The 144,179-nt window shown below is 46.2% G+C and overlaps 1 protein-coding gene, 1 long non-coding RNA gene and 1 pseudogene across 5 annotated transcripts; 1 reads left to right on the top strand and 2 right to left on the bottom strand.

Annotated features, from left to right (window-relative positions):
* Positions 1-19,096: 19,096 nt before the first annotated feature.
* On the top strand, positions 19,097-19,300 carry LOC139279875 (U2 spliceosomal RNA; annotated as a pseudogene).
* Positions 19,301-41,507: 22,207 nt separating this feature from the next.
* aadat (aminoadipate aminotransferase) lies at positions 41,508-128,499 on the bottom strand. 4 transcript variants are annotated; one of them, XM_070878081.1, is made up of 14 exons: positions 128,372-128,499; positions 122,897-122,968; positions 106,355-106,523; positions 103,482-103,614; positions 99,915-99,989; positions 95,197-95,406; positions 79,634-79,699; positions 75,536-75,618; positions 67,786-67,882; positions 60,520-60,581; positions 55,999-56,063; positions 48,455-48,623; positions 47,776-47,877; positions 41,508-45,175 (listed from the first exon to the last, which is right to left on the bottom strand). In XM_070878081.1, the coding sequence occupies exons 2-14, from the start codon at positions 122,961-122,963 to the stop codon at positions 45,094-45,096; spliced, it is 1,380 nt and encodes a 459-aa protein (XP_070734182.1). In that variant the 5' UTR covers positions 122,964-122,968; positions 128,372-128,499; the 3' UTR covers positions 41,508-45,093. The 4 variants fall into 4 exon arrangements, with proteins under 4 accessions (XP_070734182.1, XP_070734208.1, XP_070734191.1 ...); XM_070878107.1 differs by having other exon boundaries at positions 48,517-48,623; XM_070878090.1 differs by lacking the exon at positions 128,372-128,499 and adding an exon at positions 127,982-128,337.
* Positions 128,500-137,049: 8,550 nt separating this feature from the next.
* On the bottom strand, positions 137,050-142,706 carry LOC139277171 (uncharacterized). Its single transcript, XR_011596047.1, has 2 exons — positions 142,536-142,706; positions 137,050-139,101 (listed from the first exon to the last, which is right to left on the bottom strand). It is a non-coding gene; the product is annotated as an uncharacterized lncRNA (long non-coding RNA).
* Between the last annotated feature and the right edge of the window lie 1,473 nt (positions 142,707-144,179).

Genomic DNA, 144,179 nt, shown 5'->3' with positions numbered 1-144,179 from the left:
TCCAGTGGGGTTCCACAGGGCTCAGTACTGGGTCCCTTGCTTTTTGTGGTATATATCAACGATTTAGATTTGAATATAGGGAGTATGATTAAGAAGTTTGCAGACGACACTAAAATTGGCTGTGTGGTCGATAATGAAGAGGAACGTCATGGGTTGCAGGAGGATATCAATCTACTGGTCAGGTGAGCAGAGCAGTGGCGAATGGAATTTAATTCAGAGAAGTGTGAAGTGATGCACTTTGGGAGGGCTAACAAGGAAAGGGTATACACATTAAGCGGCAGGCCACTTAATAGGGTAGATGAACAAAGGGACAGAGTGCTTGTCCACAGATCCCTGAAAGTAGCAGGCCAGGTGGATAAGGTGGTTAAGAAGACACACGGACTGCTTGCCTTTATTGGCCGAGGCATAGAATATAAGAGCAGGGAGGTTATGCTTCAATTGTATAATACTTTGGTTAGGCCACAGCTGGAGTACTGCGTGCAGTTCTGATTGCGGTATTATAGGAAGGACGTGATTGCACTAGAGAGATTGCAGAGGAGATTTACTAGGATGCTGGCTGGAATGGAGAATCTTAGTTATGAGGACAGATTGGATAGGCTGGGTTTGTTCTCATTGGAACAGAGGAAGTTGAGAGGAAACTTTATTGAGGTGTACAAAATATTGAGGGACCTAGACATAGTGTATTGTAAGGGTCTATTTCCATTGGTGGAGGGGTCTATAACAAGGGCTATAGTTTTAAGGTGGTTGGTGGAAGGTTTAGAGGGAATTTAAGGGGGGCTTCTTTACGCAGAGGGTTGTGGGGATCTGGAATTTGCTGCCTGAAAGAGTGGTGGATGCAGAAACCCTCACTACTTTTAAGAGATGTTTGGATGGGCACTTAAAGTGCAGTAACCTGCAGGGTTATGGACCTAGAGCTGGTAATTGGGATTAGACCGGATAACCTTTTATTGGTCGGTGCAGATACGATGGTAAGTACTGCAGGGAATAGACTATGGCCAGGGTGATCTCCTGGACTAGTTTCAATCGCCTGGATGGGTCGGAGCGGAATTTTCCCAGATTTTTTTCTCCCTAAATTGGCCTGGGTTTTTATCTGGATTTGCCTCTCCCAGGAGATCACATGGCTATGGTTGGGGTGGAGTGTAGAATGTTTCAGTATAAGGGGTGTCGCTGTTGTGTGAGGCGGACCAGTTTGGGCTGGATGCTCTTTGCCTTTCCGTCATTGGTCATAGGTTTATATGTAACCGTTAGGGCTGCTGACCAAGGGACGTGCACCTCTTTGTTGGCCGGCGTGGACTCGATGGGACAAAATGGCCTTCTATTGCGCTGTAAATTTACATGTTTCTATCTTTCTATGTCACACTTCACCAATGGGAAACTCTGGAAGCCATTTATAAGAATGGTAGACAATATTGTTATTATTTCTGCACTAATATAAGTGACTTAACCCCAAAGAATCTTTATTTGACGATATCATGTTAAAGCGCAAAGATAGCTTCACATTTAGTCAAGTGTGTACATGATGACAGTGCACAAGGCAGCTGGTGAAAAATGTTTCATTGTCCAAAAAAGTATCTTCACCTCGGTACTTGCAAAATTCACCAAATATGTAAAGAATGTTCCAGCCTTTGGTTGAATCTGCACAGCAACTGCAAAAAAACCACTACGTGGGTTATGGGGCAGTAATATATCTGTTCCCTTTTTATTTGTGCCCGTTTAGTCTCCTGATTGTGTAAGGTATGTACCTGTGATTATGCTCACAGGTTTGTAGAGCTCTTGCGGTCGGTCGAGGAGGTCGTTCAGCCTGACTGCCTGCCTCTCTTCTGCGCATACATCTGAGCCAGGGTGTCCCTGGAGATGGTGCACTCGGTGTCCACCGGTACGCTCGCGGCCTTCCGCGAGAGGTGGGCGCCAGAGGGACTGGAGTGCATCATCACCCCCGGCAACCAAATTTTAATTTGATTTTATATGTTTTAAAGTTTAATTTGTTTAATTGTCGGGTTTTAGTGGCCAACCCCCCACCTTTTAGCCAGGGGGCACTTGTATAATTTGTATTTTTTTAGTGCCCTAAAAAAAAAGGGGGCTCTTGAAAAGTTTTTGGAGTGTGCCGCCCCCCCTTTCCACCCCCCCCCCCCTTTAATCAGGGGGCACTTGATTTAATTGTTTAATTTGGTTCATACCAAAAGAGTTGTAGAGCTGTTGCATTGTGAGTGGCTTAGCCAGTCACGTGATGTTCACAAGACTCAATAAAACCCCAGCCAGTTGGGTCTAGGTCATCCACGATGAGGTATGCAGTTGTGAGCCTAGTGGATGAACTGGCAATGTGTAGTGTGATTGTTAAACCTTTGTTAATAAACCAACTAGTTCTTAATGACAATGTGTTGCTATGAATTCATCAGCACAGAATCTATGAAGCACATACAGTACAACCCCTAAACTAATGCATTAAATTGAAATGGGGATATCTCTACTCCTACAACAATAAAGAAGCAAAATACTGCGGATGCTGGAATCTGAAAAAAAACAGGAAATGCTGGAAATCTCAGCAGGTCAGGCAACATCTATGGAGAGGAAGCAGAGTTAACATCTTGGGTCGATGACCCTTCGTCAGAACTGGCAAATGTTCGAAAGAACAGATTAAAATGCTTTAGACCACTAAAAGTGGGAGGGGAGGAAAAAGCAAAAGGGAAGGTCTGTGATAGGGTGGAAGACAGGAGAGATTTGAGAGACAAAAGGGATGATGGGCCGACTTGAGTTGGTAATGGCAGAAGTTAGAAAAAGATTAGTTTAGCTAGAGTGTGAATGGCAGGATAATTACCAGCTGCCATGGGAAACACAGAAAGAGAAAAAAGAAACTGACTATTTGTACTTCCCTTTTTCTGTCTTTCTGTGCCTGTGTCCTTTCGTTCCGCCTAAAACCGGAACTGGAAGTGGGGCCCTGAACACATTCATTCTAAAGCCTCCCCTCGAGCCGCAAGCTGCTGAGTCCCAAGCCTCTGACCAGGCCCCGAGCCTCCCACTATGCCATGGCGGGGGGGAAATGGGGGTGTGGGGGGAAGGGGCGGGGAGTGCGGCGGCGGGAGGGGGCACCAGGGGGAGAGTGACAGCAGGGGGAGAGTGGCAAGGGGAGAGGGTCGGCGGGGAGGGGGGGGTGAGTGACGCCGGGGGGGGGGCAGGGGGAGAGCAATGGCCGCGGGGGGGAGAGCAACGGCCAGCAGAGGGAGAGAGCAAGAACCTGAGGGAGAGAGAGAAAGAGCACTTGGAGGTGAAGAGAGAGAGAGAGCCCGGGGGGGGGGAGGGGGAGGGGAATGGGGTGGGGGGAGAGCGGCGGCGGGGGGAGAGGAGCGGCGGGGGGAGAGTGGTAGGGGGGAGAGAGCAGCGGGGGGAAGAGCGGGGCGGCGGGGCGAGAGTGGTGGCGGAGGGGGTGAGTGATGCCGGGGGGGGGGGGGCGGGGGGAGAGCAATGGCCGCGGGGGGGAGAGCGACGGCCAGCAGAGGGAGAGAGCAAGAACCTGAGGGGGAGAGAGAAAGAGCACTTGGAGGTGAAGAGAGAGAGAGCCCAGGGGTGGGGGGGGGTGGGGGAGGAATGGGATGGGGGAGAGCGGCAGCGGGGGGAGAGGTGCATGGGGGGGGAGAGGGGCGGGGGGGGGGAGAGTGGCGGTGGGGAGAGAGCGGCGGTGGAAGGGGGCACCGGGGGGGAGAGCGACGGCAGGGGGAGAGTGGCAGGGGGAGAGGGGCGGCGGTGGGAGAGGTGTGGCGGGGGGGTGGGGTGGGAGGAGTGGACGGGTGACAGAGAGAACTTGTAAGGGGGGCAGGAGAGAGAGCCGGGGTTTGCGGGGGGGGGGGAAGAGAAAAACACCAGTAGGTGGGATCGCAGCAGAGAGTGGGAAATCAAGGAAGACGGATCATGATCTTCCACCCCACCTTTACACCACACCCGATTTCTCGGAAAGCTCGGTGCTTGTGTTACAAGGGATAGTGTTGGAGTGGATGAAATCCAGAAGTCATGACACTGTCACAATTCACTTCATACCCAATAAACATGTTAACAATCCGCACACAATTCCCCATCTATGGCGGGGGACGGTGGGTTAGGTTATGCACTTGTGCTTGGGTAAGGGACTTTAGCTGAGGGAGGCAGCACTTGCGCTGGGTTAAGGGACTTCGGATTGAACTTGGTGGCTTTTGAGGAGAGCTATCCTCTGTGGCTTCTGAAGTCAAAATGAATAAAATTACAAATTGGAAAGTCAGTCAGAACTTGGGCTGGGCGGTTCCAGTTACACATTGCAGAGGAACTTCAGGGTGTGGCATATCCTCCAAGGGGACCAATCAGCAATAGGGCAAGTGATATTGGAGAGTAAATCAGAAACAAGGTGGCCATTTTGGCAGTACAAATAGATGCAGCTGAGAAAAAATACATAAGAGCAAAATAAGGGCAGAGGTTAAGGTCTGAAATTGTTGAACTCGATGTAAAGTGCCTAAACGAAAGATGAGGTGCTGTTCCTCGAGTTTGCGTTGAGCTTCAATAGAACAGTGTAGGAGGCCGAGGACAGAGAGATCAGAATGGTAGCGGAGCGACGAATTAAAGTGACAGGCGTCCGGAAGCTCGGGACATAAAAAATATGGCCTCTCGAGCCTGCTCCGCCATTTAATTCGATCATGGCTGATCCGATCATGGACTCAGGTCCACTTCCCCGCCCGCTCTCCATAACCCCTTATTCCCTTATTGTTTAAGAAACTGTCTATTTCTGTCTTAAATGCATTCATTGTCCCAACTACCACAGCTCTCTGAGGCAGCGAATTCCACAGATTTACAACCCTCTGAGAGAAGAAATTTTTCATCATCTCAGTTTTAAATGGATGGCCTCTTATTCTAAAATCATGCCCTCTAGTTCTAGTCTCCCCCATCAGTGGAAACATCCTCTCTGCATCCACCTTGTCAAGCCCCCTCATAATCTTATACGTTTCGATAAGATCACCTCTCATTCTTCTGAATTCCAATGAGTAGAGGCCCAATCTACCCAACCTTTCCTCGGAAGTCAACCCCCTCATCTCCGGAATCAACCTAGTGAACCTTCTCTGAACTGCCTCCAAAGCAAGTTTATCCTTTCGTAAATATGGAAACCAAAACTGCACGCAGTATTCCAGGTGTGGTCTCACCAATACCCTGTACCAAGACTTCCCTGCTTTTATACTCCATCCGCTTTGCAATAAAGGCCAAGATTCCATTGGCCTTCCTGATCACTTGCTGTACCTGCATACTATTCTTTTGTGTTTCATACACGGACTACTCTTGCTTTTTACGGAGAAATGTAAATTGGTTCTCTTTTTGGGAACATTTGATTAACGGTTTCCAATATTGCTTTGCTCTGCTTTACATGAATAAGTCAATAATCGCAGCATGCATCAGAACAGCAAGTAGGCTGCTACAGCAGAAATCAATATGGAATGAGGAAAGGGCCCCAATCAAACATATAGGCAGGTGAAAATCGACCCAACAATTTGTGTGTATAGAGGGACATGTCCAGTATGAACTAAAAAATATCACCGCCCCCATCAAAACCCCCGCACCACTCTCCACCCCTACCCTGCCAACCCCACCACCCCCCCCACCACCTATCCCTGCACCTCCCGTAATCTACAGTCCAGGTGTGATCCTGATTTAGCAACAGTGGTGTTTAAAGGTCCCTGCAGAGGCGGTGAAACTTGCAACAGGTCTCAGCGGGTTAGACTTCTTGACTGACGTTGTACCAGTATTAAATCCCCCAGCATTTTTTTTTTAATGCAGGCATTAACATAAATAAAATAACAGCAAGAAATAGGAGCAATAGTGTACTGCCTTTCGAGCCTGCTCCGCCATTCTGTAAAGTCATGGCTGATCTTCCACCTCTACCGCAACTCAAGAAGCTTTTTTACGCAGCGAGTGGTTAAGGTCTGGAATGCACTGCCTGAAAAGGTGGAGGAGGAAGATTCAATCACGGCTTTCTTAAGGGAGTTAGATAAGTACCTGAAAGGAAAAACTTTGTAGGGATATGGGGAAAGGGCGGGGGCAGTGGTCTTGCAGAGAACCAGCACGGGCTCGATGGGCGAATGGCCCACTTCCTTGCTGTAACCATTCTGTGATTCTATGAACTCCACTTTCCCACCGTATCCCAGTATTCCTTGATTCCCTTAGTGTACAAAAGTCCATCAATCCCAGTCTTAAATAGATTCAAGCTGAACATTGGGGTGTTCTGGGGTAGGGAATTCCAAAGATTCACGAGTTTCTGAGTGAAGAAATCTCTCCTCATCTCAGTCTTAAATGGCCGACCCCTTATCCTGAGACTGTGACCCAAGGGGAAACAGCCTCTCAACATCTACCCTGTCAAGCTCTCTAAGAATTTTATACTTTTCAAGCACATCACCTCTCATTCTTCTAAAGTCTTCATAGTATAGGCCCATTCTGCTTAATCTCTCTTCATTGGACAGCCCTCTCATCCCAGGAATCAATCTAGTGAACCTTTTGGCACACCCCCTCTAAGGTATGTATAGGTAAGGTGTGGTCTCACCAAAGCCCTATATAACTGCAGCAAGACTTCCTTAGTATTATACTCCAAATTCCTTGAAATAAAGCCGAACATACTGCTTGGCTTCCTAATTGCTTGCCATAGCTACATGTGTACATCAAGGGGCTATAGGGACGGGGAACTTAAAAAAATCACGAACACTAGAACAAATGTACTAGGCAAACTAATGGGACAAAAAAGTGGACACGTTACCTGGAACTGATGGCCTGCATCCTAGGGTCTTAAAAGAAGTGCCTGCAGAGATAGTGGATGCATTGGTTGTTATCTACCTAAAATCCCTTGGATTCTGGAGAGGTCCCAGCGGATTGGAAAACCGCAAATGTAATGCCCCTATTCAACAAAGGAGGGAGACAGAAAGCAGGAAACTATAGACCAGTTAGCCTAAGATCTGTCGTTGGGAAAATGCTGGAGTCCATCAATAAGGAAGCAGTAGCGGGACACTTAGAAAATTATAATACAATCAAGCAGAGTCAGCATGGTTTTATGAAAGGAAAATCACGTTTGACAAATTTTCTGGAGTTCTTTGAGGATGTAATGAGCAGGGAGGATCAAGGGGAACCAATGGATGTGGTTATTTCAATTTGCAGAAGGCATTCGATAAGGTGCCACATTAAATGTTACTGCACAAGATAAAAGTTCACCGTGTTGGGGGTAATATATTAGCATGGATAGAGGATTGGCTAACAAACAGAAAACAGAGAGTCGGGATAAAGGGGTCATTTTCAGGTTGGCAAACTGTAACTGGTGGGATGCCACAGGGATCAGTGCTGGGGCTTCAGCTATTTACAATCTATATTAATGACTTGGATGCTGGGACGACTGTAATGTAGCCAAGTTTGCTGATGATACAAAGAAGGCAAGTTGTGAAGGGGACACAATTGGGCCCAAGTTTCCACATGATAAAAAACGGGCGCCCCTCCGAGCTGGGCGCCCATTTTTCGCGCCTAAAACGGCGCGGGGAAAAAAAACGAGCGATTCTGGAGCGTTCTGCAGCTCCTTGTCTGCTTGGCGTGGCGCCCAGGGGGGCGGAGCCTACACTCGCGCCGATTTTGTAAATGGGAGGGGGCGGGTACTATTTAAATTAGTTTTTTTCCTGCCGGCAACGCTGCGCGTGCGCGTTGGAGCGTTTGCGCATGCTCAGTGTGAAAAAAAATTGGCACTCGGCCATTTTTGTAGTTCTTTGTAAGTTCTTTGTAGCTGTTTAGTTTTTGAACATTTTTTAATAAAAGTACATTGCCATCAGCACAGAGGCTTCTTGTAGCAGTGAGAAGGGTGCAGGAAGCCTCAGAAAGTTGAGGCAGCTGTTTCCCGACGACCTCCCCCTTTTGCCGTCGGGAAATGACTCCTCAATTTCTGAGGCTTCCTGCAGCCTTCTCTCTTTCCCGCCAGCCGTCTGGAACGGCTCCATTCCCTCCCCTCCCGCGTTCGTCGGCTCCCTTCCCTCCCCTCCCACGTTCGTCGGCCCCCTTCCCTCCCACCCCCTCCCGCGTTCCCATTCGTCGGCTCCCTTCCGCGTTCGTCGGCTCCCTTCCCTCCCTTCCGCGTTCGTCGGCTCCCTCCCGCGTTCGTCGGCTCCCTTCCCTCCCTCCCGCGTTCGTCGGCTCCCTTCCCTCCCTCCCGCGTTCGTTGGCTCCCTTCCCTCCCTCCCGCGTTCGTCGGCTCCCTCCCGCGTTCGTCGGCTCCCTTCCCTTCCCTCCCCCACCCCCCTCCCGCGTTCGGTCGGCTGCCTCGTTTTGTGAGGCTTGCTGCAGAATTCTCCCTGGCTGAAGCACTTTCACACAGGTAGGAAGATGGTTTATTTAATCTTTTCTTTGCTTATAATTGTTTATTCAGGTTGGATTTATTTGTATAATATTTGTATAAGTACAAATAAGGATTTATTATAGAATTTACTGACTTCCCTTCCACCCCCCCCCCCCACCTCGTTCGGGACGCCTAATTTGTAACCTGCGCCTGATTTTTTAATGTGTAGAAAGGTTTTTTTCAGTTCTACAAAAATCTTCACTTGCTCCATTCTACTTTAGTTTGGAGTACGTTTTCACTGTGGAAACTTTCAAATCAGGCTTCAGTTGTCAGACACGCCCCCTTTTGAAGAAAAAATTCTGTTCCAAAGTAGAACTGTTATACCTGACTAGAACTGCAGAAAAAAAAATGAGGAGAATTGCGATTTCTAAGATAGTCCATTCTCCACAGTTGCTCCTAAAAATCAGGCGCAAATCATGTGGAAACTTGGGCCCAAAGAATCTACAAAGTGATAAAAATAGTGAGTGGGCAAAAATTTGGCAGATGGAGTATAATGTGGGAAAATGTGAGGTTATCCACTTTGGTAAGAAGAATAAAAAAGCTAATTATTATTTAAATGGAGAGGGACTACAACATGCTATGATAAAGAGGGATCTTTTCAGGGGAGTCCTTGTACATGAAACACAAAAAGTTACTATGCAGGCACAGCAACTAATTAGAAAGGAAAATGGAATGATGGCCTTTATTGCAAGGGGTATGGGTATAGGGCAGTCTTGCTACAACTGTACAGGGTGTTGGTGCATACAGTTTTGGTCTCTTTATTTAAGGAAGGATATACTTGCATTGGAGGCAGTTCAGAGAAGGTTCACATAGAAACATAGAAAATAGGTGCAGGAATAGGCCATTCGGCCCTTCTAGCCTGCACCGCCATTCAATGAGTTCATGGCTGAACATGCAACTTCAGTACCCCATTCCTGCTTTCTCACCATACCCCTTGATTCCCCTAGTAGTAAGGACTTCATTTAACTCCTTTTTGAATATATTTAGTGAATTGGTCTCAACAACTTTCTGTGGTAGAGAATTCCACAGGTTCACCACTCTCTGGGTGAAGAAATTCCTCCTCATCTCGGTCCTAAATGGCTTCCCCCTTATCCTTAGACTGTGTCCCCTGGTTCTGGACTTCCCCAACATTGGGAACATTCTTCCTGCATCTAACCTGTCGAACCCCGTCAGAATTTTAAACGTTTCTATGAGGTCCCCTCTCATTTTTCTGAACTCCAGTGAATACAAGCCCAGTTGATCCAGTTTTTCTTGATAGGTCAGTCCCGCCATCCCGGGAATCAGTCTGGTGAACCTTCACTGCACTCCCTCAATAGCAAGAATGTCCTTCCTCAGGTTAGGAGACCAAAACTGTTCACAATACTCCAGGTGTGGCCTCACCAAGGCCCTGTACAACTGTAGCAACACCTCCCTGCCCCTGTACTCAAATCCCCTCGCTATGAAGGCCAACATGCCATTTGCTTTCTTAACCGCCTGCTGTATCTGCATGCCAACCTTCAATGACTGATGTACCATGACATCCAGGTCTCTTTGCACCTCCCCTTTTCCTAATCTGTCACCATTCAGATAATAGTCTGTCTCTCTGTTTTTACCACCAAAGTGGATAACCTCACATTTATCCACATTATACTTCATCTGCCATGCATTTGCCCACTCACCTAACCTATCCAAGTCGCTCTGCAGCCTCATAGCATCCTCCTCGCAGCTCACACTGCCACCCAACTTAGTGTCATCCGCAAATTTGGAGATACTACATTTAATCCCCTCGTCTAAATCATTAATGTACAGTGTAAACAGCTGGGGCCCCAGCACAGAACCTTGCGGTACCCCACTAGTCACTGCCTGCCATTCTGAAAAGTCCCCATTTACTCCTACTCTTTGCTTCCTGCCTGACAACCAGTTCTCAATCCATGTCAGCACACTACCCCCAATCCCATGTGCTTTAACTTTGCACATTAATCTCTTGTGTGGGACCTTGTCGAAAGCCTTCTGAAAGTCCAAATATACCACATCAACTGGTTCTCCCTTGTCCACTCTACTGGAAACATCCTCAAAAAATTCCAGAAGATTTGTCAAGCATGATTTCCCTTTCACAAATCCATGCTGACTTGGACCTATCATATCACCTCTTTCCAAATGCACTGCTATGACATCCTTAATAATTGATTCCATCATTTTACCCACTACCGATGTCAGGCTGACCGGTCTATAATTCCCTGTTTTCTCTCTCTCTCCTTTTTTAAAAAGTGGGGTTACATTGGCTACCCTCCACTCCATAGGAACTGATCCAGAGTCAATGGAATGTTGGAAAATGACTGTCAATGCATCCACTATTTCCAAGGCCACCTCCTTAAGTACTCTGGGATGCAGTCCATCAGGCCCTGCGGATTTATCGGCCTTCATTCCCATCAATTTCCCCAACACAATTTCCTGACTAATAAGGATTTCCCTCAGTTCCTCCTCCTTACTAGACCCTCCGACCCCTGAGGTTGTTTGTGTCCTCCTCAGTGAATACCGAACCAAAGTACTTGTTCAATTGGTCCGCCATTTCTTTGTTCCCCGTTATGACTTCCCCTGATTCTGACTGCAGGGGACCTACGTTTGTCTTTACTAACCTTTTTCTCTTTACATATCTATAGAAACTTTTGCAATCCGTCTTAATGTTCCCTGCAAGCTTCTTCTCGTACTCCATTTTCCCTGCCCTAATCAAACCCTTTGTCCTCCTCTGCTGAGTTCTAAATTTCTCCCAGTCCCTGGGTTCGCTGCTATTTCTGGCCAATTTGTATGCCACTTCCTTGGCTTTAATACTATCCCTGATTTCCCTTGATAGCCACGGTTGAGCCACCTTCCCTTTTTTATTTTTACGCCAGACAGGAATGTACACTTGTTGTAGTTCATCCATGCGGTCTCTAAATGTCTGCCATTGCCCATCCACAGTCAACCCCTTCAGTATCATTCGCCAATCTATCCTAGCCAATTCACGCCTCATACCTTCAAAGTTAGCCTTCTTTAAGTTCTGGACCATGATCTCTGAATTAACTGTTTCATTCTCCATCCTAATGCAGAATTCCACCATATTATGGTCACTCTTCCCCAAGGGGCCTTGCACAATGAGATTGCTAATTAATCCTCTCTCATTACACAGCACCCAGTCTAAGATGGCCTCCCCCCTAGTTGGTTCCTCGACATATTGGTCTAAAAAACCATCCCTTATGCACTCCAGGAAATCCTCCTCCACCGTATTGCTTCCAGTTTGCTTAGCCCAATCTATGTGCACATTATAACTGCTGCACCTTTATTGCACGCACCCCTAATTTCATGTTTGATGCCCTCCCCAACATCACTACTACTGTTTGGAGGTCTGTACACAACTCCCACTAACGTTTTTTGCCCTTTGGTATTCTGCAGCTCTACCCATATAGATTCCACATCATCCAAACTAATGTCCTTCCGAACTATTGCCTTAATTTGCTCCTTAACCAGCAATGCTACCCCACCTCCTTTTCCTTTTATTCTATCCTTCCTGAATGTTGAATAACCCTGGATGTTGAGTTCCCAGCCCTGATCATCCTGGAGCCACGTCTCCGTAATCCCAATCACATCATATTTGTTCACATCTATTTGCACAGTTAATTCATCCATCTTATTGCAGATACTCCTTGCATTAAGACACAAAGCCTTCAGGCTTGTTTTTTTAACACCCTTTGTCCTTTTAGAATTTTGCTGTACAGTGGCCCTTTTTGTTCTTTGCCTTGGGTTTCTCTGCCCTCCACTTTTCCTCATCTCCTTTCTGTCTTTTGCTTTTGCCTCCTTTTTGTTTCCCTCTGTCTCCCTGCATTGGTTCCCATCCCCCTGCCATATTAGTTTAAATCCTCCCCAACAGCACTAGCAAACACTCCCCCGAGGACATTGGTTCCGGTCCTGCCCAGGTGCAGACCGTCCGGTTTGTACTGGTCCCATCTCCCCCAGAACCGGTTCCAATGCCCCAGGAATTTGAATCTCTCCCTGCTGCACCACTGCTCAAGCCACGTATTCATCTGTGCTATCCTGCGATTCCTACTCTGACTATCACGTGGCACTGGTAGCAATCCCGAGATTACTACTTTTGAGGTCCTACTTTTTAATTTAGCTCCTAGCTCCTTAAATTCGTTTCGTAGAACCTCATCCCTTTTTTTACCTATGTCGTTGGTACCAATGTGCACCACGACAACTGGCTGATCTCCCTCCCTTTTTAGAATGTCCTGCACCTGCTCCAAGACATCCTTGACCCTTGCACCAGGGAGGCAACATACCATCCTGGAGTCTCGGTTGCGGCCGCAGAAACGCCTATCTATTCCCTTTACAATTGAATCCCCTATCACTACCGCTCGCCCACTCTTTTTTTCTGCCCTCCTGTGCAACAGAGCCAGCCACGGTGCCATGAACTTGGCTGCTGCTGCCCTCCCCTGATGAGTCATCGCCCTCAACAGTACCCAAAGCAGTGTTTCTCTTTTGCAGGGGGATGACCACAGGGGACTCCTGCACTACCTTCCTTGCACTGCTCTTCCTGTTGGTCTTCCATTCCCTATCTGGCTGTGGACCCTTTCCCTGCAGTACGACCAACTCGCTACACGTGATACTCATGTCATTCTCAGCATCGTGGATGCTCCAGAGTGAATCCACCCTCAGCTCCAACTCCGCAACGTGGACCGTCAGGAGCTGGAGGTGGATACACTTCCTGCACACATAGTCGACAGGGACACTGGAGTCATCCCTGAGTTCCCACGTGGTACAGGAGGAGCATAATACCCAACCGAGCCGTCCTGCCACGAGGTTGATTCCTGAGATGAAGGGGTTGTCTTATGAAGAAAGGTTGAGCAGGTTAGGCCTATACTCATTGAAGTTTAGAAGATTGAGAGGTGATCTTATTGGAACATTTAAGATTCCGAGGGGGCTTGATTGGGTAGACGCAGAGAGGATGTTTCCCCTTGTGGGGGGATCTAGAACCAGGGGGGCATCGTTTCAGAATAAAGGGTTGCCCATTTAAAACAGAGATGAGGAGGAATTTTTTCTTTCAGAGGGTTGTGTATCTTTGGAATTCTCTACCCCATGGAGCTGCGGAGGCTGGGTCTTTGAATATATTAAGGTGGAGATAGACAGATTTTTGAACGATAAGGGAGTCAAGGGTTATGGGGAGCGGGTTGGGAAGTGGAATTGAGGCCAGGATCAGATCAGCCATGATCTTATTGAATACTGGACTCTAGGGGTCAAATAGCCTACTCCTGCTCCTATTTCTAATGTTCTTACGTTCTTATCTTAACTTTCTGAGTTAATGCTGATGTTAATAGTTAAATGCTTGCCTCCTACCCGGTTCTAATTTGTAATCTTCTCATAATGATTGATTTCTTAGAATAAAATACATATTTTTAAAAATACATGAAGTGATTTCATATGTGTGCATTCAGCATGGCTTAAATTTGGAACAACAACCACAAGTTGTTTTAGTAAAGTGCCTTATACAAAGTAAAATATCCCAAGGTGCTGCACGATTAAAGAACATTTGACACGAGTCACAGTGGGAGATATTATTGCAGGTGACCAAAAGCTTGGCAAAAAAAGGAGGAGAGATACAGAGGTGGTGAGGTGTGGGGAGGGAATTATTAAATCCATCATAATAAAGGGAAAGTTGAGATTCCTTTACTTTATTAAAGAAAAGCAGTTGAACCTTGATAAATTATTGGTTGGTTGCACAATCACAGAGCGGAAAGAGGTCTTGAAATTACATCTTAAATGGGATGCATGTGCCTTTACTCACAGAATGAAATTAGGAATGGCATGAGTAAAATAACATCGACTTGTATTTATATAGCACCTTTAACATAGTAAAACATCCCAAGGTGCTTCATGTTGGCGTTATTAAACATAATTATGTCACTGGTCCACATAAGGAGACATTAGGACAGGTGACCAAAAACTTGGCCAAAGAAGTCAGTTTTAAACAAAGAAAGAAAGACTTGGCTTTATATAATGCCTTTCACGACCATAAGAACATAAGAAATAGGAGCAGAAGTAGGCCATTAGGCCCCTCGAGCCTGCTCCGTCATTTAATAACATAATGACTGATCTGATCATGGACTCAGCTCCACTTCCCTGCCTGCTCCCCAGAATCCTTTATTCCCTTATCGCTGATAAATCTGTCTATTGCCGCCTTAAATATATTCAATGACCCAGCCTCCACCGTTCTCTGGGGCAGATAATTCCATAGATTTACAACCTTCTGATAGAAGAAATTCCTCCGTATCTCAGTTTTAAATGGGCGGCCCCTTATTCTGAAACTATGTCCCCTAGTTTTAGTTTCCCCTAGAGTAGAAATATCCTCTCTGCATCCACCTTGTCGAACTCCCTCATTATCTTATATGTTTCAATAAAATCACCTCTCATTCTTCTGAACTCCAATGTGTATAGGCCCAACCTACTCAACCTATCCTCATAAGTCAAATCCCCTCATCTCCAGAATCAACCTAGTGAACCTGCTCTGAACAGCCTCCAATTCAAGTATATCCTTCCTTTAATACGGAGACAACCGGATGTCTCAAAGCGCTTTACAGTCAGAGTGTAGTCACTGTTGTAATAAGGAGTGTCTTAAAGGAGGAGAGAGACGTAGAGAAGTGGGGAGGTTTAGGGAATTATTGAAACCACTGTAATAAGTGGAACGTTGAAATTCCTTAATTTAATTGAAGAAAAGCAGCTGGATATTAGTAAATTATTAATTGGCTGCACAATCAGTGAGTGAAAGCAGGTCGAGAAATGACACTGAAGGATCTTAAATGGGATGCTTGTCGCCTTCACTCATGTAAGGATCGACTCCCCAAGGATCTGGACATTGCGTTTTAATCCCCAAGGATTTTCTGGTCATCTGGACATTGCGTTTTAATTTCTCACTGCAGAAAAGAAGCTGGAAGCTGTTTGTGGGAGGGGCCCAGGTACTTTTTCCATGTTGGACTTGGAATGATGGGCAGGGGTTCTGGCCAAGATTAGGCAATTCATCGCAGATGATGAGCAAATGGAGGGTCCATTTGTTAAGCAATGTGCACTCGTCAAGTGAACTGATCAGTGATCGACCCATTACTTGGATCAGATACCAGAATAATAGAAAGCCATTAAACCCAGACTGCTCGGAAACAAAACCCATCACTGGAAAAACAGGAAACCTCAAAACAAAGGAAGACAACGTTATTGAGCCAAAAAGAAGACACACCCACAGGAATCCTCAAAGCTTTATTCAGGCTGAAAGGGGCGGATAATATGGGGGTACAAAAGGCCATATGGACACAGCTCTCTCTCTTGCCTCGCTGCTTCACCTCTACAAGAATCTAATCCTCCGTACGGGACAGAGAGGAGAAACCAGAAGAGACACCTTTTCATCAGAAGAAGCAATGAGTCAGCCAGCGAATCGGCGAGCATCATCTCTGCACACACACATCTTTTAAGATCACAGCCACAGTGTGAGGGGGTATAGTGCGTTCTTCCACCCAAATTATTACGGGTTTTCAGGGGAAGTTTTTAAACGTGGGTACTTCGCGATAGGGGCTCGTTTAGATTGGCCAAACTGTGTATTGTACTGCATTTGTTTGTTTCACACACCAGGGTGTGTGTGGTTTTACTGGATGCAGGTGGGTGTGCTTTAACTTTAATAAAAAGCATTGCCGCTTGAGACCAAGGTATTCGTTCGTGACTCATTCATCTGTTTAGTACAGTAATCACTCCCAGCTCTAGAACTATTGTAAAGTGGGGGTGCTTCGAAAACACCAAAGAGAAACCACTTACACTCATGGAGCAGCAGACATGGGGCTCAATTTTCTCCAATTATCTGTGTCGTTTTTTTTGGGGGGTAAATTAAAATATCCAAGTTTCCCCAAAGTTTCTGCACCAGTGTAATTCAATTAGGTATGATTTTTTTTATGTTATGAATTTTTTTCGCCATAACCTGATGTCTGCACCAGTTTTTCAGGTTAAAGCAAGTTTGGCTAAATTACATGTGACCACTACCAAAAAACCTTTTGGGCACTTAAGAAAAACCAGCGCACATTAAAAAATCGGCACAGTAAGACGCCATTGTTTTTAGGCGAAGTTTTGGAGGGAGTCAAGAAGGCAAAGAAAATGCATCATAAATCTTAATTGTTTCAAAGTCAAAAGGGATAAAATGGAAGTCTAATGCAATTTTTAAATTTTTGATTTTTTTCACAGTACCACGCCACCACTGAACGTCTCCTCACCGAGCTCGAGGGTCAGAGCGTCGGCCGGCAGAATTGTTCCCTCACCAGGACACAGGGGCTCGGGGCTCAGCTTCAAAAGAAACCTTGGGGGGGGGGGGTTTTGGGGTTGGGGGGGGGGTTGGTTGGGGGGGGGGGGGGTTGGAGTGGGGTGGAAGCCGAACTGAAAGGATGAGAACCCTTAGGCTATACAACAGCTTCAATAGAAGCCTGGGGTGGGGGTTGGGTGGGAGGGAGTGGAAGCCGAGCCCCTGTTTTTGAGCGACGGAGTGATTCTGCCGGCCGATGTTCCAACCCTCGAGCCTGGTAAGGAGACGTTCGGTGGCAGAGTGGCACTTTGAAAAACATCAAAAATTGAAGAATTATGTTAGACTTCATTGCCCCAAATGTCCTCATTTGAACGCCTAGCTTCCCGTTCTAAATAAGCCTATTACACATGCACAGACCTGGGTGTGGTCCATACGAGGGCGTGCACCTGGGGGAGAGAGAGAGAGGAAAGAGGGTTTAAGACCTTTACCCTGCTGTTTTGAGCTTCTTGCAAAGCTACAATTAAATTATGGGGGCAATATCGACAATACCACACCTCGTGCAAGCCTTCTGCATGAGGTGCTGCGGAGAAGAAGATTGATGAGGCAGCATCACCTGAGGAACCTCAGAACGTAGGATGATGGGCAGGAGGCTTCACCCACGTCGGGTATATCGAGACAGGTGTTTATACCTGCACTGAGTGATTCAGAAGGTGAGAAAGCTGCGTTTCCGCAAAGAAGTTGTAACCGAGATCTGTGAGTTAGCAGACCTGCAACCTAGAAGCGTCAGGAAGACTGCTTTGTCAGTTGAAGTAAAGGTTACAGCTGCAATTTCATTCTATGCATCTGGATCATTCCAGGCCACAACTGGGGATGTGTGCGCCATTTCTCAACATGCAACACATATCTGCGTTCGGCAGGTGACTGCTGCGCTCTCTGCCCGGAGGAATGACTACATAAAGTTCCCCATGACCACCCAGGCAATTCGTGACAGGGCTGTGGGCTTCTCCAGGATTGCTGGCTTCCAAAAGGTACAGGGCTGCATCGATTGTACCCATATCACCTTGCGAGCACCTTTGGAGGATTCCAAGATGTACAGGAACAGAAAAGGCTTCCACTCCGTGAACATGCAGCTCGTCTGTGACGATATACATCTCATCATGGCAGTTAATGGGCGATACCCTGGGAGCACCCATGATGCGTTCATCCTACGTGAGAGCGCTATATCTGCCATGTTTCAGCAGCAGGCAGAAGGGCAGAGCTGGCTGCTGGCAGACAAAGGTTATGGCCTCGCAACTAGGCTCATGACCCCCCTACGCGCAACCTGGACGAAAGCTGAGCGGGAATATAACATATCGCACATTGCGACGTACTGCATAATAGAGAAGACCATTGGCATCTTGAAGCATCATTTCCGATGCCTGGACCATTCCGGAGGCTACTTGCAATGCTCCCCTGAGATTGTCAGTCAGTTCACTGTGCTGCATTGTGTGAGAACACCACCGCAGGTCGGGGCTTTAAATAGAGCTGGAGCGCCGGGCCCTGGAACATGGTGGCGGAGGTGCGGCGAATGAGGATACAGGGCCCAGAAGAGCCAGGGGCCCAGGGGCAGCACGGACCAGCCCACACTGCGATATATGTGCGCACTAGATCTGTGCAGCAGAACAGGTCTCCAGTCGTCCTGGTTAATCCTTGCCACTGGATAAAGGCCTAGCTCTGTCAAGCCCGTGTGGTGGCTGATGTGCAATGGTCACCCACACGTTAAAAAATTCACGCACAGTGTAGGGGAGGACGAAAACCCCCTTATTTTACCCAGAAGGAAAAGGGCTGTGGGATCAGTCTGTGCTGTGAATTGAAACCGATGGAAGGAAAACTTTGGGACACAAATGGAGACCCCCCCCCCCCCAGTGTTTGGACTCATAGGAAAGGGAATTTAATTTGGAACTATCTACCAGAAAGTTTGAAATCCTAAAGTGCACATGGAAGAAACTACGAACTTTAATCGAATTTGGGATTTTTTTAAAGGTCTGCAAGAAAAGGGGTGGAGTCAATAACAAAAGGGCCAGTTTGGACATTGGAACTAATCAAATTGTCTGGGAACTGTATACCCTCGAAACTTGCCCCTTGAAAACATTAGCATTTAAACAATGCCACATACATATTCCAACACCTTTTTCATCAGGCATAGAAATATCTGGCTCAGGCCAGACTAGCACAATGGCTACAGGAGGCCAATGCAATCAACACCCACTCAAACCTTGAGTAGGTTAAGATCAGTGGGAAAAAAACCTAAAAACCTCAAACTGCTGCATTTTTCAAAATCAAAAGTCCACCAATGAGAAGAATCGACTTCAGCAGGAGAGGCGGACTGGATAATCTGGCTATAAAAAAAGGGGTTTCTGACATAGTGGTATTAGAGAAGTGATGATTTTCCCTGCCCTCGTGATTCAACAACCACAAACTCGGCCTTTTGGCTAAGATCATGCGTAACTGACCTGACAGGGGAGTAACCACCATGACCCCAAAGTGGTTCTCCCTGGATCAGGAAGGTATATGCTTGCTTTTTGGAAATAGGAGGTGGGTGGGGTGGCTTGACCCATCCACCCTCCATGGCACGAACCTGGTATTGCAGTACTTCCAGGAACGGTGCAGTGGCTCTAGGCCTTTTGGCTAAGAGTATTGGCGCAGAGTGATCCTTGATGTGTGCAAGGTGACCTCTGGCGTTTGTGATTTGACAAAGAATCGGAACGATTGGCTACGAATTTTAAAAAAAAATAACCACAAGCCTCTCGACACTCAAGGAAAACCAGTGTCCGAAGACACCGAAGATAGAAGAAACAAACCACCAGACTGCGGAAGGCACAGTAGTGAGTATAACCTCTGGTCCCCAGAACTCCCAACTCAGTTAGGCCAGGAAAGGTGGGAGGTTGGGCATTGTACTGCTAAACTGGTGTAAAGATTTTCGTTGTGTCCGTTTAGTGGGATTTAGGGGGATTGTTTTGTTGGTGTATTGCTGTTTGTTGAGTTACACCTTGCCAAATAAATTGGAAGCCTAAAGTTCCTCTTGGAATCACCTTGTCTCAGTTGTATTGTATTACATCTCCTGATCGTGAGTCTTATGTCAGAACCGTGTAAGGGAAGCTAGGAGCGCCTCGAAAACGCTCAACTGTGTGTCACAGGCTAGGGAAGAAGGGGTTAGGAGTGTTTGACACTCACAGGTGCCTCACAGGCTAGGCATAAGCTGTGGGGACGCACGAGTCTCAAAACCCCCCTTCATAAGCTGTGGACACAGTCTCTCCAGGGGTGCTCTTGCAGCACTCAGGGTACCTCACAGGCCAGGCATAAGCTGTGAGGGCAGAAGCCCAGAGAGAGACACCCAAGGCACAACAACAACCCTGTGAAAACCCCTTACAACAGGCATCTTCCACCCCCTCAACTGGAGTTCAGGACTGGAATATCGGTTCCGGGTGCACGACGGCAGAGGAGGGCGGGCCGTCGTGCCCCTTTAACGATTGCTCGAGCCTTGCGCCAGCAGTTCTTCCGTGAACTTTGCTGCCTGAAGGCTCAGCGGCAACTATTCCAAATGGACTATGTTTACTGTTTGGACCTGTTCCGTTGTGTTGTGTTGTGTTAATGGAACAAATAATGTAAATGATTCTACCTTAGTTCAAAAAGTTGTTTTAATAATGTAACAAATAATGTAAATGATTCAGTTATAATTGAAAATACATTTTATTCAAAAGTTTAACACTTGTTTGTACTTAACTTTAATAAAAATATTATTGTATCAAACTTTAAAGTATTCAGTTAAGATCAATTACAAACTTTAAGATCACTTACAAACTTTAAGATCACTTACAAACTTTAAGATCAGATCATTTACAAACTTTAAGATCACTTACAAATTTTTAAACTTGTAAATTTACGTCATTTACAAAAAACTTTTAAGGTGAGAACAGTTACAACAGTAACAACAATAATAACAACGACAGCAGCAGCAAAGAAAGGCTGCACCCGTCTCTCCTCCATCTTATTCTAAGACCGCCCGCTGCGTTTGGTCTAGGTGACTCCACCCCTGCCCACAGGCGGTGGTGCAGCGTTTCTCGGGTTGGTACCAAGCTTATTCTTTCGAGCATCTTGATTGGGGGGGGGGCGTGGGCAGGCGGTAATTTGGAAGGCCCGGCTTGGGCCTCTTCAGAGGCTGGTCTGGGGATTGCAGTGGGAGTGGCAATTGATTCCGTCAATTCCTGCGGGGTCTGGGCGTGTCCCCTTATTGCAGCAGCTAACTCCGACATTCTGTCCCTCATGTGCCACAATAGCGTCTCAACTACCTGCAACATTCCCTCCCTAATGTTCACCGACAGTGTGTCAGTTACCTGTGACATTAGGCTCCACGAAGGCTAAAAACAAAAATAGGCTGCGCAGCACCAATTTCAAAAATTAGAATGTGGAAATTTTCAAGTTTATTTTGGAGTAGTCGAGGCCCCCAAAAAACAGGTGTAACTCGAAATACACCAGAAAACGGCATTGGGGAAAATTGGGCTCATTGTACTGTCGGTCAAGGTTGAGACATGCAAGTCTTTATGAATAAGACTGGTGCATCAATGAACTTGGCCATATGTCTAACACCAGCCGATCAATGACACTGAGCAAAACTGAATCAATTTCAGAGGACAGTGCTCCCACCATATCAGGAAAGAATTTGCACTTACACAATGCCTTTCACAACCTCAGGATATCCCAAAGTGCTTTACAGTCAATGGTGTCATTTTTGAAGTGTAGTCACTGTTGTAAAGCTGGCAACGCAGCAGCCAATTTGCACACAGCAAGCTGCCATGCTGCTGCCCTGGGGGATTACTCTGGAGAAACTTCAGAGTAGGTAAGGGGTCACTTAAGAAGTAAGTTGGGGCCTCACACCAGGGGTGACAATTTGCGCAGGATCGCACTCGTAAAATAACTGGCAAATCCAACAGCGACGACAACATGAATTTATATAACACTTTTACAGTAGTAAAGCGTCCCAAGGCATAGTTAAACAAAAATTGACATGAGCCACATAAGGAGATATTCGTACAGGTAAACAAAAGCTTTTTCAAAGAGGTAGAAACATAGAAAATAGGTGCAGGAGTAGGCCATTCGGCCCTTCGAGCCTGCACGACCATTCAATAAGATCATGGCTGATCATTAACTCATTACCCCTTTCCTGCTTTCTTACCATACCCCTTGATCCCTTTAGCCATAAGGGCCATATCTAACTCCCGCTTGAATATATCCAATGAACTGGCATCAACAACTCTCTGCGGTAGGGAATTCCACAGGTTAACAACTCCCTGAGTGAAGAAGTTTCTCCTCATCTCAGTCGTAAATGGCTTACCCCTTATCCTTAGACTATGTCCCCTGGTTCTGGACTTCCGTAACATTGGGAACATTCTTCCTGCATCTAACCTGTCCAGTCCCGTCAGAATTTGATATGTTTCTATGAGATCCCCTATCATCCTTCTAATCTCCAGGGAATACAGGCCCAGTCGATCCAGTCTCTCCTCATATGTCAGTCCTGCCATCCCGGGAATCATTCTGGTGAACCTTCGCTGCACTCCCTCAATAGCAAGAACGTCCTTCCTCAGATTAGGAGACCAAAATTGAACACAATATTCCAGGTGAGGCCTCACTAAGGCCCTGTACAACTGCAGTAAGACCTCCCTGCTCTTATACTCAAATCCTCTAGCTATGAAGGCCAGCATGCCATTTGCCTTCTTCACCGCCTGCTGTACCTGCATGCCAACTTTCAATGACTGATGAACCACGACACCCAGGTCTCGTTGCACCCTCCTTTTCCGAATCTGCCGCCATTCAGATAATAATCTGCCTTCGTGTTTTTGCCACCAAAGTGGATAACCTCACATTTATCCACATTAAACTGCATCTGCCAAGCGTTTGCCCACTCACCTAATCTGTCCAGGTCACCCTGCAGCATCTTAGCATCCTCCTCACAGCTCACACCGCCACCCAGCTTAGTGTCATCTGTAAACTTGGAGGTATTACACTCAATTCCTTCATCTAAATCATTACTGCATATTGTAAATAGCTGGGGTCCCAGCGCTGAGCCCTGCGGCACCCCACTAGTCACTGCCTGCCATTCTGAAAAGGACCCGTTTATCCCGACTCTCTGCTTCCTGTCTGCCAACCAGTTCTCTAGCCACGTCAGTACATTAACCCCAATACCATGTGCTTTAATTTTGAACACCAATCTCTTGTGTGGGACCTTGTCAAAAGTCTTTTGAAAGTCCAAATACACCACATCCACCGGTTCTCCCTTGTCCACTCTACTAGTTACATCCTCAAAAAATTCTAGATTTGTCAAGCATGATTTCCCTTTCATAAATCCATGCTGACTTGGACCGATCTTGTCACTGCTTTCCAAATGCACTGCTATTTCATCTTTAATAATTGATTCCAACATTTTCCCCACTATTGATGTCAGGCTAACCGGTCTATAATTTCCAGTTTTCTCTCTCCCTCCTTTCTTAAAAAGTGGGGTTACATTAGCTACCCTCCAGTCCATAGGAACTGATCCAGAGTCTATAGACTGCTGGAAAATGATCACCAATGCATCCACTATTTCTAGGGCCACTTCCTTAAGTACTCTGGGATGCAGCCTATCAGGCTCCAGGGATTTATCGGCCTTCAATCCCATCAATTTCCCTAACACAATTTCCCGCCTAATAAGGATTTCCTTCAGTTCCTTCTTCTCACTAGACTCTCGGTCCCCTAGTATTTCCGGAAGGTTATTTGTGTCTTCCATCGTGAAGACAAAACCAAAGTATTTGTTCAATTGATCTGCCATTTCTTTGTTTCCCATTATAAATTCACCTGAATCTGGCTGCAAGGGACCTATATTTGTCTTCACTAATCTTTTTCTCTTCACATATCTATAGAAGCTTTTGCAGTCAGTTTTTATGTTTCCAGCAAGCTTCCTCTCATACTCTATTATCCCCCTCCTAATTAAACCCGTTGTCCTCCTCTGCTGAATTATAAAATTCTCCCAGTCCTCAGGTTTGCTGCTTTTTCTGGCCAATTTATATGCCTCTTCCTTGGATTGAACACGATCCTAATTTCATCCAACTTCTTCCCATCGCCGGCAACGATCCACAGGGAGATTTTGTTCATCACGCCACCCTGGAAGACCGAACGTCCACGCTGCCAACGGCTGGGATTTTACCTTTGGTGTAGACGAGCAGCTTCGCTTGGACAGGAGACAGTTTTGGTCGGTTGGCGGGATTGATCCAAAGTTTTTCAAAAGTCGTCTAGCTCATTAAAAGACTGGCTCGCCCCGTGTCGATCTCCATTGAAACTGGAACTCCATCGATGTCTACTTCCATCTTCCACGGGGAACTTTTGGTGGAGCAGGTATAAATTCCATACTCTTCTTCCAGGGGTTGAGCAGACAGTTCAGCGTGCTGGGCGCTCATAGTGCTGGTGAGTTTAATCGCCAGGGCAATGCCTGCCTCGGGGTCATAAACTCCGCAGCCTTTGAGTTGTTCACCCGCAGATACTGTGCAGACACATTGTAATGGAGTGGTCTCTATGAGGGGGTCAGGTTCCCTTCTGACCAACTTGAGCGGTTCGAATCGCTCCCACTCCTTTGGGTTCTGTACTCTGGATTTATTTGGATGGTGTGACAAAAGTGCAAAGGACACTGGTTTAATGCAGAAGAACCGTGATTTTATTACAGTCAAGGTAATACAGGCTTATTACTCTAGTAAGAGAATACAAGACCAAACTTACAATCACTCTAATAAAGGACAATACAAGGAAAGGTACAAGGTCAACTTATAATCACTCTAATAAAGTACCATACACTACACATTCAAAGGGGGTTACAGTAAAATTATACCTCCCACCTCCCAATACCTAATTCTAGCTAGGCTGGACTGCAGGGCAGGCAGGGACTATGCTTACCAATCCTTTTGACAGTTAGCGGTAGATCGCGGTTTTGGGGTCTGCTGGATGTGGTAGGTTCTGCTTGCTGTACCCCGAACATCAGAGAAGACTTCTAACTGTGCAATCTCCAGTTGGGTTGAGTCCGCTGATGCGGTAAGGTGCATTTTGGATCTGTGGGGTAAGTACTGGTTTTCTTTGGTTAGAAATAGGTTTCTACAGCCTGTTAGGTAATGTTTTACCCGTTGCTAGGTCAGGATTAGATTGTAGAGTGGAAACTTTTCGATTCTTCGGTTTTTTTCCCGTTGGAGTTTTGTTCGAGTTGGGTCGATCGCGGTGGTTTTCCGTTGACTGGTCGGTTGCTGCCGCGATGGTGATGTTCTTCCTTCCTTCAGGACTTCAGGACTTCGAGGGTGGAGAAGTTAGTTTACAACTGTTGCGTTGGTTTCTCTCCTTGTCTTGATGAGATAGCAGCAACCTTCTAGCTACTTAGCAACCTAACCCCTGTTGAAAACAGGGGCCAGTTAAACAATTTCAGTGGTTCTAATCTTGGCGCCAAATCAGTTCAAAATCCTTTGTATACATTTGGCGGGCTCGTTAAAAGTTGATATGTTTTGGGTGAGTTGATGTTCGAAAACTGTTTCCTGATGGAAATATTAGTTTGGTAATTGCAATGTCCTTTTGTACTTAGTCTTTCGCATACAGGCTGGATTGGGCCTCTTTGTGATGTATTTGCTGAAATGGGTTTTCAGACCCATGTTGATGGGTAGCTATCTCTGGGTGATTTTGTGATGTAAATGTTTCTTGTGGGGGGAGGATTCTCGAATACTCATTCTTCCAGATAGGTTAATTTAGTCCTCACACCCAGGTAGCCTCACTTAATCAGGTTGTCTCCTGCTAGTTTCTTAGGTCCGCCCACAGTCTTGAATTTGTCTTTTAAAATCCAAAATTCTATTAAAGTTTGTAGTTTCTTCCATAAGCATTTTAGAGTTCCAAACTTTTTGGTAAATAGTCCCAAATTCAATTTCCTTTCAAATAAGCCCAAACACAGGGGGTGTTTCTTGTGAATTTTGCACCTTCTTCAGTCGCCCCTGTTGACGCTCCACACTCTCGAGTGTCAATCAAGGTAAGCAAAATTCCGGCTCCCGAGAGTCAACCTTCCCTGCATTTATACTAGCTCTAAACATTAATGTGCATACCCCGTTGAAATGCAATGCAATTTACAGGCGAATACAATCATTACAATTCGGTTATAGATTAGAGGGCTTATGCTGTCCCTCTTTTATTCAATTTTCACAGTAAAATAACGATATACAGTCAAACACAATTAAGTAAAGTAAAATAAAGGCACACAGTAACACATTCTCAAGTAACACAAAGGTCCATAGTCAAACACATTTTAAGTTCAGTAAAATAAAGGTTCGTAATCAAACACATTTTTAAGTAACATTCTTACAACACTCGATATTCTGCGGTTTACAGCAAGTAAAATCAAATACAGATTAAACATGGTGGTATGGTGTCACCCCTCCCTGCGCGATTCTCAAGTTGGATGAAGCAGGACCAAGTCAGTCGAAGTGATGACGGCCTCTGGGCTCCAACAATCGATATCCCACGCAGCCCAGAACATGGATCCATCGCTGCACCTCGAGATCCCACCGTCTAGCTCGACTGCGTGATGATGACTTCACAACACCGTGGGGAGATCTCCAGAACCGAAAGTCCAAACTTCACCTCCTGGGCCGGGGCAGGATTGCAAGAGATGAATAACATTGAGAAAAGTGGATTCCCAATGTCCATGGCCGAACCTGAGGAAGAAAAGACCACCACAGCCTACCTGGAGGAGAGCAAGAAGATGGCGGCCGCACTACGAGGCAAAGAACCTAAAATCAAAATGGCCATGACCAGACCACGAGGGGCAGCGTTGGAGGAGCGACACGTGACAACAAGCAGCGAACTGGATTGGAAGGCCCCCTTAAAGGAGACCGGTAGCCCAAAGAATTTAAAGGGACAGTTTCAATCAAAAGATGACAACGACTTTAAAGTTAAAAATCCAGTTAGCAATGGCAGGTATGATAATGTAACGAGGAATTGTGATGCTGGATTATCTGATGAGAAAAATGAAATGAATGCTTGTGTAAGTAAGGTTAAGAACAAGCTTGTAATGTCTGATGATTATGATAGAAAGTTCAAAATGACTAATGTAACTATGTATGGAGAGACCATGATACAAGAAAGTGATGTAAATGCTGTAAGGCCCTCAAATCTCATGGTCTACAGGGCTGTAGTAATACCCACCCGCCTGTATGGATCCAAGGCATGGACGATGTATAGAAGGTACCTCAAGTCGCTGGAGATATATCACCAACGATGTCTCGGTAAGATCCTGCAAATCCCCTGGGAGGACAGACGCATCACCATCAGCGTCCTCACTCAGGCTAACATCCCCAGTATTGAAGCACTGACCACACTCGATCAGCTTCGCTGGACAGGCCACATAGTACGCATGCCAGATACGAGACTCCCTAAGCAAATGCTTTATGCGGAGCTCCTTCATGGTAAACGAGCTAAAGGAGGACAGCGGAAACATTATAAGGACACCCTCAAAACCTCCCTGGTAAAGTGTGACATCACTACTGACACCTGGGAGACCCTGGCCGCAGACCACCCGAGGTGGAGAAAGTGCATCCGGGAGGGCGTTGAGCTCTTCGAGTCTCAACGCAAAGAACGTGAAGGGGCCAAGCAGTGGAAGAGCGCGCGGCAAACCAGCCCCACCGACCCCTTCCCTCGACGAATGTCTGTCCCACCTGTAACAGGGTCTGTTCAGCCATCAAAGAACTCACGTTGGGAGTGGAAGCAAGTCTTCCTCGATTCCAAGAGACGGTCTATGATGATGATCCTTAATTTTCCTTGTTTGCCACGGTTGAGCCACCTTCCCCGTTTTATTTTTACTCCAAACACGAATGTACAATTGTTGAAGTTCATCCATGTGATTTTTAAATATCTGTCATTGCCTATCCACCGGCAACCCTTTAAGTATCACTCGCCAGTCTATTCTAGCCAATTCACACCTCATACCATCGAAGTTACCTTTCCTTAAGTTCAGGACCCTAGTCTCTGAATTAACTTTCTCACTCTCCATCTTAATAAAGAATTCTACCATATTATGGTCACTCTTCCCCAAGGGGCCTCACACAACAAGATTGCTAATTAGTCCTTTCTCATTACACATCACCCAGTCTAGGATAGCCAGCCCTCTAGTTGGCTTCTCGACATATTGGTCTAGAAAACCATCCCTAATACACTCCAGGAAATCCTCCTCCACCGCATTGCTACCAGTTTGGTTAGCCCAATCAATATGTAGATTAAAGTCACCCATAATAACTGCTGTACCCTTATTGCACGCATCCCTAATTTCTTGTTTGATGCTGTCCCCAACCTCACTACTACTGTTTGGTGGTCTGTACACAGCTCCCACTAGCGTTTTCTGCCCTTTGGTATTCCGTAGCTCCACCCAGGTAGGCTTTAAGGAGCGTCTTAAAGGAGTGAGAGTTAGAGAGGCAGAGAGGATTAGGGAGGGAACGTTCCCTGTGAGTTTTATACCACTCTATTTTAAAGAAAAATTATTCTCTTGCTGCGGGCATCACTGGCAAGGTTGGCATTTATTGCCCATTCCTAGTTAACAACATAAGAATTAGGAGCAGGAGTAGGCCATACGACCCTTTGAGCCTGCTCTGCCATTCAATAAGATCAGGGCGAATCTTCGGCCTCAACTCCACTTTACAACCCGAGCTCCACATCCCTTGAATCCCCTAGAGTCCAAAAATCTATCTCAGCCATGAATATACTCAATGTGTCAGCATCCACAGCCCTTTGGGCTAGAGATTTCCAAAGATGCGCCATCCTCTGAGTGAAGAAATTCCTTCTTGTCTCAGTCTTAAATGGCCTTGAGGAGGTGGTGGTGATAGGCCGCCTTCTTGAACCCTTGCAGTCCGTGAGGTGAATTTTGTGAGTGGTAGTGGTAGTTTATGGAAGTTTATAGTGTCAGCTGTGGCTCAGTGGGTAGCACTCTCGCTTCTGAACCAGAAGGTTGTGGGTTCAAGTCCCACTCCAGAGACTTATGCACTTAAATCTAGGCTGACACTCCAGTGCAGCACTGAGGGAGCGCTGTACTGTTGAGGTCAGATAAGATATTAAACCAAGGTCCTGCCTACTCTCTGGGGTGGATGTAAAAGATCCTGTGGCACTATTTAGAAGAAGAGCAGGGGAGTTATCCCTGGTATCCTGGCCAATATTTATTCCTCAATCAACACAACAAAAAACAGATTATCTGGTCATTATCACATTACTACTTGTGGGAGCTTACTTTGCGCAAACTGTCTGCTGCATTTCCTATTGTAGAATGTTGGCGACTATTATTAAAGAAACAGTAGCAGGAAATTTGGAAAAGCATAATTTGGTCAGGCAGAGTCAGCATGGATTTATGAAGGGGAAGTCATGTTTGACAAATTTGCTGGAATTCTTAACGAACAGGGTGGATAAAGGGGAACCAGTGGATGTGGTGTATTTGTACTTCCAGAAGGCATTTGACAAGGTGCCACATAAAAAGTTACTGCAAAAGATAAAAGTTCATTGGGTTGGGGGTAATATATTAGCATGGATAGAGGATTGGTTAACTAACAGAGAACAGAGAGTCGGGATAAATGGTTCATTTTTGGGTTGGCAATCAGTAACGAGTGGGGTTCCGCAGGGATCAGTGTTGGGACCCCAACTATTTACAATCTATATTAATGACTTGGAAGAAGGGACCAAGTGCAATATAGCCAAGTTTGCTGATGATACAAAGATGAGAGAAAAAGCAATGTGTGAGGAGGACACAAATAATCTGCAAAAGGACATAGACAGGCTAAGTGAATGGGCAAAAAATTGGCAGATGGAGTATAATGTTGGAAAGTGTGAGGTCATGCACTTTGGCAGAAAAAAATCAAAGGAGCAAGTTATTATTTAAATGGAGAAAGATTTCAAAGTGCTGCAGTACAGCAGGACCTGGGGGTACTTATGCATGAAACACAAAAGGTTAGTATAAGATTATGAGGGGCTTGACAAGGTTAATGCAGAAAAAATGTTTCCACTGATGGAAACTAGGGGGCATAATCTTAGAATAAGGGGCTGCCTATTTAAAATTGAGACAAGGAGAAATTTATTTTCTCAGAGGGATGTTAATCTGTGGAATTTGCTGCCTCAGAGAGCTATGGAAGCTGGGACATTGAATAAATTTAAGACAGAAATAGGCAGTTTCTTAACCGATAAGGGAATAAGGGGTTATGGGGAGCGGGCGGGGAAGTGGACCTGAGTCCATGATCGGATCAGCCAGGATGGTATTAAATGGCGAGGCAGGCTCGAGGGACCAGGTGGCCTACTCATGCTCCTATTTCTTATGTTCTTATGTTCTTATGTAAATGAAGATTTATCCTGTCCCTCAGAATTTTTTCCAACAATTTGCCCACCACTGAGGTTAGGCTGTCTGGCCTGTAATTACTCAATCTATCCTTTTCTCCCTGTTTAAACAACAGTACAGCGTTAGCACTCCTCCAGACCTCCAGTACCACACCTGTAGCCAGAAACAATTAGAAAATGATGCTCAGAGCCTCCGTTATTTCCATCCTTGCTTCGATTAACAGCTTGGGATACATTTCATCCATGCCTGGCAACTTATCTACTTCCAAGGATGCTCAACCCCTTAATACTTCCTCTCTCTCTACATTTATCCAATCTAATATTTCACATTCTTCCTCCTCAACTACAATGTTGGCTTCATACTTCTCTTTTATGAGGACAGACGCAAAATATTCATTAAGAACCATAACCACTTCTTCCGCCTCCACACACAGCTTACCTTTTTGGTCTCTAATAGGCCCTGCATTTTCTTTAGTTATCATCTTGGTCTTTATGTTTTTATAAAACATCTTTGGGTTTTCCTTGATTTTATTTGCCAAAATGTTTTCATGCCCTCTCTTTGTTTTCCTAATTTTCTTTATAATTTTACCCCTACACCCTCGATACTCCTCTCGGCTTTCTGCAGTATTTAGGTCTCAGTACCTGAAATAAGCTTCCCTTTTTTGCCATATCCTACCCCGTATGCCCCTTGGCATCCAGGGGGCTCTAGATTATTAGTCCCATCCTTTTTCTTTAAGGGAACATACTTGCACTGATCCCTCACTATGTCCTCCTTCAATGCCTCCGACTGCTGTGACACTGATTTACCTTCAAGCAGTTGTTTCCAGCCCACCACGGCAAAATCTCATCTCAGGTTAGTCAAATTGGCCATCCCCCAACTGAAAAGTTTTACTCCTGATCTGTCTTTGTCCTTTTCCATAACTACCTTAAATCTAACTGAATTATGATCACTACCACCAAAATGCTCTCCCACTGATACCCCTTCCAAATGCCCAGTTTCATTCCGTAAAATGAAGTACAGAACCGCAGCCTCTGTTGTGAGACTTGCTACACACTGGCTAAAAAAGTGTTCCTGAATGCATTTTTAGAAATTCTGAACCATTTATACCTTTTGCACTGATTCTACCCCAGTTAATGTTAGAGTAGTTGAAATCCCCTACTATTACTATCCTATTGTTTTTGCACTTCTTAGAAACTTGCCGATATATTTGCTCTTCTATCTCCCTCTGACTCTTTCGGGGTCATAGTACAATCCCAGTAGTGTGTGTGCCCCTTTTTTGTTCTTCAGTTCAACCCATGTAGATTCATTTCATGATCTTTCTAACATACCATCCCTCGTCACAGCTGTAATTGTTTCTTTAATCACTTTTGTGACCCCCACTCCTTTTTTATCTTGCGCTCTATCTCGTCTGGAAATCCTGTAACCAGGAATGTTGAGCTGTCATTCCTGCCCCTCTTACAGCCATGTTTCAGTAATAGTTATGATATCCTACTCCCACGTGTCTATCTGTGCCCTCAGCTCAGTGCCATGAGATTTCTTACGTCCACCTGAGAGGGCAGACATTGATTTAACATCTCATCTGAAAGACGGCACCTCCGACAGTGCAGCACTCCCTCAGTGCTAGACCAGAGTGTCAGATTAGATTATGTGCTCAAGTCTCTGGAGGGAGACTTGAAGCCGGCAATGTGAATGCTGCCAACTGAGCCACAGCTGACACCTTACAGATTCTGACAGACCCGTTGTGTATTTGCTGCATTCCCTGTTTAGATTTCAGACACTTGTAGGATTTCTCCTTTTGTTGCTTCACCGGAGCTTGTGATGGTCCATCTTTGCCAAAGCAGTTGTTGCACTGAGCGAGCCTTTATTGATTTTCATTGTCACTACACAATTGTGGCTTTTAATGCCTGTGAACTGTTCTGGTTAAATATGTCATGTAACTGAAAGCCTTGAAGTACTGGAAAGAGTCTGTAAGCAAGTCTCCTTTATGTCAGAGGAACGCATAAAGACCGTTTCTTGCTGACATAATTCGCACTCCATTTAATTTGTGGCTAGCATTGTGATTCTATTACCAAAGTTTGGTAAGGCTGGGTAAGCAGTCCCATCCATCCCTTCCCTCAACGACTATCTGTCCCACCTGTGACAGAGACTGTGGTTTTCATATTGGACTGTACAGCCACCTAAGAACTCATGTTAAGAGTGGAAGCAAGTCTTCCTCAATCCCGAGGGACTGCCTGTGATGATCTATTACCGTAAATTACATCCTAATGGCCCTCAGTATCATCTATTCCAGCAGCCAGCTCAACAGAAATGCAACTCGGGGCAAGTGCCTTTCAGAGGTCCAGTGCATTCAAAGAAAGAAAGAAAGACTTAGATTTATATAGCAACTTTCACGAACACCAGACGCCTCAAAGCATTTTACAGCCAATGAAGTACTTTTGGAGTGTAGTCACTGTTATAATGTTGGGAACTAAATGAAAGTCAGAGCTCCCTGGATGACGAAAGAGATAGAGACTGAGATGAAGCAGAAAAAGGTGTCAAGTCGACAATACACCCAGAATCCAACTGAGAATCACGCTGAATATAGAGGGGCCGAAATTGCCCCCCCCCAGTGAAAAAGTGTCGCACTCACCATTGTTATGCTAATAGAATCACAATTTGAATCTAGTGTGAATGATGTCAGCAGGACACGGTCATTGTGATATTCCAGCAGCTTGCACAGCAGAAATGGAACTTCAGAGGTCCAGTATATTCAAAGAAAGACTTGGATTTATATCGCGCTTTTCATGACCACCAGACGTCTCAAAGCACTTCACAGCCAATGAAGTAGGAGGTAGAGAAGACAGTCGATGGTTAGAATTGATAAAGTCGAGGTACTAGAAAGGCTGGCTGTATTTAAAGTAGATAAGTCACCAGGACTGGATGGGATGCAGCCTAGGACACTGAGGGAAGTGAAGGAAGAAATCGTGGAGGTGCTGTCCATAATCTTCCAATAAGAACATAAGAATATAAGAAATAGCAGTACGAGTAGGCCATACGGCCCCTCGAGCCTGCTCCACCAGTCAATACGATCATGGCTGATCTGATCATGGACTCAGGTCCACTTCCCTGCCCATTCCCCATAACCCCTTATTCCCTTATCGGTTAAGAAACTGTCTATTTCTGTCTTAAATTTATTCAATGTCCCAGCTACCACAGCTTTCTGAGGCAGCAAATTCCACAGATTTACAACCCGCTGAGAGAAGAAATTTCTCATCTCAGTTTTAAATGGGCGGCCCCTTATTCTAAGATTATGCCCTCTAGTTCTAGTCTCCCCTATCAGTGCAAACATTTTCTCTGCATCCACCTTGTCAAGCCCCCTCATAATCTTATACGTTTCGATAAGATCACCTCTCATTCTTCTGAATTCCAATGAGTTGAGGCCCAACCTACTAAACCTTTCCTCATAGATTAACCTCCTCATCTCTGGAATCAACCTAGTGAACCTTCTCTGAACTGCCTCCAAAGCAAGTATATCCTTTCATAAATATGGAAACCAAAACTGCACGTAGTATTCCAGGTGTGGCCTCACCAATACCCTGTCTCACTGTAGCAAGACTTCCCTGCTTTTATACTCCATCCTGTTTGCAATAAAGGCCAACATTCCATTGGCCTTCTGGATCACTTGCTGTACCTGCATACTAACCATTTGCGTTTCATGCACAAGTACCCCCAGGTCACGCTATACTGCAGCACTTTGCAATCTTTCTCCAGTTAAATAATAACTTGCTCTTTAATTTTTTTCTGCCCCATGCATGACCTCACACTTTCCAACATTATACTCCATCTGCCAAATTTTTGCCCACTCACTTAGCCTGTCTATGTCCTTTTTGCAGATTTTCTGTGTCCTCCTCACACATTGCTTTTCCTCCCATCTTTGTATCGTCAGCAAACTTGGCTACGTTACACTCAGTCCCTTCTTCCAAGTCATTAATAAAGCTTGTAAATTTTAGAAAGGCACAGATTAACCAAGGACAGCTAACATGGATTTGTCAAGGGAAGGTCGTGTAACTTGATTGAATTTTTTGAGGAGGTAACAAGGAGGATCGACGAGGGTAGTGCGTTAGATTTTAGCAAGGTTTTCAGACCAGTCAGAAAGGAAAAAGCTCATGATCCATGGGAAAGTGACAAGTTTCCACATATCAATGCTTCAGACTTTAATGTAGGTGGCATCATTAAGAAGTTTGCAGAAGAAACAAAAATTGACCATGTGGCTGATAATGAAGAAGAAAGCGGTAGACTGCAGGAAGATTCAAGTGGCTGAACAGGTGGGCACAAAAGTGGCAAATGGAATTTAATCCAGAGAAGTGTCTGTTTTTGTGACTGGAAGGCTGTTTCCAGTGGAGTTCCGCAGGGCTCAGTACTCAGACCCTTGCTTTTTGTGGTATACGTCAATGATCTAGGCTTGAATATAGGGGTTATGATTAAGAAGTTTGCAGATGATACAAAAATCGGCTGTGTGGCTGATAATGAAGAAGAAAGCTGCGGACTGCAGGTAGATATCAATCAACTGATGAGGTGGCAAATGGAATTTAATCAGGAGAAGTGTGAGGTAATGCATTTGGGGAGGGCTAACAATGAAAGGGAATACACATTAAATGATACGACATTGAGAAGTGTAGAGGAACAAAGGGACCTGGGAGTGCATGTCCACAGATCTCTGAAGGTAGCAGGCCAGGTAGATAAGGTGGTTAAGAAGGCATACGGATTGCTTGCCTTTATTAGCCGAGGCATAGAATATAAGAGCGGGGGGGAGGGGTTATGCTTGAACTGGATGAAACACTGGTTAGGCCACAACTGAAGTACTGCATGCAGTTCTGGTAACCGCATTACAGGAAGGAAGCAATTGCACTGGAGAGGGTACAGAGGAAATTTACGAAGATGTTGCCGGGAGTGGAGAATCTAAGCTATGAGGACAGATTGGATTGGCTGGGTTTGTTTTCAGAAGAACATAACAACATAAGAAATAGGAGCAGGAGAAGGCCTTACGGCCCATTGAGGCTGCCCTGCCATTTAATAAGATCATGGCTGATCATGGACACAGCTCCATTTCCCTGTCCGCTCCCCATAACCCCTTATTGTTTAAGAAACTGTCTATTTCTGTCTTAAATTTATTCAATGTCCCAGCTTCCACAGCTCTCTGAGGCAGTGAATTCCACAGATCCACAAGCCTCAGAGAAGAAATGTCTCCTCATGTCAGTTTTAAGATTATGCCCTCTAGTTCTAGTTTCCCCTATCAATGGAAACACCATCTCTGCATCCACCTTGTCAAGTCCCCTCATAATTTTATACGTTTCGATAACATCACCTCTCATTCTTCTGAATTCCAATGAGTAGAGGCCCAACCTACTCAACCTTACCTCATAAGTCAACCCCCTCATCTCTGGGATCAACCTAGTGAACCTTCTCTGAACTGCCTCCAAAACAAGTATATCCTTTCGTAAATATGGAAACCAAAACTGCACGCAGTATGCCAGGTGTGGCCTCACCAATACCCTGTACAACTGTAGCAAGACTTCCCTGCTTTTATAGTCCATCCCTTTGCAATAAAGGCCAAGATTCCATTGGCCTTCCTAATCACTTGCTGTACCTGCATAGAAACATAGAAAATAGGTGCAGGATAGGCCATTCGGCCCTTCGAGCCTGCACCACCATTCAATAAGATCACAGCTGATCATTTACTCAGTGCCCCTTTCCTGCTTTCTCTCCATACTCCTTGGTCCCCTTAGCCGTAAAGGGCATATCTAACTCACTCTTGAGTATATCCAATGAACTGGCATCAACAACTCCCTGCGGTAGGGAATTCCACAGGCGAACAACTCTTGGAGTGAAGAAGTTTCTCCTCATATCAGTCCTAAATGGCCTACCCCTTATCCTAAGACTGTGTCCCCTGGTTCTGGACTTCCCCAACATTGGGAACATTCTACCCGCATCTAACCTGTCCCGTCCCATCAGAATCTTATATGTTTCTATGATCCTTCTAAACTCCAATGTATAAAGGCCCAGTTGATCCAGTCTCTCCTCATATGTCAGTCCTGCCAATCCAGGAATCAGTCTGGTGAACCTTCGCTGCACTCCCTCAATAGCAAGAACGTCCTTCCTCGATTAGGAGACCAAAACTGAACACAATATTCCAGGTGAGGCCTCACCAAGGCCCTGTACATGCAGTAAGACCTCCCTGCTCTTATATTCAAATCCCCTAGCTACGAAGGCCAACATACCATTTGCCTTCTTCTCCATCTGCTGTACCTGCATGCCAACTTTCAATGACTGATATCCCCCTTTCCTAATCTGCCGCCATTCAGATAATATTCTGTCTTCGCGTTTTTGCCCCCAAAGTGGATAATCTCACATTTATCCACATTATACTGCATCACTCATGCATTTGCCCACTCACCTAACCTGTCTAATTCACCCTTCAGCCTCCTAGCATCCCCCTCACCGCCACCCAGTTTAGTGTCATCTGCAAACTTGGAGATATTACACTCAATTCCTTCATCCAAATCATTGATGTATATTGTAAAGAGCTGGAGTCCCAGCACTGAGCCCTGCGGCACTCCACTAGTCACTGCCTGCCATTCTGAAAAGGACCAGTTTATCCCGACTCTTTGCTTCCTTTCTGCCAACCAGTTCTCGATCCATGTCAGTATATTACCTCCAATACCATGTGCTTTGATTTTGCACACCAATCTCTTGTGTGGGACCTTGTCAAAAGCCTTTTGAAAGTCCAAATACACCACATCCACTAGTTCTCCCTTGTCCACTCTACTAGTTACATCCTCAAAAAATTCTAGAAGATTTGTCAAGCATGATTTCCCTTTCATAGATCTATGCTGACTTGGACCAATCCTGTCACTGCTTTCCAAATGTGCTGCTATTTCATCCTTAATAACGGATTCCAACATTTTCCCCTCTACTGATGTCAGGCTAACCAGTCTATAATTACCCGCTTTCTCTCTCCCTCCCTTTTTAAAAAGTGGTGTTACATTAGCCAGCCTCCAGTCCATAGGAACTGATCCAGAGTCGATAGACTGTTGGAAAATGATCACCAATGCATCCACTATTTCTAGGGTTACTTCCTTAAGTAGTCTGGGATGCAGACTATCAGACCCCGGGGATTTATCGGCCTTCTATCCCATCAATTTCCCCAACACAATTTCCCGCCTAATAAGTACTTCCTTCAGTTCCTCCTTCTCACTAGACCCTCGGTCCCCTAGTATTTCCGGAAGGTTATTTGTGTCTTCCTTTGTCAAGACAGAACCAAAGTATTTGTTCAATTGGTTCTCCATTATAAATTCACCTGAATCCGACTGCAAGGGACCTACGTTTATCTTCACTAATCTTTTTCTCCTCACATATCTATAGAAGCTTTTGCAGTCAGTTTTTATGTTCCCAGCAAGCTTCTTCTCGTACTCTCATTTTCCCCCTCTTAATTAAACCCTTTGTCCTCCTTTGCTGAATTCTAAATTTCTCCCAGTCCTCAGGTTTGTTGCTTTTTCTGGCCAATTTATATGCCTCTTCCTTGGATTTAACACTATCCTTAATATCCCTTGTTAGCCACGGTTGAGCCACCTTTCCCGTTTTATTTTTACTCCAGACAGGGATGTACAATTGCTGAAGTTCATCCATGTGATCTTTAAATGTTTTCCATTGCCTATCCACCGTCAACCTTTTAAGTATAATTTGCCAATCTATTCTAGCCAATTCATGCCTCAAACCATCAAAGTTACCTTTCCTTAAGTTCAGGACCCTAGTTTCTGAATCAACTGTGTCACTCTGCATCTTAATAAAGAATTCTACCATGTTATGGTCACTCTTCCCCAAGGGGCCTCGCACAACAAGATTGCTAATTAGTCCTTTCTCATTACACATCACCTAGTCTAGGATGGCCAGCTCCCTAGTTGGTTCCTCAAAATATTGGTCCAGAAGACCATCCCTAATACATTCCAGGAAATCCTCCTCCACCGCATTGCTACCAGTTGGTTAGCCCAATCAATAAGTAGATCAAAGTCACCCATGATAACTGCTGTACCTTTATTGCATGCATCCCTAATTTCTTGTTTGATGCTGTCCCCAACATTACTACTACTGTTTGGTGGTCTGTACACAACTCCCACTAGCGTTTTCTGCCCCTTGGTATTCCGTAGCTCCACCCACATCATCCAAGCTAATGTCCTTTCTTACTATTGCATTAATTTCCTCTTTAACCAGCAATGCCACCCTGCCTCCTTTTTCTTTCTGTATATCCTTCCTAAATATTGAATACCCCTGGATGTTGAGTTTCCAGCCTTGGTCACCCTGGAGCCATGTCTCCGTGATGACAATTACATCATACTTGTTAACTGCTATCTGCGCAGTTAATTCGTCCACCTTATTACAAATACTCCTTGCATTGAGGCACAGAGCCTTCAGGCTTGTCTTTCAAACACACTTTTCCCTTTAGAATGTTGCTGTAATGTGGCCCTTTTTGCCTTAGGTTTCTCTGCCCTCCACTTTTACTTTTCTTCTTTCTATCTTTTGCTTCTGCCTCCATTCTACTTCCCTCAGTCCCCCTGCATAGGTTCCCATCCCCCTGCCATATTAGTTTAACTCCTCCCCAACAGCACTAGCAAACATTCCCCCTAGGACATTGGTTCCAGTCCTGCCCAGGTGAAGACCGTCCAGTCTGTACTGGTCCCACCTCCCCCAGAACCGGTTCCAATGTACCAGGAATTTGAATCGCTCCCTTCTGCACCACTCCTCAAGCCACGTATTCATCTGAGCTATCCTGCGATTCCTACTCTGACTAGCACGTGGCACTGGTAGCAATCCTGAGATTACTACTTTTGAGGTCCTACTTTTTAATTTAGCATACTAACTATTTGCGTTTCATGCACTAGTACCCCCAGGTTCCGCTGTACTGCAGCACTTTGCAATCTTTCTCCATTTAAATATTTGCTCTTTAATTTTTTTGCCAAAGTGCATGACCTCACACTTTCCAACATTCTACTCCATCTGCCAATTTTTTGCCCACTTACTTTGCCTGTCTATGTACTTTTGCAGATTTTCTGTGTCCTCCTCACACATTGACTTTCCTCCCATCTTTGTATCGTCGGCAAACTTGGCTACGTTACACTCAAATGTCCTGCTACTGCTTCTTGGAACCTAGGTTTTCCTTGGAACAGAGGAGGCTGAGGGGAGACCTCATTGAGGTGTGTAAAATTATGAGGGGCCTAGATATAGTGGATAGAAAGGGACTATTTCCCTTAGCAGAGGGGTCAACAACCAGGGGACTTAAATTTATAGTAATTGGTAGACGGTTTAGAGCGGATTTGAGGGGAAATGTCTTCACACAGAGAGTTGTGGGGGTCTGGAATGCACTGCCTGAAAAGGTGGTAGAGGCAGAAACCCTCGACACATTTAAAAAGTAGCTGGATGTGCACTTGAAGTACCGAAACCTACAGAGCTACGGACCAAGAGCTGGAAAGTGGGATTAGGCTGGATAGCCTCTTGTTGGCTGGCATGGACACGATGTGCCGAAATGACCTACTTCCGTGCTGTAAACTTCTTTGATTTTATGGTAAAGTATTTGTGGAGCACGAACAAGGCAAGGGAATACACAATAAATTCTAGGATACTGAGAAGTGTACAGGAACATGAGGGACATTGGGGTGCAGGACAGGTAGATAAGGTGGTTAAGAAGACAAACAGGATTCTTTTGTTTATTAGCTGAGACATAAAATATCAGAGCAGGGAAGTTATGCTTGACCTGTATAAAACACTAGTTAGGCCACAGCTGGAGTACTGCATGCAGTTGTGATCACCACATTACAAGAAAGGTGTGTTTTCACTAGAGTGGGTACAGAGGAGATTTACGAGGATGTTGCTATGCCTGGAGAATTTTAGCTATGAGGAAAGATTGAATACGCTGCAGCTGTTTTCGAACTGAGAAGGCTGATAGGAGACCTGATTGATGTGTATAAAATTATGAGGGGCCTGGATAGAGTGGATAGGGAGCACCTATCTAGTTTTTGCCTCTCCTAGGAGATCACATGGCTCCGGTTGGGGTGGAGTATAGGATGTTTCGGTGTAAGGGGTGTCACAGTTGTGTGGGGCGGACTGGTTGGGCTGGATGCTCTTCACCTTTCTGCCATTGTTCATTGTTCATAGGTTTATATGTAACCTTCTGGGCTGCTGACTGAGGGCCGTGTGGTTCTTTGCCGGCCAGCGTGAACACGATGGGCCGAAATGGCCTCCTTCTGTGCTGTAGAATTCTATGTTTTCTATTTCCCTTAATAGAGAGGTCAATAACCAGGGGGCATAGATTTAAAGTAATTTGTAGCAGGATTAGAGGGGAGTTGAGGAATAGCTTTTACACCCAGAGGGTGTTTGGGTGGTATATACAGAAACCTCATCACATTTACGAAGTATTTGGATGTGCACTTGAAGCGCTGTAACCTACAGGACTACTGACCAAGAGCTGGAAAGTGGGATTAGGCTTGTTCTTTTTTGGCCGGCCCGGACACGATGGGCTGAATGGCCTCCTCCTGTGTCATAAATTTCTATGGTTCTATTTTTGAAAAAAGAGTCGAGGAGTTGTTCTGGTATCAACCAAGCCCGAACAATTGGGCTCATGTTTGGCCAGATTTTCCTCTATGCTTATCTGTATCTGATGGAATCTTTCATTCAGAAATGTCGATAATAATTAAGCCAATGGGGGTAATTTTAACGGTATCAGATCAATCAACGATTTTTACTTCCCCTGACTTCATCGTATCTTGTTGCTAAGGAGTGGCTAAGTTCACTCGAGACTGTATTTAAAGCTTAATCACCACATGAGGCACAGCCCGAGGGCAATTAAGAGTTTAATTGCTATTGCTGAAATAAGTTTACAATTTGGATTTAAATTCGAATTCCTGGTTCCACATTAGAAGAAGTCAGCAAGAAATTACTTTTTTTTTCAGAAGTATGACCTCTGAAGTGCTGTGGAGTCTAAACTTAAAGAGGGAGAGAGCTCTCCCGTGGCAGTGCTCACAGTTAGTGCAGGATCTGGAGTTTGGTTATTGTGCCTTGGTCTATCTCCAGCTGTACATCAGTGAGTAGCACTCTCGCCTCTGAGTCAGAAGGTTGTGGGATCAAGTCCCCCACTCCAGAGACTTGAGCACAATTTCTAGGTACCAATATCACCATCCAGATTTGGAAATATATCATCGTTCCTTCATCATTGCTGGGTCAATATCCTGGAACTCCCTCCATGATAACACTGATGGGAGCACCTTCACTTCACGGACTGCAGCGGTTCAAGAAGGCAGCTCACCACCACCTTCTCAAGCACAGTTAGGGATGGGCAATAAATGCTGGCCTTGCCAGCGACGCCCACATCCCATGAATGAATAAAATAAAATTTCCCTCAGCAACAGGAAACAAAAAAATCTCTCGTCCCACACAATACCATTATCTCAAATTTTTTGGATTTAATAGCTTTGCATTAAAGGAAACAAGGTTATTTTCTTCCAGCAATCATGTCATAGTTATTTGCAAATATTCTACTTATGTCACAGAGCATTCTGGGTATTGTAGATGTACAAAAGCAGGCTGAAAATTACAACTCATATAATGTATCTCACACACAGAATGTAACCACAGGAATTAGAGCTCTTCCTCCAGTTCTGTTTCTACCTGGGTGTCAGGTGACGTGGATTGTCCAGGTGTACTCTGGCTGTTGTAGTTCCACTCTAGGTGTTGTAGATGTACACTAGGAGGGTTAAAATTCTAAAGATGCATCTCTCTCGCTCACATACACACACGCACACACAGAACCCGCAATCTCATTGAAAACATACAGAATTCTTACAGGGCTTGACAGGGTAGATGCGGGGAGGATGTTTCCCCTGACTGTGGAGTCGAGAACTAGGGGTCTGAGTCTCAGAATAAGGGATCGGCCATTTAGGATTGAAATGAGGAGAAATTTCTTCACTCAGAGGGTGGTAAATCTTTGAAAGTCTCTAGCCCAGAGAGCTGTGGAAGCTCAGACGTTGAGTATATTCAAGACTGAGAACGATAGATTTTTGGATATTAAGGGAATCAAGGGATATCTGGATAGGGCAGGGAAGTAGAGTTGAGGTAGATGATCAGCCATGATCTTATTTAATGGCGGAGCAGTCTCGATTTGATTTGTTTTTTGCTGCGTCATGTGAAAAAGGAAGACAGATGACTCAGTTTTCCATCGGTTCCATTGGTACCTTTTCTTATTTTTGATTCACTCACATTGAATGGCACCTTATCAGATAAGTTGTTATTCGAGCCAAGAACAATTTTTGTCCTGCTGAGATGTGGCACTTTGAAGATACACTTGAGATACCAGGCCAATGGGCATTGGAGTACAGAAGGCTAAGAGGAGATTCAATGGAGGTTTTACCAAATGACGTTGGGTTTTGATGGAGAGAGGATATTTCCTCTGGTTGGGAAGTCAGCGAGGCTGGGTCATTGAGTTAAAACCCTCACCGAGTACAACGGTTTGGCAGTGACGGTCGAGTGGACTAGCGACCCAGAAGGTTGTGAGCTTAGACAGCGAATGTCACAAGTTTGTTCGACAGTGGCAGGGGGGTGGGGTGAGGGCATTCACAGCTGAACCCGATCCTATCAATAAACAAACGACACACACACATGCACTTCCAGCAATCAGGACTTTGGGACGGGGAAGAACTCCCACTGACAAGATCAGCGAGATCATCGTGAGTTCTATAAATAGATATTTTTAAACATTCCAACTCTGTTGGCTTTCAATCTAAAAAAACAAATTAGCCAGTCGGGCAAATAGGATATCAAAACTGGGAATAGAGTTTGGCTGCGAACAGACTGTTGCTGCAGCAAGATTTTCAGGTAAAACTCAAAACATGCTGGAATTTTGTAGAAATTGGGGAGTGCCCATTTTTGGATGCTTACCCTGTGAACGAATGGTCGGGTCTGAGGAGCCCCTGATATTGGGCTTCACACCATGGGGCTGAAATTCAGCCTCCCGATAAGGCCTGTTGCCGCCAGAAAGCAGCAACCACCGCATGCAAGAGGCCACTGCATCCACGGCGGTGGTGAAAACACAGGAACAACAGTAGGTGCGACCTGTTTCCGACGGGGGTGAATGTCGGCCCCCTCATTTCCCATATCTACGGTCCCTCATTTCCCATATCTACGGCGCTGTGGGAAGAGGCCACGCAGGTAAGTGATGGACGTTTGGGCCGCTGCTGACACTGCAATGACCCACAGGAAAGTGATCGGAGGCAGGGGTGGGGGAAACAAGATCGAAGATCGGGGAGCCTGCAGGTCGGGCCCAGGGAAGACTTTGGTCGTGAGTACTGGGCAGGGAGCGATGACCCTGCTCCTTCCACATTCAGAGGTTCGTGACTGACCTTTCTCGTTGCAGATGTTCTGCAGGGCAGGTCGCCGAGGGTCAGCATGTAGATGAGAGATAGGTCTCTGCCACTGCCGCTTCCCTCTCTTCCCCTAGCCCACTGGGCCAAACTTCCTCTCAGGTTCCTCCCCCCTCCACCCCTGCCCTTGAACTCACATCTTTCTCTAGTTTGTCACCTATCTCCCCTCATGCCCTCTCCGAGCTCATCCTGCTCCCTCAATCCTTTTCCCATTACACTGCAGACCACCTGGCCCTCACGTTAGCTGACATTGTTAACGGTTCTCTCTCCTAAGGTATTGTCCCCCTCTCCTTCAAATCTGCTGGCATCACCCCCATCCCAAAAACCCGACCCTTGACCCCGCCATCCTTGCAAGCTCCGCCCCATCTCCAATCTCCCTTTCTTTTCCAAAGTCCTTGAACGTGTTGTTGCCTCTCAAATCCGTGCCCATCTTTCCCGCAACTCCATGTTGAATCCCTCCAATCCGGTTTCTGCGCCTGCCACAGAATCGAAACGGCTCTCATCAAAGTCACAAATTACATCTTTTGTGACAGTGACAAAGGCAAACTATCCCTCCTCGTCCTTCTCGACCTGTCTACAGCCTTTGACACAGTTGACCACTCCATCCTCCTCCAACGCCTCTCCACCGTTGTCCAGCTGGGTGGGACTGCACTCGCCTGGTTCCATTGTAATCGTAGCCAGAGAATCACCTGCAATGGCTTCTCTTCCCGTTCCATTACCTCTGCTGTCCTCCCCCCACCAAGGATCTAACCATGGCCTCCTCTGATTTCTCATCTACATGTTGCCTCTTGGCGACATCATCCGAAAGCACAGCATGTTTCCACATGAACGCTAATGACACCGAGCTCTACCTCAGCACCAATTCTCTCGACCCCTCCACAAGCTCTAAAGTGTCAGGTTGCTTGTCCCACATCCAGGATTGGATGAGCAGAACTTCCTCCCAACTAAATATTGGGAAAACGAATCCATTGCCTGTGGTCCCCGTCACAAACTCCGTTTTCTAGCCACTGACTCCATCCCTCTCCCTGGGAACTCTCTGAGGCTGAACCAGACTGTTTGTAGCCTGGGTACAGGACGCCTCTCCTTTGTCCGTACCCAATATGGCAGATGACGCACTTCCAGTCAGTTTGGGAAATTGGGAGGCCGCTTAGTGCCTGAAAACCTTCACCACATTTAAAAAGTACTTGGATGTGCACTTGAAGTGCTGGAACCTATAGAGCTATAGACCAAGAGCTGGAAAGTGGGATTAGGCTGGATAGCTCTTTGTCGGCCGGCACGGACACGATGGGCCGAAATGGTCTCCTTCCGTGCTGTAAATTTCTATGATTCTATGATCTCACAATGATCAGTGTAAACAGGGGAGGCCATTCAGTCCATAAGGCTCAGCTTTTTTAAAACAAAGTCGAGATCCCACCATCTATCTGCCTCTTGAAGGACTCCCAGAAGACAGCTGGCAACTACTGACCACTCTTTGCTTGAAAAATGTTCTTCCCAACATAAGGCCTAAATTTACTTACGATTTAACTTGAAACAGTTGTACAAGAACATTCTACAAAACTCAATTCAGAAAAAATAAAGATTATAGAGAGTACGGTAATTTTGATTTAGTTTACTAAGAGTCTTGTTGTGCGTATCCTTTCCGTTGAGCAGATCTACACAGCCTCTTTGATGAGTGCGGCCAGTCTTTGCAAACCCTGGACAGAATAAGGAAAATGTCAATGAGGATCGCTCATCCCATTATTTTTCAGAAAGATAGACAAGTGTACAGCAGGAACTGGCATTTATATCACACCTTACCACACCTCTCAGAAATGTCTCCAGGTATGCATGCAATGAGTTACTCTGTGAAGTGGAAAATCACTCACGTGTGCAAACAGGCCAGACATTTTGAACACAGCAAGATCCCAGCTATGAAACGAATGATACAGGCAACGTGTGCTTGGTGGTGTTGGTCGAGGGAAGAACATTGGATAACGCCCTACTCTTCTTCAAATAGTCGCTGCGGGATCTTTTTAAAGTCCACCTGCACCACTGGGACAGGCAGAAGGGGACCCTGGGTACACTGGAGTATATTTAGATTCAGCCAGACGGGAACTTTTGTTGTTGGTTTGTTTTTGTTGCTGTAGCGTCCGTGACACTTTGGAGCGCTCTCATGTGACAACAACAACTTGTATTTATATAGCGCCTTTAACGTAGTAAAATGTCCCAAGGTGCTTCACAGGAGCGTAATCAAAGAAAATGTGAGACTGAGCCACATAACACGACAGATGACCAAAAGCTTGGAGAAAGAGGTAGGTTTTAAGGAGCGTCTTAAAAAGGAGTGAGAGGTTTAGGGAGGGAATTGTAGAGCATGGGCCTCGGTAGCTGAAGGTAGGGTTGATAATAGTGGAGCGATTAAAATCAGGGATGCACAAGAGGCCAGAATTGGGGAAATACAGAGATCTGTTGTTGGACTGGAGGAGGCTACAGAGATAGGGAGGGGTGAGGCCATAGAGGGGTTTGAAAACAAGGATGAGAATTTTAAAATTGAGGCACCGCCTGACTGGGAGCCAATGTAGGTCAGCGATCAGAGGGGTGAAGGGTGATCGGGACTTGGTGCGAGTTAGGACACGGGCAGCAGAGTATGGATGAGCTCAAGTTTATGGAGGGTGGAGGATGGGAGGTTACATATAAACCTATGAACAATGAACAATGGCGGAAAGGTAAAGAGCATCCGGCCCATCCAGTCCACCCCACACAACTGTGATACCCCTTACACTGAAACATTCTACACTCCAAGGCAACCGGAGCGTATGATCTCTTGGGAGAGGCAAAAAAAAGATAAAAACCCAGGCTAATTGGGGGGAAAAAAAAATCTAGGAAATTCCTCTCCAATCCATCCAGGCGATCAAAACTAGTCCAGGAGATCATTCTGGCCATAGTCGATTGCTTGCAGTACTTACCATCGTATCTGCACCAGCCAAAAGGTTATCCAGTCTAATCCCACTTACCAGCTCTAGGTCCATAACCCTGCAGGTTACGACAGTTCAGTGCCCATCCAAGCACTTTTTAAATGTGGTGAGGGTGTTAAACTTTGTTTGAGAATGCTCCTGTGAATTGCCTTGGAACATTTCACTATGTTAAAGGCACTATATAAATGCAAGTTGTTGTAGCCATTGATTAGCTAATGATGCTTTGGTGAAGAGTTTTAAGCCGTTTTCTTACACTGACTGTGATTTTTTTTTGGTTAGAGTTTCAGGAGGGAGTGACCTCCATGTCTCGCTGTTTTATACTCGTGGGTCAGGAACTAGTCTCCATGTGAGTGCTCCCATCCACTGTGTGATTACATAGAATGTAGAGCACAGGAACAGGCCACTCGGCCCAACTGGTCCAAACTATTAATGCTCCACACGAGCCTCCTCCCACCCTACTCCATCTCACCGTATCAGCATATCCTTCTAATCCTTTCTCCCTCATGTGTTTACCTAGCCTCCCCTTAAATGCAACTATACCCGAGTGTCAGCTGTGGTTCAGTGGCCCTCTGAGTCAGAAGGCTGTGGGTTCAAGTCCCACTCCAGGAACTTGAGCCCCCCAAAAAATCTAAGCTGACACTCCAGTCCGGTGCTGAGGGAGCGCTGCACTGTCGGAGGTGCCATCTTTCGGATGAGACGTTAAACCGAGGTCCTGTCTGCTCTCTCAGGTGGACGTAAAAGAACCCATGCCACTATTTTGAAGAAGAGCAGGGGAGTTATCCCTAGTGTCCTGGCCAATATTTATCCCTCAATCAAGATAATAAAAACAGATTATCTGGTCATTAGCACATTGCTGTTTGTGGGAGCTTGCTTGTGCACAAATTGGCTGCCGCGTTACCCACATTACAACAGTGACTACACTCCAGAAGTCCTGCATTGGCTGTAAAGGGCTTTGAGTCGACTGGTAGTGGTGAAAGGCGCTATATAAATCCAAGTCTTTCTTTTAAACTATTCGCCTCAACTACTCTCTGTGGTAGTGAGATCCACATTCTAACCACTCTCTGGGTGAAGAAGTTTCTCCTGAATTCCCTGTTGGATCTATTGGTGACCATCTTATATTTTTGCCCCTTAGTTTTGGACTCCACCTACAATTGGGAACACCTTCTCTACATTTACCCCGTCGATCATAATTATAAAGATCTCCATCAGGTTGCAACTGAGCTCTCTCTTGTCTAGAGAAGAGAACTCCAGGCTGTTCAGTCTTTCCTGATAGTTATAACCTCTCAGTTCTGGCAGGCTCCTTGTAAGTACTTACAGAATCGGTGAATATTGAAAGCATTTACCTGATCGATTTGCTCGGGAGTGGAAAGGGAGAAGGCAGCACGGGCATACGAGGAAGGTGCCGAGCTGTCGAGCATGAAGGCTTGTCCGGGAACCAGCAGCACCTGAGGAGAGGCAGACAGACACACTGCTGAGCACGAGCCGGTCTTCACCATTACAAATACGACCGACCAGAATTGTTCTCACTGCGATAACGTTTTAAACTTGGGCAAAGAAATAAAGGGGGAGGGCGGGTGTGGAGGAGGAAAATATAAAATAAACATTGGCATCTTCGCAGAGCTAATGTTTGAGGGCAGTCCAGACTATTCGAGAAAGAGTAACGCAATCAGAAGATAGGACAAGCAGAACGAGGAATTTTGACGGAAATCTTCAGGGTTAAACCGTGGCATGAAATTCAGTAAATATTGCATCAAAATTTTTTTTTTAAATCTACAGGAAACCATTCAGGAGACTTTTAAAAAGATAAATGAATAAGTTCAGTGTGTTGGACTATTGGGGTTCTGGGGGCGAAGAGGAGAAAGAGAAGGAGAGTGAAGAGGAGAGACAAAAGGAGGAGAGAGTGAAGAGGAGAGAGAAAAGGAGGAGAGAGTGAAGAGGAGAGAGAAAAAGAGGAGAATGAAGAGGAGAGAGAAAGAGAGAAAAAGAGGAGAGAGTGAAGAGGAGAAAGACAAGGAAACTAACAAGTTCCCCTCCGGATAGTTGGATGTTGCCGGGAGAGTTGCTTCCATCACTCGAGCCGTTACCTCGTTTTTCACGGCCTTCTCCGAGATTAGTTGGTAAGTGTCTGGGATTCCCTTCAGTTTCATCCAGAAGAACATGCCAGCACCGGGGACATGCCACTCAACGGCATCTGGAAGGACATTGAGAAGTAGTGAATAGATATGGAGAAAAGTTTGTGAAATATTAACCAAAGCAGCTATTATAAGTCTTGTGTACTGCTGTTAGCTCAGCTGGGACAGGAAGGAGAAAAAAAACCATGTCTAGGATGTTAGAAAGGAAGCTGGCAAGGGGTCCACTTTGTCTGGTTGTGCCGTGCAATATTCAAAAACTATTGCTCCATTATTCTATGGGTAGCGGGAAACTTTACTCATGGGGCTCCGCTTGTCTTTGATACACTGTAGAATGGTTCCACGGCTGCTGATTTTATTTTTTTAATTCAATAACCGGAGAGCAGACAAAGTAGACTCCTCACCATCTTCCTTTTAAACATCCTAGACATGTTTTTTTCGATGGGATCTGCTGCAGAAACAGAGCGCCAAAGCAGGGCGCCATCCTCTGCAGGGGACCTGGGACCTGTGTGAACAGGACGAGCAAATGTGAATCTGCTGATCAGATTGAAGAATAGTTAATTGAGCAGCGCAGAGTCGGAACCAGGAATGGTCAGTTAGAATATTGGATTCAGCGTCAAATTGGGAACAGAAAGCAAAATAAAGAAAATGGCTCCAAGAGAGATAACTGTGCACAATTTTGGTCTCCTTATCGCCTTATTTCCTTATCGCCGCTCCCTATCTCTAATCTCCTCTAGCCCCACAACCGCCCGAGATGTCTGCGCTCCTCTAATTCTGCCTTCTTGAGCATTCCTGATTATAATCGCTCAACCATTGGTGGCCGTGCCTTCTGTTGCCCAGGCCCCAAGCTCTGGAACTCCCTGCCTAAACCTCTTCACCTCGCTTTCCTCCTTTAAGACATCCCTTAAAACCTTCCTTTTTGGCCGAGCTGTTGGTCACCTGCCCTAAATTCTCCCTTATGTGGCTTGGTGTCAAATTTATTAGTGTCTTATAATACTCCTGTGAAGTGCCTTGGGGTGCTTCACTACGTTAAAGGCGCTATATAAATACAAGTTGTTGTTGTACTGTACACAGTTTTGCTCTCCTTATCTGAGAAAGGACATACGTGTCTTAGAGGTGGTGCAACGAAGGTTCACTAGGTTAATCGCTGGGATGAGAGGGTTGTGCTATGAGGAGAGATGGAGTAGATTGGGCCTATACTCCCTGGAGTTCAGAAGAGTGAGGGGTGATCTCAGTTAAACAGATAGGGCTGGATTTTAGGCTTTTCTGTTTTTGGGGTGAAACTGGAGACGGGGCGAGAAAGTTACCGGCCGGGAATAGGTTGCGCTTTATTACGGAATTTTCGCCACCTGGGCCCTGCGCCAGGGTGTGCAGCACGAAGGGAGGCCTTGTACAACTTTCGAGGTGCAAAAATGGGAACCTCGCGAACTAAATTACCGGGCCGTGTGCACTCCGAGATAGGCCTGGGGGGAGGGGCGGGAGGCGACCTTAAAAACTCCACAAAAACATTACCTACACCACCACAACACCAATTGCTAAAAAAAATTCAAACACCCACACTTACCTTTGCAGCACTTTACTGACCTCACTACCGCCGGCACGGATGGACCGCTCCGGTTTCCCAGGCGGTCATTGCGAGGCGCGATTCCAGGCGTACGGGTCGGGTGCGAGCCAAAACTGGGATTGTGTTGCAACCAGAGGCGTTGCACACCCGGGGCGGCTCTTCCCGGCAGTGCCGCTGAGTGTCGCCGTGAAACCCGACCCGAGGATTGGCGCCGGACGCAGGAGACCCCGCTGCCCCATTTTACACCGCTCCAGGATGAGACCCGAGCGCGATGGATCGGAAAATCCAGCCCTTAGCATCTACCATGTCAACCCCCCTCAGAATCCTGAGAGGCTGTTTCCCCTGGCTGGAAAATCTAGAGCTGGGGGTTTGGGGGGGGGGGGCACAGTCTCAGGATAAGGGGTCAGTCATTTAAGACTGAGATGAGGAGGAATTTCTTCACTCAGAGGGTTGTGAATCTTTGGGATACTGAGTCGTTGAGTGTATTCAGGGTGGAGTTAGATAGGTTTTTGTACTCTCGGTGAGTGTGGTTCTGGAACTCACTGCCTGAAAGGGTGGTAAAGGCAGAAAGCCTCATCACATTTAAAAAATACATGGATGCGCACTTAAAGTGCCGCAACCTACAGGGCTACGGATCAAGAGTTGGAAAGTGGGATTAGGCTGGATAGCTCTTTGTCGGCCAGTCCGGACACGACGGGCCGAAATGGCCTCCTTCCGCGCTGTAAATTTCTATGATTCTATGAACGGAAATGACAGTAAATGTTTTGGGAAAAAGGCCAATCCCTCGTGACACCGGCAGTGAACAGTGGACATGCTGAACGTCGCTCAGACACACGGATTGAAGTCAATTGCTGGAAACATGCATCAGGTTTGTCGGCATCTAAAAGATATTGAAAAAAGGACGTGACTGCCGCCAATGAAATTAAGTAGTTGACCGTGCGCAATTGCTGTGGTTTTTTTTGGTTGTTCTCGCCAGACCCCCAGCCCTCCCCACCCCATCCCACAGATTGGTGAGAAAGTAGGGGAGGGGGTGGAAAAAAGAAATCGTTGCTGCCGAACTCAGCCGCAAGAGAAAGTTAACATTTTATGCGCTGCCAAAATGAGCCAAAAAAACTAAAATTAAAAGTTGAATTGGTGTTTGCATTGGAAAATCTCTGGAGCGAGACTTGAACCCACAACCTTCTAACTCAGAAGCGACATGCTACCCAGTGAGCCAAGTGGATTAAAGGAACCTCTGGGACCTCTGTTTGAGGCCACATGGGACCTCGATGGCCTGCAAGTGTCCTGGACAATCTTAACCTTTCCCCCAGAGGGCACAGGCACCCAACTCCATAATTATGGGAAAAGCGAACATCTCTCTCGGAGGACACAATGACGCTTGGTATATTGCCAGAGCTGCTCCTCTCAGCTCGGGTTAGGTCACACTTTCAAGACACACCACTGGTACAACTTGTATTTACACAGCAACTTTAATGTAGGAAAGTATCTTCACAGAGGTGCAAAGGGAAAAAAATGGGTCACCAAGCCAAAGGAGGAGGTATCTGGAGGGGGCGACCAAACGTTCGGTTTTCAGTAGGGTCTTAAAAGGAGAAGAGGGAGGTGGAGAGGTGGTTTAGGGAAGGACCGAGGTGGCTGAAGGCACAGCCACTAGTGGTGGGGAGAAGGAAGGAGGGTGAACACACAAGAGGCCAGAGGCAGAGGACTGGAGAGTTGGGAGGGGCGATTGTAGGGCTGTAGGAACTTACACAGATGGAACGGCTATGCCTTGTTTAAACATAAGGGTAAGAATTTTAAATGACAGTCATTGGACGGCTGGGAACCAGAATAGGTCAGCAGGGCAGGGATGATGGGCGAGCAAGACTTCGTGTAGGCATTTATTGTCCATCCCTAATTGCTCTTGAGAAGGTGGTGGTGAGCCGCCTTGAACCGCTGCAGTCCGTGTGGTGAAGGTGCTGTTAGGGAGGAAGTTCCAGGATTTTCACCCAGCGACGATGAAGGAACGGCCGATATATTTCCAAGTCAGGATGGTGTGTGCCTTGGAGGGGAACTTGGAGGTGATGGTGTTCCCATGTGCATGCTGACCTTGTCCTTCTAGGTGGTAGAGGTCGTGGGTTTGGGAGGTGCTGCCAAAGAAGCCTTGGCGAGTTGCTGCAGTGTACCTTGTAGCTGGTACACACTGCAGCCACGGTGCGCCGGTGGTGGAGGGAGTGAATGTTGAAGGTGGTGGAAGTGCAAGTGCAAAGTGCTCTGGGAGTGAGAGAAGGTGGACCCAGCTAAAATGAGAGAGATTGTTCAGCAGCAGATGTACGTCTGAATTTTATTCTCTTCTTAGAATCCCCTATTTTTGTTTTTGATTGCAACTCTGGGAAGCACCTCGAGACCTTTTCTTCATTAAAGGAACTGTATAAAACACTAGTTAGGTCACAACTAGAGTACTGCGTGCAGTTCTGGCTCACTACATTACAGGAAAGATGTGATTGCACTAGAGTGGGTACTTTGGAGATTCACGAGGATGTTGCCAGGACTGAAACATTCTAGCTATGAGGAAAGATTAGATAGACTGAGGTGGTTTTATTTGGAACAGCAGAGGCTGAGGGGAGATTTAATTGAGCTGTATACAATTATGAGGGGCCTGGATAGAGTAGTTCAGAAGCACCTATTTCCCTTAGCAGAGAGGTCAAATAACCAGAGGCATAGATTTAAATTGGTAGAAGGGTTAGAGGGGAGTTGAGGAGAACTTTTCTCACCCAGAAGGTGGTGGGGGTCTGGAACTCACGGTCTGAAAGATTGGTCGAGGCAGAAACCCTCACCACATTTAAAAAATACTTGAATGTGCACTCAAAGTGCTGTAACCTACAGGGCTACGGACCAAGAGCTGCAAAGTGGGATTAGGCTGGATAGCACTTTGTCAGTCGGCGCAGACACAATGGGCCAGATGGCCTCATTCTGTGCTGAAATTTCTCTGATTCATAGAAACATAGAAAATAGGTGCAGGAGTAGGCCATTCGGCCCTTGGAGACTGCACCACCATTCAATAAGATCATGGCTGATCATTCACCTCAGTACCCCTTTCCTGCTTTCTCTCCATACCCCTTGATCCCTTTAGCCATAAGGGCCACATCTAACTCCCTCTTGAATATATCCAATGAACTGGCATCAACAACTCTCTGCGGTAGAGAATTCCACCGGTTAACAACTCTCTGAGTGAAGAAGTTTCTCCTCATCTCGGTCCTAAATGGCTTACCCTTTATCCTTAGACTGTGACCTCTGGCTCTGGACTTCCCCAACATCGGGAACATTCTTCCTGCATATAACCTGTCCAGTCCCGTCAGAATTGTATATGTTTCTATGAGATCCCCTCTCATCCTTCTAAACTCCAGTGAATACAGGCCCAGTCGCTCCTCATTATGTCAGTCCTGCCATCCCTGGAATCAGTCTGGTGAACCTTCGCTGCACTCCCTCAATAGCAAGAACGTCCTACCTCAGATTAGGAGACCAAAACTGAACACAATATTCCAGGTGAGGCCTCAACAAGGCCCTGTACAACTGCAGTAAGACCTCTCTGCTCCTATACTCAAATCCCCTAGCTATGAAGGACAACATACCATTTGCCTTCTTCACCGCCTGCTGTATCTGCATGCCAACTTTCAATGACTGATGTACCATGACAGCCAGGTCTCGTTACACCTCCCTTTTCCTAATCTGCCGCCATTCAGATAATATTCTGCCTGCGTGTTTTTGCTCCCAAAGTGGATAACCTCACATTTATCCACATTATACTGCATCTGCCATGCATTTGCCCACTCACCTAACCTGTCCAAGTCACCCTGCAGCCTCTTAGCATCCTCCTCACTGCTCACACCACCACCTAGCTTAGTGTCATCTGTAAACTTGGAGATATTATACTCAATTCCTTCATCTAAATCATTGATGTATATTGTAAATAGCTGGGGTCCCAGCACTGAGCTCTGCGGTACCCCACTGGTCACTGCCTGCCATTCTGAAAAGGACCTGTTTATGCCGACTCTCTGCTTTCTGTCTGCCAACCAGTTCTCTATTCACGTCAATACATTACCCCCAATACCATGTGCTTTAATTTTGAACACCAATCTCTTGTGTAGGATCTTGTCAAAAGCCTTTTGAAAGTCCAAATACACCACATCCACTGGTTCTCCCTTGTCCATTCTATTAGTTAAATCCTCAAAAAATTCTAGAAGATTTGTCAAGCATGATTTCCCTTTCATAAATCCATGCTGACTTGCACCAATTCTGTCAGTACTTTCCAAATGCGCTGCTATTTCATCTTTAATAATTGATTCCAACATTTTCCTCACCACTGATGTCAGGCTAACTGGTCTATAGTTCCCCATTTTCTCTCTCCCTCTTTTTTTAAAAAGTGGTGTTACATTAGCTATCTTCCAGTCCATAGGAACTGATCCAGAGTCGATAGACTGTTGGAAAATGATCACCAATGCATCCACTATTTCTAGCGCTACTTCGTTAAGTACTCTGGGATGCAGACTATCAGGCCCCAGGGATTTATCGGCCTTCAATCCCATCAATTTCCCTAACACAATTTCCTGACTAATAAGGATTGCCTTCAGTTCCTCCTTCTCACTAGACCCTCGGTCCCCTAGTATTTCCAGAAGGTTATTTATGTCTTCTTTTGTGAAGACAGAACCAAAGTATTTGTTCAATTGGTCTGCCATTTCGTTGTTCCCCATTATAGATTCACCTGATTCTGACTGCAAGGGACCTACCTTTGTCTTCACTAATCTTTTTCTCTTCACATATCTATAGAAGCTTTTGCAGTCAGTTTTTATGTTCCCAGCAAGCTTCCTCTCGTACTCTATTTTCCCCCTCTTAATTAAGCCCTTTGTCCTCCTCTGCTGAATTATAAATTTCTCCCAGTCCTCAGGTTTGCTCCTTTTTCTGGCCAATTTATATGGCTCTTCCTTGGATTTAACACTATCCTTAATTTCCCTTGTTAGCCACGGTTGAGCCACCTTCCCCATTTTCTTTTTACTCCAGACAGGGATGTACAATTGTTGCAGTTCATCCATGTAATCTTTAAATGTTTGCCATTGCCTATCCACCGTCAACCCTTTAAGTATTATTCGCCAGTCTATTCTAGCCAATTCACATCTCATACCATCAAAGTTACCTTTCCCTCAGTTCAGGACCCTAGTCTCTAAATGAACTGTGTCACCCTCCATCTTAATAAAGAATTCTACCATATTATGGTCACTCTTCCCCAAGGGGCCTCGCACAACAAGATTGCAAATTAGTCCTTTCTCATTACACATCCCCAAGTCTAGGATGGCCAGCCCTCTAGTTGTTTCCTCGACATATTGGTCCAGAAAACCATCCCTAATACACTCCAGGAAATCCTCCTCCACCATATTGCTACCAATTTGGTTAGCCCAATCTATATGTAGATTAAAGTCTCCCATGATAATTGCTGTACCTTTATTGCACGCATCCCTAATTTCTTGTTTGATGCTGTCCCCAACCTCACTACTACTGTTTGGTGGTCTGTACACAACTCCCACGAGCGTTTTCTGCCCTTTGGTATTCCACAGCTCTACCCATACCGATTCCATATCATCCAAGCTAATGTCCTTCCTTACTATTGCGTTAATTTCCTCTTTAACCAGCAACGTTACCCCACCTCCTTATCCTTTATGTCTATCCTTCCTGAATGTTGAATACCCCTGGATGTTGAGTTCCCAGCCTTGGTCACCCTGGAGCCATGTCTCCGTAATCCCAATTATATCATATTCATTAATAGCTGCCTGCGATATCAGTGCAACGTGTTGTTGATGTCCACGGTGTTTGTTTGTGCGGTGTTAATTTAACTTCGCAAGCGTTACCTTTCAGCCACCTTTCAGCAGACGCCTGCATGGCATCCCGCTGCTTCCTGTAAAACTCCACCACTCTATTGTAAAAAGAACAGTTCAGGTCAGTCACTGATGTCAGTAATATAGCAGCATCTGTTGTACAGAAAATGAAGTCATTCTTTTAAGTTCTCTCAAGAGTAACTCTTATCTTCTTCTACAACACACACACAGCTCCTCACCTAGTACTGCCTTTACAAGTTAGACCTGCTGTCGGCATTGCTTTGAACAAATCACGCACAATGGGGTCTCTGGAGCGAGATTGACAATTAGCACCAAGTGACTGCAAATTGCAAGAGGCCCGAGCCCAGCGAGATTGGGGACAGGCCCAAGTCACTCAGGACTCTAACCGGAAGTGGGGAGGGCAAAAGGGAGAGTGAAAGCAGAGGGAGGGAGGGAGAGAGAGAGTGAGTGAGAGAGAGGGAGGGAGAGAGAGATTGAGAGCAAGGGAGGGAGTGAGAGGGAGGAAGGGAGAGAAAGGAGGGAGAGAGTGAGAGGGAGGGAGTGAGTGAGAGGGAGGGAGAGAGTGAGTGAGAGGGAGAGAGTGAGAGGGAGGGAGAGAGAGTGCAAGCAGAGGGAGGGAGAGAGAGTGCAAGCAGAGGGAGGGAGAGAGAGTGCAAGCAGAGGGAGAGAGAGAGTGCAAGCAGAGGGAGAGAGAGAGTGAAAGTGAGGGAGAGAGTGAGAGGGAGGGAGAGAGTGAGAGGGAGGGAGGGAGAAAGTGAGAGAGGGGGGGAGGGAGAAAGTGAGAGAGAGAGGGAGGGAGAGTAAGAGAGAGAGAGGGAGGGAGAGTAAGAGAGTGAGAGGGAGGGAGGAAGTGAAAGGGAGGGAGAGAGAGAGTGAAAGGGTGGGGGGGAGCGTGAGAGGGAGGGAGGGGAAGTGAGAGGGAGGGAGGGGAAGTGAGAGGGAGGGAGGGGAAGTGAGAGGGAGGGAGGGGAAGTGAGAGGGAGGGAGGGGAAGTGAGAGGGAGGGAGGGGAAGTGAGAGGGAGGGAGGGGAAGTGAGAGGGAGGGAGGGGAAGTGAGAGGGAGGGAGGGGAAGTGAGAGGGAGGGAGGGGAAGTGAGAGGGAGGGAGGGGAAGTGAGAGGGAGGGAGGGGAAGTGAGAGGGAGGGAGGGGAAGTGAGAGGGAGGGAGGGGAAGTGAGAGGGAGGGAGGGGAAGTGAGAGGGAGGGAGGGGAAGTGAGAGGGAGGGAGGGGAAGTGAGAGGGAGGGAGGGAGAGTGAGAGGGAGGGAGGGAGAGTGAGAGGGAGGGAGGGAGAGTGAGAGGGAGGGAGGGAGAGTGAGAGGGAGGGAGGGAGAGTGAGAGGGAGGGAGGGAGAGTGAGAGGGAGGGAGGGAGAGTGAGAGGGAGGGAGGGAGAGTGAGAGGGAGTGAGGGAGAGTGAGAGGGAGTGAGGGAGGGAGAGTGAAAGGGAGTGAGGGAGGGAGAGTGAAAGGGAGGGAGGGAGAGTGAAAGGGAGGGAGGGAGAGTGAAAGGGAGGGAGAGAAAAAGGAGGGAGAAAGAAAGGAGGAAGAGAGACATAGAGCAGTGAGAGGAGAGTGGAGCAAGGTGAGAGAAGGAGGGTGAGAGAGCGACAGAGAGAGGAGAAAGAGAAGAGGAGTGAAGAGAAGACAGAGAGAGAAAGGATAGAGAAAGATGACACAGAGAGAGAACAATCATGTTACCAGATCTCCATCCGGTTTGTGATTATGACGTACATCCAGGAGTTTCCTCGGGATTGGGTATAGGGGGTAAGTGGGGGGTAAGTGGGGGGGGGTAAGTGTGGGGGGTAAGTGGGGGGGTAAGTGGGGGGGGTAAGTGGGGGGTGGTAAGTGGGGGGGGGTAAGTGGTGGGGGGTATGTGTGGGGTAAGTGTGGGGGGGTAAGTGGGGGGGTAAGTGGGGGGGGGGCAAGTGGGGGGGGGGGTAAGTGGGGGGCGTGGGGGAGGGGGTAAGTGGGGGGGGTAAGTGGGGGGTAAGTAAGTGTGGGGGAAGTAAGTGTGGGGGGGAGTAAGTGGGGGGGGGAGTAAGTGGGGGGGGGAGTAAGTGGGGGGGGGAGTAAGTGGGGGGGGGTAAGTGTGGGGGATGTGGGGTGGGTAAGTGTGGGGGGTGTGTGGGGGGGGTAAGTGTGGGGTGTGTGTGGGGGGGTAAGTGTGGGGGGTGTGGGGGGGGTAAATGTGGGGGATGTGGGGGGGTGTGGGGGGGGTAGGTGTGGGGGGGTAGGTGTGGGGGATGTGGGGAGGGTAAGTGTGGGGGGTGTGGGGGGGTAAGTGTGGGGGGTAGGTGTGGTGGGGGTAGGTGTGGTGGGGGTAGGTGGGGGGGGTGTGGGGGGGGTAAGTGTGGAGGGGGTAGGTGTGGGGGGGTAAGTGTGGTGGGTGTGGGGGGGTAAGTGTGGTGGGTGTGGGGGGGTGGGTGTGGGGGGGTAGGTGTGGGGGGGTAGGTGTGGGGGGTGTGGGGAGGGTAAGTGTGGGGGGTGTGGGGGGGTAAGTGTGGGGGGTGTGGTGGGGGTAGGTGTGGGGGGTAGGTAATTGTGGAGGGTGTGGGGGGGGGTAGGTGTGGGGGGGTAAGTGTGGTGGGTGTGGGGGGGCAGGTGTGGGGGGGTAATTGTGGGGGGTGTGGGGGGGTAAGTGTGGGGGGTGTGGGGGGGTAAGTGTGGGGGGTGTGGGGGGGTAGGTGTGGGGGGTAGGTGTGGGGGGAGTAATTGTGGAGGGTGTGGGGGGGTAGGTGTGGGGGGTGTGGGGGGTTTAATTGTGGAGGGTGTGGGGGGGGGGGTAGGTGTGGGGGGTGTGGGGGGGCGGGTGATGGAAAGCAACAGACTGCACCTGGAGCAGGCAGACCTCTATATGGAATGTCAATGATGCTGGAGTGATGCCACCATCTCTCCCACCTCATTACCTGGTCTCCACTTAGTGGGGCAGGGTGGGAGGGGGGCTCAAACAGGACTGGTCCCCACAATTAGCGAACCTCAATGCAAACCCCTCAGACCTCAGATCAGGAGCAGGGGTGGACAACAAATTCTCTTTTGTAGGACCACCCCCGCCCCACAAATTCTGTGGCTCTGACCACAGCCGCAGGCTTCTTTCAGGCTTGGTGTTTAGCACAGGGCCTTGCCAAGAGACATGCCTGCACTGCCGAGAGAGGTATGGGTGAGGCTTGGGTGATGACCTCAACTGGTGGGTTCAGGTCAAGTCATGGCCAGAGCACTGTCGGTGGAGATGTGGGGAGGAAAGCTGGTCCCTATAAGTCTATATGAGGTCTTACAATGCACTGATCAGGCCATATTTAGGGCACTGTGTTGTATGGTCACCACACCACAAGAGATATCCTTCACATTAGAAAGAGGACAGGAGAGTGCAACAAGACGCACTCCAAGGTGCAAAGGGCACGAGGAAAGATTAGAGAAGCTTTAGCTATATAGTCTATAAAAGGAATGCTTATCAGGAGCGGTGAAGCCAGTAAAAGGGTGAGGGGGAAGAGAGAGGTCAGGGGGTCATGACTCCCTAATTATTTTGAGGTTGCCTCACACAGCCAAAACCGAGCCCACAGGCCTTCAGCAGCGAGAAGGCCTCACTTCCAATCATCATCATTTCCTACATTACAGCAGTAACTCCACTTCAAAAGTACTTCATTGGCTGTAAAGCGTTTTGGGATGTCCTGAGGTTGTGAAAGGAGCTACAGAAAGTCAAGGATAGAGATAAACAGATACACAGTCAGACACAGACACTTTTTTTTAAATAAGTGAACTTGCTGCCTACCTCTTCTGTGATCCTCTGATCTGAGGGGCCTGGGGTGCATGCAGTGAGCCCACTAGTTATGGGTGCCACTCCGTTTGAGCCTCCCCGCTCCCCCACTAAGTGGAGACCCAGTAAACACAAGTAGAATTGAGTGGACCAAGCTTTGTGGGCTGGGTCATTGTGGTCGCACACATCTCGCGGACTCGAAGGAAGGATGGGCATCGACGGGCTGAATGGCTCTTCCAAGGCTCATGTTCTTATTTTATTCTAATACCTTAATGACAATGATTCGTAGAATCTTCAGCACAGAAGGAGGCCATTCGGCCCATAGTGCCTGTGCCGGCTTTTTGAAAGAGTTATCCAATTAGTCCCACTCCCCCGCTCTTTCCCCATAGCTCTGCAAATTTATTCTTTTCAAACCTTTCTCCAATTCCCTTTTGGAAGTTACTATTGAATCTGCTTCCACCGCCCTTTCAGGCAGTGCGTTCCCGAACTCAACAACTCGCTGCGTCATTTTGTTTCTCATATTCTTTAGCCAATTACTTTCAATCTGTGCCCTCTGGTGATCAGCCCTTCTGCCAGTTTCTCCTTATTACTCTGTCACAACCCCTCATGATTTTGAACGCCTCTATCAAATTTCCCCCTAAACATCTCCCCTCTGAGGAGAACAACCCCAGCTTGTAGATGCTAGAAGGAGAATGTAATATAACCCGCCGGCTCATTCATCATTCACATTCTGTTACTTAGCGAGAGAGAGATAAAAAGGCAGATGTTAAGTTATAATCTTTACCTGTCGACATGGTCCAGGAAGCCATTCTGTCCCCATTGCTGAAGCAGCTGCACAACCATGAGCTATAATGGAACATATATTAACTATACGCAAGCTGTCTAACTTAAGTAAGCAACAACACCAAGAGTTGAACACAAGGTTTGATTTCTCTGTGACATAATGTCCGGGTGGGATCGGGTGGAACGCCGGATTTACATCCCGCCCAATATTGCTTTCTGTTGACTACAAACAGGCCAGTCAGTTTCCCGACGGGCGGGGTTAGGTTAAGAATTGTCCCACCCGCCATCACCCTCCCATTAATGTTTCCTGATATATATATAACTGATGGACAATTGGGCTGAATGAGTGATAAGAACGTAAGAGATAGGAGCAGGAATAGGCCATTCGGCCCCTCGAGCCTGCTCCGCCATTCAATAAGATCATGGCTGATCTTCCACCTCAACTCCACTTGATTCCCTTAATATCCAAAAATCTATAAATCCCTGCCTTGTATATACTCAATGATTGATCTTCCACAGCCCTCTGGGGTAGAAACTACTAGTGAAGACATTTCTCCTCAGCTCAGTCCTAAATGGCCGATCCCTTATTCTGAGACTGTGACCCCTGGTTCTAGACTCCCCAGCCAGGGCAAGCATCCTCCCTGCATCTACCCCATCAAGCCCTGTAAGAATTTTGTATGTTTCAATGAGATGAGAGGCCATGTGAAGACCAGTCACTCCTTGGTGGAGCAGGAGCAAGGCCAGGAACAGGACCCAGAACAGGCTACTTAGATATTTTATTGAGGACAGTAGTTGGGCCAAACATGATTTAAATGGAAGCGTTAGCCACACGTCTGATAGAAAGGGGCTTATGGTCTACAGGGCAGTAGTGATACCCGCCCTCCTGTACGGCTCAAAGACGTGGACCATATACAGTAGACACCTCAAATCGCTGGAGAAATACCACCAATGATGCCTCCGCAAGATCCTGCAAATCCCTTGGGAGGACAGATGCACCAAAGTCAGTATTCTCAATCAGGCCAACATCCCCAGCATTGAAGCACTGATCACACTCGACCAGCTCCGTTGGGCGGGCCACATTGTCTGCATGCCGGATACAAGACTCCCAAAGCAAGCGCTCTACTTGGAACTCCTACATGGCAAGCGAGTCCCAGGAGGGCAGAGGAAATGTTTCAAGGACATCCTCAAAGCATCCTTGACAAAGTGCAACATCCCCACCGACACCTGGGAATCCCTGGTGAAAGACCGCCCTAAGTGGAGGAAGAGCATCCGGGAGACCATCAGAACATAAGAATTAGGAACAGGAGTAGGCCATCTAGCCCCTCGGGCATGCTCCGCCATTCAACAAGATCATGGCTGATCTGGCCGTGGACTCAGCTCTACTTACCCGCCCACTCTCCGTAACCCTTAATTCCCTTATTGGTTAAAAATCTATCTATCTGTGACTTGAATACATTCAATGAGCTAACCTCAACTGCTTCCTTGGACAGAGAATTCCACAGATTCACACCCTCTGGGAGAAAAAATTTCTTCTCAACTCGATTTTAAATTGGCTCCCCCGTATTTTGAGGCTGTGCCCCCTAGTTCTAGTCTCCCCGACCAGTGGAAACAACCTCTCTGCCTCTATCTTGTCTATCCCTTTCATTATTTTAAATGTTTCTATAAGATCACCCCTCATCCTTCTGAACTCCAACGAGTAAAGACCCAGTCTACTCAATCTATCATCATAAGGTAACCCTCTCATCTCCGGAATCAGCCTAGTGAATCGTCTCTGTACCCCCTCCAAAGCTAGTATATCCTTCCTTAAGTAAGGTGACCAAAACTGCACGCAGTACTCCAGGTGCGGCCTCACCAATACCCTATACAGATGCAGCAGGACCTCCCTGCTTTTGTACTCCATCCCTCTCGCAATGAAGGCCAACATTCCATTCGCCTTCCTGATTACCTGCTGCACCTGCAAACTAACTTTTTGGGATTCATGCACAAGGACCCCCAGGTCCCTCTGCAACGCAGCATGTTGTAATTTCTCCCCAAATAATATTCCCTTTTACTGTTATTTTCCCCAAGGTGGATGACCTCACACCTTCCGACATTGTATTCCATCTGCCAAACCTTAGACCATTCGCTTAACCTATCTAAATCTCTTTGCAGCCCGCTTTCCCACTAATCTTTGTGCCATCTGCAAATTTTGTTACACTACAATCTGTCTCCTCTTCCAGGTCATCTATGTATATTGTAAACAGTTGTGGTCCCAGCACCGATCCCTGTGGCACACCACTAACCAACGATTTCCAACCCGAAAAGGACCCATTTATCCCGACTCTCTGCTTTCTGTTAGCCAGCCAATTCTCTATCCATGCTAATACATTTCCTCTGACTCCGCGTACCTTTATCTTCTGCAGTAACCTTTTGTGTGGCACCTTATCGAATGTCTTTTGAAAATCTAAATACACCACATCCATCGGTACACCTCTATCCACCATGCTCGTTATATCCTCAAAGAATTCCAGTAAATTAGTTAAACATGATTTCCCCTTCATGAATTCATGCTGCGTCTGCTTGATTGCACTATTCCTATCTAGATGTCCTGCTATTTCTCCCTTAATGATAATTTCAAGCATTTTCCCCACCACAGATGTTAAACTAACCGGCCTATAGTTACCTGCCTTTTGTCGGCCCCCTTTTTTAAACAGAGGCATTACATTAGCTGCTTTCCAATCTGCTGGTACCTCCCCAGAGTCCAGAGAATTTTGGTAGATTATAACGAATGCATCTGCTACAACTTCCGCCATCTCTTTTAATACCCTGGGATGCATTTCATCAGGACCAGGGGACTTGTCTACCTTGAGTCCCATTAGCCTGTCCAGCACTACCCCCCTAGTGATAGTGATTGTCTCAAGGTCCTGTGTCCAGCAATCATTCCTATGACCAGCAATTTTTGGCATGGTTTTTGTGTCTTCCACTGTGAAGACCGAAGCAAAATAATTGTTTAAGGTCTCTGCCATTTCCACATTTCCCATTATTAAATCCCCCTTCTCATCTTCTAAGGGACCAACATTTACTTTAGTCACTCTTTTCCGTTTTATATATCTGTAAAAGCTTTTACTATCTGTTTTTATGTTTTGCGCAAGTTTACCTTCGTAATCTATCTTTCCTTTCTTTATTGCTTTCTTAGTCATTCTTTGCTGTCGTTTAAAATTTTCCCAATCTGCTAGTTTCCCACTAACCTTGGCCACCTTAATTTGATTTGTTTTTAATTTGATACTCTTCTTTATTTCCTTGGTTATCCACGGCTGGTTATCCCTTCTCTTACCGCCCTTCTTTTTTACTGGAATATATTTTTGTTGAGCACTATGAAAGAGCTCCTTAAAAGTCCTCCACTGTTCCTCAATTGTGCCACCGTTTAGTCTGTATTTCCAGTCTACTTTAGCCAACTCTGTCCTCATCCCACTGTTGTCCCCTTTGTTTAAGCATAGTACGAGACACTACTTCCTCATCCTCAATCTGTATGACAAATTCAGCCATACTGTGATCACTCATTCCGAGAGGATCTTTTACTAGGAGATCGTTTATTATTCCTGTCTCATTACACAGCACCAGATCTAAGATAGCTTGCTCCCTTGTAGGTTCTGTAACATACTGTTCGAAGAAACAATCCCGTATGCATTCTATGAATTCCTCCTCCAGGCTACCCCGTGCGATTTGATTTGACCAATCGATATGTTGGTTAAAATCCCCCATGATTATTGCCATTCCTTTTTCACATGCCTCCATTATTTCCTTGATTATTGCCCGCCCCACCGTGAAGTTATTATTTGGGGGTCTATAAACTACGCCCACCAGTGACTTACTATCTCTAATCTCCACCCACAATGATTCAACATTTTGTTCATTAGAGCCAATATCGTCTCACACAACTGCCCTGATATCATCCTTTATTAACAGAGCTGCCCCACCTCCTTTCCCTTCTTGTCTATCTTTCCGAATCGTCAGATACCCCTGTATGTTTAATTCCCAGTCTTGGCCACCTTGCAACCACGTTTCTGTAATGGCCACCAAATCATACCCATTTGTAATGATTTGTGCCGTCAAGGCGTTGAGCACCTCGAGAGCCGAGAGCATGCAGAAAACAAGCGTAGACAGTGGAAGGAGAGTGCGGCAAATCAGACTCCCCACCCACCCTTTCCTTCAACCACTGTCTATTCCACCTGTGACAGAGACTGTAATTCATGTATTGGACTGTTCAGTCACCTGAGGACTCAGTTTTGGAGTGGAAGTAAGTCTTCCTCGATTTCGAGGGACTGCCTGTTATGATGATGATGGTGAGAAAGGGGCGAATGCCGTTTACACGACCGATTCACTGATCTGATTGTGAAAATCGATCATTCAGCCTTGGCATCGGCTTCTTTTTGGAAAGCCGATTAAGAGTTTGGCACAGACTCTGGAACGATTTCAATCCCGTTTCCACTCTCTCCCTATTCATTTGTCACAGAACAGGGCGAGGCACAGAGCTGTGATGCTGTTAAAGTCGATTAAAAAACATATGCTCAGCTCTTTATTGTTTTACAAATTCTATCTAGAAATGCAATATAATTCACCCAGGCGTCCTTCAAGTAACCTACTCTTAACTGTCAGCTGTGGCTCAGTGGATAGTACTCTCGCTTCTGAATCAGAAGGTTGTGGGTTCAAATCCCACTCCAGTGATTTAAACACAATATCTCGGCTGACACTCTACTGTAGTACTGGGGGAGCGCTGCACTGTTGGAGGTACTGTCTTTTGGATAAGACATTAAACCAAGGCCTCGGGTGGACGTAAACATAGAAACATAGAAAATAGATGCAGGAGTAGGCTATTCGGCCCTTCAAGACTGCACCACCAGTCAATAAGATCATGGCTGATTATTCACCTCAGTACCCCTTTTCTTGCTTTCTCTCCATACTCCTTGATCCCTTTAGCCATAAGGGCCATATCTAACTCCCTCTTGAATATATCTAACGAACTGGCATAAACAACTCTCTGTGGTAGAGAATTCCACAGGTTCACCACTCTCTGAGTGAAGAAGTTTCTCCTCATCTTGGTCCTAAATGGCTTACCCCTTATCCTTAGACTGTGACCCCTGGTTCTGGACTTTCCCAACATCGGGAACATTGTCCTGCATCTAAACTGTCCAGTCCCGTCAGAATTTTATATGTTTCTATGAGATCCCCTCTCATTCTTCTAAACTCCAGTGAATACAGGCCCAATCGATCCAGTCTCTCCTCATATGTCAGTCCTACCATCCTGGGAATCAGTCTGGTGAACCTTCGCTGCACTCGCTCAATAGCAAGAACGTCCTTACTCAGATTAGGAGACCAAAACTGAACACAATATTCCAAGTGAGGCCTCAACAAGGCCCTGTACAACTGCAGTAAGACCTCCCTGCTTATATACTCAAATCCCCTAGCTATGAAGGCCAACATGCCATTTGCCTTCTTCACCGCCTGCTGAACCTGCATGCCAACTTTCAATGACTGATGTTTCATGACACCCAGGTCTCGTTGCACCTCCCCTTTTCCTAATCTGTCGCCATTCAGATAATATTCTGCCTTCCTGTTTTTGCCACCAAATGGGTAAGCTCACAAAAATCCACATTATACTGCATCTGCCATGCACTTGCCCACTCACCTAACCTGTCCAAGTCATCCTGCAGCCTTTTAGCATCCTCCTCACAGCTCACACCGCCACCCAGCTTAGTGTCATCTGCAAACTTGGAGATATTACAATGTATATCAATGATTTAGATGAAGGAATTGAGTGTAACAGCTGGGGTCCCAGCACTGAGCCCTGCGGCACCCCACTAGTCACTGCCTGCCATTCTGAAAAGGACCAGTTTATCCCGACTCTCTGCTTCCTGTCTGCCAACCAGTTCTCTATCCACATCCCATATGCCCCCAATACCATGTGATTTAATTTTGAACACCAATCTCTTGTGTGGGATCTTGTCAAAAGCCTTTTGAAAGTCCAAATACACCACATCCACTGGTTCTCCCTTGTCCACTCTACTAGTTACATTCTCAAAAAATTCTAGAAGATTTGTCAAGCATGATTTCCCTTTCATAAATTCATGCTGACTTGGTCCGATCTTGTCACTGCTTTCCAAATGCGCTACTATTTCATCTTGAATAATTGATTCCAACATTTTCCCCAGTACCGATGTCAGGCTAACCGGTCGATAATTCCCCTCCCTCTCTCCCTCCTTTTTTAAAAAGTGGGGTTACATTAGCTACCCTCCAGTCCATAGGAACCGATCCAGAGTCAATAGACTATTGGAAAATGATCACAAATGCATCCACTATTTCTAGGGCTACTTCCTTAAATACTCTGGGATGCAGACTATCAGGCCCTGGGGATTTATTGGCCTTCAATCCCATCAATTTCCCTAACACAATTTCCTGACTATTAAGGATTTCCTTCAGTTCCTCCACCTCGCTAGACCCTCGGTCCAGAAGGTTATTTGTGTCTTCCTTTGTGAAGACAGAACTAAAGTATTTGTTCAATTGGCCTGCCATTTCTTTGTTCCCAATTATAAATTCACCTGATTCTGACTGCAAGGGACCTAGCTTTGTCTTCACTAATCTTTTACTCTTCACATATCTATAGAAGCTTTTGCAGTCAGTTTTTATGTTCTCAGCAAGCTTCCTCTCATACTCTATTTTACCCTCCTAATTAAACCCTTTGTCCTCCTCTACTGAATTCTAAATTTCTCCCAGTCCTCAGGTTTGCTGCTTTTTCTGGCCAATTTATATGCCTCTTCCTTGGACTTAACACTATTCCTAATTTCCCTTGTTAGCCACGGTTGAGCTACCTTACCCGTTTTATCTTTACTCCAGACAGGGATGTACAATTGTTGAAGTTCATCCATGTGATCTTTAAATGTCTGCCATTGACTATCCATCGTCAACCCTTTAAGTATCATTCGCCAGTCTATTCTGGCCAATTCATGTCTCATACCATCGAAGTTACCTTTCCTTAAGTTCAGGACCTTAGTCTCTGAATTAACTGTGTCACTCTCCATCTTAATAAGGAATTCTACCATATCATGGTCACTCTTCCCCAAGGAACACTGCAGAGCCCGAATTTCAACCCACGTTATTTGATAATTAAGTGTTATTTATGTAAAAATAAATAAAGAACGTGTTCAATCTGTTTGTTCCCTTCCGACACCGATGGTTAAAGATTTCCACCCTTGAATTAAGTTTGATTCTAGCCAGAAGCCAACTTGCTCACCTGTGTGAAGGTGCTGGTGTGCATTGTGGAAGCTTGGATATGGAGAACGATGCGGTCGATGAGCGGCTTGGGACCACTTAGGAATCCTATCCTCAGCCTATTAAAACACAGAACAAGATCAGAGGTGTCAAATACTTGCTGCCTATTCTTTAAGGATGGGGAGGTTGAGTTCTTTAGGTGAAGCAGCTCAGTGAACACGGCTCCATTTCTTCATCAAGTATAGTGATCATCACAGTCCACGTTGAGCTCCTCTCCAAAATTACCCCGGCCACGTCCCTCACTGCAAACGGCACCACCTGGTGTTGGGGATGATTATTTACACGGATTGGGCCTTGTATTCTAACAGCGGTTCCGACAGAAACCGTTGTTCTTTGAAATGGCTGAAACTGAAGCAACATCAAAGAATGATGGTCCAGTCTAGGGCTGCATACCGGTATTGAAGTAGATAACATCAACAAAGACTTGCAACAACCCAGGAAATGTAAAGGAAGTCTTTGCTCTGCTGACCGACATTGGCTCCCCGTCCGGCAATGCTTCGATTTTAAAATTCTCATTCTGATTTTCAAATCCCTCCATGGTCCAATCTCTTTAACCTCTCACAGCCCGACAACCCTCTGAGATCTCTGCATTCCTCAAATTCTGGCCCTTGATTTTCATCACTAATCCACTGGCAGCTGTGCCTCTAGCTGCCTAGGCCCCCTAAGCTCTGGAATTCCCTTCCGGAACCTCTCGGCCTCCCCCTCCTCCTTTTAAGATGCTCCTTAAAACCTACCTCTTTGACCAAGCATTTGGTCACCCGTCCCAATATCTCCTTAAATGGCTCGGAGTCAACATTTTGTTTGATAACCTTGGGATATTTTATTACCTAGGAAAGGTGCGATATAAATGCAAGTTATTATTGATGCCGTTGAACTGGTGACCTTTTGAAGGATGATCAAAGTGTTGGCTTCAAACTGAAACTAAAGGAAGTTAGACTGGGCCTAAAGTACTGTGCGGCAGGGTGTAGGAACGTCAATACACTGTACGCAGTGGATGGAGGCAGGGCACGGATTGTTGATCCTTCCATAATGTTAAACCCCCAAACTGAGCCACTCAGTGGAATCCAGGCACTTTCGTGAGGGATGAAAGAAATGGCTCGCTGAGAGACTTAGACTCTCCATACAATTAGAAGTCATGATACAACAATAAGATGCAGATTTTAAATCATGAGATGGGATTAGGTGAAGAAGGCCCATTTGATTTCATCCTTTCAGGATCCCGAGGTAGGCGGAAAAGCAGGCAGTTTAACTCCTCAGACAAGGAGCAGCAGCTCTGACGATGTAGCACTCCCTCAGTACTCCACTGGATTTAAATCCTACCTCTTTGACCAAGCTTTTGGTCATCTGCCCTGATATCTCCTGATGTGGCTTGGTGTCAAATTTTCTTTGATGACGTTCTGTGAAGCGACTTGGGATGTTTTACTGCATTAAAGGCGCTATATAAATGCAAGTTGTTGTTGTTGGATTGTGATCCTAGATTATCAAACCAAGTCCCAATGTGGGGCCCCAACCCACAATGGTCTGACGGATGATGAGACTGACCCAGGCCGATACAACAAAGCACAAATGGAAATCAAGTATTCGAGTCCCAACATCACTTGGCAGAGGGGAGATTCAAACTCATCCCCCTAGGAGATTGGTGCTTTGGGCCATTCAGTAATCAGTGGGCAGTAATCAATACAGCCTTATCTCCCATCAAATTCTAGACTGATTATTCCAGGTCGAACAGGACCTTTCTGCCTTGGTTTGTGCAGATTCTACAGTGAAAGACCCCAATTCATGTGAAGAGGAACATTCAACTTTCAGTGTTCAAGATCCTGAAAATAAAGATTGAATAAAGTACCGGATTTGGTACAGTACAATAAATTGGAGCTTCTTGCTCAATATCTCCCACACATCTTTGGAGGCAATGCACCCTTCTGGCAATTCATGCAGGCGTTTGAGACACTTGCACCCTCAGCTTATTGCCACTGGAGGAAATTGCGACTGGAATTTCCCTTTGCCCCCAGTCCCATTCACCCATCACCCTGTGCTCGCTGACCGATATTCACTTTCGTTCCGGCAACGATTTGCTATAAAATTATCATTCTGGTTTTCAAATCCTTCCACGGCCTTGCCCCATTCTCTCGCTGTAACCTCCTCTGGCCCCACAGCCCCGAGATATCTGCACTCCTCCGATTCGGGCCTCCTTCGCAACCCCGATTTTAAATCGCTCCACCAATGGCGGCCGTGCCTTCTGCTGCCAAGGCCACAAGCTCTGGAATTCCTTCCCTAAACTGTTCTCCACCGCTCCACCTCTCACCGTTCCTTTAAGACACTCCTTAAAATCTACCTTTCTTTTAAGCAAGCTTTTGGGGGTTGAAATTGGCTATCGCTCCGGCGTAGAAGTCCTGCCCCAGAAGCGAAATTCGGCTTACTGCCCTTAACAGAAGGTCGGGCGGGATGGGGACTGACGTGTTTTAATGCCCCTCCCCTTCCGTTAAAGGGGAGTGACACTGCGAGCTCTGCAGGTCCTTTGATGGGCCTTCACTGAGCCACCAGGGCTAGGGGGTGCCGTGGGACTGAAACGGAATTTTTAAAAACGGCGGCGCACGGGCACAGCATATCTCCCCTTCACACCGCAATGGGTGTGCGGCCTGGTTCGCGACCTGCGAGGCTGGCTCGGGCATGACTGGCTGGCCAATTGACGCCGCGGGACGAAAAAGGGGTGGCCGCACGCGACGATGACGTCATCATCGACGGCGCAGCGGTCTGCGGCGTTACCAGCGGGGTGCGGCGCTAATGGATTTGTGCCTCTGCTAATGGCCGCACAATTCTGCGGGAGCCGGTAGCGCCTCCCTCCCCAAACAAAAACACTTTCGCCCTCCGAGGGACGCAAATGGGAGTTGCACAACAGGGGAATTTCAGCCCCTTGGTCTCTTGTCCTAATATCTCACGTGGCTTGGTGTCAAATTCTGATTCATAATGCTCCTGTGAAGTGTCTTGGGACGTTTTACTCTGTGAAAAGGTGCTATATAAATGCAAGTTGTTGTTGTGCACTCTAGCCTGTATTGCTCTGCTTCACGACTCCATGCAAATGAGCTCAGTTTCCGTACCCCTGCATCACCCAACACGCTGCCCATCTCATAAATCTGTAGGTGTGGTTCCTTCCCCTTACTCTGTCCCAGCTAAATATAATCTTCCCTTGTTACACCAACTGGTGAAACCTCTTCAGTAATCGTACTTGTTATATATGCAGACTATAGATATACTCTCTGTGTAGTCACAGTGTGGTTGCATAAGATGGAGACTTGTTACCTGATGTACTATCAATAAGGTTTACACTGTGTATGTACTATGCTGGCACCACTAGAGGGTGCAACTGGTGGAGACCAGGGTTTCCTGTCCCTCTGGCAGAGGCTGTCCACCAGAGGGCACTGCGGTGGGAGACCTGGGGTCATCTGCATAGGTGTGCAGGGCCCAGTATAAAAGGCTGCCCACCATGCTTGTGCCTCACTCTGGAGTTACGAATGAAGGACCAAGGTCACTACAGTTCGAGTACAACACATTGACTCCACGAGGAGTCATTCATAAGTACATTACAGACATAACAGTAAAAGGGGAAGCTGACACAGCCTCGAGAAGTTTAGGCAAACTACTGACTATGAAGCAGAAGCTTTACACATTCAGGATTCACCAGCAGGCTACTCATAGAATCAGACAGCACAGAAGGAGGCCATTCGGCCCATCGTGCCTGTGCTGCCGCTTTGAAAGAGCTGTCCAATTAGTCCCACTCCCCCTGCTCTTTCCCCACAGCCCTGCAAATTTTTCCTTTTCCAAGTATTTATCCAATTCTCTTCTGAAAGTTACGATTGAATCTGCTTCCTCCGCCCTTTCAGGCGTGCGTTCCAGATCGTAACAATTCTCTTCATCTGCCCTTTGGTTCTTTTGCCAATGACCTTAAATCCTTGACCTCTGGTTACCGACCCTCCTGCCACTGGAAGCAGTTTCTCCCCATCTGCTCTTTCAAAACCCCTCATCATTTTGAACATAATTATCTTTAGCTTTCTCTCTGAAATATTCCAAGGTGAAAAGCCCCACTCGATTGATTCCAACTCTCGAGGCATTCTCTCTTTCCCATGTAACTGTGGTTGCCATAGTAATGAGTAACGTTTAGCCCGATCCTACAGAGTTCTTCTCATCGTATCCAATCTTAGTTAACATTGGTCGGAGGATTTTTAAAACATTATTTTAATGAGATTATGAACACTGGTTAATGACACGAGTGTCCCGGCTAATATTTATCCCTCAACCAACATCACTAAAACACATTATCTGGTCATGATCACAATGCTGTTTGTGGGAGCTTGCTGTGCGCATATTGGCTGCCGCATTTCCTACATTACAACAGTGACTGCACTCCAACAGTACTTCATTGGCTGTAAAGCGCTTTGGGATGTTGAGGTTGTGAAAGGCGCTATAGAAATGCAAGTTCGTTCTTCTTTAATGTCCTTCATTAAAGAATCAATTTCAACAATAACTTGCATTTCTCGGAGTTGGAGAAATATTCCCGAGGTGTTTCATAGAAGTGCAATCAGATAGAAAGGGACGCTTTTCACCCAATCCAAAAGGCAGCAAGGGAATAGCTTAATGTGCCGCTGCTCCAGATCCTGAAACGAAATAAAAGAAAAAAACTATACACTCGGGTTGATTTTATAATTCTCATTCTTGCTTTCAAATCCCTCCATGGCCTTGTCCCCTCCCTACCTCGGTAACCTCCTCCAGCCCTACACTGCCCCCCACCGCTGAGATCTCTGCGCCCCTCCAATTCTGGCCTCTTGCCTGTAGCTGATTTTAATCGCTCCACCATTGGCGGCCGTGCCTTCAGCCGCCTAGTCCCTAATCTCTGGATTTTCCTCCCTAAACCTCTCCGCCTCTCTCGCCTCCTTTAGGACGCTCCTTAAAACCTACCTCTTTGACCAAGCTGCCCTAATATCTCCTTATGTGGCTCGGTGTCAAATTCTGTTTGATAATCGTTCCTGTGAAGCACCTTAGGATATTTCACTATGTCAGCGTCGCTGGTTAAATGGCAGTAGTTGTTGTGTCTGACAATTGGCCCGATGCAAATTCTACCAAATTTCGAAAATATCAAAGGCACCCTTTCAAAAAGAATCTCAGTTTTCCTCCAGTCTCCATTTCTTTTGCATACCAACCGAGGTTTAAATAAATTCCTGTCTGCCCTGGAATAAAACCACTGGACCGTGGATCTCCAAAAGTTCCATGAAATCACGCGGCAGGTCGGCAGAGACAGAAACCTCCTCAGGATCCTGCGTCTCTGACTGCCCTTACACTGAGCCGACCGTTGGGAACGTGCGTCACGGGACAGCGCGTCTCTGAACACGGATTGTCGGCCTGACTCTCCATCGCAGAGAAGCCAGTGAGCGAAGATTTCCACTTCGCCCGTTCAGTGTCGCGCAGCTCCAGCCCCAGGCACAGCCAGGGTTAAGAGTGTTAAGCTGGGCAGAACGCAGTGCCGGAGCAGGCCACCGAGCTCCCATCAGGCAGCTCCACACTGTGCATTGCACGTTGGCAGCCGAGACAGTCTGCAGTGGGCTTCAGCTGTGGCTCCGTGGGTAGCACTCTCGATACCGAGTCAGAAGGCTGTGGGCTGTGAGCACATGATCCAGGCAGACACTCCCAGTGCCGGTACTGAGGGAGCGACGCACTGTCGGAGGTGCCGTCTTCAAATGAGACGTTAAACCGAGACCCGGTCTGCCCTCTCAGGTGAACGCAAAAGATACTATTTCGAAGAAGAGCTGGGGAGTTTCCCCCCAGTGTCCTGGCCAATATTCATCCCTCATGTAACACCACATATAGGGGTCGGAATTGCCCCTTTTCTTAAGCCTGTTAGCACCGTAAATCGGCGGCCATGCTGCGGAGTGCAACGGCCGCCATTATCAAAATTCCGCTCCCGAGTTAACCCGGTGGTGACCCGCTACCATCCCCTCTGCCCCCCGCTCCGCTGCTGCCGATTCGTGCAAAGTCCGTCATCACAGTGTGCACCGCTGGTCGACCATCTCCCATCCCGACGGCAAAATTCCGCTCTGAAAATCTTCAGCCTGCCTGGCGGTGCCTACTTTTCCCCGGTGGTCCAGTGAGGCTGTGGCCTTCTGCAGCCGCAGTGCGGCTTCCCTTAAAGGGGAGGGCCTACTGCCGCTGCTGCCATTATGTTTTTTTTTGTCGGTCCGACAATTGTGCCCCCCCGGGTTCGGCTGGGCTGCCAATAGGGTGCCCCTCTAGTGTGCCAGGCCGCTGGCCCGGACAAAACATTCCCTGGTGGCCCAGTGGGCCGAAGTTTGGAAATCGCGGAGGCTCGCCCCTTTAAGTGAAGGGGAGAGCTGTGGTGACGCGTCATCGTGATGACATCATCGCGGCGGTCGCTGCGCATCGCCCCCAACTTCCGCCCCTCAGGTGTTGCCACCGCCGCGTAGCCGACCCTCTCGTGTAATCACCGCCCCCATTAAGAGCGACTTCCGGATCCGAATGAAAAAAAAGAGTGGAATGTTGGTCAGGAGGCGACCTCAATCACCCTGGTGGTGAAAACACACAAAATGGGGTGGGAGCGCCCCATTCCGGGCAATTTCGGCCCCATAATCTTTATCTGATCATTATCCCATTGCTGTTTGTGGGACCTTGCTGTGCTCAAATTGGCTGCCACGTTTCCCGAGGCCGTGAAAGGCGCTATATAAATTCAAGTTATTTTTTTCCGTGTAGCGCAACTCCTGCTTCAAGGAATGCTAAGGTTTAAGGAGTTCCTACTGGCTGGCCTGGGAACACTGTGAATGTAATGAGGAATCGTCTCAAGTCAGGAGAGAGCCCATGTTCCTGCTCGTGCTCTCCACATTAAAATCCAACTGGCTCTACACTGGATCTTCCTTCGCCCCACCGCCCCCGCTGGGCAGAACACATTGCCGGAGCAGGCTGCCTCGCTCCCAGAGTGTATTCAGAGCTGAGATAGATACGAGGGGGCATAGTTTTAAGGTGGTTGGTGGAAGATTCAGAGGGGATTTGAGGGCGTGCTTCTTTGAGGGTTGTGGGGATCTGGAACTCATTGCCTGGAAGAGTGGTGGATGCAGAAACCATCACCACTTTTAAAAGGTGCTTGGATGGGCACTTAAAGTGCAGTAACCTGCAGGGTTATGGACCTAGAGCTGGTAATTGGGATTAGATTGGATGACTTGTTGGCTGGCGCAGATACGATGACTGGCGCAGGGAATCGAATACGGCCAGGGTGATCTCCTGGACTAGTTTTGATCGCCTGGATGGGTCGGAGAGGAATTTTCCCAGATTTCCTTTTCCCCAATTGGCCTGGGTTTTTTATCTGGTTTTTGCCTCTCCCAGGAGATCACATGGCTCCGGTTGGGGTGGAGTGTACAATATCTCGGTGCAAGGGGTGTTGCAGTTGTGTGGGGCGGACTGGTTGGGCCGGGTGCTCTTTACCTTTCCGCCACTGTTCATTGTTCATAGGTTTCTATGTAACCTTCAGGGCTGCTGACCGAGGGTCAGGCGGCTCTTTGTCGGCCGGCGCGGACACAATGGGCCGGAATGGCCTCCTTCTGCGCTGTAAATTTCTCTGTTTCTATCAGGCGGTGCCGCACTGCACATTACAGGTTGGCAGTCTGAAACAGGTACCTGCGATACTCTTCAATAAACAGCAAAGGCAAGACACTTACCCTGAAGACAAGATCTTGGAGAAGGAGTCTGTCCTGATTACACGCCCATCAACATCCAAAGAAAGGAAAGATGGGGCCCAAGGCTGCAAATCAAATGAAAAACACAAGAGAGACACCGTCAGTTGTTTATACAGAAGAACAATTTGAAGCTCATTCACAGCGTGACCATTGTGGGTCAGTGGGTAGCACTCTCGCCTCGGAGTCTAAGATTGTGGGTTCAAGTCCTACTCCAGAGACTGGAGCACAAAAATCTGGGCTGACACTTTCAGTGCAGTGCTGAGGGAGTGCTGCACTGTCAGGTGTGCCATTATTAAACTGAGGCCCCGTCTGCTCTCTCAAGTGGATGTAAAAGATCCCATGGCACTCAACCTGGCCAATGTTTATCCCTCAATCAACATCATTAAAACAGATGATCTGGTCATTGTCACATTGCTGTTTGTGCGCGCTTGCTGTTCGTATATTGGCTGCTGCATTTCCTACATTACAACAGTGACTACACTTCAACAGTACTTCATTGGCTGTAAAGTGCTTTGGGATGTCCTGAGGTCATGAAAGATGCTAAAGAAATGCAAGTCTGACTTTAAAATAAAGCAACCACTTTGGGATGTAAACCTCACCGTTTAATATTGGTAAACAGCACAGCGCACTGCGGGAAAGCCCTCCGCCTGCTATTTTACTAGTTTCTTTTAAATGGTGAGGAAGAGCGTTGACGTTCCGGGCCAATGACAGTTGTTTTGATGCAAAGTCATTGATCTGAAACGTTAACTCTGTTTCTCTCTCTCTCCACAGATGCTGCCTGACCGCTGAGTATTGCCCAGCATTTTCTGCTTTTATTCCAGATCTCCAGCACCCGCAATATTTTTGCTTTTGATATTTCTCTTTTAAAACGGGTTTGTGTCTTTCATAAAATAGCAGAAAGAATTTCATATCAACGCACTTATGCTTTTGTTACCGTGGCAACCACTGTGTGTCTAAATGCCGAAAGAGCGAGTTCCTTTAGTCTCCTAAACAAATCACAACGAGTTCCTGCAGGATCTGTTATTTATTTAACCCCTTGCAACCTGTATCACACCACCACTGGAGAGCCTACCTGTTGGAGTCCCAAGGGATCCCAGCATCCCTTGGGAGCACGGTATATAAGCAGGCCACCCACGAGGTACCTGCACTGTGGAGTCTTATTAAAGGAGCTAAGGTCACACTTGCTCATTGTTCACAGTACTCAGTTTCATCCTTTATTACGAGTGTATCAGGATCAACATTAACAGCCTCGCTCCGGCATTCCTGAATCTTTCTGCTCAAAATGTGGAACCGCTCAGCCTAACGGTATCTGGGAGAACGTATCAACACGCAGCTAAAATGGCAACTGGGGAAGTGTTGACTAAGTGACTGTGCATATATTCATTCAGCTCCTTCAAGCTGTTGGTTTAAATAACTCCGATGAGCTCATCAGTTGTTTCAAATATAGACGATGACGGTGAGCAGTGAGGATCAAAAAGGGAGACTTTTCTGGCTTTGATTTTTAAGATTCATTCTCGGGGTGTGGATGTCTCCAGCGAGGCCGGCATTTCGTGCCCTTCCCTAGCTGCCCTGAACTGATTGGCTGGCTGGCTCGGCCATTTCAGAGGGCAGTTACGAGTCAACCAGCTTTGTGTGGGACTGGAGTCACATATAGGCCAGACTGGGTAAGGACGGCAAGTTTCCTTCCCTAAAAGGTCATTAGTGAACCAGCTCAGTTTCTACGACAATTCACGGTCACTTTTACTGAATTTTTCTTACCAGATTTTTAAAACTGAATTCAAATTCTCAAACTGCCATGGTAGTATTTGAACTCTCGTTGTCTAAATCACTGGTAACATAACCACAAGACGTAATTTGTGTTTGTTCTCCCAGCACAAGGGTTTGTACCAATAATGGCTAGCATTTTTAAAGCAGAAATTTCAACACTTAGGCTTCTGTGTGACCAACTGCAAGATCCAACATTTCAGGAACAGTGCATACACTCAGTGGGCAGCAATACCATGTCCCTGTTTTCATAAAAGAGAGGGGCGATGCAGACTTTGCAATGAGTGAGGAGGAGTGTGAAATATTAGATAAGATAAACATAGTGAGAGAGGAAGTATTAAGGGGCTTAACAGCTTTGAAAGTGGATAAATCCCCAGGCCCGGATGAAATGTATCCCAGGCTGTAAAGAGAAACAAAAGAGGAAATAGCAGAGGCTCTGATCATAATTTTCATCAGAGCTCATCAGAGTTATTTAACCCAACAGCTCAAAGGAGCTAAATTAATATTCACAGTCACTTAGTTAACACTTCACCACTTGCCATTGTAGTTGCATTAGGACTGCTAATGTTGTACCTTTGTTTAAAAAGGGAGAAAGGGGTAGACCAGTCAGCCTAACCTTAGTGGTGGGAAAATTATTGGAAAAAATCCTGAGGGACAGGATAAATCTTCATTTGGAAAGACATGGATTAATCAACGACAGTCAGCATGGATTTGTTAAGGGAAGGTCGTGTCCGACTAACTTGATTGAATTTTTCGAGGAAGTAACCCGGAGGGTCGATGTGGGTAGTGCGTATGATGTAATGTATATGGATTTTAGCAAAGCTTTTGATAAAGTCCCACATGATAGATTGGCCATGAAAGTAAATGCCAGGGCAAAGTGGCAAGTTGGATCCAAAATTGGCTCAGAGGCAGGAAGCAAAGAGTAATGGGTGATGGATGTTTTTGTGACTGGAAGGCTGTATCCAGTGGGGTTCCACAGGGTTCAGTGCTGGGTCCCTTGCTTTTTATGGTATATATCAATGACTTGATCTTGAATGTTGGTGGTATGATTAAGAAGTTCGCAGATGACACTAAAATAGGCTGTGTGGTTGATAATGAAGAAAGCTGCAGACTGCAGGAAGATATCAATGTACTGGTCAGGTGGGTCATACAGTGGCAAATGGAATTCAATAAGTGTGAGGTAATGCACTTGGGGAAGTCTATCAAGGCAAGGGAATACACGTTAAATGGTATGACACTGAAAAGTGTAGAGAAACAAAGGAACCTTGGAGTGCAGGTCCATGAATCCCTGAAGGCAAGGTAGAGAAGGTGATTAAGAAGGCATATGGAATACTTGCCTTTATTAGTCGAGGCAAGGAGGTTATGCTTGAATTGTATAAAACACTGGTTAGGCCGCAGCTGGAGTACTATGTGCAGTTCTGGTCACCACCCTTACAGGAAAGATGTGATTGCACTGGAAAAGGTGCAGAGGAGATTTACAAGAATGTTGCCTGGGCTGCAGAATTTTGGCTATGGGGAAAGATTGGAGATGCTGGGTCTGTTTTCTTTGGATCAGAGGAGGCTGAGGGGAGACCTGATTGAGGTGTATAAAATTATGAGGGGCCTGGTCAGAGTGGATAGGAGGACCTTTTTCCTTTGGCAGAGGGGTCAACAACCAGGGGGGCACAGATTTAAAGTACTTGGGGAGGAGATGCAAAGGAGATATGAGGGAAATATCTTCACCCAGAGGTTGGTGAGGGTCTGGAACTCACTGCCTGAAAGGGTGGTAGAGGCAGAAAGCCTCACCACATTTAAAAATGGACGTAACCTACAGGGCTACGGACCAAGAGCTGGAAAATAGGATCAGTCAGGCTAGCTTTTGGTCGGTCGGCGCGGACATGGGCCGAAATGGCCTCCTTCCGTGCTGTAAATTTCTATGATTCACTGTCGCCTTTCGGTCAGAAGGTTGTGGCACCCCAGAGACTTGAGCCCAAAATCTTGGCCGACACTCAACTGCAGTACTGAGGGAGTGCAGCATTGTCAGAGATGCCGTCTTTCAGATGAGACATTAAACCAAGGCCTCGTATGCCCTCTCAGGTGGGTGTAAAAGATCCCATGGCACTATTTTGAAGAAGAGCAGGGGAGTTATGCCCTGGTGTCCTGCCCAATATTTATCCCTCAATCAACATCTCATTGCTGTTTATGGGAACTTGCTATGTGCAATTGGCTGCCGTGTTTCCCACATTACAACACTGACTACACTTCAAAAGAACTTCATTGGCTATAAATTCCCTTGGGATGTCCTGAGCGCAACAGAAATGCAAGTCTTTCTTTTACCTTTTCAAACTGCATAAAGTAATAAGGATCATCCTCAATTATCAGTAAATCGTATTGTCTGGCAATCTGCAAAAACAAAAGTACACATTGAATTTATACATGGAACGTTTTTCCTCGTGTCTTCATTTCCAGGTGTGAATCATTCCTCTGTTTTGTGACAGTTTCTGGTGTGGAAATGCCAACAGCAAAGGAGTGAGTTTTCACACTGGAGCGAGCGGCCAAAGTGGCCTAAAAAGGCATCAAGGTGTCTTCAACATGGAGTTTGCAGCATTCCTGCAGAACGCGGGGAAAACTGAAAGGGATAATGCTAACCATAGGTACGTCAAGGTAGCCCCGTGAGCAAAGGGATCGCTCAGTTAGCATCTTGGTTCCCATTGGTCAATGGAACTCAAAACACCGAGGGGTATCGAGGATGAGTGAAGGATTGATGTTTGATGACCACAAGAGTCAGCACCCAGAGGCATTACTCTTCTGGGGCAGAAATCTCATTCTACCCGGGTCCGTACAGAGTGTGTACGTACCCGGGAAGGCATCGCAAAAGCCGGTTTTCGCCGCACAATGCGCATGCACCGAAAACTGGCTTTTCCGATCTGTCAAGCTCTCCGTATCCCCACAGCCAGGACATTGGCATGGGCAAGATTGCGGTATTTACCCATCTCTTGCTCAGCAAATGTCCAGAAAACTCTTGCGCCTGGTAAAAGCAGGCACATAGCTTACTTTTATCTGCGTAAGAGTTTTAAAACATAATGAAAACATATAAAAATAAAATTTAACAACAAATTTTTATGTTAAAAACCCTGTCCACAAAGGTAAGTTTCTTTTTAACCCTAATTACAAAACTTTATTAAAAATTCGGAAAAAGATATATATTTTTTAAGACATTTATTAACTTTAATTTCAATTAATTTTAATTATGTGAGGTGTGTTTTTTATTTTTTTATTATAGTGTTTAGTGTGTTTTTTCCCCTCATTAATAACACTGAGAACTCGTAGATACGGAGTTCTCATTGCTATTAAAGAGAATGCTGTGGAATACTTTACCTGATTGGCTGAGCAGTCACACGTGACTGCACCTTCTGCGTGGGAACCTGGAGGACGGGAGGATGGGAGCGCGATTTGCAGCGCGGGAAGAGAAGGCCTCCCCACCGGAATCCGGTCGGAGGCAGTCGTCCGAAAGAAGCCTTGACCGGGATTTCAGGGCCATTATCTTATCCTGTAACCTTGCTGTTACTGTGGCCAAAGTGAAAGGAATCCTCAAAAATAGTCCCAATGGCCTGATTCTTACCTAGATCGTCTTACTGTCATATTTATAGCCCGACGAATAGTCCTGCGGTTAATGAGAAAATTTGATCCATTTCTTCAGAAATGAAGAATTTATTGCTAAGCGCTTCACATGTGCAACTACATTAAACCCTAACCCCAAGGTATCGCCAAATAAGGGAATCCCTGCCACAAACATAGGAAGCGGCTGAATTGAAAATCGAAGCAATTATGGCTTAGGTGCCCGCCACAAACTCTGTACTCTCACCACCGATTTCCCCCTTCCTGTCCATTGTCTCAGGCTGAACCAGGCTTTGCAACCCTGGAGTCGTCTACTTCCACCTCCGTAACATCGCCCCCCCCCCCCCCAGCCTCAGCCCACTACCGCTGAAAACCTCCTCCGTATCCTCGACGAGTGCAATGCTCTCCTCGGTTGGCTCCCATCCTCCATAAACCTCAGCTCATCCAAATCTCTGCTGCCCACATCCTATCCCTGCTCACCAATCTCTCATTGTCCTTGCTGGTCTACATTGGCTCCCGGCCTCATAAGGTCTCCAAATTTAAAATTCTCGTCCTGGTGTTTAAAACACTTCATGGCATCACCCGCCCGATCTCTGCAATTGCCTGCAGTCCAGAACCCCTCTCCCAAGCTCGCTGTTTCTGACTCAGTCCTTTTGTGCATATTTCTCTCCCTTCGCCCCATCCTTGGAGGCTAGGCCTTCAACCAGCTAGGCCCCGCACTCTGGAATTTCGTTCTAAAACCTCTCCGCCTCTTCCTTCAAACCTCCTTAAGGCCCATTCCATCTTTTGTCTTGCTGTCGATTTTTGTCCGATTCGGTTGGAATGTTGTTCTACATTAAAAAGGTGCGCAACAATGCAAGTTGTTGAATTTGCTTTGTTAATACAACATATAAAAGATTGGGCTGGATTTTCTGGTCCTTTGCGCTCCGTGTCTCGCCCCAGGAGCGGTATGAAAGGCGGCGCTCAGGTCTCCCGCGCCCCGTCGCGAACCTCCGGGCGGGTTTAGCGACGGTGCTGAGCAGTACCGCCGGGAAGAGCCGTGCCCGGGTGTGCTACACCTCTGGTTGTGACACCGGCTGTAGTTGGGACTTTTGCCCGACCCGTCGGCCCAGAAATACGCCCGCAATGACTGCCTGGGAAATCATTGCGGTCCAACATAGCCGGCGGTGCAGAGTAAGGTAAAATACTCCGAAGGTAAGTGTTTGTTCTTTTAATTGTTTTAATGAGTTGTGTTGTGGTGGCGGGGGCAATGTTTTGGGAATGTTTTTGTGTTTTTATTTTAGAAGCTCCCCGCCCCTCCCCGGCCTCTCGGAGCGCACACAGCCCGGCAGTTTAGTTCGCGAGTTTCCCATCCTTACCCCACGAAAAGTGTACAACGCCTCCCTTCGCGCTGTGCCCTCTGACACAGGACCCAGATGCCGAAACTTAATACTAAAGCTCAAACTATCCCAGGCGGGTAACTTCCCCGCCCCGTCTCCCTTTTCGCCCCGAAAACCGAAAAGCCTCAAATCCAGCCCAATATTATTGACATAGAAGTAAATCCAGTTGCATGGAATGTGAAAGGAGGGAAAAGATCAGCATAGTCAGGAAAGGAATATAGAGAGAGAAAGGTGGAGAGAGGATCAAGAGCTCCATCAGATGGAGCTAGGCAGATAATTCAAGTAATTTGAGTAAAATATAAACTTGTAGTAAGTAAACTTGTAATAAGTAAGGGCATCTGATGCTCAGTTACCCGAGTGAACAATCTTTACAACCTCAGTCATTAATTCCATCAAATATCTACCTCAGTGCCTGCACACTCTTACTGTTTAACATGAAGAGTTAGTGAAGAATTGTTAGTTCATGATTTCATGGTCTGACTTCTTTGCTGATTACTTAACAAGAAGAGATGAACTCTTTCACCCAACAGCTTATATGTATCTTAAAAGGGGTTAGTGTGGTCAGGACTGGTTGAAGAGCCAAATTCAAGGATTTAGGGGCAAAATTGCCCTGTGCCCCATTTGGAGGCAGCAGCCTTCTGGACATTTATCGCCTGGACTGGAAGTTCCGCCTCGGTGCAGAATTTGCCCCTTCCGCCCCTCAACAGAGGCGCAGCGCTATTGGAGGTGTAATGGAGTGTGGGGCTGCAGGACGCCGGCCCAGTCGAGGCCAGGGAAACCACTGTCGGGCCGACAAAAGAGTCGGCTAACAGAAAAATATGGCGGCTCACGGCACAAACGGCCCCCCTCTTAAGGGCCGATCCGTGAAGCTGCCGGTGACATTGGCCGGCACCATCCTCACCGCCCGCGGGGCGCAAAGGGACCGGCGCTCGACGCAAGTGGCGGAGGGGGCGCGACCAGCACAGCGCCCCCACTCCCCCCCCCAAACCTCCGGGGCAAATTCCCCAGAGACGCTATCGACCCCTTCCCCTGGGCGATAACCTCGTTGTGCCCCATTAGCACCCCCAGAGGCGCTAGTGGGGCTATAAAAAAGGGCAACTTTTCCCCCTTAGTACATAGAAACATAGAAAATAGGTGCAGGAGTCGGCCATTTGGCCCTTCGAGCCTGCACCACCATTCAATATGATCATGGCTGATCATGCAACTTCAGTACCCCATTCCTGCTGTCTCTAGACAGGGGACGGTGAATTTCCTGACAATTCTTTGATGAGGAGTTGAATTGAAAGAGCTAAGGTGTCAGGGAAACACTTTGGTGAAGATCCCTTGCAAGGTTCACCATTAGGGAATTGATCCCAATTAGGGAACTGATGACAGCATCTTGCTTATTGGATATTCCATTCACGTGTGAATCTCAAATCTGATTATTGTTGAGATATTGATCTAGAAGTGACTCTTTTGATATTAGTGGACAATACTTTGAGGCGGTGCATTCCAGATCACCACAACTCGCTGCATAAAAAAATTCTCCTCGTCGCGACCCCCGTTCTTTTGCCAATTATCTTAAATCGTTGCCAAGTGGTTATCGACCATCCTGCCAGTGCAAACAGTTTCTTTCCATCTACTCGATTAAAACTCTTTGCTTTTCTTTGTAAGGCTTTCTGGTACTGAACACACAAGGTGTCACAAAGTTCAGTCCACAAATACAAGTGTTTTTGATCAATGGAAACCTTGATGAGCAGTATCAGCTGAATGGAAATAAGCCATTATTTCCAGGAGATTAGAAAGATTTGGGGACAAGGGAAAACTGAAGCCATGAGCACAAAAGAGATAGATTTTTTTTTGAAGATGATGATTTTTAATATAAGGATAGAAAAGGAAAAACTGATTTTGGGGAGAGAGCTGCAGAAGGCATGAAAGACTGCGTAAGAGAATTTGAATCGGACACCAAATATGGTTGCCTTTAATTGTCTTCAACCAAGTCCAAACACACTCAATGTCCTTAAGCAGCAGTAATGCAGAAGTAGCACCCCACCTTTCCCCTGGGTGGAGACGCAGAGAGGATATTGCCACTCATAGGGGAAACTAAAACTAGGGGACATAGTCTCAGATTCTGGGGAGGTCCCAGCAGATTGGAAAACTACAAATGTAATGCCCTTATTTCAAAAAGGAGGCAGACAAAAAGCAGGAAACTATAGACCAGTTAGCCCAACATCTGTGGTTGGGAAAATGTTGGGAGTCCATTATTAAAGAAGCAGTAGCAGGACATTTGGAAAAGCAAAATTCGGTCAGGCAGAGTCAGCATGGATTTATAAAGCGGAAGTCATGTTTGACAAATTTTCTGGAATTCTTTGAGGATGTAACAAACAGGGTGGATAAAGAGGAACCAGTGGATGTGATGTATTTGGACTTCCAGAAGGCATTTGACAAGGTGCCACATAAAAGGTTACTGCACAAGATAAAAGTTCACGGAGTTGGGGGTAATATATTAGCATGGATAAAGGATTGGCTAACTAACAGAAAACAGAGAGTCGGGATTATGGTTAATTCTCGGCAACCAGTAACTAGTGGGGTGCCGCAGGGATCAGTGCTGGGTTCACAACTATTTATAATCTATATTAACGACTTGAAAGAAGGGACTGAGTGTAACGTAGCCAAGTTTGCTGATGATACAAAGATGGGAGGAAAAGCAATGTGTGAGGAGGACACAAAAAATCTACAAAAGGACATAGACGGGCTAAGTGAGTGGGCAAAAATTTGGCAGATGGAGTATAATGTTGGAAAGTGTGAGGTCCTGCACTTTGGCAGAAAAAAAATCAAAGAGCAAGTTATTATTTAAATGGAGAAAGATTGCAAAGTGCTGCAGTACAGCGGGACCTGGGGGTATTTCTGCTTGAAACACAAAAGGATAGAATGCAGGTACAGCAAGTGATCAGGAAGGCTATTGGAATCTTGGCCTTTATTGCAAAGGGTGTTATGTATGCAACCCTATGTAACCTGCACACTACCGCCAGCAGAGGAAGTGCCCTTGTTGGAGTCCGAAAGGATCCCAGCATCCCTTGGGAGCACTGTATATAAGCAGGCCTCCCATGCTGTACCAGTACTCTGGCGTTAGTCTCTTTATTCTAAGGTCACACGTACGCATGTCTACAGCACTCAGTTACACTGCTTTATTCAAGACATAATAACTGGCGACAAGATAATGAACCGTCACGCAAAAATGCATAGAACTGTTGGCATCCTAGAGAAATTCTCAGAAGGGGACGATTGGGAGGTCTTTGTGGAGTAGCTCAACCAATACTTCGTGGCCAGCGAGCTCGAAGGGAGTGTGAACGCCGCCAAACAAAGGGCGATCCTCCTCACCGTCTGCGGGGCAACAATCTATGGGCTTAAGAATCTACTTGCTCCAGTGAAACCAACAACAAAATTGTATGAAGAACTGTGTTCGCTGGTCCGGGAGCACCTAAATCTGAAGGATAGCGTTCTGATGGCAAGGTATCGCTCTTACACATGTCTGAAGGCCAGGAAGTGGCGAGCTAAGGTGCCTTGCAGGACATTGCTAATTCGATGGATTCCGGGAGCAAATGCTAAGAGACTTTTTTGGCATTGGCCAAGAGGTTATCCTTCACAAACTATTGACTGTTGAAACACCGAACCTGAGCAAAGCCATAACGATAGCCCAGGCATTTATGCCCACCAGCGATAACACCAAACAAATTTTGCAGCATAAAGATGTTTCGGCAAGTACTGTACATAAAGTAACGTCGTTTTCAGGCAGGAATGCATATGGCAAAACGTACATGCCTGCAGCTGCATGACCTCAGATGACCCAGAGTCCGCCATCAAGCATTAATACAAAGCATCTTGTTGGCGCTGCGGAGGTGATCATCGAGCCCATCAATGCCGCTTCAAACACTATGCGTGCAAGGGCTGTGGAACAATGGGACACCTCCAGCGAATTTGCAGATGAGCTGCAAACCCTGCAAACCACCACTTTGCAGAGGAAGACTGATCCATGGCAGATAAAACTGAACTAGAGACTCAAACTGAGGAGGCAGAAGTGTACGGGGTACACACCTTCGTCACGAAATGTCCACCGATCATGTTAAATGTTGAACTGAACGGAATTCTAGTATCCATGGAATTGGACACGGGTGCGAGTCAGTCCATCATGAGCAAAAAGGCCTTCGACAGGCTGTGGTGCAACAAGGCACACAGGCCCAAGCTGAGCCCTATTCATACCAAGCTGAGAACTTACATTAAAGAGCTGATCCCTGTAATTGGCAGCGCAGCAGTAAAAGTCTCCTATGATGGAGCAGTGCACAAACTCCCACTATGGATTGTACCAGGAGATGGCCCCACATTGTTCAGCAGAAGCTGGCTGGGAAAAATCCGCTGGAACTGAGACGACATCCGAGTGCTTTCGTCCGTCGATGACGCCTCATGTGCCCAGATTCTGAGCAAATTTCCGCCATTGTTTGAGCCAGGCATTGGAAGTTTCTCGGGGGCGAAGGTGCAGATCCACTTGATTCCCAGTACATGACCCATCCACCACAAGGCACGCGCGGTGCCATATATGATGAGAGAGAAAGTGGAGATCGAGCTAGACAGCGAGAAAGCATCATCGCGCCATGTTCAACCAGTAGGCCTGTCCGATTGTTCCGGTTCTCAAGGGCGATGGCATGGTCAGAATTTGTGGGGACTATAAAATAATGATTAACCATTTTTCGCTGCAGGACCAGTACCCGCTACCCAAGGCAGACACTGGCAGGAGGGAAGACGTTCACCAAGTTGGAACTGACCTCGGCCTACATAACGCAGGAGCTGGCGGAATCTTCGAAAGGCCTCACCTGCATCAACACGCACAAAGGTCTGTTCATCTACAATAGATGCCCGTTTGGGATTCGATCGGCCACGGCTATTTCTCAAAGGAACTTGGAGAGTCTGCTAAAGTCGGTTCCGCGCATCGTGCTTTTCCAGGACAACATATTGATCTCAGGTCGGGACACCATCGAACACTTGCAGAACCTGGAAGAGGTTCTAAGTCGGCTAGATCATGTGGGACTCAGGTTGAAATGCTCGAAGTGTGTTTTCCTGGCGCCAGAGACCGTGTTCTTCGGGAGAATTGCGGCAGGCGGCATCAGGCCCACCAACGCCAAAATGGAGGACATCAAGAAAGCACCGAGACCACAGAACTTGACAGAGCTGCGGTCATTCCTGGGACTCCTCAATTATTTTGGTTATTTCCTACCCGGGTTAAGCACCTTGCTAGAACCTCTACACATGTTGCTACGTAAGGGAAGTGATTGGGTATGGGGGAAATCACAAGAGACAGCTTTTGAGAAAGCCCAAAATCTGTTATGTTCCAACAAACTGCTTGTCCCGTATAATCCTTGTAAACATTTAGTGCTAGCTTGCGATGCGTCTTCGTACGGGGTCGGATGTGTGTTACAACAAGCAAACGAATCGGGAACATTGCAACCGGTCGCTTATGCATCCAGGAGCTTGTCCGAAAGGGCCGACAGCATGATTGAAAAAGCAACTCTGGTGTGCGTTTACTGGGTTAAAAAAAATGCATCAATATCTGCCTGGGCTTAAGTTCGAGTTAGAAACTGACCATAAGCCGCTCATAGCGCTATTCTCAGAGAGCAAAGAGATAAATACCAATGCCACTGCCCGCATCCAAAGATGGGCGCTCACGCTGTCTGTATATAACTATGTAATTCGCCACAGGCCAGGCAGAGAGAACTGCGCTGATGCTCTCAGTCGGCTATCATTGCCCACCACCGGGGTGGAAATGGCACAGCCTGCAGACTTGCTCTTGGTGATGCATGCATTTGAAAACAAAAAGTCACCCGTTACGGCCCGCCAGATCAGTACCCACCCACGCCAGGATCCTTTACTGTCCCTTGTAAAAAACTGTGTCCTCCATGGGAGCTGATCCAGCAACCCAGCGGAGATGCATGAAGAGATCAAGCCGTTCCAGCGGTGCAAAGACGAAATATCCATACAGGCGGACTGTCTTTTATAGGGTAATCGCATGGTATTGCCTAAGAAAGGCAGGGAAATGTTTATGCGCGGCCTACACAGTACCCACCCACGCATAGTAATGATGAAAGCTATAGCCAGATCCCATGTGTGGTGGCCTGGCATCGACTCAGATTTGAGGTATTGCATGCGCCAATGTAACACTTGCTCTCAACTGAGCAATGCACCCAGGGAGGCACCGCTAATTTTGTGGTCATGGCCCTCCAAACCGTGGTCTAGGATCCACGTTGACTTTGCGGGCTCGTTTCTAGGCAAAATGTTTTTGGTTGTTGCGGATGCTTATTCAAAATGGATTGGGTGTGTAATAATGTCTGTAAGCACGTCCACTGCCACCATCGAAAGTCTACGAGCCATATTTGCCACGCACAGCCTGCCTGATGTCCTTGTCAGCGACAATAGGCTGTGCTTCACCAGCGCTGAATTCAAGGAATTCATGACCCGCAATGGGATCAAACATGTCACATGTGCCCCGTTCAAGCCCGCAGCTAACGGCCAGGCAGAACGGGCAGTCCAAACCATCAAGCAAAGCTTGAAATGCGTGTCGAAAGGCTCCCTGCAGACCCGCCTGTCCCGAGTCCTGCTCAGCTACCGCACAAGACCCCACTCGGTCACCGGGGTTCCCCCAGCCGAGCTGCTCATGAAAAGGGCGCTCAAAACAAGGCTCTCTCTAGTCCACCCTGATCTCCATGATCACGTCGAGGGCAGACTGCATCAACAAAACATGCACCATGATCGCGCAAATTTGTCATGCGATACTGAAGTCAATGACCCCGTATTTGTACTCAACTAGGGACATGGTCCCAAATGGCTTGCTGGCACTGTCATAGCCAAAGAAGGGAGTAGAGTGTTTCAGGTCAAACTCACAAATGGACTTACTTGCAGAAAGCATTTGGACCAAACCAAACTGTGATTCACAGACTGCCACCAGCAACCTGAAGATGACACCACCAACTTCAACGCCTCGACACACACACAAGTGGCAACCGACATCACGGTTGACCACGAAGCTGAACTCATCATCCCCAGCAGCCCAGCAAGGCCAACTGCGCAGCAGCCCAGCGAAGGCCCAACCAACTCACCTGCACCTGCATTTGTACCGAGACGATCGACTAGAGAGCGGAAAGCTCCAGATCGTCTCACCCTGTAAATAACTGTACTACTGACTTTGGGAGGGAGTGATGTTATGTGTGCAACCCTATGTAACCTGCACACTACTGCCACCAGAGGGCATATCTGTTGCAGTCCCAAGCGATCCCAGCATCCCTTGGGAGCACTGTATATAAGCAGGCCTCCCATGCCATACCAGTACCTGGGGGAACTTGTGCATGAAACACAAAAGGTTAGTATGCAGGTACAGCAAGTGATCAGGAAGGCCAATGGAATCTTGGCCTTTAATGCAAAGGGGATGAAGTATAAAAGCAGGTAAGTCTTGCTACAGTTATACAGGGTATTGGTGAGGCCACACCTGAAATACTGCGTGCAGTTTTGGTTTCTATATTTATAAAAGGATATACTTGCTTTGGAGGCAGTTCAGAGAAGGTTCACTAGGTTGATTCCGGGGATGAGGGGGTTGACTTATGAGAAAAGGTTGAGTAGGTTGGGCCTCTACTCATTGGAATTCAGAAGAATGAGAGGTGATCTTATCGAAACATGTAAGATTATGAGGGGGCTTGACAAGGTGGATGCAGAGAGGATGTTTTCACTGATGGGGGAGACTAGAGCTAGAGGATATGATCTTAGAATAAGGGGCCACCCATTTAATACAGACTGCTGATTCACAACCGACCCTCCGATCCCCTCCCCCGCTAACCCTGACTGCCAATTCACGACCCACCTCCCCCGCTATCCCTGACTGTTGATTCACAACCCCCCCCCGGCCCCCTCCCCCGCGAACCCTGACTGCCGACCACCCACCCCCGCTCCCGCTATCCCTGACTGTTGATTCACCCTGCCACCCGCCACGATCCCTCCTCCGGACCGATCGCTTGAATCTGCAGGTCTACCCACCCACAGCCAGCCAGCCTCTCAATCTGGCTGGCAGTGGGGAGGAATCAGAGGCCTCACATGCAAGTCAGGCCCTGCCGTTAAAGTCGGCCTCCTGGATTTCTCGCCTGCCTCAGAGGCCCCTCACCCCCAACCTGCCCACCTGGAGAAAATTCAGGCCATAATGTCCCGAGAACAGTTATGGTGAACATTACCCCCAGAAGTGGGGTCGTTCCTACAAAACTTCCAGATGCCAACTTGCTTATCATTATGGCCCATTGTCCAGCTTGCTATCTTGGGCACATTTTGATTCCCAATGCTGTGACAAAGGTTAGTCAAGCAGACATGAATCACACAACCTGTACTTTCAGCAGCAGCTAAAGAGCCAAGTCAGCCAAACTATACCCTGACCCATTAAACCCAAAAGCATCCTGGGAATGAACAAGTTTCACCCTTTCATTATTTCTAACCACAGCACAAATCTACGAGAGAGTTTGAAGCAAAAAGAGAGCACAAACCTCAAACATATGAGATTAAACCAAATCCTAACCCTACGTAGACACGACTAGGGCATCTTACAACTGGTGTCTCGTGGTGGAATGGAGAGGGCAGGAGGCCAGCAGGATCAGGCCCTCAAATCTGTCACCAAGCTCATGGTCTACAGGGCTGTAGTAATACCCACCCTCCTGTATGGCTCAGAGACATGGACAATGTACAGTAGACACCTCAAATCGATGGAGAAATACCACCAATGATGTCTCCGCAAGATCCTACAAATCCCCAGGGAGAACAGACACACCAATGTTAGCGTCCTCGACCAGGCCAACATCCCCAGCATTGAAGTACTGACCATACTTAATCAGCTCCGTTGGGCAGGCCACACTGTTCGCATGCCAGACACTAGACTCCCAAAGCAAGCGCTCTACTCGGAACTCGTCCACGGCAAATGAGCCAAAGGCGGGCAGAGGAAACATTACAGGGACACCCTCAAAGCCTCCCTGATAAAGTGCAACATCCCCACTGACACCTGGGAGTCCTTGACCAAAGACCGCCCTAAGTGAAGGAAGTGCATCCGGGAGGGCGCTGAGCACCTCGAGCCTCATCGCTGAGAGCATGCAGAAATCAAGCGCAGGCAGCGGAAAGAGCGTGTGGCAAACCAGTAAGGACTCATGTTTAGAGTGGAAGCAAGTCTTCCTCGATTCCGAGGGACTGCCTATGATGATGAGTCAGAGAAGCAGAGGGTTCGGACTGGTTGTGGGAAAACGAAGAAGATAGCTGGAGCCAGGCTGTGGTTGGGTTTTGAAAATGAGGACCATGAATCAATACGCTGGTGGACCATGAAACATAAGATGCGTGCAAATAGCACCATCGTGTGAAGGGGAACCTACGTCTAGTAGGGTTGCCAACTCTCTCCAGGATTAGCCTGGAGTCTCCAGGAATTCATCTAGATTTACCATCTACCAATATACTGGTTCTGTCTTACTTGATCTTATACGAACAATCTAGGAGAGACGTCAACAAGGCATTTAAATAGAAAGGACACGATTGCTGCCAGCAAAGCAGAAGTAGTCGCACATGCTCAGTTCCAGACCCTCACCAGACTTCCCAAAATGAGGAATAAAGAAGCGGATAAAAAAAAATCTTGTTCATTTATTAATTGTGTGAATTATAGAATTGATTCAGGTATGTTTGAAACAGGATTGTGATAAGTACAAGAAGAACATAAGAAATAGGAACAGGAGTAGGCCATACAGCCCCTCGAGCCTGCTCCGCCATTCAATAAGATCATGACTGATCTGATCATGGACTCAGCTCCACTTCCCCGCCCGCTCCCCACAAACCCTTATCCCCTTATCATTTAAGAAATTGTCTATGACCCAGCTTCCACAGCTCTCTGAGGCAGCGAATTCCATAGATGTGCAACTCTCTGAGAGAAGAAATTTCTCCTCATCTCAGTTTTAAATGGGTGGCCCCTTATTCTAAGATCATGCCCACTAGTTCTAGTCTCCCCCATTAGAGGAAACATCCTCTCTGCATCCACCTTGTCAAGCCCCCTCATAATCTTATACATTTCGATATATCTCATTCTTCTGAATTCAAATGAATAGAGGCCCAACCTACTCACCCTTTCCTCATACGTCAACCCCCTCATCCCCGGAATCAACCTAGTGAACCTTCTCTGAACTGCCTCAAAACTAAGTATATTCTTTCGTAAATATGGAAACCAAAACTGCACGCAGTATTCCAGGTGTGGCCACACCAATATCTTATATCGCTGTAGCACGACTTCCCTACTTTTATACTCCATCCCCTTTGCAATAAAGGCCAAGATACCATTCATCTGCTTCAGTGTTTCTGATCAGATATTTCTTCCAACAGCTCCCGTGTCGACAGTCCTGACAAGTGATTAAACTAGGTTAATTTGCTTTAAATTGAGAGTGCGGGGGGGTGGGGGGGGTGAAACATAGAAACATAGAAAATAGGTGCAGGAGTAGGCCATTTGGCCCTTCGAGCCTTCACCAACATTTAATATGATCAAGGCTGATCATGCAACTTCAGTACCCCGTTCCTGCTTTCTCTCCATACCCCCTGATCCCTTTAGCCATAAGGGCCACATCTAACTCCCTTTTGAATATATCTAACAAACTGGCCTCAACAATTTTCTGTGGCAGAGAATTCCACAGGTTCACAATTCTCTGAGTGAAGAAGTTTCTCCTCATCTCGGTCGTAAATGGCTTACCCCTTATTCTTAGACTGTGACCCCTGGTTCTGGATTTCCCCAACATCGGGAACATTCTTCCTGCATCTAACCTGTCAAAATTTTATATGTTTCTATGAGAACCCCTCTCATTCTTCTAAACTCCAGTGAATATAAGCCTAGTCAATCCAGTCTTTCTTCATATGTGAGTCCTGCCATCCCGGGAATCAGTCTGGTGAACCTTCGCTGCACGCTGCTTTTAATAGCAAGAACGTCCTTCCTCAGATTAGGAGACCAAAACTGTACACAGTCAAGGTGTGGCCTCACCAAGGCCCTGTACAACTGCGGCAAGACCTCCCTGCTCCTGTACTCAAATCCTGTCGCTATGAAGGCCAACATGCCATTTGCCTTATTCACCGCCTGCTGTACCTGCATGCCAACTTTCAATGACTGATGTACCATGACACACAGGTCTCGTTGCACCTCCCCTTTTCCTAACCTGTCACCATTCAGATAATATTCTGCCTCCCTGTTTTTGCCACCAAAGTGGATAACCTCATATTTATCCACATTATACTGCATTTGCCATGCATTTGCCCACTCACCTAACCTGTCCAAGTCACCCTGCACCCTCTTAGCATCCTCCTCACAGCTCACACTGCCTCCCAGCTTAGTGTCACCTGCAAACCTGGAGATATTACATTCAATTCCTTCATCTAAATCGTTAATGTATATTGTAAATAGCTGGGGGCCCAGCACGGAACCTGGCGGTACCCCACTAGTCACTGCCTGCCATTCTGAAAAGGACCCGTTTATTCCTACTCTTTGCTTCCTGTCTGCCAACCAGTTCTCAATCCACATCAATACATTACCCCCAATACCATGTGCTTTAATTTTGCTCACTAATCTCTTGTGTGGGACCTTGTCAAAAACCTTTTGAAAGTCCAAATACACCACATCCAATGGTTCTCGCTTGTCCACTCTACTAGTTACATTCTCAAAAAATTCTAGAAGATTTGTCAAGCATGATTTTTCTTTCATAAATCCATGCTGACTTGGACTGATCATGTCACTGCTTTCCAAATGCGCTGCTATTACGTCTTTAATAATTGATTCCAACATTTTCCCCACTACCGATGTCAGGCTAGCCGATCTATAATTCCCTGTTTTCTCTCTCCCTCCTTTTTTAAAAAGCGGGGTTACATTAGCTACCCTCCAATCCATAGGAACTTATCCAGAGTTTATAGAGTGTTAGAAAATGATCACCAATGCATCCACTATTTCTAGGGCCACTTCCTTAAATACTCTGGGATGCAAAATATCAGGCCCTAGGGATTTATCAGCCTTCAATCCCATCAATTTCCCTAACACAATTTCCTGACTAATAAGGATTTCCTTCAGTTCCTCCTTCTCGCTAGACCCTTGGTCCCCTAGCATTTTCTGAAGGTTATTTGTGTCTTCCTTAGTGAAGACAGAACCAAAGTATTTGTTCAATTTGTTCTTTGTTCCCCATTATAAATTCACCTGATTCTGACTGCAAGGGACCTACCTTTGTCTTCACTAATCTTTTTCTCTTCACATATCTCTAGCAAAGGGGCCGTGATACAGGGCCGTGATACCAGAGGTTGAGAAGGAACGAGGAGACTGGGTAATGGGGAGGTGACAGCAAGCCGGGCTTTTAAACACCTGTAGATTGTCGGAGGAAGGGAAGATTGAGGGAGGGAATGAGTTCCAGAAGCTTAAGGTCCCAGGAAAGTAAAGATTAGTGCGGGAGAGAGATGATGCTAATTACTGCGCTTAAAAATGGTTTTCTGCCGAGCGAGGGTGGTTGGGAGGCTCTCGACTGCAGAGCTGCACGAGCCGTTGTAAAAGTTTTTTTTTTAAATTTGCCATTATTTTTTTTAATTTGCACAGCTTCCGGGTCATTGTCAGGAGTCACTCCATTTCGTTGTCAGGAGTCACTCCTTTTTAAAAAACGAAAAGGTCCATTTCCCGCCCCCCTTCCCCATTTTCTTTGAACTCTTTTGCTTATTCATCATTAAAAATATTGGGAGTTGGAATAAGGGGCCGTTTCTGTGTGCGGGGTGGTTGGAGGTCCGTGGGATGAAACCTCCAGCAATATATCCAAGCAGAGTTTGCCAACCTTACCGTCCATCAAAACCCTGGCTGTGCCTTACCTGATACACCTCCCTCTTCCTGTCCGCAGTCATGGAGGCTCCAGTTGGGTTTCCGCCATTTGGAATCGTGTAGAGAACTCTCGGAATATCAGAGGCTGGGTTCTTCGCATCCTCCGGCTTCCACTGGGAAAGGATGTCTGACAGAGATTGCGGAATCAGTCCATGTTGGTCACTCGCGATGTCCAAGATCTTGCAGCCGAGTGGTTGGAGCTGTGCAGAAACAAGGGCCATTAACTGATTGGTCACTCCTTCCTCGAGGCGTTTACAATACACCGGAGCACAAAGGTCACAAGTGGCCACTGCAGTTGGATAAAGGTTTCTTTGAAATCGCATTCGTAGTAAAGTAAGAGCTCCCTCTCACTTAGCAACTGCACTGATTAACATGGACCTGAGCCACAACGGTCCCCAGATTCAATCTCTGGACTGTGCGGTTAGTTGATCTCAGCCAACCAGTGTGGTTCCACATTGCCTCGAGTCCCAAGGTGTGGGGTAGGGGGGTGAGGGAGGGTGTGAAGGGTGGGGGAATATAAAAAATGAATCATTCAAGGTTCTTATACCTGATCGTCATACAGTACCTGTGCTTGGAAGTCCGGGAGTATCGATGTTGGGGGAGGGCAGGGTCAGGCCAAGATTTTTTGGCCCTTTCCATGGTGAAATAGCCTGCCGACATTGGACGCTTGGGCGCAGAGCTGGAGAGTGTCCGATTCTTGTACAACCACGCCCAGGCAGGAGTTAATGCTGCCAGGAGAGGAGAGAACATTGGGTTGCTGGGAATTCAAATCCCACCATGCCAGTTTCAGAATTTGAATTCAGTTTTTAATATGTGGAAATCTGTAAGAATGACCAATGAAGTTGTCAGATTGTTGTAAAAAAATCCCAACTGGTTCACGCGGGAAGGAAGCCTGCCATCCTTACCCGGTCTGACCTATAGGTGACTCCAGTCCCATGCCAATGCAGTTGACTCTTAACTGACCTCTGAAGTGACCTGGCATCAAACCGTGACAGCATTGAGGGAGCACCTGCCCCACATGGACTGCAGCAGTTCAAGAGGATGACCCACCAACACCTCAGGGCAACTAGGGATGGACAATAACCAAAGGCCTTGCCAGCGAGGCCCAAATCCCGAGAATGAATTTTTTTAAACTGACAGCATTTTAAACGATTCTGTGTCTATTGTTGTATCAGTGGGTCTCACACACTCGAACTATAAGTGTTTCTTTAGAGTCTAGTTATTTGCACAACAATGGGCTAGATTGTGTGAATGGATTTTTAAAAGGCATTTAATAAGGTTCCACATTAGGAAACTTGTTGCTAAAATTACAGCATTACGGTGGTGTTAACGGAATTGTGGCAGCATGGTTAGAAAATACAGGAAGCAGAGATTAATGGTTAACAGATGTTTCCCAGACTGGAGGGATGTAGACGGTGGTGACACAGTGAGTGTTGAGACCATTTTACAAGTATGTAAAAAGGAAGAAAATAGCAAAAGTAAATGTTCGTCCCTTAGAGGCTGAGACAGGTGAAATTATAATGGGGAATAAGGAAATAGCTGAGACTTTAAACAAATATTTTACATCAGTCTTCACAGTAGAAGACATAAAAAGCCTACCAACAATAGTAGGGAACCAAGGGGTTAACAAGAGTGAGGAACTTGAAGTAATTAATATTAGTCGAGAAAAAGTAATTGACAAACTAATAGGAATAAAAGCCAACAAATCCTCTGGACTTGACGGCCTACATCCTGGGGTTCTAAAAGAGGTGGCTGCAGAGATAGTGGATGCATTGGTTGTGATCTTCCTGAATTCCCTAGATTCTAGAACAGTCCCGGTGGATTGGAAGGTATAAAATGTAACTCCACTATACAAGAAAGGAGGGAGCGAGAAAACAGGGAACTACAAACCAGTTAGCCTGACATCAGTCATCGGGAAAATGCAGGAATCCATTATAAAGGAAGTGGTAACAGTGCACTTAAAAAATCATAATATGATTAGGCAGAGTCAACATGGTTTTATGAAAGAGAAATGATGTTTAACAATTTAGTAGAGTTTTTTGAGGATGTAACTGGCAGGGTAGATAAAGGGGAACTGGTGGATGTAGTATATTTGGATTTCCAAGAGGCATTCGATAACGTGCCACATAAAAAGGTTGCTATATAATAATAATATTTCATGGGGCTGGGGGTAATATATTAGCATGGATAGAGGATTAGTTAACAGACAGAAAACAGAGTAGGGATAAACGGGTTATTTTCCAGTTGGCAGGCTGTAACTAGTGGGGTGCCGCAAGGATCAGTGCTTGGGCCTCAGTGATTTCAATTTTTATATTAAGACTTGGATGAAGGGACTGAGTGCAAGTTTGCTGACAATACAAAGCTAGGTGGGAAAGTAAGCTGTGGGGAATGCAAAATGCCTGCAAAGGAATGTATAGGGTATTGGTAAGGCCGCACCTGGAGTACTGCGTGCAGTTTTGGTCACCTTACTTAAGGAAGGATATACTGGCTTTGGAGGGGGTACAGAGACGATTCACGAGGCTGATTCCAGAGATGAGGGGGTTACCTTATGATGATAGATTGAGTAGACTGGGTCTTTACTCGTTGGAGTTCAGAAGGATGAGGGGTGATCTTATAGAAACATTTACAATAATGAAAGGGATAGACAAGATAGAGGCAGAGAGGTTGTTTCCACTGGTAGGGGAGACTAGAACTAGGGGGCACAGCCTCAAAATACGGGGGAGCCAATTTAAAACCGAGTTGAGAAGGAATTTCTTCTCCCAGAGGGTTGTGAATCTGTGGAATTCTCTGCCCAAGGAAGCAGTTGAGGCTAGCTCATTGAATGTATTCAAATTACAGATAGATAGATTTTTAACCAATAAGGGAATTAAGGGTTATGGGGAGCAGGCGGGTAAGTGGAGCTGAGTCCACGGCCAGATCAGCCATGATCTTGTTGAATGGCGGAGCAGGCTCGAGGAGCTAGATGGCCTACTCCTGCTCCTAATTCTTATTGTTGGAGCGGATTTTTGGACATATATTTGATTGTATACGGGACCAAACATTTGTTTTATTTTCCCCTTTAAATGAATTTTGTAAGGGACAATACTGATGCATTATGAACACTGGAGAGTTAAGTGCTAGGTATGTTTGTTTATACCGGTGTCAAAAGCCTGCACTTGTTTATACTGCCCTGTCACAATGCAGGATGGGTTATATATCAAAAGCTTAGCCTTCGACAGTAACAGCTTTGTAGTGCTAAAGCATGTGTTGTAAAGTGACGTAATTTGTAAGATAAAAGGACTTCACTGCAGATACCAATTTGAGAAGATGGTTCAAAGACAGGGGTCTTTAACATTTCTCCCAAAGCTTTGTCTCCGATTTAATAAACCTCTCTTTATATATATTATACAGTCTCGGAAATATTTTTCCACAACATTATGTTCTTATGAATATAGATAGACTAAGTGAGTGGGCAGTAAGTTGGCAGATGGAGTATAATGTGAGGAACTGTGCAGTTATTTACTTTGGTAGGAAGATTAGAAAAACAGAATCTTTTTTGAATAGTGAAAAACTATTACTTGTTGCTGTTCAGAGAGATTTGGGTGTACTCGTGTAAGAAGCACAGAAAATTAATATGTAGGTACAGCAAGCAATTAGGAAGGCAAATGACATGTTGGCCTTTATTGCAAAGGATTGGCGTACAAGAGCAAGGAAGTCTTACTACAATTGTCCAGGGCTTTGGTGAGACCACACCTGGAGGATTGTGCACAGTTTCAGTCTCCTTATCCAACGAAGGCTCACAAGATTGATTCCGAGCATGAGAGGGTTGTCCTATGACGAGAGATTGAGTAAGACTGGGCCTATACTTTCTGGAGTTTAGAAGATTGAGAGGTGACCTCATTGAAACATATAAGATTCTGAGGGGTAGATGCTGAGAGGTTGTGTCCCCTGGCTGGAGAGTCTAGAACTGGGGGGCACAGTATCAGGATGAGGGGTCGGCCATTTAAGACTGAGACGAGGAGAAATTTCTTCCATCAGAGGGTTGTGAATCTTTGTAATTCTCTATCCCAAAGGGCTGTGAAGGCTGTAATTGAGTATATTCAAGGCTGAGAGAGATAGATTTTTGGACTCTAGGGGAATCAAGGGATATGGGGATCAGGCGGGAAAGTGGAGTTGATGTCGATGATCAGCCATGATCTTTTTGAATGGCGGAGCAGGCTCGAAGGCCTGTATGGCCTGCTCCTGCTCTTAATTCTTATGTTCAAAGAGAGTGGAAGAGAATGAGGAGAGAAAGACAAAGAGAGATTAAAAAAAAAAGAGAAAAAAAAGAGAGAAAAAAGACTTGCATTTATATCACGCCTTTGATGACCTTAGGATGTCCCAAAGCACTTTACAGCCAATGAAGTACATTTGGAGTGCAGTCACTGTTGTAATGTGGGAAACGTGGCAGCCAATTTGCCCACAGCAAGCTCCCACAAACAGCAATGTGATAATGACCGGATAATTTGTTTTTTTGTGATGTTGATTGAGGGATAAATATTGGTCAGGACACCTGGGATAACTCTCCTGCTCTTCTTCTAAATAGTGGCATGGGACCAAACCCGCCAGATTTCAACCTTATTAAATTCGAATGGTTTCGATAACGGGCGAGCAATCCGCTGAGCCAGATGAGTGCTCAAGCGTGGACGGGAACAACTTCTTTCCAAGCAAGCTTTAAAACACTTCTTACGGAGGCCAGTGTCCCAGGATATGTCGGAGTGTCCAGAAGAATGGAGTCTCCAGGACTGAGTAGCATCTCGAAAACCTGGAAAAAGGGGACGAAAAACAACAGCGTTTCACTCTTTATTCCACAGGATTTAAGAACATGAACCTTCCCGAGTACGGTGTGTTACGATTCGGGATCACTCCTCTACCTCACAGGACAACTGTAAGGGGGCGAAATTGCCCCGCGCTGGGTTTGGAGCTCAGAATTTGAGTTATCCAATTTTTTAATCTCTCGGAGGTAGGAGATCACAAACCCCGGAATTGGGCTCTTTACCTGAAAAAATATGCTGGTACTCTTGGGGTGGGAGGGAGGCGCTGTGAGTCAGTATAGATTGATTAATTCAAATTCGATCTGTGGTCATGGACAGGAGGGTGAGGCTACGAGTGAGGAAGGTATGGGGACTCAGGATGGAGTGATGGAGGAGTCTCGGCCCTTGATCTTGTCCAACAGGTTCGAGGCTCTTACTCCCTGTGTGGACGAGAACAGGGACTGTAGGGAGGATGAGCAAACTGACCACAGCACCGTGGTACAGGAGGCCATTCAAGTGCGGGGAGTAAAAAGAAATGTTGCAGTGGTAGGGGACAGAATCATTAGGAGGATCGATACTGTTCTCTGCAGCCGAGAGCGTGAGTCCCGAAGGCTGTGTTGCCAGGGTTACGGACGTCTCCTCAGGGCTGGAGAGGAACTTGGAGTGGGAGGGGGAAGATCCAGTTGTCGTGGTCCACGTGGGTACCAACGACATAGATAGGACAAAAAAAAGAGGTTCTGCTGAGGGATTATGAGCAGCTAGGGGCCAAATTAAAAAGCAGAACCTCAAAGGTAATAATCTCTGGATTACTACCTGAGCCACGAGCAAATTTGCATAGAGTAAATAAGATCAGAGAGTTAAACATATGGCTCAAAGACTGGTGTGGGAGAAATGGGTTTTGGTTTGTGGGACACTAGCACCAGTACTGGGGTAAGAGGGAGCTGTTCCGTTGGTTTCACTTAGACCGTGCTGGGACTATTGTCCTGGCGAATCGAATATCTAGGCTGTAGACACTAAACTAATTAGTGGAGGGGGAAGATTAAGGAAGCAAAAACTTAAAAAGTCAAAGAATAAGGAGAAGGCAATAGAGCAGCACTGGGGGAAATAGCGTGCCAGGAAGGGACAGAATGTATAGACATAAAAATGTATCAGAAAGTGGGGTCAAAGCAGGAAAAAATGGTAATAAAACAAATTTAAAAGCTCTTTATCTGAATGCACGCAGCATTTGAAACAAAATAGCTGAGTTGACCTCACAAATAGATACAAATGGGTATGATCGGATAGCCATTACAGAGACGTGGTTGCAAGGTGACTTGGACTAAGAACTAAATATTCAGGGAAATTTGACAATTCGGAAGGACAGACAGAAAGGAAAAGGAGGTGGGGTAGCTCTGTTAATAAAAGGATGAGATCAGTGCGTTAGTGAAAAACGATATTGGCTCAGAAGATCAAGATGTTGAATCAGTTTGGGTGGAGATAAGGAATAATAAGCGGAAAAGGTTGCTGGTGGGCATCGTCTATAGGCCCCCTAACAGTTGTTACACTGTTGGATGGAGTATAAATCAAGAAATAATGGAGGCTTGTAAAAATGGAACGGCAATAATCATGGGCAATTTTAACCTTCATATTGATTGGACAAAGCATATTGGTCAATGTAGCCTTGAGGAAGAGTTCATAGAGTGTATCCGGGATAGTTTCCTTGAACAGTACGTTGCGGAACTAACCAGGGAGCAGGCTGAGATCGTTCACCAGACTGATTCACAAGATGGCAGGACTGACATATGAGGAGAGACTGGATCGACTGGGCCTGTATTCACTGGAGTTTAGAAGAATGAGAGGGGATCTCATAGAAACATATAAAATTCTGACAGGACTGGCCAGGTTTGATGCAGGAAGAATGTTCCCGATGTTAGGGAAGTCCAGAACCAGGGGTCACAGTCTAAGGATAAGGGGTAAGCCATTTAGGACCGAGATGAGGAGAAGCTTCTTCACTCAGAGAGTTGTGAATCTGTGGAATTCTCTACCACAGAGAGTTGTTGATGCCAGTTTGTTAGATATATTCAAGAAGGAGTTACATATGGCCCTTATGGCTAAAGGGATCAGAGGTTGTGGAGAGAAAGCAGGAAAGGGGTACTGGGGCATGATCTTATTGAATGATGGTGCAGGCTCGAAGTGCCGAATGGCCTACTCCTGCACTTATTTTCTTTGTTTCTATGTGGTACTGTGTAATGAGACAGGATTAATAAATGATCACCTAGTAAGGGATCGTCTAGGAATAAATGAACATAACATGACCATAAAATTTGGCAGATGGCGTATAATGTGGGAAAATGTGAGGTTATCCACTTTGGCAGAAAAAATAGAAAAGCAAATTATAATTTAAACGCAGAAAAATTACAAAGTGCTGCAGTACAGAGAAACCTGGGGTCCTTGTGCATGAAACACAAAAAGTTAGTATGCAGGTACAGCAAGTGATCAGGAAGGCAAATGGAATGTTGGCCTTTATTGCAAGGGGGATAGAGTATAAAAGCAGGGAAGTCCTGCTACAACTGTACAAGGTATTGGTGAGGCCACACCTGGAGTTGGAGTACAGTTTTGGTCTCCGTATTTAAGGAAGGATATACTTTCATTGGAGGCTGTTCAGAGAAGGTTCACTAGATTGATTCCGGAGATGAGAGGGTTGACTTATGAAGATAGGTTGAGTAGGTTGGGCCTATACTCATTGGAGTTCAGAAGAATGAGAGGTGATCTTATTGAAACTTACAAGATAATGAGGGGGCTCGACAAGGTGGATGCAGAGAGGATATTTCCACTCATAGGGGAAACTAAAACTAAGGGACATAGTCTCAGAATAAGGGGCCGCCCATTTAAAACTGTGATGAGGAGGAATTTCTTCTCTCAGAGGGTTGTAAATCTGTGAAATTCTCTGCCTCAGAGAGCTGTGGAGGCTGGGTCATGGAATATATTTAAGAAGGAGATAGAAAGATTTTTGAACGATAAGGGAATAAAGGGTTATGGGGAGCGTGCAGGGAAGTGGACCTGAGTCCATGATCAGATCAGCCATGATCTTATTGAATGGCGGAGCAGGTTCGGGGGGCCGGATGGCCTACTCCTGTTCCTATTTCTTATGTTCTTATCTTAAGCAGCAGTCAAAATGTTTAGGGGGTGATTTTAACCTAACTGCAATGCTGATTTTACCCTCCATCTCCGGTCCAATTTTCATCGCCATTGAAGTCAATGTAAGGGATAACTCCCATGCTCTTCTTCAAAATAGTGCCATGGGATCTTTTTATACCTACCTGAGAGAGCAGGCGGAGCCTCAGTTTAACATCTCATCTGAAAGACAGCACCTCTGACAGTCGAGCACTCCCTCAGTACAGGTCTAGATTGTTGCACTCAAGCCTCTGGTGTGGGACTTGAACCCACAACCTTCTGACTCTGAGGTGAAAGTGCTACCCACTGAGCCACAGCTGACACTACTGATTCAATCCACCTCGTCTCACCTTACTGAGTCCCTCCTGACTTCCATTGGTGACACATAGCTCCATCTGTCCTTGTTCAGGACTGCAGTTAATTGTTGGAGGATTATGAAGACTTTTCTGCAAATCCTTCATCCAAGAGATTAATTCTGGAATTCTGTAACACACAAGCACAATAATGTTTAACCCTTTGGAAATCTGCCTGTGGCCTTTCTGAAGGATTTGGGAATAAGTGGATCAGAAAAATGGAAGAATAAATGATGGAATTCATCCTCGAATTTAAAAAACTGGACATGGTCTATTTTCCTCTGTAATTGACGACCTTCCAATGAAATTGTACGTTTCAAAGCCGCTTGTTCCAACTATTTTAGTCATGATTCATTGATGACAGAGAGAGAGTGTGGCCATTCTCCCATTGTTCATTAAATCAGACTTTCAATCCCTAAATGACGTACTGCGCAATCCTGTCAGTTCTTGTACCTTCCGTACAATCGAGCTGATCCAAATCTCTGCCGCCTGGAAATTAACTCGCATCTGTCACCTGGCTGCTCGCTTTACCTACGTTGGCTCTCAGTCCAGCGACGCCTGGATTTAAAATTCTCATCTTTGTGTTCAAATCCCTCCATGGCCTCGCCCCTCCCTATCTCTGTAACCTCCTCCAGCCCCACCACCCGCCAAGATCTCTGCACTCCAATAATTCTGGTCTCTTACTGCATTCCTAACTTTCATCGCTCCACCATTGGTGCCCGTGCCTTAAACTGTCTATACCCAAGCTCTGGAAACCCCTCTCTACCTCTGTATCTCTCCCTCCTCCTTTAAGAGACTCCTTAAAACCTACCTCTTTGCCCAAATTTTTGATCACCTGTTCTACTAATTCCTTATGTGGCTCAGTTGCTATTTTTATTAATGATCTTCTTTCGACAGCACCTCCCAAACCCGTGACCTCTACCCCCTAGAAGGACAAGGGCAGCAGGCGCATGGGAGCAGCATCACCTACAAGTTCCTCTCCAAGGCACACACTATCCTGACTTAGAAATACATCGCCATTCCTTTATCGTTGCTGGGTCAAAATCCTGGAACTCCCTCCCTAACAGCCCTGTGGGAGTACCTTCACCACAGGGACTGCAGCGGTTCAAGAAGGCAGCTCACCACCACCTTCTCAAGGGGCAATTAGGGATACGCAATAAATGCTGGCCTTGCCAGCGATGCCCACATCCCATGAACAAATAATTTTTTTAAAAGGTGTTGGGGGCATGATCTGCAAATTTGCAGAAGATACCAAGATCTCTGAGAGTATTAGACTGTAGATGATGCTCATCTGCACTGGGCAGATCTTAATGTGTTGGGAGATTGGGCTCAAAACTGGAAAATGATATAACTTAGAAAAGTGCAGTGTTTTGCATGTGGGCAGGGCAATTGTTCAACATTTATACACTCTTCAGGGAAAGGCATTAAAGATGCTGGGGGTAGAAAGAGATATGGGTATTCTAGAGCATACATCCTTAAAAAGTACACGAGCAATGCCGTGTAGTGATAGCAAGAGCAAGTAGGTGCTGGGGCGTATCCATAGGACAATTGAGTATAAGATGGGGCATACTGTTTTATCCTTGTAAAACCTTAGTCAGGCCGCACTTGGAATACTGTGTCCAGTTTTGGTCTCCTCACACGGTGGGTGATATTGAGGCTCTGGAAAGGTTGTAGAGAATGGCCACTCGATTAATCCAGAGTCTAAAGCATCTTAGTTATCAAGATAGCTAAAATAGTTGGGACTCTACACTTTAGAGACTTAGGGGGGATATGATTGAGGTTTATAAGATAATGAAGGGAGTAGATGGTGTTCCAGCTGACAGTTTATTTCAATTAAACAGGTTTGGCAGGACCAGGGGTCACAATTTAAGTTGTATAGGGCTAGATCTAGGTTAGATGTCAGGAGGTGCGTCTTTTCCCAGAGAATAGTGGGCCTCTGGAACAGGCTGCCGTCTCGTGCGGTCGACGCTGATTCGCTGAATTCCTTCAAGCGAGAGCTGGAACTGTTTCTGGCTGGGGCGGAGATCACCTCTTACAGAAGGTAGGTACTCAGGGAACTCAGGGCCAGAGTGATCTCCTGGACTAGATGGGTCGGAGAGGAATTGTCCAGATTTGTTTTCTCCCAAATTGGCCTGGGTTTTTAAATTTGCTTTTTCATCTCTCCCAGGGGATCACATGATTTCGGGTGGGGTGGAGTGTATATACTGTGATACACAAGGTATTACAATTGAGCGGGACAGGCTCGATGGACACAATGGTCTTTACCTGTCCATCATTGTTCGTATGTGTCAAATTCTGTTTGATAACGCTCCAGAGCTTAGGAGCTAGACAACTGAAGACAACTGAAGGCGCGGCCGCCAAGGGTGGAGTGATCAGGGTTGCCCAAGAAGCCAGAATTGGAGGAACACAAAGGCCCGATTAAGTAAAGGAAGTGGCATGTTGTGGCTTGCGACACATGAATAATTCTGTGACTCTCCACAGTCAGCCCGAACACCACCAGAGAGAAAAATATTCTTCTTATAAAACACCAAACTTTAAAAAAAAATTATCTCATGATGCGGATGTCACAAGCATTTATTGCCCCTTCGCAATTTACCCCGAGAAGGTGGCGATTCAACATAGACCACTTCAGTGGGCAGTGAAGAGCCAACCAAGTTGGTTGTGGGACAGGAGTCACAGATAGGCCCGGACTGGGTAATGATGGCAAGTTTCCTTCCCTGAAGGGATTTTAGTGAACCACTCGGGTTTTTAAGACAATCCATCAGCTTCATCGTCACACCAGAATTTTTATAAACTGGTTAAATTCTACGGTGGTGGGCATATCTGAGAGCAATTCAATTGCCTTGGTGATAAGTATAGTCTCCAATTACCCTGCTGAAGCAGAATACTGCAGCGCCCTGTACATCGTGTTGGTACCAAAGGTGATGTTCAACCCGTTCTTCATGGTGAAGCTGGCAGACTCAAAGGGGAACATATTGGGGTTTGGCATTCCCGCGGCCAAGGAGATCATGGTCGGTGGGGCCTTCTGCTGCAGCTCAGCTGAAAACAAGCAAAAAATATTCCAGGTCACCATCGTCATCATTGAAAACAACAACTTGCATTTGTACCAGCAAGCCCCGCTGGAACAACCACCTCTCAAGTGTGCATTATGGGAAATGGGAAATGGGTGAGGAGGATGTCAAAACAGGAGACAGGGGAGAGAAAGAGAAAGAGACACCTTTGATCAAAAAAAAGAGAGAGGCATAAATCTGTTTTTTTTTTAAGTGATGGTTGAAGGATAAATATTGGTCAGGTCACTGGGAGAATTGTCCTGCTCCCCTTTGTCTTATGAAGAAAGGTTAAGCAGGTTGGGCCTAAACTCATTGGAGTTTAGAGGAATGAGAAGTGATCTTATTGAAAGGGGGCTTGACAGAGTAGATGCAGAGAGGATTTTTCCCTACATGGGGGAATCTAGAACTAGGGGGCATAGTTTCAGAATAAGGGGTCACCCATTTAAAATGGAAATGAGGAGGAATTTTTCTCTGAGGGTTGTAAATGTTTGGAGAGAGCTGTGGAAGCTTGGTGATTGAATATATTTAAGGTGGAGGTGGCCAAATTTTTGAACGATAAGGGAGTCAAGGGTAATGGGGAGCGGGCGGGGAACTGGAGTTGAGGCCAAGGTCAGATCAGCCATGATCTTATTAAATGGCGAAGCAGGCTCGAGGGGCTAAATGGCCTACTCCTGCTCCTATTTCTTAATGTTCTTTCTTCAAAATAGTGCCGTGGGATCTTTTATGTCCACGTGAGAGAGCAGACAGGGCCTCGGTTTAACATCTCATCTGAAACATGGATAACTGAAAGTGTAACTGCACCCAGTGAGACCAGAATAAAATGAAGCTACCCAGCAATTTCTAACAGCACGCTCTCCACAATAAAGAGAGGCACTTACTACAAACCCTTGAAGTTAGAGTTAATTTAATTAACAGCGGCAAAGATGAAGTCAAAATAGGAGGCTCGATTTTTCAAACATGGTATTTTAACCACAGCAGTAACCAGGTGACAGTTACCACTGACACGAAGATTTATAAGGATGATAGCAGAACTGAGAGGTTCTAACTATCAGGAAAGATTGAACAGGTTGGGACTCTACTTTCTCGAAAGGAGAAGGTGGAACGGTGACTGGGTAAAGGTCTTTAAATAAATGGAGGGGTTCGATAGATGTAGAGAAGATGTTCTCACTTGGGGAAAGTCCAAAACTAGGGGCCATAAATACAAGATCGATAACTCCAATCGGGAATTCAGGAGATAATTCTTTAACAAGAGAGTGATTAGAATGTGGAACTCGCTACCACAAAGAGTGTTTGAGGCGAATAGCATCGATGTATTTAAGGGGAAGCTAGATAAACACAGGAAGGAGAAAGGAATAGAAGATTATGGTGATAGGGTGAGATGAAGTAGGGTGGGAGGAGGCTCGAGTGCAGCATAAACACTGAGCAAATATGTTGGGTTGTTTCGATGCTGTAAATTCTATGCAGACACAACTCCACCCTGTATGTCTGTCAGATTCAATCGCAGAGAGACCTTGAGTGAGCCATCGTTCACTGTCCCTCTCGAGAACAGTCAGGACATGGGGCTCAAGCTTCCCCTCCTGCAAAAACGGCACACCTCCGAGTTTCTGGTAGAAAAAGTGCACAGAAAAATTGATTCACGATTCTGGCCGATCCTCGGGTGTTGTTTACCCGCAGCATTGCGCAGCACAATGAGAAGGGGCGGAGCTAGGGTCGTGCTGACTAAATAGAGCCGGCAGGGGGGCGGGGCTAGGGTCCAGCGTCTGTTTCAGTGCCGGCAGCGTTGCGCATGCGCAATGGAGCAGTCGTGTATGCACAATGGTATATTAATATTGGCAATCGACCATTTTTAAAGGGAAAGCCTGGAGAGTGATTTTTGGTGCCAGATTGGATTTTGGAGACTGAAGGTAAGACACCCAAAAGTCTTTTGTTCTCTCCCCCTCCCCCTTCAGTCATGTGACTTCTCTCTCCCTCCTCGTCACCACTCACCATCACCACCACCAACCCCACCAGCCTGCCGAGTTCAGCCTTCTCCTTCCCTCACCCCCCCTTCAGATGCCGTGTTCAGCACCCACCACCCCCAGCCTCCCACCTGCCTGCTGCATTGAGCATTCTCCCTCCCTCACCACCCCCCCCCCCCCACTCCCCCGCTTAAGATTCCACGTTCAGCACCCACCCCAGGCCGAAGGAACTCCCACACGGACAGCCGCTGCCGACTTTAGTTCAAAGTAGGATTTACTTCAGTTCTTTACTTGTTAATTTAATTATTTACTTCAGTTCTTTATTTCTTATTGAATGCTTATTACTTTTTATGCTTTGTTTGGTACTTGCTGGTGCTTTAAATGTAGTTACTTGCGCTGATTCCTTAACTCTCGGTAAGGCTTTTCTGTGCGAACGGAAGTGGCAACATACGCTGGCCTAAGTTAGTTTTGAGCAATTATTTGCTGGCCAAACTCGCTTAAATGGCCAAAACAGGCATAAGTGGCTGGGAACACCCTCTTTTGAAAAAAATAAATTTTAAAAAAACTAACTAACTCACTTACACTGGAAATTAAATGGCCAGAATTACAACTAAAAAGATACTCCAGAAAAATCAACTTGCTCCAAAAAAAAAAGGAGCAACAACTCCTGGGGAGATTTGGGCCCGGTGCAGTGGAGAGAAGAAAAACTGCCTGCATGCACCGTATTGAATTGTAAGAGTCAGGGAAACAAAGTGGTTTTATATTCTTATACAAGGATCCTGCTCAGTGAGCTTCTCACAAACCAATCTACTTGTAATTCAATAATTAAAAGACAAAGGATTTGCTGATTTGTTTAAAAACTACCTGAGTCAGTGCACACAGGTTATACTGGTTTTGCTTGAATAGGTACGCGCTCAGTAGTGTCTGCTACTAGTCGATCATTATTGACGTTGCATAATACTGCAACGAGCCAATCACTGGGGCTCTCGGTTGACTGGGTGTTCGACCAGAATGGGGAGTGGGGGTTTGGGATTGGGCGGTAAATCTTTAATCGAGCGGGTGTTCCTACTCTGCTCTTTCCCCAGAGTTCAGATCATTGCCAATGCTCTACAAGCTTTGCTTTAATTAAGAAACACTCGACATGGATGCCCTCTACAGCATCTTGTTACGCGCCCTCACAATTGAGACCCTTACTGTAAAGACCCAGAATCATCAAACATAGTGTTTAAGAGAGAAAAAGAAGGGTAATTGCAGAGGGCAGACACAAGAATGCAGAGTCCAATAGCCTCCTTCAGTGCTGTAAAATTCTATTATTCTATAATGGCTCCGGTTGGGGTGGAGTGTAGAATGTTTCGGGGTGCAAGGGGTGTCGCTGTTGTCTGGGGTGGACTGGTTGGGCTGGGTGCTCTTTACCTTTCCGCCTTGGTTCATAGGTATATATGTAACCCTCAGGGCTGCTGACCAAGGGCCACGTGTCTCTGTCAGCCGGCGCAGACACGATGGGCCGAAATAGGCTCCTTCTGCACTGTAAATTTCTATGTTTCTATAATCATCCATTTTGTGTTGGAGGGTTGTGTTGTGTATTGTCCAGGTACATTAAATGTATAATAAGTACAATGGTGCACCACAGAGGGCGCTGTGGTGGGAGACCTGAAAGTACCTGCAAGAGGCAGTATAAAAGGCTGCCCACCACACCTGAGAGGCACTCTAGAGCTGAACAATAAAGTACCAAAGTCACTGCAGTTATTACAACACCAGACCGTGTGGAGTCAGTGATTTGTGTGCTACATACATCATAGGTTGGAACACAGATTCCCAATAAATGTCAGTGACATGTGTTGCTTTTTTAAAAGAAATTGTTCTTGGGCGATACTGGCAAACTGGTATGTGTTTGCCCAATGGCATCAAGAGTCAAACAGGGACTGGAGTCACATGTATGCCAAGCCAGCTAAGGAAGGCAGTTTCATAAGAACATAAGAAATAAGAGTAGGAGTAGGCCATACGGCCCCTCGAACCTGCTCTGCCATTTAATACCATCATGGCTAATCCGATCATGGACTCAGCTCCACTTCCCTGACCGCTCCCCATAACCCCTTATTCCCTTATCAGTTAAGAAGCTGTCTATCTTTATGTTAAATGTATTCAATGTCCCGGCTACCGAAGCTCTGAGGCAGTGAATTCCATGGATTTACAACCCTCAGAGAAGAAATTCCTCCTCATCTCAGTTTTAAATGGGCGGCCCCTTATTCTAAGATTATGCCCCCTAGTTCTAGTCTCCCCCATCAGTGGAAACATTCTCTCTGCATCCACTTTGTCCAGCCCCCTCATAATATTATACATTTCGATAAGATCACCTCATTCTTCTGAATTCCAATGGGTAGAGGCCCAACCTCCTCAACTTTTCCACATAAGTCAAACCCCTCATCACCGGAATCAACCTACTGAACCTTGTCTCCAAAGCAATTATATCCTTTTGTAAATATGGAAACCAAAATTGTACGCAATATTCCAGGTGTGGCCTCACCAATACCCTGCGCACAGCTGTAACAAGACTTCCCTGCTTTTATACTCCATCCCCTTTGCAATAAAGGCCAAGATTCCATTGGCCTTCCTGATCACTTGCTGTACCTGCATACTATCCTTTTGTGTTTCATGCACAAGTACCCCCAGGTCCCCCTGTACTGCAGCACTTTGCAATCTTTCTCCATTTAAATAATAACTTGCTCTTTGATTTTTTTCTGCCTCACACATTTTACTCCAACTGCCAAATTTTTGCCCACTCACTTAGCCTGTCTATGTCCTTTTGCAGATTTTTTGTGTCCTCCTCACACATTGCTTTTTCTCCCATCTTTGTATCGTCAGCAAACTTGGCTACGTTACACTCAGTCCATTATTCCAAGTCGTTAATATAGATTATAAATAGTTGGAGTCCCAGCCCTGATCCCTGAGGCACTAGTTTCTGATTGCCAACCCGAGAATGAACCATTTATCCAGACTCTCTGTTTTCTGTTAGTTAGTCAATCCTCTATCCATGCTAATATATTACCCCCAACCCAGTGAACTTTTATCTTGAGCAGTAACCTTTTATGTGGCACTTTGTCAAATGCTTTCTGGAAGTTTAAATACACATCCACTGGTTCCCCTTTATCCACCCTGTTCATTACATCCTCAAAGAATTCCAAAAAATTTGTCAAACATGACTTCCCTTTCATAAATCTATGCTGACTCTGCCTGACCTAATTTTGCTTTTCCAAATGTCCTGCTACTGCTTCTTTAATAATGGACTCCAACATTTTCCCAACCACAGATGTTAGGCTAACTGGTCTATAGTTTCCTTCTTTTTGTCTGCCTCTTTTTTTAAATAGGGGCATTACATTTGCAGTTTTCCAATCTGCTGGGACCTTCTGAGAATCCAGGGAATTTTTGTAAATTACAACCAATGCATCCACTATCCCTGCCGTTACTTCTCTTAAGACCCTAGGATGCAAGCCATCAGGTCCAGGAGATTTATCTGCCTTTAGTCCCATTATCTTACTGAGTACCACCTCCTTAGTGATTGTGATTGTGTTAAGTTCCTTCGCCGCCCCCCCCCCCCCCCACCTCCTATAGCCCCTTGACTATCCACTGTTTGGTTATTGTTTGTGTCCTCTACCGTAAAGACTGATACAAAATATTTGTTCAGAGTTTCTGCCATCTCCATGTTCCCCATCACTAATTCCCCGGTCTCGTCCTCTAAGGGACAAACTTTACTTTAGCCACTCTTTTCCTTTTTATATGCCAATAGAAACTCTTGCTATCTGTTTATATTTTGTGCTAGTTTACTTTCATAGTCTATCTTCCCTTTCTTAATCATTTTTTTAGTCATTCTTTGCTGGCTTTTAAAAGCTTCCCAATCTTGTGTCCTCTTAGTTTTGGCCACTTTGTATACCCTTGTTTTTAATTGGATAGCATCCTTTATTTCTTTAGTTAGCCACGGATGGTTATCTTTTCTTTTTCATCCTTATTGAAATATATTTTTCTTGAGAGAAAAATATCTCCTTAAATGTACGCCACTGTTCATCAACCGTCCTATACTTTAATCTATTTTCCCAGTCCAGTGAAGCCAACTCTCCCCTCATACCTTCATAGTCTCCTTTATTTAAGCTTAGTACGCTGGTTTGAGATCCAACTTTCTCACCCTCCATCTGAATCACTCATTCCAAGGGGATCCTTTACTCGGAGATTGTTTATTAATCCTGTCTCATTACACAGGACCAGATCTAAGATAGCCTGCCCCCTGGTTGGTTCCATTACATACTGCTCAAGGAACCCGTCCCTTGTGCACTCTATGAACATAATAAGAACATAAGAATTAGGAACAGGAGTAGGCCATCTAGCCCCTCGAGCCTGCTCCACCATTCAACAAGATCATAGCTGATCTGGTCGTGGATTTAGCCCCACTTACCCACCCGCTCCCCATAACCCTTAATTCCCTTATTGGTTAAAAATCTATTTATCTGTGATTTGAATATATTCAATGAGCTAGCCTCAACTGCTTCCTTGGACAGAGAATTCCACAGATTCACAACCCTCTGGGAGAAGAAATTCCTTCTCAACTCGGTTTTAAATTGGCTCCCCCGTATTTTGAGGCTGTGCCCCCTAGTTCTAGTGTCCCCGACCAGTGGAAACAACCTCTCTGCCTCTATCTTGTCTATCCCTTTCATTATTTTAAATGTTTCGATAAGATCACCCCTCATCCTTCTGAACTCCATCGAGTAAAGATCCAGTCTACTCAATCTATCATCATAAGGTAACCCCCTCATCTCCGGAATCAGCCTAGTGAATCCTCCAAAGCTAGTATATCCTTCCTTAAGTAAGATGACCAAAACTGCACGCAGTACTCAAGGTGCGGCCTCACTAATACCCTGTACAGTTGCAGCAGGACCTCCCTGCTTTTGTACTCCATCCCTCTCGCAATGAAGGCCAACATTCCATTCGCCTTCCTGATTACCTGCTGCACCTGCAAACTAACTTTTTGGGATTCATGCACAAGGACCCCCAGGTCCCTCTGCACCGCAGCATGTTGTAATTTCTCCCCATTCAAATAATATTTCCTTTTACTGTTTTTTTTCCCAAGGTGGATGACCTCACATTTTCCGACATTGTATTCCATCTGCCAAACCTTAGCCCATTCGCTTAACCTATCTAAATCTCTTTGCAGCCTCTCTGTGTCCTCTACACAACCCGCTTTCCCACTAATCTTTGTGTCATCTGCAAATTTTGTTACGCTACACTCTGTCCCCTCTTCCAGGTCATCTATGTATATTGTAAACAGTTGTGGTCCCAGCACCAATCCCTGTGGCACACCACTAACCACCGATTTCCAACCCGAAAAGGACCCATTTATCCCGACTCTCTGCTTTCTGTTAGCCAGCCAATTCTCTATCCATGGTAATACATTTCCTGTGACTCCGCATACCTTTATCTTCTGCAGTAACCTTTTGTGTGGCACCTTATCGAATGCCTTTTGGAAATCTAAATACACCACATCCATCGGTACACCTCTATCCACCATGCTCGTTATATCCTCAAAGAATTTCAGTAAATTAGTTACACATTCTTTCTCCTTTATGAATCCATGTTGCGTCTGCTTGATTGCACTATTCCTATCTAGATGTCCCACTATTTCTTCCTTAATGATAGCTTCAAGCATTTTCCCCACTACAGATGTTAAACTAACCGGCCTATAGTTGCCTGCCTTTTGTCTGCCCCATTTTTTAAACAGAGGCGTTACATTAGCTGCTTTCCAATCCGCTGGTACCTCTCCAGAGTCCAGAGAATTTTGGTAGATTATAACGAATGCATCTGCTATAACTTCCGCCATCTCTTTTAATACCCTGGGATGCATTTCATCAGGACCAGAGGACTTGTCTACCTTGAGTCTTATTAGCCTGTCCAGCACTACCCCCCTAGTGATAGTGATTGTCTCAAGGTCCTCCCTTCCCACATTCCTGTGACCAGCAATTTCTGGCATGGTTTTTGTGTCTTCCACTGTGAAGACGGAAGCAAAATAATTGTTTAAGGTCTCAGCCATTTCCACATTTCCCATTATTTAAATCCCCCTTCTCATCTTCTAAGGGACCAACATTTACTTTAGTCACTCTTTTCCGTTTTATATATCTGTAAAAGCTTTTACTATCTGTTTTTATGTTTTGTGCAAGTTTACTTTCGTAATCTATCTTTCCTTTCTTTATTGCTTTCTTGAACTCTTCCTCAAGGCTACCCTGACCAATGTGATTTGTCCAATCAATATGGAGGTTAAAATCACCCATGATCATTGCTGTTTCCTTTTTACAAGCCCTCACTATTTCCTGGTTTATGCTCCGACCAACAGAGTTGCTACTGTTAGGGAGCCTATAGACTATGCCCACCAGTGACTTTTTCCCCTTATTGTTCCTTATCTCCACCCAAACTGTTTCAACATCCTGATCATTTGAGCCAATATCATTTCTCACTATTGCAATGATTCTATCCTTTATCAATAGAGCAACCCACCTCCTTTTCCTTTCTGTCTGTCCTTCCGGATTGTCAAATACCCCTGAATATTTAATTCCCAGTCCTGGTCACCTTGCAACCACGTCTCTGTGATGGCTATCAGATCATATCCATTTGTCTCAATTTGTGCCGTCAACTCATCTATTTTGTTACGAATGCTACGTGCATTTAGACAAAGTGCCTTTAAATTTGTTTTTTTACCCTTTTTTCCTGCTTGTTTCCACTCTCCTTCAAACTCACTTTCTTTATTTTTGCTTTCTAATTCCATCTTTACTCCCCTCCCTACTGAATCTATTGTCAGGTTCCCATCCCCCTGCCAAGCTAGTTTCAACCCTCCCCAACAGCACTAGGAACCCTTCCCCTCCCCCCCCCCCCTCCCCCCCCCCGGCGAGGATATTGGTCCCGGCTCTATTGAGGTGCAACCCGTCCGGCTTGTACAGGTCCCAACTCCTCCAGAAGCGGTCCCAATGCCTCAGGAAACTAAAGCCCTCCCGCCTGCACCATCTCTCCAGCCACGTATTCATCTGCTCGATCCTCCTAGTTCTGTACTCACTAGCTCGTGGCACTGGGAGTAATCCGGAGATTGCTACCTTTGAGGTCCTGCTTTTTAATCTCTCTGCTAGCTCCCTAAACTCTGCCTGCAGGACCTCATCCCTCTTTCTACCGATGTCATTGGTCCAGATATGGACCACAACCTCTGGCTGTTCACCCTCTCCTCCCAGAATTCCCTGCAGCCGCTCAGTGACATCCTTGACCCTGGCAACAGGGAGGCAACATACCATCCTGGAGTCACGTCTGCAGCCGCAGAAACGCCTGTCTGCTCCCCTGACTATTGAATCCGCTACCACTATAGCTCTTCCATTCTTCTTCCTCCCCCCCGTGCAGCTTCCCTGAAGGTTCCCTTCCCTGAAGAACATTAATGAACCAGTTGGCATTTTAAGAACAAAATGGCAGCTTTCATGATCATTTTCTGGCGATTACCAGATTTATTTTAATTACATTTCACAACTAGCCATGGTGGGATTTGAACTCATGACCTCTCGGGAGTTGCTAGTCCACTACCATAACCATTAAGCTTCAATATCTTCATCTCTGACCTGTCGGATGCTGTCCCGTGTTTAATGGCCTTTTTTTTTTGGAGAATACAGCCATTTGATAGTGTGCAAAGTTGATTGTGCTAGGAACAAACCATATGAGAACACTCTTTTACATGCACCCCCCCCTCCCCCCAAAACCATGACATTTATCCTTTTATTGTGTTAGCCGTGGCTCACTGAATGGCACCCTCATCTCCGAGTGACGGGTTGACGTCCCACTCTGGAGACTTGAGCGTACAAATCTAATCTGACACTCTAGTGCAGTACTGAGCAAGTGCTGCACTGCTGGAGGTGCCATCTTTCAGAGGAGACGTGAAACCGAGACCCTGGATATTAAGGGAATCAAGGGATATGGGATAGTACAAGAAAGCAGAGTTATGATAGATCAGCCATGATCTTAATGAATGGCGGAGTAAGCTCGAGGGGCCGAATGGCCTACACCTGCTCCTATTTCCTATGCTCTTATGTTCTGTCTGCTCTCTCAAGTGGACGCAAAAGACCCCACGGCCACTATTTCGAAGAAGAGCAGGGGAATTATCCCCGATGTCCTGGCCAATATTTATCCCTCAATCAACGACCTTAAAACATATTATCTGGTCATTATCACATTGCTGTTTGTGGAAGTATGTAAATTGACTGCTGCATTACCTACATTACAGTGACTACACTTCATAGGTTGTAAAGTGCTTTGGGAGGTCAGTTGGTCATGAAAGTAGCTATATAAATGCACGATTAGGAAGGATGTGAAGGCTTTTGAGAGGGTGCAGCAAAGATTGACAAGGTTGGTTCCAGGGATGAGGGACTTCAGTTACGTGGATAGACTGGAGAAGCTGGGGTTGTTCTCCTTACAGCAGAGCAGATTGAGAGGAGATTTGATAGAGGTGTTCAAAATTACGAGGGGTCTGGACAGAGTAGATAGAGAGAAACTGTTCCCATTGGCAGAAGTGTCGAGAACCAGAGGGCACAGATTTAAGGTGATTGCCAGAGAGGCGACATGAGGAAAAACTTTTTTACGCAGCGAGTGGTTATGATCTGGAATGCACTGCCTGAAAAAGGGAATTGGATAAGTACCTGAAGGAAAAACACTTTCAGGGCTACAGGGAAAGGGCGGGGGGAGTGGGACTAGCTGAAGTGCTCTTGCAGAGAGCTGACATGAGCTCGATGGGCTGAGTGGCCTCTTTCTGTGCTGTAACCATTCTATGATTCCAAGGCTTTATTTCTAAATGTACAACAGTTTTTTTTAAATAGTCGACAGAAAGTCTCACTTATTTACTGGTCTGGGTGACAGGTAACCTGAATTTATGATGATTCCAGCTTCTGCTAATTTTCTAGGCTATTAATGTTTACCTGGGCAATAGTGAATCATTGGTGATTTCAACATGAGGTTCTCCATGGTTTTATTATAAGAACTTTTTTCTTTCATGTGGACAGACAAAACTAAGTGCCTTCATTTTATTGTGTGGGTAAAGTAAGTACTGGCTCAGTATGAATCATAAAAGTAAAGTTATGGCACAGAAACAGCTCATTATGCCATCAAGTCTGCTGGTGCGTTTTTGCACAAGCCTACTGTTTTGGTTCTATCCCCATATCCTTTAATATTTCACTTTCTTAAACAACTATCAAATTCCCTTTTAAAAGAATTTAAGAGGCCCTCCACTGTGCCTGTCCTGGAGAGAGCAAACCCAAGACCACATCTGGAGTACTGCGTACAGTTTTGGTCTCCTTACCCAAGGAAGGATATATTTGTCACAGATGAGGGGCAATAAAGATTGATTCCTGTGATGAGAAGGTTGTCCTATGGAGGAGAGATTGAGTAGAATAGGCCTATATTCCCTGGATTTTAGGAGAATGAGAGGTGAACTCATTGAAACGTATACAATTCTTCGAGGGCTTGACAGGGTTGATGCTGGGAGGCTGTTTCCTCTAGCTGTAGAGTCCAGAACTAGGCATTGTGGTCTCAAAAGAAGAGGTTGGCCATTTAGGACTGAGATGAGGAGAAATGTCTTCACTCAGAGAGTGATGAATCTTTGGAATTCTCTATCCCAGAGATCTGTGGAGGCTCAGGGAGTATATTCAAGACAGAGATTGATAGATTTTTGGATATTAAAGAAATCAAAGGATATGGGTATAGTGCGGGAAAGTGGAGTTGAGGTCGAAGATCAGCCATGATTTTATTGAATGGCGGAGCAGGCTCGAGGGACCGTATGGCCTACTCCTGCTCCTAATTCTTATGTGCTTATGTTCTCGGTGAACCAGAAATGTCCTGTCCTGAGAGCTGGACTCGGTCATGGGCCGGCCTCCTGGCTAGGCCTATACCTGGAGAATAAGGCCAGCTTCGGGGGTCTGCAATCCAAAATCAGAAGGCCCCACAAAAGCGTGGAGATCGAGTTGGAGAAGTTTTTAAAGATTCTTCCATTTATGTTTTCATGTCCCATTTCCGCAGACTCATCCTCAGGCCCGACAGTCTAAGGGAGACCCCCGGTGCAAGCCCTCCGACACATTTTTGGCACAGTCTGTTCTACATCCTCTGGGTCTGCCGCCACGTTCAGTGCTGCTGGGCCTCAGTCACAAGGAGGGTGATCTACCGCTTACCTTACTGATTGATATTAACAAGATACTAGATGCTGGGCCCAAGTTTCCACATGATTTGCGCCTGATTTTTAGGAGCAACTGGTGGAGAACGGACTATCTTAGAAATCGCAATTCTCCACATTTTTTTTTCTGCAGTTCCAGTCAGGTAGAACAGTTCTAGTTTAGAACAGAATTTTTTCTTCAAAAGGTGGCGTGTCCGGCCACTGACGCCTGATTTCAAAGTTTCCACAGTGAAAACGTACTCCAAACTAAAGTAGAACGGAGCAAGTGAAGATTTTTGTAGAACTGAAAAAACCTGTTCTACACATTAAAAAATCAGGCGCAGGTTACAAATTAGGCGTCCAGAACGAGGTGGGGGGGGGGAGGGGGGGGGAGGGAAGTCATTAAATTCTACAATAAACCCTTAGTTATACTTATAAAAATATTATACAAATAAATCCAACCTGAATAAACATTTATAAGCAAAGAAAAGATTAAATAAACCATCTTCCTACCTGTGTGAAAGTGCTTCAGCCATCGTTCATTCCCGTGGGGGGTGGGGAAGGAAACCGCCGTTTGTTGCCGTAGAGGGGAGGGAGGGGAAGGAGACAGTGGTTTGTTGCCGCGGAGGGGAGGGAGGGAAAGGAGACAGCGGTTTGTTGCCGTGGAGGGGAGGGGGGGGGAAGGAGACAGTGAGAAGACTGCAAGTGCTGATGTGCTGATTGGCAATGTGCTTTTATTAAAAAATGTTAAAAAATTAAACAGCTACAAAGAACTACAAAAATGGCCGAGTGCCAATGTTTCTTTCACACTGCGCGTGCGCTAACGCTCCAACGCGCACGCGCAGCGTTGCCGGCAGGAAAAAAACTAATTTAAATAGTACCCGCCCCCTCCCACTTACAAAATCGGCGCGAGTGTAGGCTCCGCCCCCCTGGGCGCCGCGCCAAACAGACAAGGAGCTGCAAAGCGCTCGAGAATAGCGCGTTTTTTTTCTGCCGCCGTTTTAGGCGTGAAAAACGGGCGCCCAGCTCGGAGGGGCGCCCGTTTTTTATCCTGTGGAAACTTGGGCCCGCTGTATGCAGAGCTATTGGAGGGGGGTGCAGGCGCGGGGGGGGGGGGGGGGGGGGTGATGAGGGGCATATTGGATCCCTCCAATTTTTCTGGAATTGGTTATATTCTCTCACCACCCCCTCTCCAAGTCCATGAAATTACAATTTTCCATAACGTTTAACACGTGATTGGGCCTCTGCTGGATCATCATCATCATCATAGGCAGTCCCTCGAACCGAGGACGACTTGCTTCCACGTCAAAAAGTTCACAAGTGTTTCAATGATGGACCTAAAGTTCCAGGTCCCGAACTAAATCTCGAAGGGTGGAAGATGCCTGTGCGTGGATTTTTTTTATCGTGTAGTGACCGTTGCACACCAGCCACCACACGGGCTTGCCAGAGCTAGGTCTTGGTCCAGTAGCAAGGGTTAAGAAATGACGATTGGAGACCAGCTCTGCTGCACGGACCTAGTGTGCACACATATCGCAGTGTGGGCTGGCCCGTGCTGCCCCTGGGCCCACGCTGCTCCTTCCGCTCCCCGGCCTGCTCCGATGGTGCTCCCAGGCCAGGGGCACCAAGCAGATTTGCCACTGACCACTTGGTACCAGACGACCGAGTAAATAGCCCAGGAAGAAGATAATTATAGAATCATAGAATGATACAGCACAGGAGGCCATTCGGCTCATCATGCCAGTGCCGGCTCTTTGAAAGAGCTATCCAATTAATCCCGCCCCTGCTCTTTCCCCATAATCCTATTTTTTTTTTCATCAAGTGTTTATCCAATTCCCATTTGAAAGTTACCATTGAATCTGCTTCCACCGCCCTTTCAGGCAGCGCATTCCAGATTATCACAATTCACTGTGTAAAAAAAAATGTTTCCTCATTTGCCTCTGGAATGGTTAGGATCTGGAATGCACTGCCTGAAAGGGTGGTGGAGGCAAACTCAAATCATGGCCTTCAAAAGGGAGTTGGATAAATACCTGAAAAAAAAGCAATTGCAGGACTACGGCGAAAGGGCAGGGGAGTGGGACTAGCTGAGGTGCTCTTGCATAGAGCTAGCATGGGTTCGACGGGCCGAATGGCCGCCTCCCGTGCTGTAACCATTCTATGATTCTATGAAGGCTCTGTGGACTGTTTCCCCTTTCTCAATGCAGCCAGTGATGTAATTTATCGTCAATACCAGTTGAGTCGTTATGGAGCGTTTGGCCCTAAAGCCACGCTGGTTGTCGACAAGCAGCTCATGCTCCTCCAGATGGGTCATGATGTGTGAATAGGCAATGTGCTCAAGAGCTTTGCAGGGTACACGGGTTCGTGACACTCCTTTGCAATTACCCAGGTCAGCCTTCTCTCCCTTCTTGAAGCTCAGCAGATGTTGGCCTCTCTCCACTGGGAAGGTACATATCCCTCGTCAATTGACGACTGGTAGCCGTTTGTCAGAATGGGTGCTACCTCCAGTGCTGTCATCTCGAGGACCCAAGGCGGGATGCCATCGGGACCAGGTGCTTTGCTGGGGTCGAGAAGGTTTAGTTGCTTCAACACTCCAGCTTCACTGACAACCAAGTCCTGTATACTCGGCAGATCATCGGCTAGCAACGTTGGAATTCTTGATGTGGTCTTGCTAGTGAAATTGCGTGCGAAGTCCTTGCTTGGTGTTTCTGCTTTCTCACTCCCGAGACTTACAAGCTAATTGTTGACTTTGAGCGTGACAATGTCGGTATCTTTCCTCCTTAGCTTCTTGATGAAGGACCAAATGGGACTGTCACTGATTGTTGCTTCAAGCCTGGTAGTGATGTAATCTGCTTTAGCCTCTCTTATGGCTCATGTCAATGTGGTGCCACTTTGAGTACACAGTTAGATTTGGACTGCTGATTAGCGATCAGTGGGTTCAGCTAAGGAGTACATGGGTCAGAGCTTTCAGTTGGAAAAGGTATACATGGAAATTGGATCAAAGCAGAGGTTTTTTTGGAGGCAAAGCAGACAATTGTGGATGTGCGTGATACTCTCCCGCAACTGCAGTTCTCAGATATTTCACGACGAGAAACACTTTAGGGGGTCATTTTAACCTAACCCACCGGGCGGGAAACACAGGATGATAGAAATTGCCCCCCACCCAAAATCGGGGTGCCACCCCATTTCAATGATTTTTAACCGCAGCTGCGGTTCAGGTCGACTCTTGTGCGACATTCGGCTTTTGGTTTTTTTTTGGTTTGGTTCGGAAGTCGGTCCTAATAGGGGCGGTGACTATACCCGAGGGGCAAAGACATGGCGGCGACAGCAACTGAGGGGCGGAGCGGAGTCACTACTGCAATGACATCATCACGGTGCCGTGCCACCATGGATCTCCCCTTCACTTAAAGGGGAGAGCCTCCGCGATTTGTAAACTTTGGGTCAGTGGACCACCAGGAGGGTTTTTGGCCGGGCCAGCGGTCTGGCACCCAAGAGAGGGTGCCAGGCTGACTGTTGGCAGCCCGGCCAAACCCCGGGGGGCAGAATTGTCAGGCCGACATAGCAGTCGGCCGACAAAAAAAAACATGGTGGCAGCGACGGAGCGCCCTCCCCGAGCCTCACTTGGCACCGCCGGGTGGGCCTAATTTTTCCGAGGGGAATGACGCCGTCGGGGGAGGGGAGATCGGCACTGCGCACGGTCATGACGCGCTTAAGACGGATCGGCAGCAGCGGAGTTTTCGGGAGGGGGATCGGGGGGGGTGGGGGGAGGAAAATCGGGGCACCGGGAAACCTTGGGAGGGCAGTTGGTCTAGCAGCGGTCATTACACGAAAAGTCGGCGGCCACTCCGCTCCGCAGCATGGCCGCCGATTTGCGGCAGTAGCAGGCCTTAAGGAGAGGGGGCAATTTTGGCCCCAAGGCATTAGGTGGTTTCACACCCGGCCCAATATTACTACCAGTGATCCACCAAATCTGGTCAGCTTCCCAACGGGCAGGTTACATTAAAATTGGCGCCTTCTACTTCATTGTCTACAGTGCCTCCAGATCACTTAGCCAAATAGCCAATAATGTGTCAAAGTTTTGCACAAAGCTACAGCCTCTTCAGTAGATCTCCTAACTGATCATGCAGGGACTACAGTGTGGGCAGGGCAGGTGATTAACTCCAGTTTTCAAAAATACAAGACCAGTAGTGACAGATTACCACTTACTCAGCGTTCGAATCGGTGACGGTCTCCTGGCAGCACTTACTGCATTGATAAATCTGAAGTAATTCATGTTGCCTGCAATGAAGAATTATATATTTCTAATTATATATGAATAAAGTAACAAGGCAGTTTAATGAACATTTTATACTACTGCCTTTCCCATACTGTAGATGTTGTCTCCGTTGGCCAACTTGCCACATTTTTAAAAAATTAGTTCCTGGGATATGGGCGTCGCTGGCAAGGCCGGCATTTATTGCCCATCCCTAACTGCCCTCGAGAAGGTGATGGTGAGCCGCCTTCGTGAACCGTTGCAGCCACCAAATAAAACGTTTTTCAACCTCATCTGGTTGTCTGATTTTTGCATAGTTTCGCCAAGTTCTAAAAATGTGAGATTAGCTCAGTTTGTAGCACCCTCATTTCACGATCACAAGGCTGTGGGTTCAAGCCCCAGTCTGGGACTTGAGCATAATCTCGGTTAATACCACAGTGCGGATTTGAAGTCGTGCTGTACTGTTGGAGGTGCAATCCTTGATATGGGCATGGTAGCACAGTGGGACTCGCAATCCAGTATACCTCATCTAATTATCCAGGAGACACAAGTTCAAATCTCGCTACGGCTGAACAATTTAAATTCAATTAATTAAATAAATCTGGAATTTAAAAAAAATACTGGATTGTTGTAAAAACCCATCTGACTTACAAATGTCCTTTAGGGAATAAAATCTGCCATTCTTACCTGGTCTGGCCTATATGTGACTCCAGACCCATAGCAATGCAGTTGACTCTGAAATGGCCAAGCAAGCCACTCAGTTGTATTCAAGAAGGCGGCTCACCACTGCCTTCTTCAGGGCAATTATGGATGGACAATAAATGCTGGCCTTGTCAGCTACATTCACATCCCTTCAATTAATTAAAAAAATGTTAAGCTGAAGTAACCACAGTGTTTACAGCACAGAATCAGGCCATTCGACCCTACTGGTCTATGCCTGTGGTTAATCTTCTATTCTTTACTCCCTCAGGTTTGTCTAGCTTCACCTTAAATGCATCTATGCTATTCTCCTCAACTACAGAAGGTGGGAAGTGGTGTTCCACAAGGATCAGTGCTGGGACCGCTGTTGTTCAATATTTATAGTAAAGATTTAGGGCCCGAAATTGGTGGCCTTACCGCCGGCTGCCGCCGAGATTTTTCGGCGGTCTCCCCTCGGTGACAGATTTCTCTTGATCTGCTGACGGCGGGAGGGGAGTACCGGCGGGAACCGCCCGCTGACGGCCTCCGGCGGCCAAGTCGCGTAAGTAACCTCCCGCCCGCCAAGCTGCCATATTGTTATGGGCAGGAGTCGGTGGCAGCAGGGGGAAGGGTCGCTGCGTGGAGGCAGGTCTAACCCCGCCGGTAAGTAAGACATGCAAAAAAAGTTAGTGAGCAGGTTTTCATTTTTTATTTTTCAGTGTTTTACCTGTATGGGGGCCCCTGAAAGTGTTTTTTTTTTGTGAGGATTTTTATTTTTCAGTGCTCCCCCCTCCCTCGGCCTGACTCAATCCTCGGCGGCACTTTGGCGATGAACGCATTTGCTGGCAAGATTGAAAGCTCCTGCCCACTGCCGCCCAGATGACGCCGTCGCTGTTATTTGGCCGCTGGGCGGTACTGCTATCTCTTTTAGAGGAATCTTCCTGGCAAAGTACCGCCCGGTCTCTCGGCGGCCATCGGCGGTCCTTTGGGCGGGCCTTGGCTTTGACCAAGTTTGGGTCCTTAGACTCTGATATCAAAAACACAATTTCTAAAATTTGCAGACGACGCCAAATTGGGCGAGGGATAGACAATACTGAGTAGGACTGCAACAAATTACAAGACATTAATAAACGTGGGCATATCATTGCCAAATGAAATTCAACACAAATAAATGTGAGGTATTGGCAAGAAAAAAATGGAATTACGAAACCAACTGGGCTAGAAAAGCAAAGGGATCTCGGAGTACAAATACACTAATCACTAAAAGTTACGACACAGCTTACCAAGGCCATAAAAAAGCAAACCAAGCACAAGTGTTTATTTCTAGAGGGATTGAATTGAAAAGTAGGAAAGTTATGCTAAACCTGTATTGAACTTTGGTTAGACCACACTTGGAGTACTGCGTACAATTCTGGTCGCCATATTATAAAAAGGATATAGAGGCACTGGAGAAGGTGTAAAAAAAGATTTACAAGGATGATACCAGAAATACGAGGCTACACCGATCAGGAAAGGATGAACAGGCTGGGTCTCTTTTCTCCTGAAAAAAGAAGGCTGAGGGGTGACCTAATAGAGGTCTTTAAAGTTATGAAAGGTTTTGATAGAATAGAGAGTGTTTCCACTTGTGAGGAAGAGCAAAACTAGAGGCCATAAATATAAGATAGTCACCAAGAAATCCAATAGGGAATTCAGAAGAAACTTCAATACCCAGAGAGTGGTGAGAATGTGGAACTTGCTACCACAGGGAGTGGTTGAAGCGATTAGTATAGATGCATTTAAGGAGCTAGATAAGCATATGTGGGGAAAGGGAATTGGGTTAGGGTTATGCTAATAAGGTTAGGGTTAGGGTTAGGAATAGACAGATTTTTGAGAGATAAGGGAATAAAGGGTTATGGGGAGCAGGCAGGGAAGTGGAGCCGAGTCCATGATCAGATCAGCCATGATCTTATTAAATGGCGGAGCAGGCTCGAGGGGCCTGATGGCCTAATCCTGCTCCTATTTCTTATGTTTTTATGGCTGATCTGATCATGGACTTGGAACTCCTACACGGCAAGCGAGCCCCAGATGGGCAGAGGAAACATTTCAAGGACACCCTCAAAGCCTCCTTGATAAAATGCAACATCCCCACCGACACCTAGGAGTCCCTGGCCAAAGACCGCCCTAAGTGGAGGAAGAGCATCCGGGAGGGCACTGAGCACCTCGAGTCTTGTCGCCGAGAGCATGCAGAAAACAAGCACAGGCAGCGAAAAGTGTGTGTGGCAAACCTGTCCCACCCACCCTTTCCTTCAACCACTGTCTGTCCCATCTGTGACAGAGACTGTAATTCCTGTATTGGACTGTTCAGTCACCTAAGAACTCACTTTTAGAGTGGAAGCAAGTAATCTATTTCAAGGGACTGCCTACGATGATATGTTTCACTAAGATCACTTCTCATTCTTCTAAACGCCAATGAGTATAGGCTAAACTTGCTCAACCTTGCTTCATAAGTCAACACCTTCACCTCAGGAATCATCCTAGTGAACCATCACTGAACAGTCTCCAATGCAAGTATATCCCTCCTTAATAAGATCAAAACTGTATGCAGTACTCCAGGTGTGGTCGCACCAATACTCTGTACAGTTAGAGCAGGAATTCTCTGCTTTTATACTCTATTCCCCTTGCAATAAAGGCCAACATTCCATTTGCCTTCCTGATTATTTGCTGAACCTGCATATTAACTTTTTGTGTTTCATGCATAGGGATCCCCAGGTCCCGCTGTACTGCAACACTTTGTAGTTTCTCTCCATTTAAATAATTTGCTTTTTTATTTTTCCTGCCAAAGTGGATAACCTCACACTTTCCCACATTATACTCCATCTGCCAAATGTTTTCCCACTCACTTAGCCTGTCTATATCCCTTTGCAGATTTTTTGTGTCCTCCTCACAACCAGCTTTCCCACCCATCTTTGTATCATCAGCAAACTTGGCTACATTACACTCGTTCCTTCATCCAAGTCATAAATATACCTTGTAAATAGTTGGGGCCCCAGCACCGATCCCTGCGGCACCCCACTAGTTACAGTTTGCCAACCGGAAAATGACCCCTTTGTCCCGACTCTCTGTTTTCTGTTAGTTAGCCAAGTGACTGTGGATACACATTTTCACAGTGTAACTCAACAGTTGGGATCTGATCAGACTCCCAGGTGCACTGAAGCGTCCCAACATACCTCTTGGAAGACCCCTCACATCACTTGCCTTTCGCATCAGGTGAAGTATACCTGCAGTCTTGGTGTGAGGCAGTATTTGTAAACAGAATTACATAGAATTTACAACACAGAAACAGGACATTCAGCCCAACTAGTTCATGCTGGTGTTTATGCTCCACATGAGCCCCTTTGAACGCCGATTCATCTCACCCCATCAGGACGAGCTTCTATGCCTTTCTCCCTCATATGTTTATCTTAAAATGTCCCCTTAAAATGTGCCCATGCTGTTGGATTCCACTACTGCTTGCAGTAGTGAGTTCCGCATACTAACCGCATTCTGGGTGAAGAAGTTTCTCCTGAATTCCGCACTCTGGGTAAAGAAGCTTTATCCTGAATTCCCAATTGGATTTATTGGGAACGAACGCCAGTGCTATGTTTGCTTTGTGGTCTTATTAACCTGCGTCGCTACTTTTAGTGATTTGTGTATCTGTACCCCCAGATCCACCTGCTCCTTTACCCCATTTAGACACTTACTTTCCAAGGAGTATGCAGCCTCCTTATTCAGCCGTGGCTCAGTGGGTTGTGCTCTCTCCTCTGAGTCATCAAGTCCCACTCCAGAGACTTGAGCACATAAATCTAGGCTGACACTCGTGCAGCACTGAGGGAGTGCTGCACTGTCGGAGGTGCCATCTTTCGGAGCAAACATTAAACCAAGGCTGGGTCTGCTCGCTCAGGTGGATGTAAAAGATCCCACGGCCACTATTTGGAAGAAGAGCAGGGAAGTTATCCCTGGTGTCCTGACCAATATTTATGCCTCAAATCAACATCACAAAAACAGATTATTTGGTCATTATCACATTGCTGCTAGTGGGAGCTTGCTGTGCGCACATTGGCTGCTGTGTTTCCTACTCATTATCATAGGCAGTCCCTCAGACAGTGACTACACTCCAAAAGTACTGCGTTGGCTGTATAGTGCTTTGGAAATCCTGAGGTTGTGAAAGGCGTTATATCAATGCAAGTCTTTCTTTCTTCTTTCTACCAAAATGCACCACCTCACACTTATCTGTATTGAAATTCATTAATAAATACATCACAATAACAGATCTTTGGTTGTCCTATACACTTGGTATGCAGTCATTTAAAAAGCAAAAGGCTGTCAGAAAGAGATAATCTTACCTGGACAAGTAGTTTATTAATAATAATAAAAATAGTTGTCTGAATAGCTCCTTCCTGGCCAGTGGGTGAGCTGCAACCCACAGTATAACTCTGGTCTCTTACCCTTCACAGTCCTGTGTCAATCCAAGGTTCAATGGGAGTTCAGTTTAAATTAAAACTGGGTCGGATCCCACCCCCTTAAAGCGGCGCCTAATTGGACAGCAGGGGAAATCCTCCCGAGTACTGAAGCAGACTCAGGCCAGTGGCATTCTCGCTGGCGAATTTCGCTCCCAGTTCTGGTTGCTGGTGACTGGCTAATCCAGCTGTCACTTACACACAACACACCGTGCCCGAGACGCGAGAGGCTGCCGGCAAGTTGAGCCCGTTGCATTCAGAGGCGTTTAAACTCACTCTATCGCTCGCTGCAGTGCTCCCACTCCGTCTCTGTCTCTGTCTCTGTCTCTGCACCGTTCAGTGGCACTCTGCTCCGCCGACGATCGCTCCGCTCCGCTCCGCTTCGCTGCCCAGCGCTCCGCTCACACTGCGCCCCAAGCGGCCCGCTGGCCGAAGTGCAACCCAAGTCGCAGGCGTGCGTCGGTGCAACGGTTGTGGCCAATTTCATCATTTGCCCCTGCAATCGTCAGGGCTCAGATTTTAGGAGGAGCCCAATGGGTGGTGGTGGAAACAAAATACTTTCACCTGGGGAACGGTTGCAGGATGCTTACTTTACTGGCGTAAAAATAAAAAAGGGAAGGTGGCTCAACCGTGGCTATCAAGGGAAATCAGGGATAGTATTAAAGCCAAGGAAGTGGCATATAAATTGGCCAGAAATAGCAGCGAACCTGGGGACTGGGAGAAATTTAGAACTCAGCAGAGGAGGGCAAAGGGTTTGATTAGGGCAGGGAAAATGGAGTACGAGAAGAAGCTTGCAGGGAACATTAAGACGGATTGAAAAAGTTTCTACAGATATGTAAAGAGAAAAAGGTTAGTAAAGACAAACGTAGGTCCCCTGCAGTCAGAATCAGGGGAAGTCATAATGGGGAACAAAGAAATGGCGGACCAATTGAACAAGTACTTTGGTTCGGTATTCACTAAGGAGGACACAAACAACCTTCCGGATTTAAAAAGGGTCAGAGGATCTAGTAAAAAGGAGGAACTGAGGGAAATCCTTATTCGTCGGGAAATTGTGTTGGGGAAATTGATGGGATTGAAGGCCGATAAATCCCCAGGACCTGATGGACTGCATCCCAGAGTACTTAAGGAGGTGGCCTTGGAAATAACGGATGCATTGACAGTCATTTTCCAACATTCCATAGATTCTGGATCAGTTCCTATGGAGTGGAGGGTAGCCAATGTAACCCCACTTTTTAAAAAAGGAGGGAGAGAGAAAACGGAATTATAGACCAGTCAGCCTGACATCGGTAGTGGGTAAAATGATGGAATCAATTATTAAGGATATCATAGCAGCGCATTTGGAAAGAGGTGACATGATAGGTCCAAGTCAGCATGGATTTGTGAAAGGGAAATCATGCTTGACAAATCTTCTGGAAATTTTTGAGGATGTTCCCAGTAGAGTGGACAAGGGAGAACCAGTTGATGTGGTGTATTTGGACTTTCAGAAGGCTTTTGACAAGGTCCCACACAAGAGATTAATGTGCAAAGTTAAAGCACATGGGATTGGGGGTAGTGTGCTGACATGGATTGAGAACTGGTTGTCAGACAGGAAGCAAAGAGTAGGAGTAAATGGGTACTTTTCAGAATGGCAGGCAGTGACAAGTGGGGTACCGCAAGGTTCTGTGCTGGGGCCCCAGCTGTTTACATTGTACATTAATGATTTGGACGAGGTGATTAAATGTAGTATCTCCAAATTTGCGGATGACACTAAGTTGGGTGGCAGTGTGAGCTGCGAGGAGGATGCTATGAGGCTGCAGAGTGACTTGGATAGGTTAGGTGAGTGGGCAAATGCATGGCAGATGAAGTATAATGTGGATAAATGTGAGGTTATCCACTTTGGTGGTAAAAACAGAGAGACAGACTATTATCTGAATGGTGACAGATTAGGAAAAGGAGAGGTGCAACGAGACCTGGGTATCATGGTACATCAGTCATTGAAGGTTGGATGCAGGTACAGCAGGCGGTTAAGAAAGCAAATGGCATGTTGGCCTTCATAGCGAGGGGATTTGAGTACAGGGGCAGGGAGGTGTTGCTACAGTTGTACAGGGCCTTGGTGAGGCCACACCTGGAGTATTGTGTACAGTTTTGGTCTCCTAACTTGAGGAAGGACATTCTTGCTATTGAGGGAGTGCAGCTAAGGTTCACCAGACTGATTCCCGGGATGGCGGGACTGACATATCAAGAAAGACTGGATCAACTGGGCTTGTATTCACTGGAGTTCAGAAGAATGAGAGGGGATCTCATAGAAACGTTTAACATTCTGACGGGTTTAGACAGGTTAGATGCAGGAAGACTGTTCCCAATGTTGGGGAAGTCCAGAACCAGGGGTCACAGTCTAAGGATAAGAGGTAAGCCATTTAGGACCGAGTTGAGGAGAAACTTCTTCAGCCAGAGAGTGGTGAACCTGTGGAATTCTCTACCACAGAAAATTGTTGAGGCCAATTCACTAAATATATTCAAAAAGCAGTTAGATGAAGTCCTTACTACTAGGGGGATCAAGGGGTATGGCGAGAAAGCAGGAATGGGGTACTGTTCAGCCATGAACTCATTGAATGGCAGCGCAGGCTCGAATGGCCTGCTATTTTCTATGTTTCTATGGATGAGAAAGAAAGACATGCATTTCTATAGCGCCTTTCACGGCTACCGGACGTTCCAAAACACTTTACAACCAATGATGAACTTTTTGGAGTGTAGTCACTGATGTAATGTAAGGAATCGCGGCAGACAATTTGCGCACAGCAAGCTCCCACAAACAGCAAGATGATAATGACCAGATATTGTGTTTTGTTTGGTACTGTTGACGAGTCATCCAGACTAATAATCCGGAGACTTGCGTTCAAATCTCACCGCGGCAACTGGAGAATTTAAATTCAGTTCAGGAAATAAATCTGAAATATAAAACTAGCACAAGTAACGGTGACCATCTACCAAATTGTCGTAAAAACCCATCTGGTTCACTAATGTCCTTTAGGGAAAGAAATTTGCTGTCCTTATCCGTTCTGGCCAATATGTGACACCAGACTCACAATGTGCTTGACTCTTAACTTTCCTTTGAAATGGCCTGTTAAACATCTAGGATAAACAAAAAGAATAAAATTGGACGGACAACCTGGCATCGACCTAAGCACTGGATTCGGACATGGCCAGCAGTGAGGTGGGGCCCTGGGTGCTTGGGCCGTAGGTGAACTTGACTGCAGTGAAGAATCCTCACACATCATGGCTGTAGGCAAGTTGGTGAATGTCCTGTGCTTTCTCCATCCACCATCTCTTCTTTAGGTCGCGGGTTTTTTGTTGAGCCTCGCCCTTCAGCTGTCTTCAAAGATGCTTTGCTGTTCCTGAGTTGGGTTGTTGTTTTAGGTTCAGAAATTCCTTGTGCTTGCGATTTATTAGCTCTTGGATCTCCTGGTCACTCTCATCAAACCAGTCCTGGTGTTTCCTGGTTGAGTGACCGAGCGTCTCTTCGCAGGCACTGGTTATGGTGGCCTGGAGGGCAAACCAAGTGCTGTGGGCATTCTGCGTCTCGGGGTCATCAAGGGTCACCAGGTTAGCAGTGAGGCGATGGCTGTACAGGGCTCTCTTAGCTGGGTCTTTGAGTGCCCCGGCATTGATTTTTTTTTTTGCTGCAGTCGCCGCTTTGGGGCTATGTTGATGTTAATGATGGAATGGATTCGACGGTGGTCTGTCCAGCAGTCGTCAGCTCCTGTCATGGCGCGGGTGATGCGCACATCTTTGCGATCCCTGGCTCGAACAATGATATAGTCGAGCAGGTGCCAGTGTTTGGAGCGAGGGTGTTACCATTATGCCTTGTACTTGTCTCTCTGGCGGAACAAGTTATTAGTGATGACAAGGTCATGTTGTAGGCATTTTGTCAGGAGCAGGGAACCGCTGGAGTTGGTTTTCCCTACCCCCTCTCTGCCGATCACGCCTCCCCAGAGGTCTGTGTCCTTACTGACTCTAGCATTGAAGAGAATTTTGGTGGTAGTGATCATAATTCAGTTAGATTTAGGGTAGTTATCCTCTGATATAAAGGAGACTTGCTTACAGACTCTTTCCAGTACTTCAAGGTTTTCAGTTACATGACAAATTCACCCAGAACAGTTCACAGGCATTAAAAGCCACAATTGTGTAGTGACAATGAAAATCAATAAAGGATCGTTCAGTGCAACGACCGTTTTGCCAAAGGTGGACCATCACAAGCTCCTGTGAAGCGACAAAAGGAGAAATCCTACAAGTGTCTGAAATCTAATCAGGAAATGCAGCAAATACACAGTGGGTCTGTCAGAATCTGTAAGGTGTCAGCTGTAACTCAGTTGGCAGCATTCACGCTGCCGGCTTCAAGTCTCCCTCCAGACACTTGAACACATAATCTAATCTGACACTCTGGTCTAGCACCGAGGGAGTGCTGCACTGTCAGAAGTGCCGTCTTTCAGGTGGACTTAAGAAATCTCACGGCACTGAGCTGAGGGCACAGATAGACACATGGGAGTGTGATATCATAACTATTACTGAAACATGGCTGAAAGAGGGGCAGGAATGGCAGCTCAACATTCCTGGTTACAGGATTCCCAGATGAGATAGAGAGCATGATAAAAAAGGACTGGTGTTCGCAATAGTGGTTAAAGAAACAATTACAGCTGTGAGGAAGGATGATATGTTAGAAAGATCATGCAATGAGGCTGTATGGGTTGAACTGAAGAACAAAAAAGGGGCACTCACACTGAAGGGATTGTACTATAGACCTCCAAAGAGTCAGCGGGAGATAGAAGAGCAAATATGTAGACAAGTTTCTGAGAAGTGCAAAAGCAATGTGGTAGTAATAGTAGGGGATTTCAACTATTCTAATATTAACTGGGATAGAATCAGTTTAAAAGGTATAAATGATGCAGAATTCCTAAAATGCATTAAGGAGCACTTTTTTAGCCAGTGTGTAGCAAGCCCAACAACAGAGGGGACGGTTCTGGACTTTGTTTTAAGGAATAAAGCTGGGCAGGTGAAAGGGTATCAGTGGGAGAGCATTTTGGTGCTATTGATCATAATTTAGTTAGATTTAGACTAGTTATGGAAAAGGACAAATATAGATCAGGAGTAGTGATTAGTGTGAAAAATTAAAGCACATGGTATTGGGGGTAATGTATTGACATGGATAGAGAACTGGTTGGCAGACAGGAAGCAAAGAGTAGGAATAAACGGGTCCTTTTCAGAATGGCAGGCAGTGACTAGTGGGGTGCTGCAAGTTTCAGTGCTGGGACCCCAGCTATTTACAATATACATCAATGATTTAGACGAATTTTGAATGTAATATCTCCAAATTTGCAGATGACACTGGGTGGCAGTGTGAGCTCTGAGGAGGATGCTAAGAGGCTGCAGGGTGACTTAGGCAGGTTAGGTGAGTGGGCAAATGCATGGCAGATGCAGTATAATGTAGATAAATGTGAGGTTATCCACTTTGTAGCAAAAACAGGAAGGCAGAATATTATCTGAATGTTGACAGATTAGGAAAAGGGGAGATGCAATGAGACCTGGGTGTCATGGTACATCAGTCATTGAAAGCTGACATGCAGGTACAGCAGGCGGTGAAGAAGGCAAATGGCATGTTGGCCTTCATAGCGAGAGGATTTGAGTATAGGAGCAAGGAGGTCTTACTGCAGTTGTACAGGGCCTTGGTGAGGCCTCACCTGGAATATTGTGTACAGTTTTGGTCTCCTAATCTGAGGAAGGACATTCTTGCTATTGAGGGAGTGCAGCGAAGGTTCACCAGACTGATTCCCGGAATGGCAGGACTGACATATGAAGAAAGACTGGATCGACTAGGCTTATATTCACTGGAATTTAGAAGAATGAGCGGGGATCTCATAGAAACATATAACATTCTGACGGGATTGGACAGGTTAGATGCAGGAAGAATGTTCCCGATGTTGGGGACGTCCAGAACCAGGGGTCACAGTCTAAGGGTAAGGGGTAAGCCATTTAGGACCGAGATGAGGAGAAACTTCTTCACTCAGAGAATTGTGAATTTGTGGAATTCTCTACCACAGAAAGTTGTTGAGGCCAATTCATTAGGTATATTCAAAAGAGAGTTAGATGTGGCCCTTACAGCTAAAGGGATCAAGGGGTATGGAGAGAAAAAAGGAATGGTGTACTGAAGTTGCATGCTCAGCCATGATCATATTGATTGGTGCTGCAGGCTCGAAGGGCCGAATGGCCTACTCCTGCACCTATTTTCTATGTTTCTATGTTTCTAAAATGTTTCAATTGGGGAAAGGCCAATTTTACGAAGCTGAGATGTGATTTAGCAAAAGTGGACTGGAAACAGCTACTTGAAGGTAAATCAGTGTCAGAGCATTGGGAGGCATTCAAGGAGGGGATAGTGAGGGTTCAGAGCAAGTATGTTCCCTTAAAGAAAAAGGATGGGACTAACAAATTTACAGCCGCCTAGATGTCACGCAGCATATGGGGTAAGATATGGCAAAAAAGGGAAGCTTATGTCAGGTACCGAGACCTAAATATTGCAGAAAGCCGAGAGGAGTATAGAAAGTGTAGGGGTAAAATTAAAAAGGAAATTAGGAAAGCAAAGAGAGGGCATGAAAAAATATTGGCAAGTAAAATCAAGGAAAACTCAAAGATGTTTTATAAATACGTAAAGACCAAGAGAATATCTAAAGAAAAAGCAGGGCCTATTAGAGACCAAAAAGGTCATCATCATCATCATAGGCAGTCCCTCGGAATCGAGGAAGACTTGCTTCCACTCTAAAAGTGAGTCCTTTGATGGCTGAACAGTCCAATACGGGAACCACAGTCCCTGTCACAGGTGAGGCATAGGGGGGGGCTTACTCCACTTAGGACGGTCTTTGGCCAGGGACTCCCAGGTGTCGGTGGGGATGTTGCACTTTATCAGGGAGGCTTTGAGGGTGTCCTTGTAACGTTTCCTCTGCCCACCTTTGGCTCGTTTGCCGTGAAGGAGATCCGAGTAGAGCGCTTGCTTTGGGAGTCTAGTGTCTGGCATGCGAGCAGTGTGGCCTGCCCAGCGGAGCTGGTCGAGTGTGGTCAGTGCTTCGATGCTGGGGATGTTGGCCTGGTCGAGGATGCTAACGTTGGTGCATCTGTCCTCCCAGGGGATTTGCAGGATCTTGCAAAGACAAGCTCCCCGCTGGAGTGGAACTAAACGACAGACCAGTGGGAACCTGTTCAACCTTTGTCGTCTCCAGGCCAGGTCCAAGACCACACCAACCTCTGTTGTCAAGCTACAGAACACGGATGACGCCTGCGTCTGCACACATACAGAGGCTGAACTCCAAGTCATAGCCAACGTATTTACTGAGGCATGCAAAAGCATGGGTTTTATGCTAAACATCCGTAAGACAAAGGTCCTCCACCAACCTGTCCCCGCCGTGCAGCACTGCCCCCCAGTCATCAAGACCAAAAAGGTAACCTGTGTGGAGAGGCGGAAGACATGGTTATAGTTCTTAATGAATATTTTGCGTCTGTTTTCACAAAAGAGAAGAATGAAGCCGACATTATAGTTGAGGAGGAACAGTGAAATATTAGATCGAATAAATGTAGAGAGAGAGGTTTAGCATCCTTGGAATCTCCAAATTTGCGGATGACACTAAGTTGGATGGCAGTGTGAGCTGCGAGGAGGATGCTATGAGGCTGCAGAGTGACTTGGATAGGTTAGGTGAGTGGGCAAATGCATGGCAGATGAAGTATAATGTGGATAAATGTGAGGTTATCCACTTTGGTGGTAAAAACAGAGAGACAGACTATTATCTGAATGGTGACAGATTAGGAAAAGGGGAGGTGCAACGAGACCTGGGTATCATGGTACATCAGTCATTGAAGGTTGGCATGCAGGTACAGCAGGCGGTTAAGAAAGCAAATGGCATGTTGGCCTTCATAGCGAGGGGATTTGAGTACAGGGGCAGGGAGGTGTTGCTACAGTTGTACAGGGCCTTGGTGAGGCCACACCTGGAGTATTGTGTACAGTTTTGGTCTCCTAACTTGAGGAAGGACATTCTTGCTATTGAGGGAGTGCAGCGAAGGTTCACCAGACTGATTCCCGGGATGGCGGGACTGACATATCAAGAAAGACTGGATCAACTGGGCTTGTATTCACTGGAGTTCAGAAGAATGAGAGGGGATCTCATAGAAATGTTTAAAATTCTGACGGGTTTAGACAGGTTAGATGCAGGAAGAATGTTCCCAATGTTGGGGAAGTCCAGAACCAGGGGTCACAGTTTAAGGATAAGGGGTAAGCCATTTAGGACCGAGATGAGGAGAAACTTCTTCACCCAGAGAGTGGTGAACCTGTGGAATTCTCTACCACAGAAAGTTGTTGAGGCCAATTCACTACATATATTCAAAAAGGAATTGGATGTAGTAGTTGCTACTAGGGGGATCAAGGGGTATGGCAAGAAAGCAGAAATGGGGTACTGAAGTTGCATGTTCAGCCATGAACTCATTGAATGGTTCGAAGAGCCGAATGGCCTACTCCTGCACCTATTTTCTATGTTTCTATGTTTCTATGAAGTAGATAATTTTCCAGGCATGGATGAAATGTATCCCAAGCTGTTAATCGAAGCAAGGGTGGAAATAGCGGAGGCTCTGAGCATCATTTTCCAATTGTTTCTGGCTATAGGTGTGGTGCCGGAGGACTGGGGTTTGCTAACGCTGTACTGTTGTTTAAAAAGGGAGAAAAGGATAGACCTGGTGATTACAGGCCAGACAACCTAACCTCGGTGGTGGACAAATTATTGGAAAAAATTCTGAGAGACAGGATAAATATTCCTTTAGATAGGCACAGATTAATCAAAGACAGCCAACATGGATTTGTCAAGGGAAGGTCATGTAACTTGATTGAATTTTTTGAGGAGGTAACAAAGAGGATCATGTTGTGGAAAAATATTTCCGAGACTGTATAATATATAAAGAGAGGTTTATTAAATCGGAGACAAAGCTTTGGGAGAAGTGTTAAAGACCCCTGTCTTTGAACCATCTTCTCAAATTGGTATCTGCAGTGAAGTCCTTTTATCTTACAAATTACGTCACTTTACAACACATGCTTTAGCACTACAAAGCTTTGACTTATCGAAGGCTAAGCTTTTGATATATAACCCATCCTGCATTGTGACAGGGCAGTATAAACAATTGCAGGCTTTTGACACCAGTATAAACAAACATACCTAGCACTTAACTCTCCAGTGTTCATTATCTCACTTTCCAATCTCCATTAACTCAAGGCCAGCATGCCTTAAAGTCTAACTGTTTAAAGCATAATGCATCAGTATTGTCCCTTACAAAATTCATTTAAAGGGGAAAATAAAACAAATGTTTGGTCCCGTATACAATCAAATATATGTCCAAAAATCCGCTCCAACAATATTCCCCCTTTTGGTCCTGGAGGATGTTTACGAAATCCAGATGACCACAATGATAGTAGCATATATTCATCCTTTGGGGTATGTTATTTCCCTGATGTTCCGTATATCCACCTTGCCTGTAGCTCTAGGCTACCCTTCAAAGATAGTGGTTGGTGTCATTGTCGTCTGTTTCTTCATCCTTGGTGTCTTCAGGTATTTCCATCAGGTGTGCTTTTTCTTCGGCGATTACACTGGCTACTGGCATCAGTCGAGCCATCATAACTTTACAGCAGATATTAAAACACCCGATAATCAGACAGCAAGTAATTATTATTACAACCAGAATAATTACTCCATGCATAAGATAGGACCCCCAGGATCCTCCTAACAGCCAGTCAAACCAGCCAGATCCTCCTGCTGTCGTGGATAACTTCTTTACCTCCCTTCTTATGTGATCAGCGAGGTTGATTATGCTTTCTAAATTATCGGGAATGTAAGTGCAACATTCAGCTCCAATTAAGGCACATGTGCCCCCACTTTGTGCTAGTATATAATCTAGGGCCATTCGGTTCTGGAGTACCATTGTGCGTATGGCTACCATTTCAGCCATTATGCCCTCTATTGCTTCAGCAGTGTCATTAACTATCTGTTCCAGTACTCTCTCTAGGTTACGTAATTCATCCATGGTGCGTCCTATCCCGAATGGGAGCATCATGACCCCAAATAGCCTCTCTACCGGGGTAAGATCTCGTCTTAGACGACCTGGTGTCTGTACTTCTGCTAAAGTACGTACCCCTCTGACAAAAGGGACCACATATCCCAAATAACAGGACCCCCTCCAGTCCTAAGGCAACCAGGGGTAGGCCTTATGCCCACACACAAAATAAGTGCCATTGCATGCTGTTAGGTTCGATCCCAATCTCTCTCTCAGCCCCCATCGCCACCTAATCTTAGGGTCCCAGTCCTGGCTACGTGTCTGATTCTTCAAACCCTCTATTTCAAAGAACCCCTGGTTTGTTGTTTCACTGGCTATTATGTTCCACCTGGCGAGGTTAAAGTATCCTGCTACAAAACCTGTTTCCTCACCGGTCAGGTTTCTAGTGAAACAAATGTCAGCGGTGGGCCTTCCAACTCCTGAGGTGTTGGTCAAAACCAGGAACGGGGGTCGTACCGACCTATTGTATTCCGGCTGGTACCATCTGTCAAATGCATCCAAAAGGTAACCCCCCGATCTCCACGTTTCTTTATCCCCACTCTGGTTCCAAGTATCATTTACTTCCCCTGTACCGTTTTGTCGCATTACCCACTCTGCTACTTGCGAAATGTTAAGGGAGATTGACCTCAAAGGGATGCCTCCTTTGCTATGTATGGGGATGTGCGAACATACCCAGCAACTGGAAAAGTTCTCATTTTGTGCATAAACACAAGACATGTACAAAAAGGTATTTACATGTAACTCTCGTTTCGATCTAGCTAGCAGGCCGGACCTAACACGAACTATGATAATCGCACCGATCGCAATATATAGTTTCATCTTATTACTCTATAATTAACAAATAGTCAAAGGCAAAATGGCCGTATGGCTTGCTTGAAGAATCTCTCGCTGTCAATCTGTAAATAGACAAATAACAACAACCAATACGTGTGCTAAACGGCTGGTTCAAAAACCTTAAGCTGGGTCCGATGCTTCCATTGTCCGTTCCCTTTAACATCGATGCAGGCACAAGTGTCCCTGCTGATTATAACCTCATACGGTCCTATCCATTTTTGGGGCAAACCCCGGTTTTCCCGGGAGGACCCTTACCATAACGCGACTTCCTGCCAACGGGACTTCAGGGAGCTTTGTAAGCTCTGCTTCCGCGTCTCTTTCTTCCTGATTGTCCCTAACTAATTTACGCATCCCTTTTAATTGAGTACTTAGTTCCAAAACATACCGTTTTATTTTGTCTTTTAATGGGCCCCCCCTGTTATGATGTTCTCTGGTAATTGCATCGCCTTTCCTGTCATTAGTTCATAAGGAGTTAATCCGGTTGTCCGGTTTGTCGTGGCTTTTAACTTCATCAATATAATGGGTAATACTTCTGTCCACGTTTTTCCTGACGTTTGCATGGCCTTTGCCAGGGCGTTCTTAAGGGTACGGTTCATGCGCTCTACCATTCCAGAACTCTGCGGGTGGTAGGGGATGTGGAATTTTTGTTTTATGCCCATCAGCTGGCATATTGTTTTTACCGGTGAAGTGGGTGCCTTGGTCGGAATCTATTTGAAGAGGCACTCCCCATCGGGGAATCACCTGCTCGGTCAATATCCTTGCCACTGTTGAGGCACTCCCCATCGGGGAATCACCGGCTCGGTCAATATCCTTGCCACTGTTGAGGCACTCCCCATCGGGGAATCACCTACTTGGTCAATATCCTTGCCACTGTTGAGGCAGTGCAATCACGTGTGGGGAAAGCTTCCACCCACCGGGTAAATTGATCTATAATCACTCGGCAATATCTCTTTCCATGGGATGGGGGCAAAGGACCTGTGAAATCAATTTGTACGTGTTCCCATGGCCCCCGTTAAATGGGGCCGGTGTCCCATTTTAATTTTAATGGGCCTGCCTGGATTATATTGTGCGCACGTAACGCATCGATGGCAATATTTACCAATATCTCTCCCCATCCCCTTCCACCACCAATCTCTCCCAAGACTCCTGGTCATGGCCTCTCGTTCTGAATGAGACAGGCCATGATGCAACTCCAATAAGGTATTCTGTATGCATTCAGGCGCCATTACCTTTTCGTTTCGTCTCCAAACGTTATCCTTCCCTTGCGTTGCGCCCTGCTTTGTCCACATACCTATTTCCTCCTCAGAAGTGTCCTGGTGTAGTTTCTCAATACTTATCTGTTCGTCTCGGGCCCCAGCGGCACTGACTTAATTTTAATAATTTAAAATCATTATCAATGGAGAGTGTTTTATTTACCTCTTCAAATTCTTTTTTTCCAATTAAACCAATATCTTTTTCACAGCTGATATCAACTGGTATTTAGGTAAGTTATGTCTTTATCCATCGCAAACACCCCTTCTCCCCCATGCTGTCATATAATTGTGTACTACCCCGAATGCATATCTACTGTCCGTATAGATATTAACAATCTTATTTTCCGATAATTCCAGTGCCCGGGTAAGGGCTGCCAGTTCTGCCACTTGAGCTGACGACCCCCCATTAATTCGCCCTGATTCAACTGCCTCTAGATCCTGGTTAACTACGGCCCACCCGGTACAAGGTAGTCCCTCTACGTATTTTCGTGAGCCGTCCACAAACAAGGTTTGTTCTGCGGTTTGAAGGGGGGCGTCTTTTATTTTATCCTCTTCCATATCCTCACATATCTCTTCGCAAAAGTGGGGTTCCCCTTCACCCATCATACCTTCTGCGGGGTTGTTTCCTACATCCCTAATTATGGTTACCGCTTTGTTGGGTGTTAAGAGGACTGCTTCCCACTTTGCCCGTCTCATATTAGATACGGTTCTCAGTTTTCCTGTGTTTAACATTTCTACCAATGTGTGTTTAGTGTGGAGAATGATGTTTCCAGTCATCACCACAGGCTCGCTTATTTTTACCGCCCAAGCTGCGCAATCTAGCGCGGCTATACATCTGGATAACCCAGTCACCACCGGGCTTTCGGTGGTAGAGTAATAGGCTATAGGTCTCCTTTTATCCCCGTGATCTTGGGTGACCACGGCCATATAGAACCCACCTTCATTGTTCCAGTGGATGTGGAAATCCTTACCCATGTCAGGCAGTCCCAATCCAGGTGCGGAGACTAGTTCTGACTTGAGTTTACTATACGCCTGTTCTTGTTCAGGGCCCCACTCTATGAGGTCTAGGGCCGGTTTCCCCCCTTTCACTAATCTTTGTATTGGCTCAGCAATTTTTGCAAAATCAGGGATAAAGTTCCGGCTGTAATTAAAGAGGCCCAGTACCTTCCTCACCCCCCTTACCGTTACTGGTCTAGGCATGTCCTTGACAGCCTTTTTCCTATCCGAGGGCATTTCTTTCAGCCCCTTGAGAGGCAGTACCCTAGGTACAGGATCTGGGATTTCCCTACCTGGGCCTTTTTGGGGAGTTAGTGGTGCTAACTGTTTCTTTTAAGATACCCTTTTCCACTAGCCCTTTTACTATTTCTACAACTGCTGTTCTAGCTTCAGGTCTTATAGGGTATTGTGGCAAGTCCCCCTTTTCTGCCCTCCTCCTGTTCCCGTGGCAGAGACCTTTTCCTGCTTTATCTTTTTCTTTTCTAAACTGCTAAAGCTTACTGTTTTAGCCTTTTTCAAAAGTCCCTTTTACACCTTCACAGATAGCTCACCACTCGCCCAGGAGTTTGACCTGATCCCTGAAGGTATTTCTAAATTTAAAACTCTTTTTTTTTTTTACTGAGCTAGAAGCTTTCGTGTCAAGGTTTTACACAAAGGAAAATGGGAGCGTTTTAAAAGGCATTCTTTATCTCATTCCTGGACTAAATTTATGTCTTTCAACTCAATTGAATGTTTTCTTTCGACAAGTAAGTGAGCGTGTCAAATTCTTTTTTTTTACTACCGGGACCATGTATTTTTATCTTTTACTCAACAAACCTATCCTTTTTGCATTTCCTAGCTCCGTAACTTATATCCACACCTTCGTTTCTAACTTAAAATGTAATACCATAAGGTTCACAGTTTCTTAAACTTCCCACATACAGGACAACACGACGAAGGGTTAAAAAAAAACATTTCACTCTGTTTGGAAAGAGTGGGTGGAGCTAAAACAGGCAGGCAACTCCACACCTTCTTAAAACAGGCTTTCATTCATTCCACAGTCAAAATCACTCGAGTACTCTCTTCATTCAAAATAGACACTCACAAAAGTCTCTCTTCATTCAACAAAGCTTATGTCTGGATCCATATGTCACTTAAGATAGTCACTATCAGCTTTTTTATGGCATTACGTAATTACGCAAGTTACAATTAATGATAGGAATTAATTAAATACCCGGGCAGCCCGCGTTTTACATTCCCTTCCTTACCTTCCATGTTCGCCAGTCTCGGACGTTTCCCTTTGTTTCTGTAATACTCATGGCCACGACTACTCTGTGGAGACCCTTTGTCTTCGCAACAAAGCTAGCGTGTTTCCTTACCACCGGAGTTTTCGGCTCTAGGTTGGATCGATCAGTTCCCTTCCGCACCGACCTTATTTACTAAAGGGACAACTCAAACTGGTTAGTCAGCCTCTTCCCGCTATCTGTTTATTCGTATCTTATACACTATCCCGTCGTGCCCGTACACCTCTCTTTTCAGTCTCTAACACCAGATTCCAGATACTGTCTTAAGTGATCACGTCTGATCAGACAGTATCCTGTCGTGACGCCATTTTGTTGTGGAAAAATATTTCCGAGACTGTATAATATATAAAGAGAGGTTTATTAAATCGGAGACAAAGCTTTGGGAGAAGTGTTAAAGACTCCTGTCTTTGAACCATCTTCTCAAATTGGTATCTGCAGTGAAGTCCTTTTATCTTACAAATTACGTCATTTTACAACATATGCTTTAGCACTACAAAGCTTTGACTTATCGAAGGCTAAGCTTTTGATATATAACCCATCCTGCATTGTGACAGGGCAGTATAAACAAGTGCAGGCTTTTGACACCGGTATAAACAAACATACCTAGCACTTAACTCTCCAGTGTTCATTATCTCACTTTCCAATCTCCATTAACTCAAGGCCAGCATGCCTTAAAGTCTAACTATTTAAAGCATAATGCATCAGGATTGTCCCTTACAAAATTCATTTAAAGGGGAAAATAAAACAAATGTTTGGTCCCGTATACAATCAAGTATATGTCCAAACTCCAACAATCAACAAGGGTAGTGTGTTTGAGGTAGTCTGTAGAGATTTTAGCAAGGTTTTCAGACCAGTCAGACAAGTAGAAGCTCGTGATCCATGGGAAAGTGGCAACTTGCCACATATCACTGCTTCAGACTTTAATGTAGGGAGCATCATCAAGAAGTTTGCAGAAGATACAAACATTGAACATGTGTTTGAGAATGAAGAAAGAAGTTGTAGACTGCAGCAAGATATCAACTAGGCAGGTGAGCAGAACTGTGGCAAATGGAATTTAATCCAGAGAAGTGTGTGTTTTTGTGACTGGAAGGCTGTTTCCAGTGGAGTTCCGCAGGACTCAGTACTCAGACCCTTGCTTTTTGTGGTCTACGTCAATGATCTAGACTTGAATATAGGGGTTATGATTAAGAAGTTTGCAGATGATACTAAAATTGACTGTATGGCTGATAATGAGGAAGAAAGCAGTGAACTGCAGGAAGATATCAATCAACTAGGCAGGTGGGTAGAACAGTGGCAAATGGAATTTAATCTGGAGAAATGCGAGGTAATGCATTTGGGGAGGGCTAACAAAGAAAGGAAATACACTTTAAATGGTACCACACTGAGAAGTATAAAGGGGACCTGGGAGTACATGTCCACAGATCCCTGAAGGTAGCAGGCCAGGTAGATAAGGTGGTTAAGAAGGCATACGGAATGATTGCCTTTATTAGCTGAGGCAAATAAGAGCAGGGTGGGTTATGCTTGAACTGTATAAACACTGGTTATGCCGAAGTACTGCCTGCAGTTCTGGTCACCGCATTACAGGAAGGACGTAATTGCACTGGTGAG

The sequence above is a fragment of the Pristiophorus japonicus genome, chromosome 1 (genome assembly GCF_044704955.1).
Source record: "Pristiophorus japonicus isolate sPriJap1 chromosome 1, sPriJap1.hap1, whole genome shotgun sequence".
NCBI lineage: Eukaryota > Metazoa > Chordata > Chondrichthyes > Pristiophoridae > Pristiophorus > Pristiophorus japonicus.
Note: the sequence above shows the minus strand (reverse complement) of the source record. Positions and strands in the feature narration are given on the sequence as shown.

Coding starts and splice junctions, on each gene's coding strand:
- aadat (XM_070878081.1), bottom strand. CDS start 122,963: ATGAATTACTTCAGATTTATCAATGCAGTAAGTGCTGCCAGGAGACCG. Junction 75,619..79,633: donor ACTTTATGCAGTTTGAAAAG/GTAAAAGAAAGA, acceptor TTTGATTTGCAG/CCTTGGGCCCCATCTTTCCT. Junction 67,883..75,535: donor TCCAAGATCTTGTCTTCAGG/GTAAGTGTCTTG, acceptor GTGTTTTAATAG/GCTGAGGATAGGATTCCTAA.